Raw genomic sequence first — 144,179 nt, forward strand, 5'->3', positions numbered from 1 at the left:
AGTCCACCATTCAGTGAGCATGCTTTCCATCGAGCTTGTCAACAATTTCAACTATAGAAGGTCTCTTCTTCTGATCGATATCCACACATTTTAGCCCAGTTTCAATGCATGTTTTTACTTGCTGGAGGCTGTCTGCATCTAGTGATGAGTACTTGGATGCTATGAGCTCATCTGTCCATGTTTGACGAACCTGCAGGATTAAAATTATGAGCCTAAGTGATATTATACAAACAAAACTAAAATAAGCATCTAAAAATATATTTCGGTCTTCAAATGCACTAGTAATATATATGTGGCCCTTGCCTGATCTACAAAGTCCCTTCCAGACATGTCTTTGTCATGCGAAGAGTTCTTCTGTCCAGTTGTGATCTCCATGATTAGTACGCCTAAGCTGTATATGTCAGACCGGGTTGAGATTTCTCCTCTGTACAGATATTCTGGAGCCATATACCCTCTGAAAAGCATGAACATCAATGTTGTTACAAAGATCATGGGAGACACAAACGCAAAGCAATAAGGAAACAAAACAATGGTCTGACAGAATTGTTACTGGACTTACTTTGCTCCCACAACATTTATTGTGTTTATTCGGGTTTGTTCTTCACCAAAGAGTCTTGACAGGCCGAAATCCGCAATTTTTGGCACCATGTTATCATCCAACAATATGTTGGCAGGCTGAAGGTCCAGATGAACAATAGGCCTATCCGTTCCCTTATGTAGGAAATATAAACCCTGGCAGATGCCCTTGATTATTTTGAAGCATGTGGCCCAAGGAGGCCTAGAAGACATATCTGAAGAATGAGAACATGGGTCAGGTAACATACAGAGGAGCGAATGTCTTTCCTATATTAATGACAAAACAGGTCTGTTGGATAGTGCATCCTCATACCAAAAATCCACTTGTCGAGGTTTCCATTGGGCGCGTATTCGTAGCAGAGCATGCTCTCAACCACATCCACAAGAATGTATCTTCCATTGTGCTCTATCACTTTCTTCTGCGCTTCATGGCAGTAGCCATACAACCTCACTATATTCTCATGCTGGATGGCCATAAGGTTCCCAACCTCATTCTTGAACTGTTTTTCAGTTGCCACTGGGGAATTATCTGAGAGCTTCTTCACAGCAATGGCTTGCCCATCTTGCAGGAATCCCTGTCAGTTTGACCTCTCATACTCTAAATCGTTGTGCTTTTATTGAACTTTGTTTTAAAAAAAAAAAAAAAAAAAGGAGAGCGTTTGAGCCTAGCCATACCTTGTAAACAATTCCAAATGCACCTTGACCCAGTTTTCGGCCAGCAGAGAACCCATCCGTAATTTCTTTCAGAAAATCCGCTGGTAGTTGCTTCGGTAAAGTACTCAGAAGACTAGGCTTGCCATCTCCGCTGGCGCCAGTGGCCATTTCTGACGATTCAAGTAGCTGTACCTGTACAGGAGAGCTCTTCAGGAATTATTACCATGAGGAGATTGCTCAACAAATTATCGCAATACAAGTCAGATTTTGCGCGAACTTGAAAGTTCTGAAATCAATCGAAAATAAGCACCGACCTGGAGAACACTGGAGGGATCCAAGCTGGGGAGAGACTGAAGAAGTGAAGAACCACAGGGGCTGTCGAGCTGAGAATCTTGAGATTGCTGGTGCTGGCGGGACGCTGGATGAAGCTTGAGCTGCTGGGCTTTGAAGACTATATATAAACCAACCCGACGGGATCTGGATCGAGGCGAGGAAAGTGAGCTGACTTGACTCTTGACGAAGACGCGGAACAGAAAGATGGGTGCTTTTTCACCTCAGGTGAGCACCTTGTTGCTGCGAAGCTCCAAGCAGGGGATTCAGAACAGAAATTTTCAGGAGATGTCCGAACCGAACACAGGAGATGCGAGCAAAGTCAGTCAACGGGCGCGTTGTGTTGTGCAAGGGTCACTGTCAGCCTGTCTACGCCGTGTTCAGAAGAAAGGAGATGGCTTTGCTTATTTCTCATGAATATTGTACTGCTATTTTTTTCGGTAACTACAGTCTACAGTATAGGGTAATTTGCGCCTTGTCATAGCATCTTCAGCTGTCTCCATTTCCTAACCCCAAAAAAAAAAAACTGTTATTTTGGAGGTCATGTAACTCCAGCAGTTCCTCAACCTCAACCCCAATGGGAATAATTTTCTCAGTCCGTCCTCATAGCCTCTCACCCCTCAAATAAAGGGGAGACCTCTCCTCCACTAATCCACTATTTTTCTCATTGGAGATTGGATTTTTTCGTTCTGCTGGAGAGAAGACCTTCAAAACTCCAAAACATGTTTTGTATCTCCCACAATAACTAGCTTTTGGGTTGGAGTTTTCTCCTACTCCTAGAGATGCTCTCGTACAGGTCCATGTACTTTTTTCCGCAAATCATGGCCTTTTTTATTTTGCGAATTGTTGTGGACATGCTACATAAGAAATGGCTTACGATAAATCGTTTGGGGACTAAATGTAGAGGGTAAGCACCTTGCCCAAGAGGGATTTATCGATATTAGTCCTATGTACCCTATATGATCATTGTATTCCTCCTACATTGTATCATGAGTTCAATGAGTTTAAGTTTTGATCTAGGGCACAAGATATCGCTTTTGCACTAAGTGCTCCTAGGGAGATCGATCTTTATCGAAGACGGCGTCCTTGTTTAGGTGGTAGATCCTATTGATTTGCTTCCCTTCTCGTCGTTCTAGCATGGGTCGTGGTAGCAGATCACCTACTTCCTCATGTCGTTGACCTCCTCCGTCCAGATCTACGCTGTCGGGTTGCGCATCGTCCTCGTGTTGCCGTGGTGGTAGGCATGCCTCGCCACGAACTATCCCCTGCGCTTTCATGGTGGCGTTGGGCCACGTTGCATCCAGACCATGTGCACCGATGCCCTCCTCAACCACCATCAACCCACGCCGACCTTCATCGTGTCCGCTAGGCGTCCTGTGGCGGACGGGTCTGGTCTCGACCCACCTATGCTCTGTGCTAGGATCTCCTTGCATACCCGTGCCTTCTCCACCATTTGAGATGAGTAGGGAGCCCAACGCTGGGCTTCGCTTTCATCATTGTAGGACATCTGGCCGGGGCGCCCTCTGCCGCCACCAATTTTGATTATTGCTGCTTATATCTTTTGGTTTGTCCAATCACTGATTGGGGTTGAACACCTACCGTTTATTGACCTCATGCGCGCTACTCCAACATCTACATTGACTACACCAACCTCTACTTTGACGGTACGGTTAGGTCAGTCACACTTGCTAAGGGGACTCCACATGTCGTTTCCTAGTTGCCTATTCGCGCGTCTTCATCGCTAGGTCATCATCACTAGCATAGATAGGGACACCTCTGCTGGCTTCTTCTATCATCATCCCACCTCGCGTGTACTTGGTTTGATCAGCTGATTGTGCATTAGCTTGTCGGCTTATTTTCCAGTTTCATCGTCTGTGGCGCTCCCATTGTGACTATGAGGGGATGTTAGAGTAAGTAGGAATAATTTCACATCGCCTACCATTGCGGGGTTTTCTACTCTTATGTATCCTATATAATCAGCCCATTGATTCTATTCCTCCTACAGTCAGGGCTAGTTCAATTGGTTGTTTTAGAGTCGGCATGACCACATAGAACCTTTGGAACCCATAGACAGGAAGACATAATAAAAACAATTGTGGGGAAAGAGCTACCTTTGGTCCCCGCAAATACAAAGAGAGAATGGAAATTAGGGTCCACGTATCTAGAAAATACGTACGGTTGGGAAAGAGCTACCTTTGGTCCCCGTAGATACTGAAAGTGCAATCAAGCCTTAATTGTGGGTTTTGGTGATAATGACCTCACAATTAGAGAACTAATGAGATTTATCGAGATGACAAGCAGGGAATTTATATTCGAGGATGCTACACGAAACGGAGGAGCCCCCAACTACAAATATAGATGGCTTCAAACTCAAAGAAGGTTTAAATTCTTTTATATATTGAATTTGAGTATAGGAAAAGCCGTACTATAAGGGGGCACAATGCTTAAGCTAATCTGTGCTACCAAGTGCTCAAACAACCACATACATCCTCAGATTCACATCCAAGACAGTCTACACTTCACTATTATCCTTACGGTCTTACGGGGTGCGAGCTCCGACTCGCACGACCCCTTGGGTGCGGGCTCTGGTTCGCCTGACCCCTTGGGTGCAAGCTCCGACTCGCCCGACCCCTTGGGTGCAGGCTCTGGTTCGCCCGACCCTTTGGTCGCAGGCTTTGTCTCACCCGACCCCAAGGTCGCGGGCTCCGTCTCGCCCGACCCCAAAGTCTCGGACTCCGTCTCGCTCGACCCTTTGGTCGTGAGCTCTAGATCGCCCGACCCTTTGGTCGCGGGCTTTGTCTCGCTCGACGCTTTGGTCACGGGCTCCGGCTCGACCGACCCTTTGGTGGCGGCCTCGTCTCGCCTGACCTCAAGGCCGTAGACCTCGTCTCGCCCGACCTCTTGGGTGAAGTGACCGTTGGGGCCTGAGGGGTATATATACCTTTCCCTTTCTTTCCCAATGGTAATGAACCAACCTGCTCCCTTCTTTCTCACTTCAACACACTCAAAATAGAGCAGGAGCTCTCTCTCTCTCTTTCACTCCATTGTTGACCTCAAGCCCCCAAGCAAATCCATTGATTTCCCCATCAATCCTTGAGGGATAAGGGTCCAAAACTTGATTAGAGAGCATCTCCATTGATTCCAAACTCTAAAAAGCACTTGGTTCACGTTTTGGCCGGCGGTTGTGTTTGTTACTCTTGGAGATTGGCTCCTAGCCGGCTAGAGCATCGCCTGGTGAGTTTGTCAACTTGTGTGGTAGCTCCGAGAGGTTTGTAACCACCTCTTGCAGCAAGTAAAATCATCCCTCATCTCAAGAGTTCACTCTCTTGACTTTAGAATGAGGTAGGGTTGCAAATCCCTAAGCCTTAGCGGTATACCTCAACAACGTGGACTTAGGCAAGCCTTGGTGGCGAGCTGAACCACGGGATAAATCCTTGTGTCATCCTGTGCTTGTGTTGCTACATTTGTGTTCTTGTTGTTGTTGAGGTGATCTCTGGGATTGAGGCCGATCTACTTGTGCATGGTGTTCCCACAACTTTTAGTTGTCGATCTGTGATCTACCACCCTGCAGGAAGCTAAGAAATTTATCCGATCTAAATTTTGTTGGGTAGATTTTGAACTTTGAACTAATCTCTCCTGTAGGTACGACAGTACTGCGCTCAAACAGCGGTAGTGCCGCTGGTGAATTTGACTTCGGCTTGAGTTGAATTGTTACAGGCCTATTCACCCCCCCTCTAGGCGTACTAGAGATCCTTCAAGTGGTATCAGAGCAAGGTTACCTCATGTGCGCTTCACCGTGTGAGGTATGGAGCCCGGGGGAGGATCCGGTGTCTAAAGCCCATCAACGTCGATCCAGAGGACGTTGGGCTGCATGACACCGACAGCAGTGAGCTTAGCGCCTCTACAACGAGCAACTCCACGCTCCCACAACTGGAGGCTACCGATGCCAAAAAAGCTCAAAATGAAGAAGAAAGAAGAAGAAAAAGAATAGCTAGAAAAGAGAAAAGATAAGCAAGAGAGAAAAAGAAGAAGGAGCAGCAGCGGTTAGAAGAGAAGAAAGCAAGAAAAGAAGAAAGAAGAATCAAGAGAGAAGCTAGAAGAAAAAGAAGAGAAGCAAGAAAGAAGAAGGAACAAGAAGCAAAAGCCTCCAATGCATCTTCAAGTGAGTTATCTAGCAGCTCCGAAGATGGTGATGATGATGAGTCCTACCGAGTGCATAGCAAGAAGAACAAGAAAGGAAAGGGCAAGAAGAATGACGACAACAAATATGCCGCCATATCCTTTAACTATTCTTCTATGTCCATGACTAACCATGATCGCAAGTCTTTCATCAATGTGCCTGCGGGCAAGTTACCTCATTTCGATGGGACTAACTTTGCCAAGTGAAAGCACTTGATGAGAGCCTATCTTATAGGTCTTCATCCCAACATTTGGGAGGTTGTTTGCAATGGATTTGAGCCACCGGTTGATTCCAAGAATCCAACACTAGAAGAGATGAGAATCATTCACCTAAATGGTCAAGCCACAAGTGTGTTGCTTAGTGCCTTGGATGGTGATGAGTACAATAGAGTGATTGGAGTTGATGTTGCCAAGCAAATATGGGACACTTTACACCTAGTACATGAAGGGGTTGACAAAGTGAGAAAGGCAAGAATTGACTTGTTGATGTCAAAACTCAACCGGTTTGTAATCTTGGATGGAGATGGGCCATAAGAGATGTTTGATAGGTTGATGACAATGGTGGGCAAGATTAGAGGCTATGGTTGTGATGAGCTAGATGATCATAAAGTTGTCAAGATTATGTTGGAAGCTTATTCACCTAGAAATGAGACCGTAGTCACTCTAATCAGAGACAAGAAGAAGTTTGAGTACTTCACACCAAATGATGTACTTGGGAGGATCTTGACCTTTGATATGCAAAGAGAAGAAGCAAATGAGAGGAAGAAGCTTAGAGAATTGCAAGCAAAGCTAGAAGGCATCAACATCAACAAGGATGTAGCTCTCAAGGCCAACAAATCAAGCATGCAAGGCTCTACTAGCAAGTCCAAGACCAACAAGCAAGCTTCAACTAGCAAGCCCAAAGCAAGCAAGCAAGTTCAAGAAAGAGTAGAGACCACCTCATCCTCTAGTGAGAGTGAACATGATGATGACCAATACGAGAAAGTGGATGATGTTGCTCTCTTTATGAGGAGGTATCACAAGGGGCTAAAGAAGCAAGGCTACAAGGTAGTGAAGAGAAGCTTTCCAAACAAGAAAAAGAGGACATGCTACAATTGTGGAAGCACCGATCACTTCATTGCCAAGTGTCCATATGAGATCAAGGACAACAAATACAAGAAGGACAAGAAAGAGGAGAAGGCCGACCGTAGAAAGAGCAAGAAGTATATGGGAGAGGTTCACATTGGGCATGAATGGGACTCAACTAAAGAAAGCTCATATGAAGAAGATGAGAAAGTTGCAACCATTGCTATCCATGAGCCATCTTCTTCACCAAGACTCTTCACCAACATATTCGATGATGACTACTACTCCCCTCACATTTGTCTCATGGTAAAGGGTGAGAAGATAAAATCCAAATCCAAGGCCAAAGCTCCTCTACCTCCACCTCCTAGTGATATCTCTAGTAGTGATCTTAATGATAGCTCTAGTGATGAAGAAATAAACATGATAACTAAAAGTTTGGATAGAAAGACCAAATTATTCATCACTAAGCTAATGGAGGACTTAGAGAGTGTCCAAGCCGAGCTAGAATCTAGAGAGGAAACTCTTACCAACAAGAGAATCACTACATTACTAGCAAGGAAGCTCTTGCATTAGAGAGAAGTGAGGTGAAATCCTTGCGCAAGGCCTTAGCCAAAGAACAAGGGGGCCATGCTATCACAAAGAAAGAAAATATTGCTCTCAAGAAAAAGTATTGTGACTTAGATGAAAAGCACAAAGAACTTGAGTTGCAATATAACATTCTTTGGGATAGCAACTCACATCCCTCTAAAGCAAAGGATGCCTCTACTACCTCCACTAGTCAAGGTAGTGGAAAATGTTATAATATTGATTTGAATGCTTATTCCACTAACCTTGCAAACATGGAGGCAATGAGAAAAGAAATTGCTAGACTCAATGAGATCATTGACAAGGGTTGCTTGAGTGGTAAGGCTCAAGTAAGTGACAAGAAGGCAAATAATTCAAAAGTGCTTCAATTCAAGTAAGGGAGACACCCTCAATCAAGCATGGGCTTGGGCACACTACAGGAGCCAGCACAAATGGAAGAAAGATCATAAATGGCTATGAGTGTGTCAAGTTTGAGAGGAAAGAAAGAGTTGGTACAGATCAGCCTGCACAGATAGCGACAGTGCCGCAGTGAAGGCCGGCTGTGTCGCTCTCCGCAAAAATGGGAAGGCTACCAACTCTACTCCTGATCAAACTAAGCCCAAGAAGAAGGTGTCCCAGCAGAAACAGGTTCAGCAGAAGCCAAAGGAATCAGTGTGGGGCACTATGAATAAGTATGTCTATCAACCAAAGACTTATGCACCTCGACAAAGCTTGACTTCATGTTTTGTTTTGAGGAACAACAATAGTGGAAAAGTGGTTGCCAAATATATTGGAAAGAAAGCCAACACATATAGGAACACTTCTATTTGGGTTCCTAAATTTCTTGTGACTAACATGCAAGGCCCCAAGTCAAATTGGGGACCTAAATCAAGCAACTAAATCTATTTTGCAGGCATACTCCTCCGGTGGATCAAGTTGGGTGCTTGATAGTGGATGTACAAATCATATGACCGGAGAAAGGAGTATGTTCTCATCATATTCCCTGATGACGCACTCAAATGAAAATATAGTCTTTGGAGACAATTCAAAGGGGGATGTAATTGGTCTCGGTAAAGTTGTTATAACCCTTGAGCATTCAATTACAAATGTATTACATGTTGATTCGTTGAGTTATAATTTGTTGTCTGTTTCTCAATTGTGTGAGATGGGATACAATTGTCTCTTTTTGGATAAGGGTGTGGAAGTCTTTGGAAGAGATGATTCCTCTATTGTCTTTATGGGTCAATTAAAGAACAAGTTTTACTTAGTTAATTTCAACAAAAGTAAAGCTAAGCTTGAGACTTGTTTAGTGGCAAAATCTAGCATGGGTTGGCTTTGGCATTGTCGACTAGCCCATGTTGGGATGAGGAACTTGGCCAAACTTCTAAAAGATGAACATATCCTTGGGCTAACAAATGTTCACTTTGAGAAAGATAGGATATGTAACGCTTGTCAAGCTGGAAAGCAAGTTGGCGTACCTCACCCACCAAAGAGCATCATGACCACGACGCAACCATTGGAGCTCATGCACATGGATCTCTTTGGACCAGTCGCCTACCTAAGTATCGGGGGTAACAAATATAGTCTTGTTATTGTTGATGATTATTCTAGTTTCGCTTGGGTATTTTTTTGTTTGATAAGTGTCAAGTTAGAGACAAAGTGAAGACTTTTGTTAGAAGAGCTCAAAAGGAGTTCGGTCTCCCCATCAAGAAAATGAGAAGAGACAATGGGATCGAATTCAAGAACACCCAAGTTGAGGAGTTTCTTGATGAAGAGGGCATCAAGCATGAGTTTTCAACTCCATACACCCCTCAACAAAATGGTGTAGTAGAGAGAAAGAATCGTACACTAATTGAGATTGCAAGGACAATGCTAGATAAGTACAAGACGTCAGACCTCTTTTGGTGCGAAGCCATCAACACCGCTTGCCATGCCATCAACCACCTCTACATACACAAGAAGTTGAAGAAAACTTCATACTAACCGGTAACAAACCAAAGGTGTCCTACTTTATAGTGTTTGGGTGCAAGTGTTTTATACTTAATAAGAAACCCAAAACCTCTAAGTTTGCACCTAAAGTTGATGAAGGTTTTCTTCTTGGTTATGGATCAAATGAGCATGCCTATCATGTTTTCAACAAAACCTCTAGGAGAGTTGAAATAGCGGTAGACGTAACATTTGATGAATCTAATGGCTCTTAAATGGAGCAAGTTGATTCAAGTGTTGTAGGAAAGGAGGATCCACCATATGAAGCAATCAAGCAATTGGCTATTGGTGATATTAGACCACAAGAAGATGAAGTCAATAAAGTGGTGGTTCCTCAAGCTGCTAATGAACAAAGTTCCGCTAATGTACCTGATGCTGAGCGGGAGCCAACCCCTGCTGTAAATTAGCAGAGCGGCAGTGCCGCACATAAGAGCGGCAGTGCCGCACTCCCTCTGACAGCAGCAGCAAGTCAAACTCTGATTCAAGGACAAAACCTACAACCTATATTCGAGCAAGAAGATAATGAAGATCCAGAAGATGGACAAGAGGCCATTGATTATCCAAGGCTAAGGCAAACAAAATAATGGGATCATCCCATTGACAACATCCTTGGGAGTCTTCGAAAGGGGGTAACAACTCATTCACATTTAGCAAACTTTTGCCAATATTACTCGTTTGTTTCCTCTTTGGAACCTCTTAAGGTTGAGCAAGCACTTGGAGACCCAGATTGGGTGATGGCCATGCAAGAAGAGCTCAATAACTTCGAAAGAAACCAAGTGTGGACCTTGGTGGAGAGACCCAACACCCATATTATTGGCACCAAGTGGGTCTTCTGCAACAAGCAAGATGAGAATGGCGTGGTGACAAGAAACAAGGCAAGATTGGTTGCTCAAGGTTTCACTCAAGTAGAGGGCTTGGACTTTGAGGAAACATATGCACCGGTGGCAAGACTTGAAGCAATCCGAATGCTTCTAGCCTATGCCGCTCATCACAATTTCAAGCTATATCAAATGGATGTGAAGAGTGCATTCCTCAATGGCCTCATTCAAGAACTTGTCTATGTTGAGCAACCATCGGGTTTTGAAGATCCCAAGTTCCCCAACCACGTCTACAAACTCCAAAAGGCGCTCTATGGGCTTAAGCAAGCACCAAGAGCATGGTATGAATGCCTTAAGGAATTCTTGCTTAAACAAGGTTTTGAAATAGGCAAAGCTGACCCTACCATTTTCTCTCACAAAGTTGGAAAAGATATATTTGTGTGCCAAATATATGTCGATGACATAATATTTTGTAGTACTAATCATTCTTTTTATGAGGAATTTAGTAGGATCATGACCAAGAGATTTGAGATGTCCATGATGGGTGAATTGAAGTTCTTCCTTAGATTTCAAATCAAGCAAGTGAAGGATAGAACTTTCATTAGCCAAACGAAGTACACCCATGATATGCTCAAGAAGTTTGACATGGTGAATGCCAAGCCTATCAAAACTCCCAAGCCAACCAATGGACATCTTGATCTCAACATTGAAGGGAAAGCCGTGGATACCAATGTATATCGTTCCATGATCGGCTCTCTACTTTATTTGTGCGCATCTAGGCCCGATATTATGCTTAGTGTGTGCATGTGTGCTAGATTTCAAGCTAACCCTAAAAAGTGTCACTTAGTGGCCGTTAAGAGAATCTTGAGATATCTAGTACACACTCCTAACCTTGGCTTGTGGTATCCTAAGGGCTCTAAGTTTGATCTACTTGGGTATTCAGATTTCGATTACGCTGGTTGCAAAGTAGATCAAAAAAGCACTTCGGGGACATGTCAATTCCTTGGACAATCCCTAGTGTCTGGGAGTTCAAAAAGGCAAAATTGTGTAACCCTTTCCACCGCTGAGGCCGAGTATGTTGCAGCCGATGCATGTTGTGCTCAACTACTTTGGATAAGGCAAACCCTTCAAGATTTCGGATGTCATTTTACCAAAATCCCATTATTATGTGATAATGAGAGTGCCATTAAGCTTGCTAACAATCCCTTAAGTCACTCTAGAACCAAGCACATAGACATCCGTCATCATTTCTTGAGAGATCATGGAACCAAAGGAGATATCAAAATTCGCCATGTGAGCATCGAAAAGCAACTAACCGATATCTTCACAAAGCCCCTCGATGAGTCAAGGTTTTGTGCTTTACGTAGTGAGCTAAATATACTTGATTCTCATAACGTGGTTTGAATTTTAGCATGCCTCTGATTGATAAACTAGTATCTAGGCAAAAGAGTTGAAAATTTTCATATTGTGCATGAAAATGATTTATAAAAGACAACTTATGTATCATGATCATGGTCTGTACTGATTATTTTATTTCTGGTCATGGTATATAGGTGACATGTGTCCATATCTAATACAGAGAGAGTCATATAGATTATAGCTAACTCCCACTGTCTTGGGGAGTGCGGCAGTGCCGTGCCTGCCATGCGGCAGTGCCGCACTTTGAATCTCAATTGAGATTCGGCCCAAACAGTTTTACTACAGGGCCCATTTATTCTTTCTCTTATTCTCAGGACCATAGTAACTTCCTTCCCTCTCTCTTTCCCCCCGACGCCGACACCCATGCCTCTCTCTCCTCTCGCGCCCGTACCATCACCGTCGCTTGGCCATTCGTTGCCAATCTCTAGCAGTGCCGCGGCAGCTGCTAGCTCTCCCTCAACGATGCTGACGGTTGCTGCTGCCCTTAGCCCAAGCAATTTCTTCCCTCTCCTCTCCTATCCTGGGTTGAGAAGATGGAGCACGAAGATAATGACCAAAGGGGGAAAAGGAAGATGAATGAGCAAAGAGACAAGGATCCACCTTGCCGTGGTCGAGGGACATCAACAACAGCAGGTAGTAGTGTAGCTCCAAGGGGACTTGGTGATAAGGGGAGGCATGAGCAATACATTGAAGATGAGGAGAGGCTAGAGATGACAGGTTGTACCACTGATGCCATTCCCGACACCCCACAGCATCTTTCTGAGTCTGATGGCAGATACATGAGAGATTTTGAGGGTGAGATCATCATGAGACCTCCAGATGACTCCCACTAGCATGCAGTTGTCAACTATTCCAAGAGTTGGAAGCTAGTGGAAGAGGCAAGGGAGATCAATCCCTATGCAGTGCGTAAAGATTTGGGCATTGATTACAGATTCTGGAATGAGTTCCATTCCAACTTTTATGCCATTGCCATTCTTGCATCTAAGAAAACTAAGATCATTAAGATGTAGTATATTGATTGGGATGAGATGCAGGAGAAGGAGGAGCCTGAGTTTGACAAGGTGATCAAAATTTGTAACAGGTTCCAGCTTTTAGACATCATGGGTTTCCAGTATAACTAGAATGAGGAAGTCCTTGTACAGTTTCATGCCACATACTTCTATGACCATACCTCTGATGAGATTCACTGGATGACTGATGGTCGGCACTACCAAGTCGAGTTTATCACTTTCAGCCTGATTCTTGGCTTTGGGGAGGAGCACAGAGGTTACACTTACATTCATGATGAGCCTCGAGCTGAGATCTGTGACATCAGTTACATGTGGACAGATAGAAGGATTGCAGATGGCAAGAGGAGTGGTCTACACAGCTTCTATTACATCCTCAACAACCTCATTAGGAACACCATCAATCCAAAGGATGGAGTAGCCTCAGATATTAATGGCTATGTGAGAAATGTGTTGGCTTGATTCGCTCCAGGTGGGGATAGGTTCAATGTCCCTAGATTCATGTGGACTGAATTGAGATTTGCTATGGAGGATGGGAGGAGGGGTCTGCCCTATGCCCCTACCTCATGTTCATGATTGAGAGGGTCACTGGATTTTATTTTCTGAAGGATGGGATGCACACCGTCTACAAAATTGAGAAGACTCAGCCTGCTGTAGCTACTCAGGGAGTGGGGAGCCCTCATGCTCATGTAGATATCCCTGAATCTCCCCACTCTAGGTCTCATAGTGGAGGCAAAATGAAGAAGTTTGGCAAGTGGTTGAAGGCAATCTTTGGAAAGTGCACCTATGCAGCTGACAGAGCATATGAGACACAGCTTGAGCAACGTCAGCAACATGGACAGGACCTTCCACCACTTCCTCCTATTCCACCTTCTCCATAGTATGACCTTCCGAGTCTCTCCGACATAGATTCAGATGATGAGGAGGAGCAGCAAGGATGAGCACCAAGATTGGGATGAGACCTTGGAGGGATACCGTCAGAGATAGGAGCTGAGGCGTTACACTCGTTCCACTTGCTACACCACCACCACTCACCATTAGGGCCGTGCACGTATTGACTTTGACGATGATGATTGTGATGGTGGTGCCAGGACTGCTGCAGGAGGTGATGATATTGATTGGACTAACATCCAGGGAGATGACGAGTAGGTGTTGATCTTTCTTCTTTTCCTCTCTTTTTGGTGCTTTATGCCAAAGGGGGAGAAAATTAGAGGGGTCAACAACTTTTCGCAACAGCTGCGCTTCATGTCCTATTCGATGAGTGTTAGTCTTCACTAGGTGGAAAGTTTGAGAGTTGTTCAAAACTTTAAATTGTGAAATAATGCTACTATTTGACTCTTTGTTTATCGGATATGGACATGTATCGTTGTGTGGATTAGAAGTCATCTTATTGTGCTAGGTTGCATATCCTTTTGTCTGAGCTAGCTATGTGGTGCTTGACTCTGTCTTGCTTGTACAGTCAGGTGAGGCTCTGCCGCACAGCAGCAAGCACATGTGTGCATAAACTGTCATTTGCATCATGTTTTACATACCTGACACAGTATGCAGCACCCCATAGGAGCTTGGATGTAGGGGCAGCCCCATCACTTTCACTAAAATGTGAATCTTGGCTTCTTATGCCAATTTGAGAATTCAATTCTCTATTCACATATTTAGGGGGAGACTCTACACCCATGGCTCAAAAAGTCTTAGTATTTATTTCATATCTTTTATAAGCTCTAATTGGGTTTTCATCAATCACCAAAAAGGGGGAGATTGAAAGTGCAATCAAGCCTTAATTGTGGGTTTTGGTGATAATGACCTCGCAATTAGAGAATTAATGGATTTATCGAGATGACAAGCAGGGAATTTATATTCGAGGATGCTACATGAAACGGAGGAGCCCCCAACTACAAATATAGATGGCTTCAAACTCAAAGGAGGTTTAAATTCTTTTATATATTGAATTTGAGTATAGGAAAAGCCGTACTATAAAGGGGGGCACAATGCTTAAGCTAATCTTTGTTACCAAGTGCTCAAACAACCACATGCATCCTCAGATTTATAGCCAAGACAGTCTACACTTCACTATTATCCTTACTGTCTTGCGGGGTGCAAGCTCCGACTCACCCGACCCCTTGGGTGTGGGCTCCGACTCGCCCGACCCCTTGGGTGTGGGCTCCGGTTCGCCTGACCCCTTGGGTGCGAGCTCCGACTTGCCCGACCCCTTGGGTGCGGGCTCCAGTTCGCCTGACCCTTTGGTCACGGGCTCTGTCTCACCCGACCCCAAGGTCGTGGGCTCCGTCTCGCCCGACCCTTTGGTCGCGGGCTCTGTCTCGCCCGACCCCAAGGTCGCAGGCTCTGTCTCGCCTGACCCCAAGGTCATGGGCTCTGGCTCGCCTGACCCTTTGGTCGTGGGCTTCATCTTGCCTGACCCTAAGGTCGCGGGCTCCGCCTCACCTGACCTCAAGGCCACGGACCTCGTCTCGCCTGACCTCTTGGGTGGAGTGACTGTTAGGGCCTAGGGGGTATATATACCTTTCCCTTTCTTTCCCAATGGTAACGAACCAACCTACTCCCTTCTTCATCACTTCAGCACACTCAAAACAAAGCAGGATCTCTCTCTCTCTCACTCCATTGTTGACCTCAAGCCCCCAAGCAAATCCATTGATTTCCCCATCAATCCTTGAGGGATAAGGGTCCAAAACTTGATAAGAGAGCATCTCCATTGATTCCAAACTCTAAAGAGCACTTGGTTCACGTTTTGGCCGGCGGTTGTGTTTGTTACTCTTGGAGCTTGGTTCTTAGCTGGCTAGAGCGTCGCCCGATGAGCTTGCCAACTTGTGTGGTAGCCCCAGGAGGTTTGTAACCACCTCTTGCAGCAAGTAAAATCACCCCACATCACAAGAGTTCACTCTCTTGACTTGAGAATAAGGTAGGGTTGCAAATCTCTAAGCCTTAGTGGTATACCTCAACAACATGGACTTAGGCAAGCCTTGGTGGCAAGCTGAACCACGGTATAAATCCTTGTGTCATCATGTGCTTGTGTTGCTACACTTGTGTTCTTATTGTTGTTGAGGTGATTTCTAGGATTGAGGCCGATCTACTTGTGTGTGGTGTTCCCACCACTTTAAGTTGTCGATCTGTAATCTACCACCCTGCAGGAAGCTAAGAAATTTACCCGATCTAAATTTCGTTGGGTAGATTTTGAACTGTGAACTAATCTCTCCTATAGGTGTGGCAGTACCGCGCTCAAACAGCGGCAGTGCCGCTAGTGAATTTGACTTCGGTTTGAGTTAAATTGTTATAGGCCTATTCACCCCTCTCTAGGCATACCAGAGATCCTTCAGATACATAGAGAGAATGGAAATTACAGTAGGAAAAGAGCTACCTTTGGTCGTTGTAGATACCAAGAGTGAAGGAACGAGAAAGACCACCAGAGGGGATGAATGGGAGCCAATCAAAATTTCTTCTGAAATGGCCGCTGTCCCAAACAACCCTCTAAAACACACGAGTGGTGCCCTCGAGCCAGCTGGTGGCTGGATGTTTTTCGTGATATGACCGAAGAACATAGTGGGACATTCACCATAGTAGAAAAACCAAGCACAACACCGAAACACTCTAAACCCCAAAAAACGGAGCTCTCAACTTCAATCACAATAAAGCAAGAGTCTAACTCAAAATCCTTTAAGCCAAATGGTGACTTAAGGACTGAGAAAAGTTCCTAGGCCTATCCCCTCTGTGACCCCATCAGCCACTGCACTGCCATCTCAGGCACGCCCCCTCCGCAAGCCCCTGCCGAGCCTCCTCCACAGGTCCCTGTCACGCCCCCTCCGTAGTCCCTCGCCATGCCGTGTAGCACCGTGCCCCATTCCCCACCACGCTGCCTTCTTCGCATCCCTAGATAGCTACTCCTCTGTCGAGGTCCACACCAAGTCCCATCGTGCCCTCATCCACCAGCCCCTGGTGCCATTGCAACATGTGCAACATCTAAATGAAACACTTGCAACATACATCCAAAATAGCTGAAATATTTGTAACATACACTTGCAACATACGTCTCAAACAGCTGAAACACTTGAAACATATGCTTGAAACATGCGTGTATAGCCATAGCAACATATTATAACATCTAGATGAAACACTTACAACATACGTCTCGAACACATGAAACACTTGAAACATACTCTTGCAACATGCGTATATAGCCATTTCAACATATGCAACATCCAGATGAAACACTTGAAACACATGCCATCTAAAACACTTAAAACATACGCTTGCAACATGCGCTTTCAGTGCAACATGTACTTGTTGCTTGGACGAATGGAAGCTTGTCGGCATGCAGAGCTCGATGTTGGGGCGGAGTTTGATACCGCGGAGTGGCGCGGAGGTCGCCGGTGCGGAGCTCATCGTTGTTGACACGGAGGTGCGAAGCTTGCCGGCAACACGGAAGCGGCTGGGCAGGCGCGATGGAGAACGGAAGCCGCGCGACAGTCGGTGAGCACGGTGGAGAGGGAGGAAGGCGAACAGCGGCACTCGGGTGCAGTGGAGGACGGTGGCCGGTGGGCGGCCGAGGATGGTGGACACCTGGGCGGCGCGGTCACGGTGGAGCACGCGCGGCGGTGCGGAGACCCTGGCGACTAGAGAGTTGGTTCTGTTTGTAAACAACGGCGGAAGGATTTCTCAGTAAGCAAGGCGAGCACAGTGGAGCACACCTGTTGGGCTGTTTGGATCGGCGTCATGGCCCACCATCAGAAGCGTCCGAACGATCGGCCGCCCGCATCTAAGCATTAGCGTTATCTTATCCATATATGGTCCTACAAAATGATGCAACATAATTCATAATTTAGAGTAAAATCATAGCACATACATTGAGCACCACGGGTAAGTCGCATTATAATAGATTTATCATTTTTTTTTCGAGAACTTGAGAAGCATGTGTTTCATTAAGAGATGGATTTATCGTTCACAGCTAAAGCGACACATAAAACTGACTGGAGGGAGTACCAGTTGCCATCCAAAACAAAAAATAACCTTACTCAAGCAACACATTCTTGGTAAGTACATATAAATGAAAGTGATACAGTGGTTGTGTCCACGATTGCATCTAGAGCATATCACCATGGGTGAACTAGCTCTGGACACCACAGTTTTCCCTTGCACAGCATGCATTAGTTTACCATTCAGTGAGCATGCCATCTATTGAGCTTGTCAACAATTTCGACTATAGTTGGTCTCTTCTTCTGATCGATATCCACACATTTTAGCCCAGTTTCAATGCATGTTTTTACTTGCTGGAGGCTATCTGCATCTAGTGATGAGTAATTGGATGCTGTGTGCTCATCTGTCCATGCTTGGCGAACCTACAGGATTAAAATTGTGAGGATGAGCGATAGTACACAAACTAAATTAGAATAAGCTAAAGATATATATTTAAGTCTTCAAATGCACTTGTAATATATGTAGCCTTGCCTGATCTATAAAGCTCCTTGCAGACATGTCTTTGTTATCCGGAAGAGTTCTTCTGTCCAGTTGTGATCGCAATGATTAGTACGCCTAAGCTGTATATGTCAGATTGGGTTGAGATTTCTCCTCTGTAAAGATATTTTGGAGTTATATACCCTCTGGACAACATGAACATCAATGTTGTTACAAAGATCATGGGAGAGAGAAACGCAATTTAATTTGCAATGAGGAAATGATACAATGGTATGCCGGAATTGTTACTGGACTTACTTTGTTCCCACAACATTTATTGTGTTTATTCGAGTTTGCTCTTCATCAATGATTCTTGAGAGGCCAAAATCCGCAATTTTTGGCACCATGTTATCATCCAACAATATGTTGGCAGGCTGAAGGTTCAGATGAACAATAGGCTTGTCCCTTCCATTATGTAGGTATAGTAAACCCTGGCAGATGCCCTTAATTATTTTGAAGCATGTTGCCCAATTAGGCCTAGAAGATTCATCTGAAGCATGAAAGCATGGGTCATGTAATATCCAAAAGAATGCATTTCTTCATAACTGATGACAGAACAATTGTGTTCAATACTTCATTCTCATACCAAAAATGCACTTGTCAAGGTTTCCATTCGCGGCATATTCGTGTTGGGCTGTGTATGAGTTGTAAGTTATTGGATTAGGCCCAAGAGGCCCATATGTGTATTTGTATATGTACTCAGACTCAGGATACATAGTCAGAAAATTCCCCAAACATCTTCATGGTGTCGGAGCCGACTGTGGCGATGGCGGTGGCAACCTCTGGCGGTTGCCAGTGGTGAGGCCGTGAGAGCTGCGTGGAGGAGGAGCGGTTCGCTTTCTGGAGGCCAACTCGAGAGCTGCAGGAGGAGAGGTTCGCTTGCTAGAGGCATCTAGCTGCAACAGAAAGGACGACGGAGGCACCTAGTTCGTCGGAGAAGATTTGTGGCTGGGTGTGCAGAGGAAGCAACTTAGGAGCCTGTGGTGGCGCGTCTGGAGGGGAGAATAGAGCTCTTGAAGCCGCATCAGAGGAGCCTGTGGTGGCAGGTAGAAGCAGATCGGCATCGTGTGGTTGCTGGCCTGAGGCGCAGTGGCGGCACAGAGGCTGGCAGGACCTCTGACTGGAACTGCAGACGGCAAGGAAAAAGTGAAAGGGAGCTACAGGGGTGCTGGTTATTTGGGTTGTTTGGACTACTAGTTGGTACACAACAGTATTTGTGGAAGTATCTACGGCAGGCTGTAGATTTCTGCACAAATGAGAGACAATCAGGGGATTGAGCAGATATTGGGCAAGCTAGTCAATTTGCTTACTGAGAAGAAGAATGAGGCTCCATCTTCGAGCAAAGTGGGTGTGCCATTATATACAGATGCAGTTCAGAAATTAGAACTCACGCCAAATGATATCAAACTGGAAGGCGTAAGAAATTATTTAGCTTGGTCCAGGAGGGCATTATTGTTGTTAAAGGCAAAGAAACTTGAGAGTTTCGTCAATGGAAAGGCAACTGAACCCAAGGATAAATCAAGTGATGAATGGAAAGCCTAGGATGCTACTAACTCTTTGATAGTTGCCTGGTTGTTGAGCTCGATGGTGCCATCTATTGCTGGATCAGTAGATACAATTACTACTGCATATGGTATTTGGGAATCACTATCGAAGACATATTCTGGTGCAGGGAATGTGATGTTGTTTGTTGATACAGATGATAGGCTCTATCATCTGAAACAGGGGGAACTATCTCTGATGGAGTATGTTGCAGAGCTAAAGTGGTTATGGGCTGATTTGGACCACTATGATCCAATTGAGTTGCCACACCCTGATTGTGTGGCGTAGGTGAAGAAATGGGTCGAGAAAAAACAAGTTCTCCAATTCTTGAGAGGCCTCAATTCAGAATTTGAGAGAAGGCGTGCCTCTCTGTTTCATCAATCTAGCCTTCCTAGTCTAGAAGAAGCTATTGCTGTTATGGCACAAGAGGAAATTAGGCTAAAGGTAATGAAAGGAAATGTTCCAGCCCCATCCCGTCCAGCATATGTTGTAACAAGATCTCAAGAGACTAGAATATGCTATAATTGTGGTGATAAGGGTCATCTGAGTCGGGACTGCAGTCAACCACAAAAGACTTATTGCGGAAGAGGAAGAGGCAATGATAGGGGTGCACCAAGGGGAGGGGGAGGTCTTGGTGGAAGAAGAGGCCTTAGAGCCAATTTTGCTATGTCTGAGGAAGGTGCTTCAGACTTAGTCACAATTTCAGCTACAAAGTTAGAAGAGTTGAGAAAGCTGAAGGAAAATAAGAACAACGCAAAATTAGATGATCAGGGGATAGTGTCAACTTCAACAGATAATGTTGTCAATTTTATCCATTCTGATGCAGGTATGAAAAAACAAGCTTTATTGTCCATAAAAAATTCTAATTCAAGTTGGATATTAGATTCCGGTGCATCTAGACATGTCATAGGCATTTCAAGTGAATTTACATCATAAACGCCATATTCATACTCTCATAAAGACACAATCCAGACTGCTGATGGAACATCTCGACCAATTAGAGGTGTTGGTATAGTGCAATGCACTCCATCTATAACATTGTCATCAATATTATATGTTCCATCATTTCCAGTTAATTTGGTTTCAATAAGCTCGTTGGTTGATCAGATGGACTGTCAAGTTTTCCTTGATCGTGAAAATTGTTTAATTCAAGAAAGGAAGACTGGAAAGCATCTTGGGATTGGAGTTCGTCATAATGGGCTATGGTATCTTGACAGAAGGAAGACGGATAAAGCGATATGTCATGCTTTATCAGCCATTGCAAATGAAGATGAGGCTAAGGTAATGCTTTTGCATTGTCGGCTGGGACATATATCTTTTGATATTATGAGTAGGATATTTCCTGAACAAATGTGTAAGGTAGACAAACGTAAATTACTATGTGATGCATGTGAGTTTGGGAAACACACAAGAACTTCATATGTGAGTAGGGGATTGCGAAGTGTGTCACCCTTTATATTAATTCACTCCGATGTGTGGACTTCGTTGTTTCTCTGAGTGGAATGAAATATTTTGTGACCTTTATTGATTGTTACTCTCGTATGACATGGTTATATCTCATGAAACATAAAAGTGAGGTGCTTGACTGCTTTAAGGACTTCTTTGCATGCATAAGAAACCAATTCAATGCTCATGTTCATATTATTAGAACTGATAATGGGTCGGAGTATGTGAACAATGAATTTAGAAGTTATCTATCTACTGAGGGAATATTAGATCAAACCTCTTGTCCCGATACACCCGCACAAAATGGAGTGGCTAAAAGGAAGAATAAACATCTCTTGGAGATGGCTCGTTCACTCATGTATACTATGAACGTGCCTAAGTTCTTTTGGAGTGAGGTAGTTATGACTGCTACTTATCTTATTAATCGCATGCCATCGAGAGTGCTTGGTATGAAAACTCCATGTGAAATGATTTTTGGAAAAAATGAGTTTATTGTTCCACCGAAGGTGTTTGGATGCACATGCTTTGTTAGGGATCATAGACCGTCTGTTGGGAAATTAGATCCTCAAGCTGTTAAGTGCATTTTTATTGGCTATTCATCTAGGCAAAAGGGATACAAATGCTGGAGCCCATCAGAACGTCGTACATATGTGAGTATGGATGTCACTTTTAGGGAATCTATTCCTTTCTATGGGGAGAAAATAGATTTGAGTGGTCTTTTTCTTGATCTTGATTCTTCTGATACATGTGAGGTTGGTGATGAGGAGAATGGACCATTAGTGACTGAGGATGCTGAGGAATCGAGGAGGAATAAAGTGATTACTGGCCTAATACCATATCCAGTGGTTGTAAGTGAACCAACAAATGTGGAGAGGGAGAGAACATCACACACTGAAAGAAATCTACAGGTGTACACGAGAAGGAGGAGAAATCCTTCTGTACAACCTTCACCCGTTAGTGATGAAGATGGTACCCAGGTGGAGCAACCACAATTGGTGCAGCAATAACAACTTCCAATTGATGATAATGAGGTTGATAATCCATCAGCACCTTCGGGTGAAGATATCAACTCTTCTATTGATATCCCTATTGCTACAAGAAAAGGAATGAGAAGTACAGCAGGAAAACCTCCAGAGAGATATGGCTTTGAAGATGGCATTGAGGACAAGAATGATATAGCTAATTATGTCTCATATGAATCTTTGTCTTCTACCTACAAAGCTTTTGTAGCGTCATTGCAATCAGTGGCAATTCCAAGAGACTAGAAAGAGGCAAAGCGAGATCCGAAGTGGAAGGAGGCCATGCTAGAGGAGCTAGCAGCAGTTGAGAAGAACAATACTTGGGATCTTGTACCTTTTCTGGTGGGCAAGAAGGTGGTTAGTTGCAAATGGGTATATACAGTAAAGCAAAATCCTAATGGTAAGATAGAGAGATACAAAGCAAGATTGGTAGCAAAAGGGTATAGTCAAACATATGGCATTGATTATGATGAGACATTTGCCCCCGTTGCAAAGATGAGCACTGTTAGAACATTGATCTCCTGTGCTGCTAACTTTGAATGGCCATTATATCAGTTGGATGTTAAGAATGCATTCTTGCATGGAGATCTTCAGGAAGAAGTTTATATGGAAATTCCACCTGGGTTTGATACCGCTCAAACTAAGGGAAAGGCATTGAGACTAAAGAAATCTTTGTATGGTCTAAAGCAGTCACCAAGGGCATGGTTTGATCGCTTTAGGTGGGTGATGTGTAATATGGGATATAGGCAATGCAATGGGGATCACACTATATTTTATCATAACTCTAATAATCGGGTAACTATTCTTAGGTGTATGTGGATGATATAATTATTACTGGAGATGACACTTTAGAAATAGCTCAGCTGAAAAAGAATCTAAGCAAAGAGTTTGAAGTCAAGGATCTTGGACAACTTCGATATTTTTTGGGAATCGAAATAGCAAGATCCCCTAGAGGGATTGTTCTTTCACAACGAAAGTATGTACTGGATTTGCTAAATGAGACAGGTATGCTTGGATGTCGCACAACTTCTACACTTATCGAGCAGAACCACAAATTATGTGCTCAGTCTGGAGATCCGGTGGATAAAGAGAAATATCAAAGACTTGTAGGACGTTTGATTTATTTATGTCATATAAGGCCTGATATAACATATGCCGTAAGTGTGGTGAGTCGATACATGCATGATCCTAGGAGTGGGCATATGGATGCAGTCTACAGAATCTTGCGATATTTGAAGAGTAATCCTGGAAAAGGACTATGGTTCAAGAGAAATGATCACCTAAATATTGAAGGCTACTGTGATGCGTATTAGGCAAAATTGTCTAAATGATAGAAGGTCGATATCTGGCTATTGCGCGTTTGTTGGAGGAAATTTAGTATCATGGAGGAGCAAAAAACAACCAGTAGTGTCTCGATCAACTGCGGAGGCAGAATATAGTGCCATGTCCGTGTGTTTAAGTGAGATGTTATGGTTAAAGAATTTATTATCTGAGTTGAAACTAGGGGAAGTTTATCTGAAGCCCTGGTGCGATAACAAGACAGCAATCAACATTGCTAATAACCCACTTCAGCATGATAGAACTAAGCATGTGGAGATTGATCACTTCTTCATCAAGGAGCGGCTGGATGATGGAACACTTAAACTGAGTCATGTAGCTTCAAGTGAGCAAGTAGCTGATTGTTTAACGAAAGGTTTATGAGTTAATGAATGTATGTTAGCATGTAACAAGACGGGGATGATTGATATCTATCGCCCATCTTGAGGGGGAGTGTTGAGCTGGGTATGAGTTGTAAGTTATTGGATTATGCCCAAGAGACCCATATGTATATGTGTATATGTACTCAGACTCAGGATATAGAGTGTGACTCCAGAAAATTTCCCAAACATCTTCAATTCGTAGCAGAGGAAGCGCTCAGACACCTCCACACGAATGTGTGTTCCATTGTGCTCGATCACTTTCCTCTGCACTTCATAGCAGTAGCCAGATAACCTCACTATATTCTCATGCTGGATGGCCCTAAGATTCCCAACCTCATTCCGAAACTGTTTGTCAGGTGTCACTGGGGAATTATCTGAGAGCTTCTTCACAGCAATGGCTTGCCCATCTTGCAGAAACCCCTGTCAATTTGACTTCTCAGATACTGTAATCGGCATGCTTTTATTGAGCCCTAACCATACCTTGTAAACAGTTCCAAATGCGCCTTCCCCCAGCTTTCGCTCAGCGGAGAATCCATCTGTAATTTCTTTCAGAAACTCCGCTGTTAGATCCGGTAAAATACTCAGAAGACTGGGCTTACCACCTCCGCTGGGGTCAGTGGCCATTTCTGACAATTCAAGTAGGGCCTCGTTTAGATGCTGAAAAAATTTCAACCTGATGAATAGTACTACTTTCGTCTTATTTGACAAATATTATCCAATCGTGGACCAACTAGGCTCAAAAGATTCATCTCGTGATTTCCAACTAAACTGTGTAATTAGTTATTTTTTTTACCTACATTTAATACTCCATGCAAGCGGCTAAAAATTGATGTGATGGAGAGAGAGTGAAAAAACTTGGAATTTTGGTGGTATCTAAACAAGGCCTAGGTGTAGCTGTACCTATACATGAGAGCTCTTCAGGAATTATTACAACTTCTACAAAATGAGGAAGTTGTTCAACAAATAATTGCAATGCAACGATGCAAGACAGAATTTGCACGAACTTAAAGTTCTGAAATCAGGTGATGTTTAAATCCAAGGGCTAAAGTTTAGGGATGTTATATCGGATGTTATGTGGGGGTGTTAAATGGGAGTGATCGGATAATAATAATAAAACAAATTACAGAAGTCCTCAGGAATCCGCGAGACGAATTTATCAAGCCTAATTAATCCGTCATTAACATATGCTTACTGTAGCACCACCTTGACTAATTAGGTTTAAAAAACTCGTCTCGCAAAGTAGTCGCAATCTGTGCAATTAGTTATTTTTTTAGTTTATATTTAATACTCTATGTATGTATCAAACATCCGATGTGATAGAGACTAAACTTTAGGGGAACTAAATAAGGCCTGATCGAACAAAGCAGCTTGTTAGAAGCACATGAGGGATCCAAGCAGGAGAGAGACTGAGGAAATGAAGAACCACAGGAGCTGAGAATATGAGACTACTGGCGGGACGCGGGATGAAGCTTGAGCTGCTGGGCTTTGAAGATTATATATATATATACTCAACCGGATGGGATCTGGATCGACAACGACACGAGGAAAATGAGTTGATTTGACTCTAGATGAAGACTCGGAATAGAAAGCTGGGTGCTTTTTCTTTGCAGGTGAGCACGGTGTTGCTACGAAGTTGTCACTGTAGGAATTTTCAGGACGACCAAAGTCAGTCAACGCTCGTGTTGTGTTATGCAAGGGCCACACCAAACATCTCCATGCTCTAGCTCTAGCTCTAGCTGTCACTTTCACCGTGTCTGCGCCGAGTTCAGAAAGGGAGATTGCTTTGGTTATTTCATTTGAATATTGTATCATCCTTTTCGGTAACTACAGTACAGGGGAATTTGCGCCTTTTTCATTTTCTGAACTAAGGTGGACTCATTACCTATTGTTTCGGTAAACAGTGATGTGCCTTGGCATGTCGCATTTCTTCCATTTCTCAACCTTCCGATCCAAATTTGCCTCCGATCAATTGCTGGTACATCACAAATGCAATACTAGAGAATTTATACACAACCATAACTAGCTAGTACTGGTAATACCACAGAGCAGAAATAATGTTTGCAGGCTGTCCCGCTAAAATCTATTTGGCCTAGCCTCTGCCAGAGATGCTATCACTATAACATCTCCATGGCTCAGATATCTCCAAAGAGGTGAATCAGCTTAAAGTATGGATCATTTCTGAATTCACCCTGGTCACCCAATTATTTTCCTTTTTGAGCATGCTTAAATTTGATTTCAAGTGCATTCCATGGGTTAGCATCAGAATCATTTGTACAGTTGTATGCTATTGTAGTACCATGCAATAGGATGCCTGCCAGCAATCAGCGGACCATCAAAAACTGTAGGAACCCAGATCAATATGAAGGAATGCAGAAATACAACTACTAGTAGGATTGTATATATCACAGCGAAAACCAGTCAAAACAAATGTACACACAAACAACCAGAAAAAAACATGGATGACATAGCAAGATACACCACAAAACTACAATACAGGATAGCAATAGAAAATTACAACACCAATTCACTGGTCCAACCTTCTCTATAATATAAAAAACATTTGCACACCATCAGTATCTTTTAGAAGAAATCCGAACTGGGACTATGCAGTATGAATAAATAAACCACATACACAAGAAAAATAGACTGATCAGTATGTGCCCAAGGAGGAAGCATTCAGGTTTCACCGTTTATTATTGGTACGATGGTTGCATAATCGATCTTTCTAATCGGTTAGACTGGATCGAGCAGCAGTGAAGAAATAAGAGGAAGCCAACAGCACCAGTCACTAATTCTTGATAACGTTATGACAGGAAACTGACATTCCAGAGCTCACAATCCCCAGTGGACGAAAGTACTCATTTCATCTTCAAAACAGGTTTCTTTGATGCCTGTCAAGTTGTCCTCCACGTTTTTTTTGAGTGTGTCATCATGGGAACCCTTAATCTGGACTTCCTTGAGTTCAGATTCAGACAGTTTTTCTAGCCCAGAGAACTTCATTACCGACCCTGAACCACTACAGCAGGAAACTTTCAACAGCTCAAGATTGTGCAGTGCATGTGATCCAAAAGTCACATCTAAGCTGGAGCTGCAAGAAATCTCGAGTACCTTCACTGTTTCATAGCAGCGTAATTGCTGTCCATTCAACATGACACAAAAATTGAGCTTACCATCAGGAAGCTGCTTGGCAATGAGACGTAGAATAGATACTTTAAGATCCCTGAGTCCACTAATTGCATCTTCGGATAATATAGTCATCTCCAAAACTAACTTCCTGAGATTGTCAAGCTGATTGATCCACTCTGGAAACTTGTCTGCAAGACCATACAGTTTAAAGCTCTGTAGGTTCTTGGGGGGAAGGTAGCCATCTGGGGTGACATACAAGCAATCCTGATTGTCCTTCTTGAGCCTAGCCGATAATGATTCTAAATGTGCATGACTTGAGATGGCCAAACAGAAATCTTTGCTGTTGTTCCTACTGATTCCAGACACTCCAAGCTTGCGCAATTGGGTGAGCTTCCTGACCTCTTTCAAGATGGCCCTCCCCCGAGCAGAATCGACATTAACAACACCGATGGTGTGCAATGCAGTCATTTTGTCTATCCCAGTAGGCACCTCAACACCCTCTAGCTGTCGATGTTGGCGGAACAAAGATGATGTCCATGATACCGTGGTAAATGGGGTTGGTTGTTTCTCAGTAGGTTTGGGTGCACCGGCAGTATCAGGTATTGGTTGTTCCTCAGTTGGTTTGGTGGTACTAGCACGAAGGTATTGCAGTTTCTTTAGCTTGGTGATGGTTGTTGGCATGGTTGCTATGGATGTATGTCTGACATCCAGAGTCTCAAGCTGCCTCAAACAACCCAATGAATTCGGCAGCCTAGGGATCTCAGTGCATCCTCGTAGGGAAAGATACTTGAGGCGGCAAAGCAGCTTCATCATTTGTTTGAGGTCTTCATGTCTTAAACCAGAGGCACCCTGAAGTAACCTCATCCTATCAGAGATGAAGAATGACCTCCATTCTCCAAACACTGTCAAAGACCGTAGCCGTGAGAAGTCAATGCTCTCAAACACAATTCTGTCTCTGTCCCAGCTTTTCAGTATGATGAGGTGACGCCCAGTGCGCAGAGAGGTTAGTGTGCAACTGCCTCCCAGTTCAAATACAAGGTTCTCTTCCATTTGACGAGAGATGATATACTCTCGGACAAAACTGTTGACTTGGCACAAAGTCATTCTTCTGCCACCGAATGCGGAGGTGACTGAATATGTTTTCTGCATTATTATGCTCAGATCGAGGAGCCTGCAGAAGAAGTGCTCCCCTCTCTCCTCCGCAGAAATTTCGTCCATGTCCCTGGCATGGAAGATAGAAGATGCTGTGATCTCTAGGAAAAATTGACAGATAGAAGATACATGGCTTGAGGAAATCCGGGCAAGTTCGAAAGTAGGAGTGCAGCCAACCAAAGAGTGGCTGCAGGCAAGGAAACTCTGGGCTGCTCTCCAGCTCTTGCATAAATTTGACATTCAAAGAACTTGCACTATCCATCCATGTGACTGTTTTAGGTGCCAAAAAGATAGCTACGGCAACTATCACTTTGGGAAGACCGCCGCACTTCAAAATAAGTTCTTGTAGCTCTTCATCTTTGGAGTCCTTTATAGGAGATGATGGTTTTTGCCTTTGTACCTAAAGTAGAAGAACAAATGCTTTCAGCATGTGTCGGGGACCAATAATAAGGTACCCGAAGAGGAGGAGCTAATGGTCATCAACATTAATTCATCTGAGCAGTCAAGAGCGCGACTACAGCTCCAACCGACCCTAGGTGCGCGCGCTCCGCCTCGCCCGACCTCTGGGGGAGGGCTCCGCCTCGCTCGACCCCGAGGCCGCGGGCTCCGTCTCGCCCGACCCTTGGGTTTGCGCTCCGCCTCGCCCGATCTCTGGGGGAGGGCTCCGCCTGGCCCGATACTTGGTATGAATGCCCAATGCACAAGTGTCGGGTACCATAAAAAGGGGTCCCCTAAGCAAAAACCAAAAAAATCGCTTAGACCCCGTCAAAATCAAAGCCAAGAGACAACTATTGGCTAACCCCCGGCCTTGTCCGAGGCCACCGACTCTCCGCCTTGCTCGAGGCCTCGCACAAAAGGCCTCGAACGGCCTACCGAATCTCCGCCTCGCTCGAGGCCTCGCACGAAAGGCCTCGGACGGTCTACCGATTTTCCGCCTCGCTCGAGGCCTCGCACGAAAGGCCTCGGACGGGGAACCGATTCTCCGTCTCGCTCGAGGCCCGGTGTAGGGGGGAAGTCCGCCGTCGTCGTTGCGGAGGTAGAACCAGCTGGTGTACCAGCGGCGATTGGTTGACATGAGCTGGGTCGGGATGTAAAGGTGCTGCCGGTCTTGGCGCACTTGGAGAGTACAGCCGCCGGCCCTCATCGCCTTCCTCGTACCCGTCGTGCCCGTCGGCTTGGTGGTATGCCCCGCCCGGAAGAGGTGGAGCCACAGCTCCCAATGGGGGGCAATGCCCAAGTACCCCTCGCAGACGGCAACGAAGATGGCCGCCTGCGCGATGGAGTTGGGGTTGAAGTTGTGAAGCTCCACGCCGTAGTAATGCGGGAGCGCCCGCATGAACCGGTCCGCCGGCAGGCTGAGACCACACTCGTGGAAAGACACGAAGCTCACGACGTACCCGTCGCGTGGCCTCGGCTCCGGCTCGCCCGACGGAGCGATCCACTCCGGCCTATTGGGGTCGGTAACTGGGCGGAGAAGGCCGTCGTCGACGAGCGACTGCAGCGTCTCCACGGACACGTCGGACGGACCCCAAGGATTCGCCGGGAGGATGACAAGGCCGCCGGCCATTGCGCGGTGGAGAATGCGGCTACGGCGGTAAATCTCTCTCTCTCTCTCTCTCTCTCTCTCTCTCTCTCTCTCTCTCTCTCTCCCTCGCCCTTCTCCACCTTCTTCTCCCCAGTGGTCTCTGTTCCTAGCAACGGCTCGAGGGCGGCGAAGGCGAATGCAGGCAAGGTAAGGAGGAGGGGCGAGGCTCGTTACGTATTTATGCAGGAAGGGGACGAAGCGGACGGGCGACGAAATCGGGGAAGTTTACCTCAAATCTGATACAGTTAATCCAGATCCGATTTTATTGCCTACGTACCCACCTTTTCCTTATTAATCGCGTGAACAGTTATGTCCCATCCGCTGACACAGCGTCGCGTCCGACCGCTGCAGCGGCAGGCGCCGTTTCGCCTCCCCAAGAAAACCGCCTCAAAAGGCGCGCCTGCCGTTGTCAGCCGATGAAGGGGAATATCCCCCACCCGATTCCTTTCAGACGAAGGAACTGGGCACCAAGCCCGTTACGGTCCAGGGGTTCGAAGGCTGGGCCCCCGAGGGTTTCGACAGCCTCCCCAGGGCAATAGAGTCAGGGACAACTATGGACGAGCCCGTACATGGCCGAGGCCCGAGCAAGCGATCGCTCGGGACGCCCTAAGTCGTGTCCGAGACCGGCAGGGAGGTCTCCGAATGGGATCCCACCGTAGGGAGGCATCGAGCCACCGGGGCCCATCGAACGTCCCTGGGACCTACTAGAGAAGCCCTCTAGTACTTTTGGAGTGCGTCTCTGGACCACTAGCCGACCCCTATCGAATGGGGCACGGGCCTCCACTCGGACTTACCCGATAACAGCTCACCGGAAGTGTCACCGCTCGAGCCCACCGAGGGTAGCCTGGCATAATCCACCCCTCCTTCCGAACGAAAAGGATGCGCGAGGGTCGCACAAAAAGCCAGGGGAACTCCTGATCGCCCTCTCGCTCCGTGCAGAGGCTCGGGGGCTCTTCTTGCAACCTTGCCGAGACCCAGCGACCCCGACTCGCACCCGAGGGCTCGGCAAACAACCCCTCCTTCCGAACGAAAAGGATGCGCGAGGGTCGCACAAAAAGCCAGGGGAACTCCTAACCGCACTCTCGTTCCGTGCAGAGGCTAGGGGGCTCTTCCTACAACCTTGCCGAGACCCAGCGACCCAGGCTCGCACTTGAGGGCTCGGCAAACAACCCCTTCTTCCGAACGAAAAGGATGCGCGAGGGTCGCACAAAAAGCCAGGGGAACTCCTGACCGCCCTCTCGCTCCGTGCAGAGGCTAGGGGCTCTTCCTGCAACCTTGCCGAGACCCAGCGACCCAGGCTCACACTCGAGGGCTCGGCAAACAACCCCTCCTTCCGAACAAAAAGGATGCGCGAGGGTCGCACAAAAAGCCAGGGGAACTCCTGACCGCCCTCTCGCTCCGTGCAGAGGCTAAGGGGCTCTTCCTGCAACCTTGCCGAGACCCAGTGACCTAGGCTCGCACTCGAGGGCTCGGCAAACAACCCCTCCGTCCGAACGAAAAGGACACGCGAGGATCGCACGAAAAGCCAGGGGAACCCCTGATCGCCCTCTCAGAGGCTCGGGGGCTCTTCCTGCAACCAGGTCGAAGACAAGCAACCCGAACTCGCAGGGAAAAACGCGATAAAGGGCACCGAGCCCATTACGGTCCAGAGGCCCCAAAGGTTTCGACAGCCACCCCAGAACGAACAGAGTCAGGGACGACTATGGGATCCCACCGTAGGGAGGCATCGAGCCACCGGGGCCCATCGAATGGCCCTGGGACCCACTAGAGAAGCCCTCTGGTACTTTTGGAGTGCGTCTCTGGACCACTAGCCGACCCCTATCGAATGGGGCATGGGCCTCCACTCGGACTTACCCGATAACAGCTCACCGGAGGTGTCACTGCTCGCGCCCACCGAGGGTAGCATGGCATCCTCCACCCCTCCTTCCAAACGAAAAGGATGCGTGAGGGCCGCACAAAAAAGACAGGGAAACTCCTGATTGACCTCTTGCTCCGCGCAGAGGCTCGGGGGCTCTTCCTGCAACCAAGCCGAAGACTCAGCGACCCGAACTCGCACTCATGGGCTCGGCAAACGCAATAAAACCCCTCACACGACGTAAGAAAAGCCCCTGGAGAAATAAATCCACTCCTCCAGGGCCTCGGTGGCTACACCCGGCGGGTGCGCTCGCGTGCACCCACCGAGGCCTCAAGTACGAAACACCATCCCGCCAGGAGCTGCCACGAGCCGAGTCTCGTCAAAACCTCAGGGAGAGCGCTCACACTCTCCCTGAGGCTCGGGGGCTACTGTCGGGTACCATAAAAAGGGGTCCCCTAAGCAAAAACCGAAAAAATCGCTTAGACCTCGTCAAAATCAAAGCCAAGAGACAACTATTGGCTAACCCCCGGCCTTGTCCAACGCCACCGACTCTCCGCCTTGCTCGAGGCCTCGCACGAAAGGCCTCAGACGGCCTACCGAATCTCCGCCTCGCTCGAGGCCTCGCACGAAAGGCCTCGGACGGTCTACCGATTTTCCGCCTCGCTCGAGGCCTCGCACGAAAGGCCTCGGACGGGGAACCGATTCTCCGTCTCGCTCGAGGCCCCGCGCGTAAAGCCTCGGACGAGATGCCGATTCTCCGTCTCGCTCAAGGCTGGCTCAGCAATAACCCCGTCGCCTCTGCCTCGACCGATCTCCCCGACAGAGTGTCGCGTCCAATTAATGCGGCCAACCACTCCCGCGACATCAGCCAGACGACAGCTCGACACAGCAGAGCGGCCGACGAGATGGGAAGTCGCATCAACACCATACCGTCCGGGACAGGACAGGGCAGGGGTTACCGGCCGCTGTGCTCGGTACTGTGCCCACGACCGGCGCCCGCACTACACTGTGCTACCTAACCCCTGCTCTAGGAAAAACGCGGCGTGGGGAGTCAAGTCCGGGTCACTATAGCCTCGGAATCAGTGTACATGACCAACTGCTCCCTCCAATCCCCGGCAATCCACTTCAGGGTCTCGGCAACCTCGGGATTCGCGCCCGCCGAGCCCCCCACGGTGGCTCGGCCTCGGCACCAACTGAGCCTCGGCTCTTTACGCGGTCAACACACAGCGACCGACACGTCGCCCGCCATGCCCTGCGTCAAGCTATCACTGGAGCTCCCACGTCGCACAGGATCGGGTGTGACCGGTGCGTCGCCCCAGTGCATCAAGGACAAGGACCGCTCCGTCGACCATGCCGCCACAGTGACAAGCTACAGGGCTCGGAAACGTCACCTCCGCTCACAGGACGCCGCATAGCGAACGCATGTACCACCCCTATCCCCCCTTCAATTATAAAAGGGAGGGACTGGGGCCGTTTCTAGGGACGGGCTCACGAGATAGACGAACACGAACACAGATAGACAGACTCACTCACTCGCGCAAGCGACACTCTGTAACACGCACACTTTCTCGCTGCCTGAGATCAACATCTCAAGCAATTCGCACCGCTCCTCGCAGAGACCTGGGACTAGCTCCCTCTCTCACCCTGCTTGTAACCCCCTACTACAAGCATTTCAGTGCAAGGAATACAAGATCGATCTCTCGGACTGGACGTAGGGCACCTCTTGCCTGAACCAGTATAAACCTTGTGTCTCTTTGCATCACCATCCGGGATAAGGGCACGCAGTACATTTTCACTAGTTGGTTGAGGGCCCGCCGGTCCAAAACACCGACAACAAGCTTGCAATCACACTGCTGGGTAGATACAATGACCCAACTGCCATTCTTCCTATCTGGCAGGTAAGTCCTGATGGTGTCCCAATCTCCAATTGTGGACATATTTTCCAGGATGACTAGGTATCTGTTCTCATTTACTTTGTCCATAAATGCCTCAATGAGTCCGCCTTCCATTGTCGCCATTACCTCAATCCTCTTCAGTTCATCCACATTAATAACGATTCCTTTTTGCAGGCAACTGTTTGTGTAGAACTGAGCCACCATACTGCGGAGGAAATTGTGGGGATTGAAAGGTTGTGTAAGCTTTACCCAGCCACGACATTCAAATTTTCGACAGAGTTCTGGGTCCTGGTAGGCCTTTCTGATGATGGATGTTGTACCAAGTTCAATGCCTGTTCCCCACACTGAGATTACCCCAAGGTCAGTTTGTTCCTTTGTGAGTAGCTGGGTGAGGTCTCCTAAACCTTGCTGCTTTTTTGCGGTGTCCCTCGCCTCAACCAGAATGTCAAGCACCATTGTGCCAAAAGCAGTGTTGGGTGCCGTCTGTTGCTGTATGATGGGCTTGGATCCAGAGTCGCTGATGAGGCTGTAGCGTGAGTTCCTTCGGCTCACGTCCTCAACCCTAACCTTGAGCTGCTCTATCTCAGTGACCACCTCGTCTAAGGGCAATGCTGATGCTGCCAAGCAAGGTGGCAGCATGCGGCGCCACCAGCTTGACTTGTTGTCCAGGTGGATGACAAACTCTATGCAGTCCTCCACATCATATGCCAGATTACGAACCTGCCTCACCCAGGTCCTCACAACGTTGTTCTTGACACGCTCCTCATTGGCAACATTGAGGAAGGAGTGCATCATCTCCAACTCACCAGTAATGAACACAAGATTGTGCTGCACACTTTGCTGCAGTTTGGACTCCTCCTCAATCGCCGACTGAGCCTTGGTCAGGGCCCCCTCCAACACCGTCTTGGCCAAGCCAACCACAAGGTCTGCCATTGCTCTTACAGTCTCTGATTCTCTCCTTAGAAGTAATAGCTAAGCAAGGAATTGTCTGAGCACCTACAGATGGAGATGTTAGTCATCTAAAATGCTGTTAATTGGACTTTGTTTAACAAGACTGGTCAGATCCCCAAGAGCCCGATTCGTAACAAAGATGAGTTTACCTGTAGCTCATGTAAAGGATGTCCCTCATAGATAAATGGATCTGCACTGATGCTCATAACTTTATCATCTACACCTGCTTCAGAATGGAAATTTTACATTAATAGAGTCGAGACAGATCAATTGGCATATTTTGTAACGTGGGGGTAAAATGATAGCTTAAGTGCAAGACAACAGGTATGCATGAGGAGGAAAGTTCAAAACGAACTTTTTAGAAGGGCAACTTGGTGGTAGATGATCCTATACCACTTAACAAAGTGAAAAATGTGTTACTGATTAAGATCTACTTATGAATTTGTTTGCTGTGAGCCCAGCACTTGGGTTAGGCCCTTCAAATGAGTGTCAGTGTGCCTACACCTGGGACGGCTACTGAAGAAGAGGAGAAGATGGATGAAGAGCGGGAGAACATGGATCAGGAGTTAAGCCCAACGCGTCCAAGGAGGCCCATCCGAGCTACCAAGCATAATACCAAATATTATGGCCCACAATGGGCAGCGGCAAGATTCCCCTCTGCCAGCCATGGGAGTGTGTACAAAGGAGAGAGGAGAGGCGTCGAGAAGGGGTAAGGAAGAAGGAAGGAGGAAGCTAGAACTTGGCCGGCTGTGTCCGGATGGCTATGGCGAGATGAACTCGTCAGTACCCAGATCTTGTCTTACATACTGAACTATCCACAAATCGAGCAGAATTAGAGTCGTGACAATGAGGTGGCTCTGGTTGCAAAAAAACTGAGCCTGATCGACCTTGGGCAGCCTTCCCCATACATGTCCATTCTTTGGTTAGTGTTTTCTTCTCGGTGGCCATCATCTCAGAATTTTGGGAATGGAAAGAACACCCGTTTTTGGACCAATAATTGGTTGCATAGTCAGTGTGTATCATCTCTTGTCCCTCACTTGTTTGGACTGTTTTCTAAAAGGCGAGCAAAGCAAAGAACAGTTTGCGATGCTTTGGCAGAAATTAGTTGGATTTCAGATCCAAGGTGCAGTTACTGTTACGGTCATTGCTGAATTTCTTGATTTATGGGACCTTGTCTCGAAAGTGGAGCTGCACCCCCGAGGTTGAAGACGCCTACTTATAGCATTTTTTCTACCAAAGGAAAGTACTCAACAAAGTCAGCATACGAGGGATTGTTTGTTGGGGCTGTCCATTTTAGACCTTGGGAGAGACTTTGGAAAAGTTGGGCGCGTGGCAAATGCAAATTCTTCATGTGGTTGATTGCCCATAATAGGTGCTGGACTGCAGATCATCTTGCCAAAAGAGGTTACCGTGTTACTAATGTTGCCTGTTATGTGATCAGAAGAAACAATTGACCACTTGCTTGTTTCATGTGTTTTCACTGAGCATGTGTGGTACCTCCTCCAGCAGCAAGTGGGTCCCCCAGCCCAATGATATTTCCTTTTATGACTAGTGGGCAAGAACAAATGATAGAGTGAGTGGTCCAGTTCGAAAAGGGCTAAATTCCATCATCATCTTAGGAGCATGGGCAATCTGGAATCACCTCAATCGCTGTGTTTTTATGGGGTTTTGTGAAACTTGAATGAGGTGAGTTCGTGTGTAGTAGAAGTTACACCTTTGGTGTTTCGCTGGCTCAAGGGGTCTCTCATCTCCTTGCCCTGGTGCCAAGAGTTGGTCGAGGTTGTTGATAGTGTGTTGTCTTACAGTCTTAGTGGTGAGCATGTAAAAGTTTTTGGGTTATGTCTGGCTGTTTGGTGTACTGATTAAAAACCCTTGTTATCTTCTTAATATAATGATACACAGTCTCCTTGTGTGTTCAAAAGAAAATTGAGCCCACAGTCACTGAGATGGCGAGTGCACAACAGATTCCAGTTGACTTGCTGCCCATCGAACACTATGTGGGCAGTGCTGGATTTTGGATGGGTTTGATTTGTAATTTCGGAGGAAGCAACAAATCGAAACGAAGGGGTGCAGTCAGAGTGCAGGGAAGGAGCAGCAACCCGGCAGTAGCAGGGTTAATGATGCAGGCAAGGTGAAAATACTGCAGTTGTGCTGGGGCACCAGAGACAGGGCCGGCAAGCGCAACTGCGCAAGCAAGCGGGCGCGAGATCAACCAAACAGAGCAGTCTTCCACTAGGTAATTCTGTCGAGCACACACCGTGCATCTACTACTGGCTGCGGCCCGCAGAACAGTATGGACAAGAGGACCTGCTAGGGTCCTCCATGAGCCGTTGTGCCGAGTCTGAGATCGGCGTATGGATGCCGAATGGCGACGTGCGTGGCGGCCGCCAATTTGCAAGCACAGCAATGGTTTGTGGCCGAGTTCAGGGGTGATTTGACTAGTTGGTCCCGTATTGATTAATTTGTCCTCCGCAGACTGATAGGAGGGAAGGAAATAAAGGAGAACAAGGATCTTTTCCTCAACAGGAGAGGAGATATGTATAATCCAGATCCGTCCGTGAGCATGTAATCCAAAACTATACGACCAAAAAAAATCTGGATGCAAGCAGCAGCGATGTAGCTTGAGATCGCATCGGACATGGCATGGGAGACAACGTTGACTGCGTCGGCTACACGGACTGGGAACGCGAGGGGGGCCGCGCCGGGAATGCGAACGCGGCAGGTGGACGCCGACACGCCGTGATCGGGAGGTGGGCCTTTCCAACAGAACATAGAGTTAGATGCATCATATGTTCATTAACTTGTGAGGAAATCTCGGTTAGGTTCATCAATTTTTAAAGTGGTTTTTTAGGTCACAAACTTTGTACGTCGTATCACCTATGTCCATATCTCTCCGAGTTAGCTTCTCGTGCTGATGTGGCATGATGCCGTGGCCATGCAGGCCAGCCGCAGCCCTGCGGGCGCTAGAGCAGAAGCCGGTGGCGCACAACAGGTCGTTGGCCGTGAACGCCAGCGGCCCATCAAAGTGCACCAGCTCACCACCAACATCCCCGTCGGACTCCACCTCCGCCGCGCCAGACCCTGGCTTCTCGCCGCGCCCGGCAACGGCGGCACCAGCGCCAGCACCAGCCTCCTTGGCCGCCGCCTGCTTGGACGACGATCCCGGCGACGATGAGCAGAAGTCGATGCCGTCACCGTGGGTGCGTGAGCAGGCGCGTCGTGGCCCCACAGGCGCGCGGGCGAGCCGCCACTGCGGGCATGCAAGGAGCCACCACCGCGGCCGCGGCCTCCGCATCACGACCGGCGCTCCTCCTCCCCGACGCCGGAAGCGTGACGACCGCACCCGCGGTGGACGACGTGGCCTCAGGGACGACGGCGGCTGCGGCTGCGACCTGCTGCTGCTAGTCCTACTCCTGCGCCATGACGACGACATGCACCTCGGCCTCGGAGAAGTAGTGCGACGACGAGGACGCGAGCGGGCCCTGTCCCTGTGCGCCACTGGACGCGCCAGCGCCCGCCCCTGCGCCCGGCCGACGGAAGCTCCACCGCCTCTTCTCCCTCACGGGAGGCCGCACAGGAGGCAGTCGGCCGCGGAGTCGCTAGCCGCGGGCTCTACCGATTTCGGCCTTGGGCGTGGCTGTGGCTGCGTTCGCCATGCTGCTTTGGATCGGCGAGCCGCGCAGGCCAGGGCAGCGTCTCGGTGCCACCACCGTCCTCGGCGTCGCCACCGTGGAGCCAGGCGTCGAGGCTGCCGCACTCGAGGAGCTCGTAGACGAGGATGCGGTCGCGGTCGGCGGTGCAATAGCCCGGCAGGCGCATGAGGTTCGGGTGGCTCAAGCTGCCCAGCACCTCCAGCTCGGCGTGGAACTCACGGTTGCCGGCGCCTGCGTCGCCGTCGCCGGAGAGGCGCTTCACGGCCACCGCTGCGCCGTCGGGGAGCATGGCGCGGTAGACGAACCCGAAGCTACCGTCGCCGATGATGTTGTCTGGGGAGAAGCTCCTAGTGGCGGCGGAGATGTCACATGTGGAGATGTCCTAGTTTGTAAGCATCGTACGTGACAACGTGCACGAAATCTTCTGAAATTTTTATCATAGCCTCCACATATGATATCACGACATCTCAACAAGTTTCATGATTTTTGGACTTCGTTTGCATTTTATAGAATTTATAAACACTTCACACGCAATTTCGCGGACATGTTTCGTGAACGAGATATCCGAAATTTTGGGTCCGTTCCTGGATACGGCCTCTCATAACACACACTAACATGACTATCAATTTTCGAATCATTAAACTCCATTATTCGTACCACGTGCAGTTCAAATTTCTAATTTCCAGAAAAATTCAAGTAAACGAAATAAAGTAACTAAATATAACAAAAAGCCACAAAAAAAATCTTCAAATTGTAACTAGGAGTTCCTGGTGCTTTAAAAAGGCTGCACAAAAAAATTGGAGGCCAAAAACAAAAAAAACAAAAAAACTTTGCCGAGTGCCGGGGCATGGCACTCGGCAAAGGGTTTCTTTGCCGAGTGCCAGCCCTCAGGCACTCGGCAAAGAATGTTTTAATTTTTTTTTAAATTTCCTCTTTGCCGAGTGCGTACACATGAGCACTCGGCAAAGAAATAATTAAAAAAAAATTTTAAATCTTTGCCGAGTGCCGTCCAGGGAGCACTCGGCAAAGTATTTTAAAAATAAAAAAATTTTCTTTGCCGAGCGCCAGATCTGAGACGCTCGGCAAAGAATTTAAAAAAAATAAAAAAAATCTTTGTCGAGTGCCAGATCTGGGGCACTCGGCAAAGAAATTAAAAACAAAAAAAAATCTTTGCCGAGTGCCTCCCTGATCCGGCACTCGGCAAAGCCGCGGACACCCGGTTTTTGACCGGCCGGGCAGTCACTGCCAGGCAAACCGCGCCAACGCCAGCCCGCCGCCCGCGCCGCCCCGCCGCCCGCGCGCCCGCGCCGCCCGCCCGACCTCCTCCCGCTCGCGCGTTCTGCCCCGCCCGCCGCGCGCGGACCGCTCAGCCCTGCGTCGTCGCCGACCAGGCCGCCGCATCCGCGCGCTAGCCTCCGCCGTCGTCCGCGCGCCCTGCGCGCGCGCTCACGTCTGTCCCGGCGTCCCAGCGCCTTGCCCCTCAACGCCGCGCCCCGCCCGCGGCGCCACGCCCGCCTCGCCGTCTTCTCCCTTCCCCTCTTTTCCGCGCCCCCCTCGCTCCCCTTCCTCGCCTCAATCCTCCTTTCCCCTCTCTCCCCCGAGCCTCGTCCCTCCTCCGCTCGAGGGATCTCCTTTCCCTCTTCCTTCCCTTCCCTCCTCCCTCTCCTCCCTCTTCCTCTCTCCCCTTCTTCCTCCTCCTTCATCCTTCCCCCATTCCTCCCTTCCTTCCCCCCCCGCGCCGCCCTCCCCTGCCGCCCCGCCCCCGGCCGCGCCTTTTTTCCGGGCCTTGCCCTGCCCCGGCCGCGCCCCGTGGCCACCCGCCCCGACGCCATCCGTGCTCGACCCCATCCCTGACTCCGCCCGATCCCGACGCCGCCCGCCCCTACCCCGTCGCCCGTCAGGTATGCCTTCTCACTTATTATTGTGGAGGTAGTGGTAGTTGTAGTAGTATTAGTTGTACTAGTGGCAGTATTAGTACAACTAGTGGTAGTATTAGTAGTAGAATTAGTGGTAGTAGTAGTAGTAGAAGTAGTGGTAGTAGTAGTACAAGTAGAGGTACTACTTGGATATATTCTTCTACATGGATTGATATCCAAACTACATGGCTTCTGTTGAGCCATATGTGCTTGTCGGCCATCGTGCCGTTGTTTTTTGCAGGTTTTGGAAACCTCACCGTGCAGGGGAGGTTCTGCCGATTTTTTTTGTAAATAACAGTATTTTGTTCCATTTTTGTAGAGAAGAGCCCGTCAGAGTTGAGTCGGAGTTCTCACCACCGTGTCGGTCTGCCTGCACCGCGTCGTCTCGCCACTGCACCGACCCGCCACGGCCCCGCTAGCCTGACTCCATCGCCACCCTAGGTATAACCCCTCTTTTTATATCATTGTCGTAGATCGCGTAACCCAGTTAGGCGTCTCCTGTTCGAAAGAGATACGGTTGGAGGTATGCAGATCTTTGCATATCTATGACCGTATCTATTTCGGATTGTCCACGCTTTTTGGACAGCCCGCGGATGCGTAGATGGGTTAGTTTCCATGTTCTGCTCTAGTCCGAGACAGACTTTCGGCATCACCTCCCTGTTGTTCTCCGGATACACACTCTTCTTTGGTAGGACGTGTATCTGGAGAACAGCGGGGAGGTGCTGCCGAAATTCTGTCTCGGATAGGAGTAGAGCATGGAAACTAACCTCATCTACACATCTGCGGGTGGGATTAGGACCTATCCTCACCTATTAGACAGTAGGAACACCATGTACATGCAATTAATGGTTACATTACTCGCCGATACATATGTTAGAGGATGGATGACCGTCAGTGGATGTACACGGGCTGGAGAAGTCAGAGTGATTACACCACGGAATGGATGAACAAGACCGATGCTTTCTTGAACAGTGCATTTGGCAACGCTGCTAAAGGACATTGCCTAGTTTTGTGTCCCTGCAGCAAATGTGGAAACAGGAGAAGGATAAACAAGGTGGAAATGGGTAAACATCTTGTGAAGAATGGATTTACGCCGGACTACACCCGGTGGGTCCACCATGGTGAAGCCCATCGTATGAGAGAGGAGGTGGTGAGACCACGGGTGGAGGCTTTTGATGCTGATGCCGGGGTAGCAGACATGTTAGATGACTTTCACCAAGGACAGTTCGATGAGGGACGTGAGAAGGAGGAGATGGAAGCAGCCGCACAGGCATTCTACGATATGATGGACTCGGCACAGAAACCCCTTCACGATCGGTCAACGGTGTCTCAACTGGATGCCATTGGACGCTTAATGGGGTTGAAGTCCGAGTTAAACTTAAGTCGACCTGGCTTCGATAAGATGTTGGCCGTGATTGGCACCTTGCTTCCGGAGGGCCACATTCTGCCGAAGAGCATGTACGAGTCACAGAAACTCCTTCGAGCACTTAAGATGCCGTATGAGCAGATACATGCTTGTCCGAAAGGGTGTCTCCTATTTAGGAAAGAACACGAGCATGCAAAGTTCTGTCCAAAGTGTAAATCCTCCAGGTACCTGGAGGTAGACTCTGATGATGGCCAGAAGAGGCAACTTACGATCCCCATGAAAATCCTACGGTACCTTCCGTTCCTACCGAGGATTCAACGGCTATACATGACCGAGGAATCCGCGAAACAGATGACATGGCACAAAAATGGCAAACGGTACAATCCTGACAAGATGGTACATCCATCCGATGGTGAAGCTTGGATCCGCTTTAATGACAAACATCATGACAAAGCAGATGAGGCTCGTAATGTACGTGTCGCGTTGGCAACAGATGGGTTCAATCCTTATGGAATGATGGCTGCCCCATACACATGTTGGCCCGTCTTTGTTATCCCCCTTAATCTTCCCCCCGGTGTCTCCTTTCAACGACATAACGTATTCTTGTCGTTGATAATTCCTGGACACCCAGGGAGTAATATGGGTGTGTTCATGGAGCCCGTATTTGATGAATTGGTCCGTGCTTGGGACGAAGGGGTATGGACATACGATCGAGCTACAAAGACAACCTTCAAAATGCACGTTTGGTACCACTACTCCCTGCATGACTTCCTGGCGTATGGGATATTCTGCGCCTGGTGTGTTCACGGGAAGTTCCCATGCCCAATATGCAAGGAAGGTGTGAGGTTTATTTGGTTGCAGAAGGGTGGCAAGTATTCGTCGTTTGATAGACATCGTCAATTCCTACCTCTTGACCATCCATTCAGACAAGACATCAAGAACTTTACGAAAGGCGTCAAAGTGACAAACCCTGCACCGCGGATGATGAATGGTGCCGAGGTTCATGCTCAGATAGGTGCTCTCGTGCCCAATGAAGAAGGTGGTTTTGTGGGATATGGTGAGCAGCATATGTGGACTCATATCTCGGGCATGACGAGGCTCCCCTATTTCGATGACCTTCTTCTACCACATAACATTGATGTAATGCACACTGAAAAGAATGTCGCCGAGGCACTTTGGGCAACACTCATGGACACTGAAAAGTCTAAGGACAACCCAAAGGCTAGAGTAGACCTGGCAACGTTGTGCGATAGACCAAATCAAGAGATGCAACCTCCTAGTCGTGGCAAGACTTGGAGAAGGCCTAAGGCTGATTTTGTCTTGAAAAAGGACCAAAGGAGGGAAGTACTTGAATGGATCAAGAAGCTAATGTTCCCTGATGGGTATGCAGCGAATCTAAAGAGGGGAGTTAACTTAGGCACTCTGCGAGTCAACGGGATGAAGAGTCATGACTACCACATATGGATTGAGCGGCTTCTTCCGGCGATGGTTCGAGGCTATGTCCCGGAGCATGTCTGGCAAGTGCTGGCAGAGTTGAGCTACTTATTCCGCCAGCTTTGTGCCAAGGAGCTCTCTCGGACCGTCATTGATGACTTGGAAAAAGCGGCACCCGTGTTGCTTTGTAAGTTAGAGAAGATCTTTCCACCCGCCTGCTTCTTGTCGATGCAGCATTTGATTGTGCACCTCCCGTATGAGGCATGGATGGGGGGGCCCGTGCAGAACCGTTGGTGCTATCCAATCGAGAGATGTCTGAAGACTCTTCGTAAAAAATGTAGAAATAAAGCCAGAATTGAGGCTTCCATTGCAGAGGCATACATTCTAGAGGAGGTGTCGAACTTCACAGAGAAATACTACACTGAGAAACTTCCTAACGTTCATAATCCACCCCCTCGTTACAATGCTGGAGAAAATGAATCGAACCTCAGCCTTTTCCAAGGGCAACTTGGAAGCGCAAGTGCATCGACCATTAAGCAATTGAAAAATGAAGAGTGGCGCAGTATCATGCTGTATGTGTTGACCAACCTTGTCGAGGTGCAACCGTTCATTCGGTAAGTTCTAAACGAACTTGTTTCATTTCGCCGTATGTCCTTGTTTCATCGTCCAACCCCCTTGTTTCTCGTTGGTACAGGGAATTTCTTCGTCAATCCTGGCATGGATCAAGGCAACCTACACCGCAAGAAAATGATACCCTTCTTTCACGGGGTGCGGGACTAGGGAGCCCCGATTTCATTTGTTGGTTCAAACAGAAAGCCCAAACTGATGCGCCTATAAGTGATGAGTTAAGACAGGTTGCAAATGGCTGTGCCGTTAGGGTCAAGTCATTTACCGGTTATGACGTGAATGGATATTGTTTTCACACAGCAAGCTACGAGCAGAGTCGGCCCAATCGACAAACCACAAACAGCGGAGTTGTTACGCCCGGCACTGATGGACTCGACTATTATGGAAGAATTGAAGAAATCTACGAAATATCATTTTATGGTTCCAAACCTCTTACTCCAGTCATATTCAAATGCCACTGGTTTCATCCTGGTGTAACGAGACGGAGCCCTAAGCTCGGGCTAGTCGAGATTCGACAGGATTCCGTCTATCCAGGAAAAGATGTCTACATTGTGGCTCAACAGGCCGTCTAGGTTTATTATACGTCATACGCGTGCAAAGACGCCGAGCATCTTAAGGGTTGGTCTATTGTGCACAATGTATCGCCACACGGTAAACTACCTGTCCCAAACGATGAAGATTATAACTTCAACCCAAACACATATGATGGAGAGTTCTATCAAGAAGAGGGGCTACAAGGGAGGTTTGACATAGACTTAACCGAAGAGATAGGAATGGAAGTAGATAATGAAAGGGATGATGACGAGGACGCTGGAGACGAGGTGCGAAATCTGAAGGATATACAAATGCTTGAGCGATTACATTTCGGCAATGACAATGAAGACAACATTCCTCCTTCGGATAGTGTTGATGAGTTGGACAATGTTGATAGTGATGACGAGACCTATGATCCATCTAATTTCAATCATGAAGATTATTTCTAATACATGTAATACTATATTTTTTGTAATTATGTTTTGTTCATTTTTGCATATATTTCTAATACATGTAATACTATATTTTTTGTAATTATGTTTTGTTTATTTTTGCACCTATTTCTAATTATGTCTTGTTTTTCTTTTTTATTGCAGGTGATTGAACAAAGATGGCGGGCGACCGTCATAGGTCTGTGAACTCGATTTACCAAAGACAACGCCGGTCGCAGGAGGGGGCGGAGGGGGCAGCAGAGGGATCGAACAGGAGGAGGAGGACCGCTAGCCGCAGGAGGGGGCCGTCTCCTCCCACGCCACGTGAGGAGGACCGCCAGCCGCAGGAGGAGGTGGCGCCCGTGGACGAGTCAGACGAGGAGTTGGTTCGGCAGACGGAGGAGGAGGAGGAGGAGGAGGAGGAGGGGGAGGCGGCAGGCACGGGTTCTGCTTCCTCCAACTCCTCTTCGAGTGTCTACTTGCGAGGTCCCGCGAGTCTCCCACAGGTTCCGCTTCGTCACCAATGCCCACTGATTCGCCCCGAAGGACAAAAGTAAGTAACTGTATATGTTATCACCACTACTTCATATGATATGATGAAAAAAACTAATAATTTTTCTTAATTACTCGTGCAGGAACTGGGTGGTTGTGTCGGGTGGTAGCGCACGGCTAGTCAACGGCATCCTGGGTCTTCTGTGCAGGCAGCACTTCCCCGGCATTGTCACGTACGCATCGAAGACGGAGCCGGCCTACTCGTTTGACCACTACGTCGTCGCCTCCGATGCGGAGTACCCCAACAAGGCGGCGCGGGTGAAGGCAGAGTTTTGGGTAAGTCTCCCTTGCACAACATTGCTCAATACGTCGCATTCATTAGACTTTTCTTGAAATAATGAATCGATACATCGCTTTTGTATGCAGACTTATTACAGATGCGAGGAGGGATTTGAGGCCAGGGCGGAGCAGGCGACTACCAAAGCCTGTAAAAAACTCGTCACCGACATGCATCACGAGGCGCGCATCCAGGCCATCGTAACCTACTACGGGTCGAAGCTTGGAGAGAGGAAAACCAAGAAAGACGCAAGAGAGATGCAGCTGACCCGGGAGCAGTACCTTGAGGTAAATGAAGAACATCAACATTGATTCAATTTGAGATTAAGTTGGTTTAATTTGATCTTCTTATATGTCCAATACTTGATGACGTGTAGGTGATTCCCTGGTGGTGCCAAGCGTATCCCGAGTGTTGGGCGATGATGGTGGACAGGTGGTTCACGGAGGAGTACCTCAAGATGCACAGGGATGCCCGGGACCGTCGTTTACTGATGCAAGGTCCAGCACACCATCAAGGCAGCCGCAACCTCGCCGGATACAAACAAGCATGGGTACGCGAATTGATTTATCTATTGTCACGCTCAGTTCTGTCTGATTTCTAATCATCGTGCTGTCTTTCTCGCAGTCGGTGTCACATAGTGGCCAGGCTTGCTCGGACTTCCAGGCATGGTGTATGGCCCACAAGGGTAAGGCGACGTCCGACGTCTCCTTCAACCTGGAGGACCCGCCCGAGGCATACACGAACCCGAGCGTCCACTCTCGCATCAGTGAGTACACTGAGGTGGCGAGGTCGCTCCATGGGGCAGACCACGATCCGAGCACCCAGGACTTCGATGGAGAGGCCGTCATGAGGGCGGGGCAAGGCAAGAAGCATGGACGGTTCTGGCTTGGCGACGGCGTCATCGACACGGCCTCTACTCCCTCTCTCTCCCAGATCCGAGCACGGAGCACGAGCGAGAGCCCGGCCATTCGCACACGGCCGACCGCTGCACAGCACCGGGTCGACGCACTCGAGGTTATTCCTGTTTTACTCGTCATACATTGATCTTTACACACCTTAATTAGCTTTGCATTACTGAAACATTGGAGTGAAATATTGCAGGCCCGGCTAGAACAAGAAATGAAGGAACGTCAGGAGCTGGGGGCCCAGTTGGAGGCCGAGCGGGCCGAGCGGCAGGCCCAGGCGCAGAGGCTGATGGACATTACGGATTTCCTACAAGGGCTTGGGGAACGTATGGGCTTGTCTCTGCCACCTGGGCTGTTGGTTCCACCTCCGCCTCCGCGTCCTGCAGCTGCAGCTACTCCTGTGAGTATCAAAGTTTTTTACTTTCACTTGTGCTTTGCTTGTATGGCCTCTATCGTCCTAGATTAGCTATCAAAATAATTTTGTCTCACATGCAATCTTTTCTCCTTTGTGCAGTCTCCATCTGACGGTGGTTCGAATAATCCACCTCATGCACCTACGAATGATGCACCTGGGCCTTCACCACAGTCGCAGTGGCCGAGATGAGTGCATGTTGTATTTTTTACATTTGTTGTTCACTTGGTGATGGACTTGTGATGCACTTGTGGACTTTGATGAACTTGTAAACTTATTTGGATGGACTTGAGTACTTATTATTACATATTGTGATGGATGTGTTATGGGCGGATGGATGTGTGGATGGATGAGATATATATGTGATGGATGAGATATATATGCGATGGATGAGATATATATGTGATGGATAAGATATATATGTGATATATGTTTGTATGAATGTATTTGTCATGATGGAACGCAAAAAAAAAAAAATTATTTGCCGTTTTGGGTCACTTTGCCGAGTGTTGCACTCGGCAAAGGACCCCTTTGCCGAGCGCAATGGTCAAAACACTCGGCAAAGCTGGCAAAATGGGCGACCAGAAAACAGATTTTCCAGCTTTGCCGAGTGCTATGACTATAACACTCGGCAAAGAAATTTAAAAAAAAAAAATTTTAAACTTTGCCGAGTGCCTGGAGTGGTGGCACTCGGCAAAGAAAATTTCCAAAAAAAATAAAAGCTCTTTGCCGAGTGTCTGCCGGGTTGACGCTCGGCAAATAATTTTTAAAAAAAAAAATAAAAAATCTTTGCCGAGTGCCTGGAGGCTTGGCACTCGGCAAAGAAAATTTCCAAAAAAAATAAAAGCTCTTTGCCGAGTGTCTGCCGGGTTGACGCTCGGCAAATAATTTAAAAAAAAAAAATCTTTGCCGAGTGCCTGGAGGCTTGGCACTCGGCAAAGAAAATTTCCAAAAAAAATAAAAGCTCTTTGCCGAGTGTCTGCCGGGTTGACGCTCGGCAAATAATTTTTAAAAAAAAAATAAAAAATCTTTGCCGAGTGCCTGGAGGCTTGGCACTCGGCAAAGAAAATTTTCAAAAAAAAAAAAATAAAAGCTCTTTGCCGAGTGCCTTCCGGGTTGGCGCTCGGCAAAGAATTTTTTTAAAAAAAGGCTTTGCCGAGTGCATGGAGGTTTGGCACTCGGCAAAGAAAATTCTCAAAAAAAAAGATAGAAGCTCTTTGCCGAGTGCCTCACGTGTTGGCACTCGGTAAAGAAAGTTTTAAAAAAAATTTTAAAAAATCTTTGCCGAATGCCGGCAGGGTTGACACTCGGCAAAGTGACCGTCAACGGAACCGGCGCCGTGACGGTCGCTTTTCTTTGCCGAGTGTTTCCGGGGCACTCGGCAAAGCCTTTGCCGAGTGCCCGATAAAATACACTCGGCAAAGAGTGCTTTGCCGATCAATTTTTTGCCGTGTGTGCTTTGCCGAGTGCCACACTCGGCAAAGGCTTTGCCGAGTGCAATATAGCCTTTGCCGAGTGCCTCAGGCACTCGGCAAAGAACCTGAATCCAGTAGTGACAACAGGTATGCATGAGGAGGAAAGTTCAAAACGAACTTTTTAGAAGGGCAACTTGGTGGTAGATGATCCTATACCACTTAACAAAGTGAAAAATGTGTTACTGATTAAGATCTACTTATGAATTTGTTTGCTGTGAGCCCAGCACTTGGGTTAGGCCCTTCAAATGAGTGTCAGTGTGCCTACACCTGGGACGGCTACTGAAGAAGAGGAGAAGACGGATGAAGAGCGGGAGAACATGGATCAGGAGTTAAGCCCAACGCGTCCAAGGAGGCCCATCCGAGCTACCAAGCATAATACCAAATATTATGGCCCACAATGGGCAGCGGCAAGATTCCCCTCTGCCAGCCATGGGAGTGTGTACAAAGGAGAGAGGAGAGGCGTCGAGAAGGGGTAAGGAAGAAGGAAGGAGGAAGCTAGAACTTGGCCGGCTGTGTCCGGATGGCTATGGCGAGATGAACTCGTCAGTACCCAGATCTTGTCTTACATACTGAACTATCCACAAATCGAGCAGAATTAGAGTCGTGACAATGAGGTGGCTCTGGTTGCAAAAAAACTGAGCCTGATCGACCTTGGGCAGCCTTCCCCATACATGTCCATTCTTTGGTTAGTGTTTTCTTCTCGGTGGCCATCATCTCAGAATTTTGGGAATGGAAAGAACACCCGTTTTTGGACCAATAATTGGTTGCATAGTCAGTGTGTATCATCTCTTGTCCCTCACTTGTTTGGACTGTTTTCTAAAAGGCGAGCAAAGCAAAGAACAGTTTGCGATGCTTTGGCAGAAATTAGTTGGATTTCAGATCCAAGGTGCAGTTACTGTTACGGTCATTGCTGAATTTCTTGATTTATGGGACCTTGTCTCGAAAGTGGAGCTGCACCCCCGAGGTTGAAGACGCCTACTTATAGCATTTTTTCTACCAAAGGAAAGTACTCAACAAAATCAGCATACGAGGGATTGTTTGTTGGGGCTGTCCATTTTAGACCTTGGGAGAGACTTTGGAAAAGTTGGGCGCGTGGCAAATGCAAATTCTTCATGTGGTTGATTGCCCATAATAGGTGCTGGACTGCAGATCATCTTGCCAAAAGAGGTTACCGTGTTACTAATGTTGCCTGTTATGTGATCAGAAGAAACAATTGACCACTTGCTTGTTTCATGTGTTTTCACTGAGCATGTGTGGTACCTCCTCCAGCAGCAAGTGGGTCCCCCAGCCCAATGATATTTCCTTTTATGACTAGTGGGCAAGAACAAATGATAGAGTGAGTGGTCCAGTTCGAAAAGGGCTAAATTCCATCATCATCTTAGGAGCATGGGCAATCTGGAATCACCTCAATCGCTGTGTTTTTATGGGGTTTTGTGAAACTTGAATGAGGTGAGTTCGTGTGTAGTAGAAGTTACACCTTTGGTGTTTCGCTGGCTCAAGGGGTCTCTCATCTCCTTGCCCTGGTGCCAAGAGTTGGTCGAGGTTGTTGATAGTGTGTTGTCTTACAGTCTTAGTGGTGAGCATGTAAAAGTTTTTGGGTTATGTCTGGCTGTTTGGTGTACTGATTAAAAACCCTTGTTATCTTCTTAATATAATGATACACAGTCTCCTTGTGTGTTCAAAAGAAAATTGAGCCCACAGTCACTGAGATGGCGAGTGCACAACAGATTCCAGTTGACTTGCTGCCCATCGAACACTATGTGGGCAGTGCTGGATTTTGGATGGGTTTGATTTGTAATTTCGGAGGAAGCAACAAATCGAAACGAAGGGGTGCAGTCAGAGTGCAGGGAAGGAGCAGCAACCCGGCAGTAGCAGGGTTAATGATGCAGGCAAGGTGAAAATACTGCAGTTGTGCTGGGGCACCAGAGACAGGGCCGGCAAGCGCAACTGCGCAAGCAAGCGGGCGCGAGATCAACCAAACAGAGCAGTCTTCCACTAGGTAATTCTGTCGAGCACACACCGTGCATCTACTACTGGCTGCGGCCCGCAGAACAGTATGGACAAGAGGACCTGCTAGGGTCCTCCATGAGCCGTTGTGCCGAGTCTGAGATCGGCGTATGGATGCCGAATGGCGACGTGCGTGGCGGCCGCCAATTTGCAAGCACAGCAATGGTTTGTGGCCGAGTTCAGGGGTGATTTGACTAGTTGGTCCCGTATTGATTAATTTGTCCTCCGCAGACTGATAGGAGGGAAGGAAATAAAGGAGAACAAGGATCTTTTCCTCAACAGGAGAGGAGATATGTATAATCCAGATCCGTCCGTGAGCATGTAATCCAAAACTATACGACCAAAAAAAATCTGGATGCAAGCAGCAGCGATGTAGCTTGAGATCGCATCGGACATGGCATGGGAGACAACGTTGACTGCGTCGGCTACACGGACTGGGAACGCGAGGGGGGCCGCGCCGGGAATGCGAACGCGGCAGGTGGACGCCGACACGCCGTGATCGGGAGGTGGGCCTTTCCAACAGAACATAGAGTTAGATGCATCATATGTTCATTAACTTGTGAGGAAATCTCGGTTAGGTTCATCAATTTTTAAAGTGGTTTTTTAGGTCACAAACTTTGTACGTCGTATCACCTATGTCCATATCTCTCCGAGTTAGCTTCTCGTGCTGATGTGGCATGATGCCGTGGCCATGCAGGCCAGCCGCAGCCCTGCGGGCGCTAGAGCAGAAGCCGGTGGCGCACAACAGGTCGTTGGCCGTGAACGCCAGCGGCCCATCAAAGTGCACCAGCTCACCACCAACATCCCCGTCGGACTCCACCTCCGCCGCGCCAGACCCTGGCTTCTCGCCGCGCCCGGCAACGGCGGCACCAGCGCCAGCACCAGCCTCCTTGGCCGCCGCCTGCTTGGACGACGATCCCGGCGACGATGAGCAGAAGTCGATGCCGTCACCGTGGGTGCGTGAGCAGGCGCGTCGTGGCCCCACAGGCGCGCGGGCGAGCCGCCACTGCGGGCATGCAAGGAGCCACCACCGCGGCCGCGGCCTCCGCATCACGACCGGCGCTCCTCCTCCCCGACGCCGGAAGCGTGACGACCGCACCCGCGGTGGACGACGTGGCCTCAGGGACGACGGCGGCTGCGGCTGCGACCTGCTGCTGCTAGTCCTACTCCTGCGCCATGACGACGACATGCACCTCGGCCTCGGAGAAGTAGTGCGACGACGAGGACGCGAGCGGGCCCTGTCCCTGTGCGCCACCGGACGCGCCAGCGCCCGCCCCTGCGCCCGGCCGACGGAAGCTCCACCGCCTCTTCTCCCTCACGGGAGGCCGCACAGGAGGCAGTCGGCCGCGGAGTCGCTAGCCGCGGGCTCTACCGATTTCGGCCTTGGGCGTGGCTGTGGCTGCGTTCGCCATGCTGCTTTGGATCGGCGAGCCGCGCAGGCCAGGGCAGCGTCTCGGTGCCACCACCGTCCTCGGCGTCGCCACCGTGGAGCCAGGCGTCGAGGCTGCCGCACTCGAGGAGCTCGTAGACGAGGATGCGGTCGCGGTCGGCGGTGCAATAGCCCGGCAGGCGCATGAGGTTCGGGTGGCTCAAGCTGCCCAGCACCTCCAGCTCGGCGTGGAACTCACGGTTGCCGGCGCCTGCGTCGCCGTCGCCGGAGAGGCGCTTCACGGCCACCGCTGCGCCGTCGGGGAGCATGGCGCGGTAGACGAACCCGAAGCTACCGTCGCCGATGATGTTGTCTGGGGAGAAGCTCCTAGTGGCGGCGGCAAGGTCGGTGAGAGAGAGCAGTCCACGGTCGTGCCATAGAAGGACCACGACGGGCAGTCTGCTGGCGTCGTACCGACGGGCGCGGGGCCTCCCTGTCTTCGTCGTGCAGCGCGCCCGCCGGGGATGGAGCTCGCACCGGAGAGGATGGCCTGCACGCTCGCTAGAGAGGAGCTCGCGGCAGCGAGGGGCCTGGAGGCCTCCCGCGTGGTGCTCGCGCCCGCGCCGGAGCGTGCACGCGGTCGAGCTCGGGCCCATGACGGTGCCCGCACGTGGCGGAGCCCTTGCCCGAGGCAGAGCACAGGAGCGCCGGAGGAAGCTGTTGGAGTTGCGCCGGTGGCCGACCATGGAGGAGGGGGTGAAGCGCCGCCGGAGGAAGCCACCGGAGAGGAGCTCGCACTGGCGACCGGCCATGGAGCAGGGTATGCTTGCGCCTGACCGGTGTGATCCCCGCCGCCGTCGCTAACTCCACCAGGCTCGTCCGGCTCAACCTCAGCCGGAACGTGCTGTCTGACGTGGTCTCGGTCGAGGTCGTCGTGTCGGCATCGCTCATGTTTCTTGACCTCTCATACAGCAACCTCTCCGGCCCCAGCCCCATCCCCGATGCCTTCGCTGGCTCCGATAAGTCGCCGTCTTCGACCTCCAAGCTCACCCTCGACGACGACGACGACAGCAGCAGTGACAGCAAGGAGGCCATCACCGGGAGCTACCAGCTCGTGTTCCTCAGCCTGGCGCACAACGCCCTTGATGGGCCCATCCCAGAGTCCCTCACCATGCTCACCAAGTTGCAGCAGCTCGACCTCACCGACAACAACCTCAACGGCACCATCCCAGCGCAGCTCGCCGTGCTGTCCGACCTCAAGGCGCTCGACCTCTCCGAAACACTCTCGCTGGCGAGATCCCGTTGGGGCTCGACAACCTCACCGCCACGCTCTAGTCCTTCAACGTCTCCTACAACAACCTCTCCGGCGCAGCGCCGTCCTCGCTAACGCGCAAGTTCGGGGAGCCCGCGTTCACGGGGAACGTCCTGCTCTGTGGGTACTCTACTTCCATGCCCTGCCCGGCGTCCCCGTCACCCGCGGAGGAACCGCCTTCGCGCGGAGGGCACAAGTTCAGCAGGAAGGCGCTCGTGCTCATCGTCGCCGGGATCATCGTCCGAGCAGGCGGCGGCCAAGGAGGCCGGTGCTGGCGCTGGTGCCGCCGTTGCCGGGCGTGGCGAGAAGCTAGGGTCTAGCACGACGGAGGTGGAGTCCAGCGGGGATGTTGGTGGCGAGCTGGTGCACTTTGATGGGCCGCTGACGTTCATGGCCGACAACCTACTGTGCGCCACCGGCTTCTGCTCGCGCGCCCACGGGGCTATGGCTAGCCTGCATGGCCACGGCATCATGCCACATCAGCACGAGAAGCCAACATGGAGAGGTATGGACCAAGGTGATACGACGTACAAAGTTTATGGACCCAAAAAGCCATTTTGGAAGTTGATGGACCTAACCAAAACCTCCTCACAAGTTAATGGACCTCTGGTGCATTTAACTCTAGAATATATATAGACATAAAAGATTGGGAGGTTATTTTTTATTCCTTTAAATATTGATGATTACAACATAGAGCTCCCACATATAGTCTTGCTAAGGCTTAAGAGTTTGGTAAGAGCTCAGATATAAATGGACTAGGATTAGGATTTCTCATTCTCTTTTCCTTCTAGGATAGAGTCCCTATGTTTTACAATAATCCCCTTTAGGCGATTACCACGATATGCACATGCCTTATTAAAAACTCCATAAAAAATCCAGTGGGAAAAAACGGTTCTTGGAGAAAAGAGTACATCACATTCGTTAATTGTATTGCACATGTTATCTCACTAAAAACCTTGCGTGAGAAATCTTTAAGTAAAAACTCACATAGAAAAAAAGAGTACAACATCTAGCCTTCTTGGTCATGTATTCTTTAGAATATTCTATTCTTCATTAATAGATATTTATCTTCATGATGTATGCATAAATTTTAATGTTTTAGTAAATATGATCTACTTGATCTTTGTAATTCTAGGGTTTTAATTACCTTCAAGGTAGATTCAAACAAATCGTTCCCCCTCATAAAGCCATACTTTGAACTTCATGTTCAAATCACACTTTTTCATAATCATGTGTTTAATTAATGGTATGCAGTACCACATACTATATATTTCAAAACTTGGCTCATAATTCTTCTATGAATTATAATATGGGTATAAACAATAGCAATAAGCTTCATGCATAATGACCATTTACTAGTTGTGAAAAACGAATAATTTTTTTTCTTCAGGGTAATAATTCATTTCAGAGAATTATGGGGGTAAATAAGTTAATATTCATATTTTCTAGATAGTGTATCAAACTATTATTTTCTCCCAATATTCTCATAATATATATGAGATTATTTTGTCTCTTTGTTATTTCCCAAACAAGAGATGATTTGTTGTTCTGCATACCCAACACTAACGATGCGCGTGCTTAGTGTGTTGGATTTCATCTTCATGATGATCCTCTTCATGAGGTGCTTAACCTTCTTCATGAGGTATTCTCTTCATGAGAATGGAGGATTTTTATTTTATTTCTATTTAACAAGTATACGCGTCTGTTGACACCGTTTTTTGCACGTGTCAAAATGATCGGAGTAGACTAATCGGCAAGGGGAAAGTTATTGAATACTTTGATAACCGATGAAAGCCAGCTTGTAAAGATGGTTGCCGATAGCTGGTGATGGTCGATGGAAAGGTTGATTTGGAATCGGGCGTTGCCGATGAAGGGAGGCTGGAAGACTACTGCCGATGAAACAGGGAATGTGCCGATGAGGGAAGGCTGGAAGACTACTGCCGATGAAACAGGGAATATGCCGATGAAGGAAGGCTTGAAGACTACTGCCGATGAAATAGGGAGTATGCCGATGGGAAGGAGGACAGTGAGGTTTCCATCGTAATTGAGGCGGACAGGGAAATAGATAGAAGTTGATTTCTTTTTCTATATTAGTTAGAGTATGATTCATGTAAGAGTCACGTGTTTCCTTAGATATGGGATTGGTGTCCTAGTTGTGTTTGGTTGTGTCTCTTTAGATCAGGGTATAAATATGGAGTAAGGGGCAATGTAAGAGAGATATCAATCAATATCAAAACCAACTTTTACTCCTATTTGCATCTACTTACTTTTCGGCGACTTCGTCAATTTGCATACTTTTTCTTTTTTACGAGTTCTCATTGGATCGGCGAGCTGCATCGTTTCAGTGCGACCTTCGGCGATTCTCGAGTTCCGCGTGAGCACCTCTTGGCCGTGACTTCCGGGCGTATCGCTGTTGTCAGGACTAAAGTGTTCGTGTCTTCATCCTTGTCGATTAGCAGGTCAAATCGACTGGCACGCTTTGGATATCGATTCGGGTATTAGCCCTTTGTGTTTGCAGATCCGCTTTTGCATCAACACATCTTTTGGCACGCTCGGTGGGACCAATCAATCAATATGTTCAATTCCGAGATCGATTCAGGGAACATTATCGCAGTATCAGAAGAAGATCTCAAGGAAGAACAGAGGCAGGCTATGGAAAAGGCTGTAGAAGAATACAAGCAGCTTTGTCTGAGATCATTTAGCTTGAACAAGAGTGGACAAGTCATCCAGAAGCAAGATTTGCCGTTGCCTCGGCAGGTTACCTTTGACTCCAATCCTGGTAAACTTCAAGAGATGGTTAATTCTGCAGTAAATCATGCTTTGATTAATCACTCCAGTGTGCTGTCCAATACTGTTCATAATGCTGTGGTTTGAACTCTCAAAGAAGGACAAGCGGCACCACATTACGTTGGGCCTGCCTATCATCAACCAGAGCCAGCATCTGTCAAAACTCCATCGGCTCCTTCGGCCGTTGTGGGTACAGAAGTTACTTCCCCTCCAGTATTGACGGGCTCACCTAATGTTCAATCTACACCAATACAATCAGACCAGGTACTACCAGGAGGGCGAGTTCAGCTTAATACAGATCTATCGGCATCAGCTATGTCAGGCCCTGTGTCTCAGAATAGCCAGATTCCTACTAATTGGTGGGGATATGGCATGCCTCCAGAGTCATCTGCTTTCAATCCTAGATTGCCTCAAGTGTTTGACGCAGTAGGGAGAGCGCCTATACCATCGGCCGTTTCGCCGATGGCTCAAGTGCCTCAATATGCCGCAACTACTTCTGTGCAATCAACTTCAGGAGGTTTCCAGATGCCTATGGTTCAAACATTCAATTCAAGTCCATCGGCGAGCTTACTGCCGATGCAGCAGAAAGCCCCTGCTATGAGTCAAACTGGGGTTCAGTTCATGCCTCAAACCGGTTTTAATTATCCAACAATATCAGCAAATTACCAGCCATCGGTAAGTTTTGTACCGATGAGTTCTAATAATGATTGGTCAGGACAGTTACCTGTTCAACATACAGTTCAGCGAAATCAGCAGGTTGCAGGGATTCAACAAGGTCATATGCAAGCTGGTTTCCAGAATCAAGCATCGGCAGCCCAGCCGATGAATCCTTTCCAACAGGCTAATGGACCACAAGTAACGGCAAATATGCCGATTGCTGGAGATCGTGGGCCACAAAGATATGTGGAGGGATGTCAGCAGGCACCTGTAGAAATTCAGCCGGTTCGTCAGCAGGAGGCTGATGCTTTTTGGGCCGATAAGATAGCAGAAATTATGAAGGATCAGTTTGGGATAAAGCCCAAGGTCAATACTTATTCTTATCGGACTCCATACCCTCCTGCATACGATTTAATTCCTCTCCCAAATCGGTACAAGGTACCGGATTTCACTAAATTCTCTGGGCAAGATGATACATCAACAATGGAACATGTCAATCGCTTCATTATTCAATGTGGAGAAGCAGCTAACAGAGATGAATTAAGAGTTCGATTATTTTCATCATCTTTGTCTGGATCAGCATTTACATGGTTCATTTCATTACCACCAAATTCTATTATTACTTGGGTTGATCTAGAAAAACAATTCCATAAGTATTTCTTTGCTGGAATCCATGAAAAGAAGCTTACCGATTTAGTAAAATTGAGACAGCGTAATGATGAATCGGTAGAGAGTTTTGTACAAAGGCTACGAGATGTAAAAAATAAGTGCTACAGCCTGGTGCTGGATGATCGGCAGCTTGCCGATCTGGCTTTCCAAGGGTTATTGCCACATCTTAAAGACAGATATGCTTCTCAGGAGTTTGAAAGCCTCAGTCATCTTGTGCAAAGGATCTCTGATCAAGATACTAGGGTTTTTGAACCTAAAAAGAATTGGAGTAAAAAGGTATCATTTGTTGAAGAAGTAGGAGATTCTGATTCTGATGAAGAACCAGTTATCGGCTTAGCTGAGTGGGTTAAAAATAAAAAGCCGATATCTTGTCCCTTTGGTCAAAAAGAGCCAGAGAAGTTTACCTTTGATATCACCAAGGCCGATAAAATATTTGATCTTCTGCTTCAAGAGGGCCAAATTAAGCTGTCACCTAATCATGTGATCCCATCGGCAGAAGAGTTGAAGAAGATCTTGTACTGCAAATGGCACAATGCAACTTCACACGGTACAAATGAGTGCAAGGTATTCAGGCAATAGTTACAATCGGCTATTGAATCTGGGAGGATTAAGTTTGGTACTTCCAAGGCCCAGAAGCCGATGAAAATTGATCAACACCCTTTTCCAGCAAATATGTTGGATGCCAAAGGAAAGACCAAGGTCTTGACATCAGAGGCTGCTGAGAAAAACGCGTCAGTGGACCCCCAACATCGGATAACTACCGATGATGCAAAAAGTAAGGGTTTGCTAGGAGAAAGCAGTAGTTCCAAAAATCCTCCTCGATCTGGCATTGTGATTACTCATCGGAGGCAGCAGGAGGGTTGGCGTCAACGTAATGACCGATATCGACAACAGCAAGAAGTGAGACGTCGGGAAGAATGGAATCGACATAAAGATCATTGGAGATGTCCGTTTTTCATCCATTGCTGGGAAGAAGGTATTAAATTGCCAACTGTTGAAAATTGCCCTGAGTGTAATGGTTATTACGGAGTCAATCGCTCAGAAAGGAGGTTTCAACTTGGTAATCAGGGTTCGTTTATCAATGAGCCGATCAGAGGCAGAGCATCAGTGCATGATCGGCTGGGGGGCAGACTTAGTGTACATGAGAGGCTTGGTAAACGCGCTGGATATTTTCCAAGGAATCAAGAGGAGCTTGAGGAGATGGCAAACGCCAGAGTTCCCGATGAGGAAATATTCTACAGGGACCCTAATATACGTCGTGTTGAACCAACTAGGACTTGTTATCAGCCAGTTTGGAAGACCAAGTTTCCTCGATGGTGCCCAGAGGGTCTGACAAAGACGCAGAGGAGGAGGATGCAACGTGAGCGTCAGGAGGATTTATACCAAGAGGAAAACTCCTCCAATGAAAAGCCTGGTCGTCAGCAGTGGCAGGTAAAACACAAAAATAAGGGTCCATCGGCAGATGTTAATATGGTATTCATGTTGCCGATGGAATTTTTGGCACTATCTGATAATGAGGAAGGAGTTGTTCTCTCTGATCAAGTAGCTCAGTTAACACTAGATCCAATGATGACTGTTTTTGAGAAACCTACCGATGACGAGAGACAGCATCTTAAGGCTTTATTTGTGAAGGGCAGAGTTGATGGGCAGCCTGTGTCTAAGGTACTTATTGATGGAGGGGCTGCGATTAATATTATGCCTTATGTGATGTATCGGAAACTTGGTAAGGGGGATCAAGACTTGACCAAAACCGATATGATGTTGAAAGATTTTGAAGGCAATGTGTCACCGGCTAAAGGGGCAGTGTGCGTGGAATTGACCATCGGCAGCAAAACCTTGCCAACGACGTTCTTTGTTATCAACGGCAAGGGTGCATACAATCTGCTTCTAGGGAGGGATTGGATTCATGCTAATTGTTGCGTTCCTTCTACAATGCATCAATGCCTCGTACAGTGGATTGGGGATAAGATTGAGGTTGTCCCTGGTGATTCTTCTTATATCATCGCATCGGCAGAATCAGATACTTATGAGCGAACTAAATGCATATCAGGAGAAGCTTGGGAAAAAGAGTTCCTTAGAGTTGCTGATTATGAAATTCCACCGATCCAAGCAGTCGGTTCTGAAGAGGAGTTTTAATGGATAGGTTTGCCGATGATGGAAAATTAGGTCAAGGGTTCACATCGGCAGATGATTTAGTAGAAGTAGATATTGGTGATGGTGATAGGTCAAGACCTACTTTTATTAGTGCTAAGTTAGATTCCAAGTGTAAGCAGCGAGTAACAGATTTGTTAAAAGAATATAAAGATTGTTTTGCTTGGGATTATACTGAGATGCCTGGATTAGACCGATCGATAGTTGAACATCGGTTACCTATCAAATCTGGATTTCGGCCACATCAGCAGCCAGCGCGCCGATGCAACCCTAATGTACTTCCTGACATTAAGGCCGAAATAACTAAATTAATTGAAGCAAAGTTTATTCGGCAATGTCGATACGCAGAGTGGATCTTTAATGTGGTTCCTGTTTATAAGAAAAATGGAAAACTTCGTGTTTGTATTGATTTCAGGAATCTCAACAAAGCCACACCAATGGATGGTTATCCAATGCCGATTGCTGATTTGTTGATTGATGCTGCGGCTGGACATCAAATTATCAGCTTCATGGATGGTAATGCAGGTTACAATCAAATATTCATGGCTGAGGAAGATATTCCCAAGACTGCTTTCAGATGTCCAGGTCATGTGGGGTTGTTCGAATGGATAGTCATGACGTTTGGTTTGAAAAATGCCGGTGCTACTTATCAAAGAGCTATGAACTTTATTTTTCATGAATACATCGGCACATTAGTGGAGATATACATTGATGATGTAGTGATTAAGTCTGGAGATATCACAGCACATTTAGCCGATCTGCGAAAGATACTGGAGTGCACAAGGAAGCATGGATTGAAGATGAATCCTAATAAATGTGCATTTGGTGTATCGGCAGGACAATTCTTGGGTTTTATGGTGCATCAGCGAGGCATTGAAATCAGTAGGAAGTCTATTGATGCAATTAACAAGGTGATTGCTCCTGCCAATAAGACTGAATTGCAATCTTTGATCGGTAAGATTAATTTCATTAGAAGATTCATATCTAATCTGTCGGGTAAGATCAAGGCTTTCAGCCCACTACTTAAATTAAAAGCTGATCAGGAATTCGTATGGGGAGTTGAACAGCAATTAGCCCTTGATGAAATTAAGAAATATTTATCAAATCCTCCAGTGTTAGTTCCACCTCAACATGGAAAGCCTTTCAGGTTATATTTGTCAACTGATGATACAGTTATCGGTTCAGCCCTTATTCAAGAATTTGAAGGGAAAGAACGTGTTATTTATTATTTAAGCAGAAGGTTAGTGGATGCTGAGACGAGGTATTCGGCCATCGAAAAATTGTGTCTGTGTTTATACTTTTCTTGTGTCAAATTAAGGCATTATTTGTTATCTGCCGAATGTACGGTCATATGCAAAGACGATGTGGTCAAGTATATGCTGTCGATGCCGATATTGAGTGGTAGAATCGGCAAATGGATTTTAGCATTATCAGAATTTGAACTACGTTACGAATCAACTAAGGCAGTTAAAGGGCAAGTGATGGCTGATTTTGTCACTCAGCATTGTAATACAGTGGACTTTCTGGGGATTGCTCCCTGGACACTTTTCTTCGATGGGTCCACATGTGGTGAAGGAGCAGGTATCGGCATTGTGTTAATTTCACCTCTAGGGAGGAAATATGAGTTTTCATTGCCGATTGTTGCTACAGCAACAAACAATCAAGCTGAATACCAAGCCTTGATAAAAGGGTTAGAATTGTTGAAGGAGATACGTGCCGATGTTGTTGAAATCTTTGGTGATTCTATGCTAGTTATAAATCAATTGGCTGGAAGTTATGAATGCCGAAGTGGAGCTTTGATTTCGTATTATGAAAGATGTTTGCAATTGTTGAAAGGATTTAGAGGTTTTCGTCTTGAACATATCTCTCGATTGCATAATGAGGAAGCTAATCGACTAGCTCAGCATGCTTCAGGGTATCAGCCTATTCAGGAAGTGCTAACATCGGCAATTGATACCGATGACTGGAGGAAAGAGATTGTCGATTATTTAAAGGATCCACATAAAAAGGTTGAGAGACGTATAAGGTTTCAAGCTACCAAATATGTGCTCCTCGATGATGAATTATATTATCGAACTATAGATGGAGTTTTACTTAGATGTGTTAGCAATGATGAATCGAAAAGCTTGATGGGTGAAATTCATGAAGGAGTATGTGGGGCACATCAATCGGCTTTCAAGATGAAATGGATGATCAGAAGGAATGGATACTATTGGCCGACTATTCTTGAAGATTGTTTTAAGTATTTTAAAGGATGCCAGGGGTGTCAAAAGTTTGGTAATATTCAAAGAGCGCCTGCATCGGCTATGAATCCTATAATCAAACCGTGGCCATTCCGGGGATGGGCTATTGATCTCATTGGTCAGATTTATCCGCCATCGAGTAAAGGACATAAATTTATCCTGGTTGCTACCGATTATTTTACAAAGTGGGTTGAGGCAATTCCTTTAAAAAAGGTGACATCGGTCAATATGATTGATTTTGTGAAAGAGCATATTGTTTACCGATTTGGTATTCCTCAGACTATCACTACCGATCAGGGCACTATGTTTACATCAGGAGAATTTGATGAGTTTGCTGTAGGTATGGGAATTAAAATTTTAAATTCTTCTCCATATTATGCTCAAGCTAATGGTCAAGCTGAGGCTTCTAACAAAGGGATCATCAAACTCATTAAGCGCAAAATTGAAGAAAATCCTAGGAGGTGGCATACAGTATTAAATGAAGCCTTGTGGTCATATCGGATGTCATGTCATGGTGCAACCAAAGTAACGCCTTATCAGTTAGTATATGGACACGATGCAGTATTGCCTTGGGAAATTAAGGTTGGCTCTAGACGAATACGTTCTCAAGATCAGCTGACAGCCGATGATTATAATACTCTTATGAAGGATGAGTTGGAAGATGTGGCGGGTCATCGGTTAAGGGCTTTAGTTAGTATCGAAGAAAATAAGAAAAGAGTAGCTAGATGGTATAACAAGAAGGTGAAAGTAAAAGAGTTTGCCGATGGAGATCTGGTCTGGAAATTGATTTTACCGATTGGGACTAAAAGTTCAAAGTTTGGAAAGTGGTCTCCTAATTGGGAAGGTCCATATCGGATAAATCAGTCTGTTCCTGGTAATGCATATATTTTAGAAACCCTCGAAGGGGTTGTGTTTCCCAGAGCGATAAATGGAAAATATTTAAAGAAATATTACCCTAGTATCTGGATAGATGCATAAAAGTATAAGTGCCGATAACAGTACTATCGGTTGGAATTATGCAAGGATGTCAATGTCTCATGAAGTGCCGATACAATAAATAAGATTACACGTTCAACAAGGATTGGATAGCTAATATCGCACGCAGGCGAATCTGGTCGGCTTCCTCCATTTCCTTGATATCGTCATCGGCGGCACCCTCCACAGGCTTGAGTTTTTTCTTCATGGCTAAAGCTTTGCGAGCTTGGGTATCTCTTTCTTGCTGAAGGGTCTTGATGGCATCGGGTAGCTGGCTTTCTTCTTGTTGGGCATGAGTTAAGGCTGCCTCAACTTCTTTCAATTCAGCCAATAGAGCCATCTTCCTTGCTGATAAATCTAAGATTTTCTGCTTAAGTTCAGCGCCCGAAGTCTGCAAGTTGCCGATGCCCTTATGCTTCTCATCGGCAATCTGTTTCAGTTGTAGCATCTCTTCTTTGAGTTGAGCCTGAGCTGCTCTATCGGCAATGCGCTGAGCGGCCCGTTGATATTGCAGTTGGCGGCTTTCTAGGTGAGCTGCTGGGAAGAGTGCTTCTTCAACATCGGCAGGGACCTGGCCCCGAATTGTTTTGAAAATTGCCTTTGCGGGGTCCGAGTCATCTACTAGTTGGGCGGTACCTTGTTGTAGCAAGTTCAGGAGGGTTTCCAACTTGGATTTAGTCTCTGCCGATATTGTTCCCAGTGCAAGGGAAGAACTTGTCTCCTCTCCATCGTCGTCAGAAATATCAATGGCAAAGGAAAATAGGCTGTTCGGGGAGTCTTGTTCCTGAGAGAGAGAGAGGGAGATCAGTTAAGGGGTAAGTATGAGTATTGTAAATCAACTAGGCTGATCGGTTTACCTGTTTCAAGGCAATTTCTTGTGCTTGACTGGAGGAAGCAACCTGGAGTATGTCGTGTGGGGGATCGGCTGAGCTTGCCGATGGGATATCCTCTGTGACTTCATCGATGGTGGGCTCTTGAGGTATGACGGCCGATGATATTGGGGCAGATGTAGGGATCGGCATAGACCTTTGTCGTTTTGGCTGTGCTTCAGTATCTGTTGAAGCTTTGCGTTTTGCTTGGACATCGGCAACGATGGGCTGGGGGGCATCGACACTTGTTGGTTGTGAAGCTTGGACATCTGGTACGTTTGTCGATGTACCCAATTGTTGCTGCAAAACAAGTGTAAGAGATGATATTTAACAAGTAAAATGTAAAGTCAAGAAGCTACCTCTGAAGGTTCATCGAAGGAAGTGGTGCTTGATATCGGCGGAATTGCCGATGACGATCCAGTAGTAGCTCTTACCCCCTGATGATTAAGGTTAATACAGTTTGTGATCGGCATAAGTAAAAATAAACGAGGTTGTTACCTTAAATGCTTTGACCAAGGTTGTAGCAGCAGCCGATGGAGTAGCCCTGGATGTAGCCAATTTGGACTTGGAAGTGATGGTCTTGGTACGAATCTTCTGGTGGGTCAAAGCGGCTAAGGTGGGAGCGTTGTAGCCGATCAGCGATGTTGGGGAAACAGGCCGGAGATTGAAGGGTTTCCCACTTTTGCTCACCGATGGTGCTGGGTTGTTAACCTGTTACAAGAGAATCGGTTACTGATATATGAAGGGAAAAGCAGAAGGGAGTTAAAGGAAACTTACCGCATCGTTAGGGATGGCGTATTCAGGATCGATCATGTGCCGATATGTGTGAGCAGAAGTTGCGAACAGTTGTTCTTTCCACTCTTGCCACCATTGCTTATATGACTCGGTGATGAAAGATATTGGTGTCCAGGCGGATATATCAACATCTGTAGTATCGGCATCAGGAGAAAGTTGTACTACCTTGTTCCAATCTGTTCCGCAGGTGATTGTTTCCCTGGGTTTGATCACATCGGCAAAGCAGAGTTTGATTGGCAATTGCCCAAAAGCCAATTGGCGGGATACTGCCGATGGGTTGTAAAATTCATAAGTAATGTTGGTGTTTTTCCCGCTGCCGAATGTGTTTACTGGAATTGCCCTGGGAGTAATGATAGCCATCATAAGCTCATTATCTTGATTCAGAGTGTTATCGGCAAAGTTGAAGAGAAGGGGGAATCTGTTGTCTTCGTCAATATAAGGCACCCAGGCCCTATGATCACGAGAAAGACCATTGTAGAAGCTTTGAAAGAATCTGCCGATTTGGTCTTCGTTGGCTTCTGTTCCAGGAAGGACAATTATGGCTTCACCAAAATTGAGGGGTGAGCGTGTTGCCGATTCATCATCCCCAAGCACATAGTCTTCAGCAATTTCTCGTGGGAATTGTTGAGCAAAAAAGTCCCATTGCAAACGTTTGTGCATATGGGCATTCAGCCACATGTTGATAAACCACCACGGGCCTCCCAGGTTGCCGATGGGTTCGCCGAGCAAAAGCTTCTGAGACACTTGATGAAGAAGATGATAAGTGGAGCTCAGAAGGTATCGGCCAAGAGGAAACCTTACGCCATTAGCCAAAAGTTCAGCTGCAGGGAGGAAGGCGTTGGTTGGTCCTACTGATCGACCACAGAAGATGAATTTTTCCAACCACATATTCAGGAATGTGGCATGTTCCCTCTGGTTAACTGTCCCGGTCTTCTGGTATTCTTGAATGTATCCTGTCCAACCGCCGATGTTGCGGGTATTTACCCTGTATTCAGGCTTTCTACCATAGATGGAGCCTTCATCGGCAGTTGAGATGTCCAAGCCAGTAAGCATATGGATATCGGCAAGGGTAGGAGCGGCTGGGCCATGTCCAAACATAAAAGTATTGGTCGTGTCTGACCAGAAATAAGCAGCTGCAATTATCATTGATTCATTTTTCTGCATATCGGCAATAGATAGCCTAATGCATTGGTCTAATCTTCGTTCTGCCCAGTATACTTGCATCGATCTATTAACTCTCAAGTACCAATCTTTCCACCCCTTGGTGGTTTTGGGCCAAGATCGGAATGTGTCTTTCCACAAATTCAGAGAGAAATTTTGGGCTCTAAAGGGGATTCTGTTAACCTCTGCATTGATCAGATCGGTTGGATCTGGGTTGCCCATTGGTCCGAGGCATTGGACGTGCGGCTGATCGGTTGGGATAATTAATTTGTTGCGCAGTTCCTAAGGTTATAGAATCCAGAGAACAGAAGAAAGGAAAAATCACCAACTGAATGAATTTGCGAAAAGATCGAAGTAAAGGGTAATGGAAGTGGAGCGAACCGCGGGGACGTCGAAGTTGATGGCCATGGTCTTGAGGAAACTTGAAGTTAGCGCCGGAGAAGGGTTCTTCTTGGTTGAGGTCGCGCGGTTGTTCGTCGGAATCGCCGCCGGAGAGAGAAAATGCCAAGGATTGGAGGCTGAAAGTAGAAAATGAGGGTTCCAGAGAAATCTATTTATAAGCCGCCCGGAGTAAGGGTATTTTGGACTTACCTCTATGTCGCGCGCATATAGGTCGAGACGGTTCAGAAGGATATGGTAACTGTTCGCACGATAATCAGGGGATTGTACAGATGAGTTGATGACAAGTAATCATGACTTGGAAGGGATATCGATACAGGATATTTTAATTCTGAAAATAGCAGCATTATCATGTTAAGATCTTGCCGATGGGTTATTGTTTCGGTATCTTAACCATAATCAGGGCAAGAGTGGTTGGCGATTGTGCGATATTTACTGAAGTGCGTGAATCAAGATTAGATTTGATTGGATTTGATAACAAATCAAGTTTTGGCTTGGAGAATGAGTTACGGTAATCGGGCGAAGGCAAGCGTTATCTGGAGTAAATTTCGGAGCATTAATGGTTTTATACTCCGAAATTGGGGGGCATGTGTTGACACCGTTTTTTGCACGTGTCAAAATGATCGGAGTAGACTAATCGGCAAGGGGAAAGTTATTGAATACTTTGATAACCGATGAAAGCCAGCTTGTAAAGATGGTTGCCGATAGCTGGTGATGGTCGATGGAAAGGTTGATTTGGAATCGGGCGTTGCCGATGAAGGGAGGCTGGAAGACTACTGCCGATGAAACAGGGAATGTGCCGATGAGGGAAGGCTGGAAGACTACTGCCGATGAAACAGGGAATATGCCGATGAAGGAAGGCTTGAAGACTACTGCCGATGAAATAGGGAGTATGCCGATGGGAAGGAGGACAGTGAGGTTTCCATCGTAATTGAGGCGGACAGGGAAATAGATAGAAGTTGATTTCTTTTTCTATATTAGTTAGAGTATGATTCATGTAAGAGTCACGTGTTTCCTTAGATATGGGATTGGTGTCCTAGTTGTGTTTGGTTGTGTCTCTTTAGATCAGGGTATAAATATGGAGTAAGGGGCAATGTAAGAGAGATATCAATCAATATCAAAACCAACTTTTACTCCTATTTGCATCTACTTACTTTTCGGCGACTTCGTCAATTTGCATACTTTTTCTTTTTTACGAGTTCTCATTGGATCGGCGAGCTGCATCGTTTCAGTGCGACCTTCGGCGATTCTCGAGTTCCGCGTGAGCACCTCTTGGCCGTGACTTCCGGGCGTATCGCTGTTGTCAGGACTAAAGTGTTCGTGTCTTCATCCTTGTCGATTAGCAGGTCAAATCGACTGGCACGCTTTGGATATCGATTCGGGTATTAGCCCTTTGTGTTTGCAGATCCGCTTTTGCATCTCCTTAGATTTTAGCTTGATAGTATACAACATTTAGTTTACTACCAGTAAACACAACTTCTGGTTTATAACTTTAAGTTACTCCTCTCATTTTCAAAAATATCTGCCATATGATCCACTTCATGCTTCACAAGAGCATTAGTCAAACTATTGTTTGATTTAGTGCGTGATACTATTCCTGCTTCAAGCTTCAAGGAATATTTTTCTCTTAAGACCAATTTTCTTCTATGTAAATAATATTTGGCATTCAACATAGGCTTTCTCTCCCCCTAATGCATACTTCAAAAGATATCCCCTATCATGGGCTTAAAATAATTCAAATTCATGTATCTCTAACTACAAGTAGATGCCCATTCATGTATGCTATGATATAGTTTTATGGGAAATATTCACGCACATATTTTAACAACGGGGTTATTATTCACTAAATGCAGTGAGCTAGAATACATAAAGTGCACTTAAGAATGTTCAACATGCCTACAAACTCAAGGATGTTCTCCCCCTGATTTGCACATATCATTGTTTAAAAAAACTATTTCATGGTCTAGCTTCTTTATTGTTTAGCCAAAAAACGATCCAATTACTCATACATAAAAAATAGACCATACACTTCAAATGTATAAAATACGCAACATTCAAAATCACATGTAATTTTTTCTAGAAATTTCTAATTGCCATTAATATAAAATTCTAGAAATGTCTTTTCTTCAAAAATTCCAAATCATCTAAGTGTGTTGTCCACCATCTTAATTCCACAATTATTCATCCTATCAATTAGGTCACTTCTCTATTTAGCTAATTTCAGATTAACCTACTCCCCCTAATCTTAGGCTACTTGGCCCTAAACCAATGTATTGCTTATGCATGCAACGCATTAAAAGCAAAATATTTCTTAGTTCAACGAGAACTAGCGTGCTAGCTAGCCAATTTAATTATGAGGGAAAAAGGTAGTAGCTACAAGCTACGAATATAGCTTCTATGCTAATACTCATGCAGGAGTAGAGAAGTTGTAGCTCAATGAGAGCACAACATAGCACTACTAGGAATATCCACTTCTATGACGAACAACTTTCGTCATTAAAGAAGCCAAATTTGTCATAATTTTTGTTTCATGACGAATTTATGACGAAAAACGGTTTGTCATAGAAGTCATGTCATTCTTGCAATTCTATGACGATTCTAGAAATTCGTCATAGAATTGGATAGATCTATGATGAAAACTGAACGTCATAGAACTGCTTTGGCATGCGTGGCAAGGGGGCATCCACGCTGGTGGTTTCTTTCGTTGAACATGCTTTCCACGTGTACCTGCTATAGCCGGTTGCATTGGAGATGGTTCGAGTATGTGTCACCTTGTTATTGGATAACATGGCCATCTCTGATTCTTGCACATTTTAGGTTCTTAATGGACCACGTGTTGGGCCCCTGTTGTTCCACATGTCTATTTTCTATTGGCACACGTGTCGTGTTACAGTTGGGTCACATGTCATTTCTTCATTGGACCATGTGTCGTATTTTTATTGGTCCACGTGGCGTCTTCATATTCGACCACATGTCACGGTGCTGTCTATCCACGTTTTGTTTTTTGATTTGGCCACGCACTACTACATATTGACTTATCACTATTGTCACTTTGACTGTCGTAGCGATAAAAGTGTCGGTGTGATACTTCCACCGTCGGTTGTACCGATAGGGAGGCCTCCTAAGGAAGGAAACCGGCAGTTGAAAATCATCAATGCGGCGGTGGTAGTGGGGTTGAATTCCACCATCATTTGGAACGCCGAGCCGATTGGGATAGGCGTTATGGCCGCCGGCCCTACACGACCGTTTGGTGTATCGGCGATAGTAAACTCAGTGTGAGTTATTTCCCCATTTCCCAACTACCCACAACATAGTTGCATCACCATTACTTTCCTACAGAGTATTTCCTCGTCTTCCCTAATGCTTATATTAACTGCTCCTCTCTACTTCTCCATCTTCAAGATTGGCCTATTTAAGTAGGGGCTGGATGCGCTTCTTGGCAATCCACATACTCCTTCCTCCTTAGATACAGATAGATACAGACAAAGCTCTTGAGCCAACCATCTATATTTTCTTCATCGCCATGGCACTCCTTCTCCAACTCCTCTGGCGGTAGCAACGGCGTTAGGAGGAGGCCTTCAAGATTGGGTACCACCGGCATCTAGGCATAGCGGGGGCTGCTCGATCTAGGTGCTAGTGGAAGTTTTGCGATTAAGGGGGTTCACTTATTTGGCAAGCCAAGGGGTATTGAATGCACTTTGGTGCATCCCTGGTTTGCCCTGCGCATTTCTTGTGCCGATTCACCATCTCGGTGCCCTAGTGATCCTCATTCCTCTGCAGCAGCAGCGATGACGGCGGCGCTTCTCTTCCACGCTATCTTCACGACCATGAGACGTGAGCACCACCATATCCTAATTGACAAGGAAGTTACTACACAAGAAAGGTGGACAAAAAATGGTTTCCTTTATTTTTTCCTACTGCTAAACTTACATGTTGACAATTAGTCATTCTATGCAGGAATGCACATGCTCGTGACTATGGGAGGTGGAGATGCTCCTCTTGCTCTCTCTCTCAACCATGAGAGGTGCAGCATGGAAGGTAAAGCACCTCACTGAGATGCTCTATCGACAAAAGATGCTCGGTAGTCATTCGAGGGGTATCCCACGAAGGTAGATTGATCGGTGGAGGTGCGCGTGATAGGAACCGGATGGTGACATAAGGCGTAGAGATAGCGATCTAGACAGGTTCAAGCTATCTACTCGATGTAATACCCTACGTCCTGTGTCTTTGGTGTGTTGTATTGTATATGAGATCTATCGAGATGTCGACTAGGGGACCCCTTCCTCTCCTTATATACTCTGGAGGGGTAGGGTTACAAGGAAAGTATCCTATTTGGTACTATTTAATATCTTGCCGTACACGTCGACCAGTGTCGTGCAAGCCTTAATCTTGTGGGCTGGGCCACCTCTGATGGTGTGGCCCATGTCTTGTCTTGTGGATACCGAGGGCCATACCCCCACAGCTAGTCCCTGAGCCTGATAGTAGGTGACGTAGTCACATGGTGCCAGGGTTAGAAAGTAGAAGACTAGCCGAGCAGGCAGCCAATCCCCGAGCATAGCCTCGAGATGAGAAAAGCACACATTCACCACAAGGTGAAGTGTGCCCACTTAGTCCCTGAGCCTGCTGGAAGATGAAGAATGAATCTTGTAGCAGGGTCAAAGAAAAAGAAGTCTGAAAGCTTGCCGACGTCATCTGACATGCGTGTATCAAGACCCCAGACGTGCTGCCCAAAATCAGCACCCTGATCCGAACAACATGGAGCAGCTTAATAGCATACCGACGAGACGTAGCAAGATCCGACCACCAAGGGAGTCCTCAGCTTAGCTGGCAACGCTTGCATGAAGAATCCGAACACTAAGGAGTCCCCAGCATGGCTGGCAATGTCCAAGCACCGAGGAGTCCCCAGCATAGCTGGCGATGTCCGAGCACCGAGGAATCATCGCCATAGCTGGCGATGTCCGAGCACCGAGGAGTTCCCAGCGTAGCTGGCGACATCTGAGCACCGAGGAGTTCCCAGCGTAGCTAGTGATGTCCGAGCACCGAGGAATCCCTGTGTAGCAAGCAATGTTCGAGCACCGAGGAGTTTTCGGCGTAGCTAGCGATGTCTGAGCACCGAGGAGTCCCCGGCATAGCTGGCGATGTCCGAGCACCAAGGAGTCCCCAGCGTAGCTGGCGATGTCCGAGCACCGAAGAGTCCCCGACGTAGCTAGCGATGTCCGAGCACCGAAGAGTCCCCAGCATAGCTAGCGACGTCTGAGCACTGAGGAGTCCCCCGCATAGCTGGCGATGTCCGAGCACCGAGGAGTCCCCAGCATAGCTGGTGATGTTCGAGCAACGAAGTAGTCCCTAGCGTAGCTAGCGATGTTCGAGCCCTGAGGAGTCCCCGGCGTAGCTGGCAATGTCCAAGAACTAAGGAGTCCCCAGTGTAGCTGGCGACGTCTGAGCACCAAGGAGTCCCCGGCATAGCTGGCGATGTCTGAGCACCGAAGTAGTCCCCGACATAGCTGGCAACGTCTGAGCACCGAGGAGTCCCCGGCGTAGCTGGCGACGTCCGAGCACCGAGGAGTCCTCGGTGTAGCTGGCAATGAGGTGTAGTGGGGTGAAGTGTGCCCACTTAGTCCCCAAGTACAAAGAATCCGAGCGTCGAGGAGTAACCGGCGTAGCTGGCGATGAAGCACGAGCGATGAACAGTCTGGTCAACTGGTCGGCGGCGAAGTGAGCATTGAGTAGAAGCGACCGGCGAACAATCCGATCAACTAGTCGGCGACGGAGTCTATGAACCTAGTAGTTCGACCAGTTGATCAATGGAGAAGTCCGAGCACCAGGTGGTCCGATCACCTAGACGATGATCCTGCAATACAAATATGTAGAATAGGTAGTACATGATGTAAAAATATATAAACTCCGGAGAAAAATCAGCAATGGTGATGAAATAGCGTATGCAGTTTGGTGATCAGTTGGTGTGAAGATGTATTTATATTTAATATAAACCGCCCGACTAGTTAGTGTGTAGCTAAGTCTCCACTCCTAGCTAGCCCGTTAACCATAACACGGAGCACGGAGCCCATGTGCGTGTAGGAAGAACAAGGCGTCGCTAAGGAGCCACTGCCGACCACCCATAATGCAGAGGGCAGACGCTCAGGCACGTGTAGGGAGGAGCCAGAGACAGGGCCGTCTCTGGGGACATTCGAGCGTCAATATGACTGTTTGGGGGTTCGAAAAATCATTTGGAGAGCAAACATGGAGAAAATAGCTCGGAGAAACATTATGGCGATATACGAAGATTGAAGAATATTTAGAAAAATATTAAAGCATGACTTAGCTTTAGACAGAATGTCTGGTCGGCGGCGTATGACGTTATCTGATCAGCGTTGACGAAATTGCCAGGTGCTCGAGCTATCGTCATGGAGGCGGTTGTGGTTGTCACGACGCCGTTCTTCACGGCGATCATCATTGCAACGCGGCAAGTGGTTGGAGCGAGTAGTTCTTGGCCATCTTTCTAGTTTGTTGTCGTTGCTATAGGACCTTGTGTTGAGTTAGATCACCAGATCATGAATAGAGGTGTAGTTGCCGTGCTTGTATGATGTACGTATACATGCAAGAAACCAAGATTGGTTTGGCTTGCATGTCGCTGTACGTGTGTATGCGGCTCATGCACATACATGAATACACATACGAATCCAAGTAGCTTGCATGGTACATGCATCGTCCGAGTCCATGTAGTCTGTAGTAGTTGCACTCATCAATAGGTTTGCTGGAGTAGGAGTCCCATTCCTGTGGCATGTATGCTGTAGCTGAATCTTGATACACCGATGTCGTCAGGAGGTGATGCATGCGCCGCATGTCGAGCTCATAGGGCTACTGAAGGACACCGTCGCAAGAAGTCAGGTTGCCACGAGCGACGTCGATCTTGAGATCTCATCTGGCCCATCATGGATCAATCGCACACCCCTACCTGGCGCGCCAACTATCGACAAAAGATGCTCAGCAGTCCTCCAAGGGGTATCCCATGAAGGTAGATTGATTGGTGGAGGTGCGCATGATAGGAACCGGATGGTGACACAAGGTGCAGAGACAGCGATCTAGACAAGTTCAGGCCGTCTAATCAACGTAATACCCTATGTCCTGTGTCTTTGGTGTGTTGTATTGTATATGAGATCTATCGAGATGTTGACTAGGGGACCCCTGCCTCTCCTTATATACTCTGGAGGGGTAGGGTTACAAGGAAAGTATCCTATTTGGTACTATATAATATCTTGCCATGCATGTCGACCAGTGTCGTGCATGCCTTGATCTTATGGGCTGGGCCACCTCTAATGGTGCAGCCCATGTCTTGTCTTGTGGATACCGGGGGCCATACCCCCCACATGCTCCTATTCTTGCTCTCTCTCTCTCTCGATTATGAGAGGTGTAGATGCTAGTGGAAGTTTTGCGAGGTGCTGCCTCGTCCTTAGATTGCACTGCCTGTCTCTAGACTTGACTATGGGATGTACCAGTACTCGACAGGTCTTTGTTATTGTACACCTAGTAGTCTTCGATAGGTCTTTATTATTGTACAACTAGAATGTAACTGGAGTTATCAATGAAATTGCTATGATGATTGTTATTTTGTCATTTATATATAGTTTTTGCCTTAAAAATTAATAATTGAATGGTTATGATGCTTGTTACTCTATTTTTTGAAGTGTCATAGTATTTTCCTTGGCTACACAGACGTGAGCTAAAGCACCTCGCTAAGATGGTGCTGGGGTGGAAGTATTTGCCTTGGTTTATTTGTAAATTGTCATTATTGCAGCTCCCGTCACCGTTTCATACGGTGATTTAGCATTAGTGTTAGATCGCAAAGTGCAGGGAATCAAATGGTCCACGTCGTCTTCCCTGCTCCATCGCTTGCGACTCGCGTGGGTGGTCGTGGATGTCACAGACCTTGACTATTGCCTTCCCCACTTGTGTTTATTAGTGGAGATGACTTGAATAACTTGTATTAAGAAATTGGAAACATGTGCAAGGGAATCTGAACTGCATCATACGAGAAGGAAGGTAACTATAACGAGTTTAGAAAGGAATCGTACTTGCGTATCATTGTATTAAGGAGAATGAAGAGTTTATCATACAAAAAAAAGTTTATCATACAAACCCTGTCATCCAGATATATACATATCAACATTGATCTACACAAAATCTACCACATTGATCTAAAGAACCTATCACACTCATAGCAGATCCTACACTCCTCGCTATAGAACATAGCCCACTCCTCCCAACCTTCCCATCTTGAGTCAACGACACAGCCTCCAACTCCACACTGATGCCCGTCCTGGTGACGCATTGGCATGGCCAGAGGAAGCAGAGGACTAGACTGACCCAGCGCCGGCCGCCCAGCAAAGTCCTCCAACACGAACATGGCTTGTTGGAGGCACCATGTACATATTTCGTTCTTCCACGTCACATTCGCCACCGAGACCGTGTAACACCCTAGTGTTAAGCATTGCATTTGGCACTTGCATTTCATGTGCACAAGCATCATCCAAGCATTCATGAGCATGAGCATATGGAATTTCATCTTATTCTTACATATTATCACATGTGATGTTGATTATATACATGCATATGCTTGTGACAATGTGTGATCAATGCAAGAGATGGTTGTGAGGTCACAAAAACACCTTAGACACATCTAGTATGGTAAATGGAACAATGTTTGTATTCATGACATGGGCCAATTTTGCTTCCAAGTGTTGGTTTACATTGAAATGCCTTTTACATGATGCTAGTTTGACCAAACTTGAATAGTGTCTTAGATTGTTTGCATGGCAGTGCACCCTTAATAAAAGTTGTAGTACATGACATGGGGAATAAACTTTATTTAAGGGTCATGAGCTAATTCAGTGCCTAGCATGGTCAAATAGAGCCCACAAGTAGCAATAAAATGTTGTTTTCAAACTTGGAAATTTTGCTGTGTAAGGCTGGTTTTCAATTTCAAAGTAGCCTACTTTCAAGCATTGTAGTTTGAAAACCATTGTGAATTAGGCAAAACACCTTTAAGTAATCTGGTAGTATTCATGTAGCTCTACAACTTTTACTAATACAGTTTTCAAAAACTCGCCACGAATTAGGAGGTAATTAGGCGCAAAGTCAACCTGTTAGTCGGCCTGAATTGGCCCATCAACGATTCGTGGTGGCCGACCGTGGCCAGGCCGTGCACGCTGCATGGCGGCCATACGCCAGTGCCGGCCCACCTGAAAGCTCTAGTTTGGTTTTGGTGAATTGATGAAACCCTAAGTGCTAACCTAGTTTATCAAAGTGATTATGAGATAGGTGGCACATTCCAAGTGGTGAAACAAATGAAGATCATAACATGATGATGGTGATTCCATGATGATGATCACATGCTTGGACTTGGAATAAAAGAAAGAAAAACTAAAAGCTCAAGGTAAAGGTGAAATTGATAGGAGCTTTTCGGTTTAGTGATCAAGACACTTAGCGAGTGTGATCACATTTAGGATTGATAGCCATACTATTAAGAGGGGTGAAACTTGTATTGAAATGCGGTTATCAAAGTGCCACTAGATGCTCTAACTCATTGCATATGCATTTAGGATCTAGTGGAGTGCTAACACCCTTGAAAGTGTTTGTGAAAATATGCTAACACACATGCACAAAGGTGATACACATTGTGTTTAGCACTTGGGAGCAAGGGTAAGAAACTTCACCGGCGGAGTGTCCGCCCGTAGAGTGCGGACAGTCCGACGGTGCCACCGGCGCCCTGTACAGAAACAATAGGTTATCACAGAGTGCACCGGATGCTGGCCTCAACTGGATTGGAGCGTCCGGTCAGTGGAAGCAGTGAAGACGCTGGTGTCGATCTTTGACCGGACGCTAGGTCACTTTGTGACCGGACGCTAACGGGGTGCGTCTGGTCCTGCTAACATGGCAGTGCACAGAGAAGAGGGTGATTGACTGAAAGCTGGGTGAGTCCGGTCAGGGGTGACCGGACGCGTCTGATCACAAAAAAATGTCTCTAGATCCTTATTGGAAGTGACCGGACGTTGGGGTTTTGCGTCTAGTCGTTTCCAACCAGACACGTCTGATCGTGAATGGAACCTTACTGGAAATGACCGAACACTGAGGTCCTGCGTCCGGTCAGCTCGAGTAGTGCGTCCGGTCACAACTTAAGTGTACTGATGACTATTGAGATTGGGCGATCAGCATTTGAAGCAGGGCCACATGGCATGCATCGCGTGACCAGACGCTGAGGTCCAACGTCCGGTCGATCTGACCTGTGCGTCCAGTCGCCTCGATTTTTAGTGGACTGAGGAGCCAACGGCTCTATTTTGTGGGGGCTTCTATTTAAGCCCCATGGTTGGGTCAAGCTCACTCTCTTAGCCATTTGCATGGACATAGAAACCTTGTGAGCTTAGCCAAAGCCCTCCCACTCATCTCCATCATTGATTCAACATCTTTGTGAGATTGGGAGAGAATCCAAGTGCATTGCTTGAGTGTTTGCATCTAGAGGCACTTGGTATTCGTGTTTCGCTGCGGGATTCATTTGTTTCTCTTGGTGGTTGCCGCCACCTAGACGGCTTGGAGCAGCGAGGATCGTTGAGCGGAGGTTGGTGATTGTCTCCGGTTTCGATCGTGGTGATTGTGAGGGGTCTTGTGCCTTCCTTGGTAGAGCGCCAAAAGATAACTCTAGTGGATTGCTCATGTCATTGAGTTACCTCACTTGTGGGTAGGTTCTTGTGGTGTCCAATTGTGTGGACGAGGTTTGTGCAACACCTCTTAGCCACCGAACCACCAAGTGTTGGTCGACACAATAGGGACTAGCGTGCCGGCAAGCACATGAACCTTGGGAGAAAAATTGGTTGTCTCTTACTCTTTGGTATTCTCCCGGCGATTGATTTAGTATTCATCTTGTGATTGGTTCACTCCTCTACACGATAGTATAATCACCCTACTCACTCATTTATATTCGTGAAAACTAGTTGTAGCAAGCTCTTTAGTGTAATTAGAATTGAGAGCTTGCTTTGTTGTTTTAAGTTCATCTAGTAGAGCTCTTTAGTGTAGCAAGTGTGAGAGCTCTTAGTGAGTAGTAACACAGCAAATTGTGTGTCTAGTGATCATAGCAAATAGAATTGTTGGATAGGTGGCTTGCAACCCTTGTAGAGCTAGAGCAAGTTTGCATTTCGCTATTTGTTATACTAATCAAATTGCTCTAGTCGGTTTGTAGATTTTTAAATAGGCTATTCACCCCCCCTCTAGCCATATTAGGACCTTTCAAGTGGTATCAAAGCCATGGTCACCGTTTGATTGAAGGCTTAACAACCTCGGTGTCAAATTATGGCTCAAATTGTGTTAAACCATGTGGGGGGCAAACCATCGTTCTTTGATGGCACAAGCTATGATTATTTAAAAAGAAAGATGAGGATGTATCTTGGTTCAATCAATGATCAAGTATGGGATGTGACCAAAAATGACTATGCTATCATTGATCCTGACAATCTCACCAACCAAGACAAGACCAACAAGCAATGCAATACAATGGCTCTCAACACCATATACAATGCCATTGATTCCAATGTGTTTGAGCAAATCAAGGATTGTGAGAGAGCTAATGAGGTGTGGAAGAGATTGGAGGAAACATATGAGGACACACCAGAGGTGAAGAGTGCCAAGTTGTATATTCTCAAGGATAAGTTGACAAGTTTCAAAATGAAGGAAGATGAGAGCATTCCGGAGATGTTCCATCGATTACAAGTGATTGTCAATGATTTGAAGGCATTAGGAGAGAAGATCAAGAATGATGATGTCTCTTATCTGTTCTTGATGTGCTTACCTCCAAGATTTGAGATGTTGAGATTGCTTATCATAAGAGGAGGATTGAAGGAGACTACCCCTAACCAAGTACTAGGTGAGGTCATGACACAAGAAACATATCGTGTGGAAAGGGAAGGGGTTGACAAGGATGACAAGAAGGAAGACGAAGATAAGAAGAAGAAGAGTGTAGCTTTCAAGGCTAGATCATCATCCAAGAACAAGGGCAAGTCCAAGAAAGAATCAAGTGATGATAATGATCTTAGTGATATTGATGATGAAGCCATGGCTCTTTTTGTGCGCAAGATGGGGAAATTTATGAAGAAGAAGGGCTATGGTGCAAGAAAGAGAAGAGATCACACCAAAAGCAAAGAATATGTGAGAAGATGCTACAATTGCAAGAGCCCTAATCATGTTGTAGCGGATTGTCCCTACAATAGTGACAATGATGAGGATAAAAAGAAGAAGAACAAGAAGGAGAAGAAGGAGAAGAAGGAAAAGAAGATGAGCTTCCAAAAGAAGAAGAAGGGTGGAGGCTATGTGATCACTTGGGATAGTGATGGCTCTTCGGATAGTGATGGCCCTAGTGATGATGGCAAGAAATCTATCAAGAAAGAGTAGCAAGCATCGCCATCAACAACAAGCCCTCCATCTTCGACACTCCATCGATATGCCTCATGGCAAAACCTACCAAGGTAAAATATGATGTGAGTGATGATGATGATGATGATGATGAGGAGGAGTACACCAAGGAGGAGCTCATAGACATGTGTGAGCAAGTGCACACTTGCGTTGAGATGAAGAGAAAGAAGTGCAAAGAATTACACAAGAAAGTCAAATTTCTTGAGCAATCCTTTGATGAGCTCAATGCCACTCATGAGAGGCTAATAGAAGCCCATGAGAAGCTTGGCAAAGCTCACTCTAAGCTTGAAAAAGCTCACTCCTCTGTCATTGAGCAAGTCAAGAAGGAGGAAGCCAAGAAGGAGCAAGTGATTGTGTCTTGTGATGTGGGACTAACATGTGATATTATTGATGAATCTTTTTTATAAGCCCATTGTAGTTGCTCCCACTAACACCTCTTGTAGCACTTCCACTTCAACTTCACCTTTGAGTGATGGTTCCACTTGTGATGCCTCACTAATGATGAAAAATGAGACCCTCAAGAAGGATGTGAATGAGCTCACTAGTGCCTTAGGCAATGCCTATGAAGGAGATGCCCGCTTGCTAAAGTGCTTGGGTAGCCAAAGGTTTTCTCTCAACAAAGAGGGATTAGACTATACCCCCAAGAAAGGCAAAGCGGCCTTTGTCACTCCCAAAGTTAGCTTTGTGAAGGGCAATGGTCGGTTTTGCAATAGATGCAAGCAAGTTGGGCATATAGAGCAATATTGCAAGACTAACAAGAACAAGCAACCTAATGTATCCTCAATTAAATTTGATTCTTGTTACATGCTTGTTAAGGGTGCCAATGGTGTGAAGGCTAAGTTCATTGGTACACCAATTGTGGGCCCAAAGAAGAAGGCCATTTGGGTAATTAAACACCTTGGTAACTAACCTTCAAGGACCCAAGCAAGTTTGTGTACCTAAAAATAATTGATCTTCTTTTGTAGGTCAATTATAAAGCCAGAGGAAGGCATTGGGTACTTGATGGTGGGTGCACACAACACATGACCGGTGATCCAAGAATGTTCAATTCAATCAATGAAAACAAGAGCAATGGGATTGATAGTATAACATTTGGTGAGAATGGCAAAGGCAAGGTCAAAGGTCTTGGTAAGATTGCAATATCCAATGACTTGAGCATTTCCAATGTACCACTTATAGAGAGCTTGCCCATCAATCTATTGTCGGTAGCTCAATTGTGTGATCTTGGTTTCAAGTGCACATTTGGTGTGGATGATGTAGAGATCATAAGTGTAGATGGCTCTAACTTGATATTCAAATGATTTAGATATGAAAATCTATACTTAGTTGATTTCAATGCTAGAGAAGCTCAATTGTCAACATGTTTGATCACTAAGTCTAGCATGAGTTGGTTATGGCATAGAAGGCTTGGTCATGTTGGAATGAAACAATTGAACAAGTTGATCAAGCATGACTTAGTTAGAGGCTTGAAAGATGTCACATTTGAGAATGATAAGCTATGTAGTGCATGTCAAGCCGGAAAGCAAGTTGGTAACACACATCCTAACAAGAGCATGATGAGCACATCTAAGGCATTTGAGTTGGTGCACATGGACTTGTTTGGACCAACCACATACACTAGCATTGGTGGAAACAAATATGGGTTTGTGATTGTGGATGATTTCACTAGATACACATGGGTGTTCTTTCTTGTTGACAAGAGTGATGTGTTTGTAACATTCAAATAATTTGTCAAGGGCATTCACAATGAGTTTGAAACAACCATCAAGAAAGTGAGAAGTGACAATGGTAGTGAATTCAAGAACACAAAAATTGATGATTTGTGTGATGAATTTGGAATTAGACATCAATTCTCGGCCAAGTACACTCCACAATCAAATGGCCTAGTTGAAAGAAAGAATAGAACTTTGATTGACATAGGAAGATCAATGTTGAGTGAGTACAATGTGAGTCACTCATTTTGAGCTGAAGCAATCAACACGGCTTGCTATTATAGCAACCGACTCTATTGTCACTCCATGATGGAGAAGACACCTTATGAGCCATTGAATGGAAGAAAGCCCAACATAGCATACTTTTGGGTTTTTGGTTGTAAATGCTACATATTGAAGAAAGGCACTAGATTGAGCAAGTTTGAAAAGAAATGTGATGAAGGTTTCTTGCTTGGTTACTCCACTACTAGCAAGGCTTATAGAGTTTGAAATTTGGCTAGTGGTACTCTTGAGGAGGTTCATGATGTAGAGTTTGATGAAACAAATGGTTCTCAAGAGAAAGATGAGAATCTAGATGATGTAAGAGGCACTCAATTGGTCAATGTAATGAAGAACATGGACATTGGTGATATAAGGCCTAGAGAGGTGATTGATGTTGAAGATGACAAGAATCAAGTGCTCACTAACTCAAATGTGCAAGCTAGTGGTTCTCATGATCAAGTTCAAGCAAGAACTAGTGATGACAAAGTGCAATATCAACAACAAATGGCTAGTTCATCATCTCAACCAAGTGATCAATCAAATGCAAGCAATCAAGTGCAAGTGCTTCAACCAACCAATGTTGCAAGAGATCATTCATTGGACACTATCATTGGTGGTATTTCAAGAGGTGTGCAAACTAGATCTAGATTGGCTTCATTTTGTGAGCATTTCTCATTTGTGTCATCCATTGAACCCAAGAAGATAGATAAAGCTTTGAAGGATGTTGATTGGGTCAATGCTATGCATGAAGAGATAAACAACTTCACAAGAAACCAAGTATGAGAGTTTGTTGAGAGGCCTAAGGATCATTATGTGATTGGAACCAAGTGGGTCTTTTGGAACAGGCAAGATCAAGATGGGATAGTAATACGGAACAAAGCAAGATTAGTGGCTCAAGGTTACACTCAAGTTGAAGGTCTTAACTTTGGAGAAACATATGCCCCGGTTGCAAGATTGGAAGCAATTAGGATCTTGTTAGACTATGCTTGTGCCCACAATATCAAGTTGTACCAAATGGATGTGAAGAGTGCATTTCTAAATGGGTATATCAATGAACTTGTGTATGTTGAGAAACCTCCTGGTTTTGAAGAAGAAAAGAAACCCAACCATGTTTACAAGTTGAGAAAGGCTTTGTATGGATTGAATCAAGAACCAAGAGCATGGTATGAGAGATTGAGGGATTTCCTACTCTCTAAGGGATTCAAGATGAGAAAGGTTGACACCACTCTCTTCACCAAGAAGCTTGGAAATGACTTGTTTGTAATGCAAATCTATGTTGATGATATCATATTTGGGTCAACAAATCAAGATTTGTGTGAGGAGTTTGGCAAGATGATGGCAAGTGAGTTTGAGATGTCCATGATTGAAGAGTTAAGTTACTTTCTTGGTCTTCAAATCAAGCAATTAAAGAATGGTACATTTGTGAGTCAAGGCAAGTATATCAAGGACATGCTCAAGAAGTTTGGAATGGATGATAGTAAAGCTATTAGTACACCAATGGGGACAAATGGAAGCTTGGATAGTGATGCTAGTGGCAACATGGTGGACCAAAAGATGTATCGGTCTATGATTGGAAGCCTACTCTATGTGACCGCGTCAAGGCTGGATATGATGTTTAGTGTATGCATGTGTGCTAGATTTTAAGCCTCACCAAGAGAAAGTCATTTGAAGGCTACAAAGAGAATATTGAGGTACTTGAAGCATAGACAAAATGTTGGATTATGGTATCCCAAAGGAGCAAGATTTGAGTTGATTGGATATTCGGACTCCAATTATGTGAGATGCAAAGTTGAGAGAAAGAGCACATCGGGCACATGTCAACTATTGGGAAGATCACTTGTGTCTTGGTCATCAAAGAAGCAAAATAGTGTAGCACTTTCAACCGCTGAAGCGGAGTACATTTCGGCCGGTAGTTGTTGTGCTCAATTACTTTGGATGAAGGCTACTTTGAGTGACTTTGGAATCAAATTCAATCAAGTGCCATTGCTATGTGACAATGAGAGTGCCGTAAAGCTCACCAACAACCCGGTTCAACATTCAAGAATAAAGCATATTGATGTCCGCCATCATTTCATAAGAGATCACCAACAAAAAGGGGACATTTGCATTGAGAGTGTGGGCACCGAAGATCAACTTGCTAATATCTTCACCAAGCCACTTGATGAAAAGAGGTTTTGCAAGCTAAAGAATGAATTGAACATACTTGACTTCTCCAATATGTGTTGATGCACCCCCACTTATATGACATGCCTCTCCTTCGAGCAATCCAAGGTAAAATTTGATTGGCATGGCATACATCTTTGCTAAGGACATGTTTAGTGCATCTAGACATATTTCACATTTGAATAAGATCATTCATGAAAATAAAGTGAATTTGATGCATGTATGGTACCACTATTGCTTGTATGTTTGAAATGATCTAGTGGTAGCATATGACAGGTTTTTGGGCTTGTAAACCTAGTGTTTGATCTAGAAAATGAGCTCTAAGTGTTTAATTCAACATGGTACAATATAACCCTTATTTGGAGGTGTGAAGAAGCTTGTCCTTGGATCAAACTGAATTAAATATCTTTTGCAAATGATCTAGATTGAACCAAATTGGGAAAATGATCCTCACTTCACATGGTTTCACCCCAACCTATCTAAAATTTGAGGTTACCTTTTGTGCTAATTGTTGACAAAGGGAGAGAGAAATTCACAAAGATAGTAAGATAGGGGGAGCAAACAAATGAAATGACGTTGTAAGGGGATCAATTAAAATTGTACACAAGTAGGGGGAGCAAGCTCACAAACTTGTATGATGCATTTGAATGCACATTTCATATATTTGCTTGGATAGCACAAGTTTTAAATTTCAATATCTGTGCTTGTGTGGTGTATGCTAGTTTTAGGTTTGAATGATGAGATGAAAAACTAGCATGCATAGGTTAAGTAACTAGACTTATGTTCATTTTATTTAAACTAGACCCTTGGTTCTAATGTTGATTTCATGGGGTATTCTAGTTTTTGTGTATGTCTAGTTACTAATGGTGCTAAGGATGGTATATTGGTGCACTCCGATTGGTATCACGCTTCAAAGGTCCATCTCTTATACCTTAGCATCATTTGGTAGACATTGTCTCCTATATTTCCTATCTAAGCATATGTGCAAGCTACAATCCAAACTCTTAGCATATATGTAGGGGGAGTAATTGCTACCATTTGGGGTTCATGAAACTTGTCCATATCCTTTTACACATGGTAAATATGCTTGGGCAAGCAACATGGATTCAATTAAATTCCAATTCATATCTTTGTGTAAGGGTTATCATCAATTACCAAAAAGGGGGAGATTGAAAGCTCTAGTTTGGTTTTGGTGAATTGATGAAACCCTAAGTGCTAACCTAGTTTATCAAAATGATTATGAGATAGGTGGCACATTCCAAGTGGTGAAACAAATGAAGACCATAACATGATGATGGTGATGCCATGATGATGATCACATGCTTGGACATGGAATAGAAGAAATAAAAACTAAAAGCTCAAGGCAAAGGTGAATTTGATAGGAGCTTTTCGGTTTAGTGATCAAGACACTTAGCGAGTGTGATCACATTTAGGATTGATAGCCATACTATTAAGAGGGGTGAAACTCGTATCGAAATGCGGTTATCAAAGTGCCACTAGATGCTCTAACTCATTGCATATGCATTTAGGATCTAGTGGAGTGCTAACACCCTTGAAAAAATTTGTGAAAATATGCTAACACACATGCACAAAGGTGATACACATTGTGTTTAGCACTTGGCAGTAAGGGTAAGAAAACTTCACCGGTGCCCTGTACAGAAAAAATAGGTTTTCATAGAGTGCACCGGACGCTGGCCTCAACCGGACTAGAGCGTCCGGTCAGTGGAAGTAGTGAAGACGCTAGTGTCGGTCTTCGACCGGACGTTGGGTCACTTCGTGACCGGACGCTGATGGGGTGCGTCCGGTCCTGCTGACGTGGCAGTGCACAGAGAAGAGGGTGACTGACCGGACGTTGGGTGAGTCCGATCAGGGGCAGTGTTCGCCTAAACGGATTAAACGGCCGTTTAAATGGCCAATAAACGGTAAACGGTGGTAAACTATTTTGTTTAGGGGGTAAACGGAAATTAAACGGTTCACCGTTTAAACGGTCAAAAAATGGGAAAAACGGCCTAAACGGAACGGAGATAAACAACATTAAATGGGCTAAACAGCTGTTTAAACGGCCGTTTAGGCGAACACGAGGTAAATCTAGTTCAGTTTTGTATGGATAAATTTGTATACTTAAGTTTATTATATTTATAAATGTGTACACTTGATATGTTACATGCATAGATATCTATATTTAGTTCTTTTCACATGCATAAATATATATACATACCAAAATAATTGATTTTTACTCGGATAAATATGTATAAATGCTAGAATACTTGATTTTTTACATGCACATATATAATTATATGTATTTTTTTAAAGTACAAAACCGTTTAGACCGTTTAACTTCGTTTAAACACCATGTAAACAACCTAAACGCTAAACAAAGGGCGACTGTGTAAAGCTCGTTTACCGTTTAGGAAAACATTGGTCCGGGGTGATCGGACGCGTCCGATCACGAAAAATTGTCTTTGGATGCTTACTGGAAGTGACCGGACGTTGGGGTCCTGCGTCCGGTCATTACCAACCAGATGCATCCGATCGTGAATGGAACCTTAGTGGAAACAACCGGACGTTGAGGTCCTGCATCTGGTCAGCTCAAGCAGTGCGTCTGGTCACAACTTAAGTGTACCGATGACCATTGAGATCGGGTGATTAGCATTTGAAGCAGGGGCCATGTGGCATGCATCACGTGACCGGACGCTGAGGTCCAGCGTCCAGTCGATCTGACCTGCGCGTCTGGTTGCCTCAATTTTCAGTGGACTAAGGAGCTAATGGCTCTATTTCGTGGGGGCTTCTATTTAAGCCCCATGGCTAGGTCAAGCTCACTCTCTTGGCCATTTGCATTGACATAGCAATCTTGTGAGCTTAGCCAAAGCCCTCCCACTCATCCCCATCATTGATTCAACATCTTTATGAGATTAGGAGAGAATCCAAGTGCATTACTTGATTGTTTGCATCTAGAGGCACTTGGTATTCGTGTTTCGCTATGGGATTCACTTGTTTCTCTTGGTGGTTGCCGCCACCTAGATGGTTTGGAGCAGCGAGGATCGTCGAGCGGAGGTTGGTGATTGTCTCTGGCTCTGATCATGGTGATTGTGAGGGGTCTTGTGCCTTCTCCGGCAGAGCGCTGAAAGGTAACTCTAGTGGATTGCTCATGTCACTGAGTTACCTCACTTGTGGCTAGGTTCTTGCGGTGTCGAATTGTGTGGACGAGGTTCATGCAACACCTCTTAGCCGCCGAACCACCAAGTGTTGGTTGACACAACAGGGACTAGCGTGCCGGCAAGCACGTGAACCTCAGGAGAAAAATTGGTTGTCTCTTGCTCTTTGGTATTCTCCTGGCGATTGATGTAGTATTCATCTTGTGATTGGTTCACTCCTCTATACGGCGGTATAATCACCCTACTCACTCATTTATATTCATGCAAACTAGTTGTAGCAAGCTCTTTAGTGTAATTAGAATTGAGAGCTTGCTTTGTTGTTTTAAGTTCATCTAGTGGAGCTCTTTAGTGTAGCAAGTGTGAGAGCTCTTAGTGAGTAGTAACATAGCAAATTGTGTGTCTAGTGATCATAGCAAATAGAATTGTTGGATAGGTGGCTTGCAACCCTTGTAGAGCTAGAGCAAGTTTGCATTTCGCTATTTGTTATACTAATCAAATTGCTCTAGTCGGTTTGTAGATTTTTAAATAGGCTATTCACCCCCTCTTGCCATATTAGTTCCTTTAACCACCCTGCCATGCCACAAAGGCGAGCACTCGGTCGCCCTCGCTCTCACGCACTCATTCACTCTCTTTCCCTCTCCATCTTGCTCGCGCGTGGCTCCAGAGCAGAGCAAAGCACAGCGCCGCCGCTGCAGCATCGTCGCTAGTCAAGCGCGTCACCACCGCCGCACCGTCACCCAGTCCACCTCGCACGTAGCTCTGCTGTGAGCTGGTCCACCCTCCCGAGCAGCAAGTGCCACTAGACGAGCACCGATAAGGCCACATTGTCGTGCCGCCGTCGCTGCCATGGTCGCAGTGCGTCGCCGAGCATGAGCTCGCCAGTGCCCAGCCATAACCCATGCATCTCCGCGCTCTCTCTCTCCTTCATCTGGTCTTTGCCATAGGTCTTAGAAGCTAGAGCCACCATCTGTTTAACTGCTACTGCCTCATCGGTGATGGAACATACATCTGCACCGTGTGCGCCTGCTATGGCCACGAGCATGAGCTCATCGTAGCCAACCCCAACCAGTCACCCTTAGTTCCCTCTGGTGCCCGTTACCGAGTCACCTTGAGCTCTAGATCCATAGCCTATGATGGAGGCAGGTCACCAATAGCTCCCTCGCCGGAATGGCAAGCACCGCTACCACGCACCGGGCGTCGCCTACCTCCTCGCATGTGGCCAGACCTCACCGCTACTCCACTATGGCTTAGACCTAACTCGAGAGCTCCGCTAGAGTCCGAGGAAGCCATAGCCATGCTTACTTGGTCGTGTCGTCGCCGGAGACGGTGAGTCCACCACCACGCGCCACCGCCGAGCCACCATGCTCGGCGGTGAGATAGCTCTGGTGAACCGCTGAGTCAACCAAGGGTACCAGTCGATGCGACATGTCGAGTAGGTCATGATGGTGAAGACGCTACTGTCTGCAAGCTCAACGTTGAGCATGGTGGCGAGGCAGCGGCGCGCTGTGGTGGACTCGCCATCAGCGCCGTCCTCTGCTCCTATGTCGCTGATGGGTGGGACCCATTGACCTACGGGCCCCCACTGTCAGTCACAGTGGGTGCACTAGACCGGGTGCACCTAGCAGCTGGGCTCGATTTGAAATTGCTTTTCTTTGTTTATTTTCACAGATTTGAATGCAAACTTCAAAAATTTATATCTTGAGTTAGGAGTGTCCAATTTGGATGATCTAAATTTTGTTGGATTCATCATGAAGTGTACTATTTGATAAAAATATGAAACCTACTATTTTGGGTATTTTTCTAGGGGAATTAAATTGGGCTAGATAAGTGGTTTTAAATTTGTTTCCATCTTGTAAAATGCACATCTTGAGCTAAGGATGTGCAAAAATTGTGATTCCAATTTTTCTGGTCTTCTATTAGCATGCTCTAGCTAGGAAAAATACTAAACCAACAGTATACATACTTGGAATATGGTCTTCCTATTTAATCTTAAATAATTGCTAGTTTCTAGTAAAAATAATTGGGTAAAAATATATAACATATGATCATGCAAATTTTTACATAGTGTTCTTATGCTAGGATGAAAGTAATAAAAATATGAAATCTGTTGTTTGACACTTTTCACTAGGCTAAACTATTTTTTGCTAAAATAAGCATTTGGAACTTGTGATTTTTGTAGAGATGGTTATACTTATCAAATTGGCATAAAATTTGTATAGTAGACTTTTGAGGTCATATGTAATCTATTGTAATTTTCTCAGAATTTATTAAGCATCAGAAATATTTATCCTTTAAATCACCTTATTATATAAGGAAATTAATAAATGAATATAAATAGATTAGTTGGGAATAACCATGAGGTTTTCTATGGTGCTTGTGATGCATATGATCTGTTGATGTTATTAGTTGGGCTTGGAAGTAATTGGTTATGGGCAACTAGTTAATTATTGCTTTATAATTCAACTAAATGGCTGCATGAGTAGTTTCTGTTGTGTTGACAAATTCATGATGATAGTGACCTTTTCTGTGAAACTTGTTAATAACAAAGTTGTATATAACTTACTCATCTTGCTTGTTCTAAAATTTCATGGTCATAAGTCTAATGATTTAAGAGTTATAACTGTTAGAAGTCTGCTATTAGATTTGTTCGTCATCTGGACAGATCTAAAAGATTAAATTTTTTGACCAAGTTATGATTAAAAGAAAGTTGTAGGCAATTTCATAAGCTTTCTAGAAAGTCCACAACCATATTGTTTGCATGTGTATAACTCTAGTTATGGTCAAAACTAGTGACTGCTGTCTTGCGGCCTAGAAAATGTTTAAATAGGTGTTTGTTTAATTACTAGAGAGGAGTTATGCATCTGCTCAGTAAAAGAAGTTAATCTTTATCAGCCTAATACCTTGCTGTTAAGAACACTCATGATTATGCATTTCATCATATCATATAATCCATGTCAGTATCTATGCATCCATGATATCTTATTCGTGCTCATGCATATAGGATCGCCCGAAGGAGTAACCCTACTAGAATTCGAAGAAGAGGTGGAGGACAATCAAGGGACACCCCAAGCCACAGCTCTCGAAGGAGAGGAGCCAACCACTGACAAACTTTTAGAGTGCCCTGACCAATGACCCACTTCGTTCCTGAAAGGCAAGCCCCGGAGCATTCTAAGCCTCCTATGTTTTATAAAATATCACTTGAGTCCTTTATGTTTGATGCATTTGGTTATAAGAGTTGATTTGGAAACACTTGATGCCTAGAACTACCTTGTCCTAATATATACACCTTAAACCCCATGTAGGTCCAGGATCGAATATATGCTTAGCCAAGCTTAGACTAGTAGAAGTCGGGTGATTTCCTATCACCTACGAGATATAGGTGGATACCAGAACACGGTTGCCTATATTTGCTACTGTGGAAAATAACCATGGGATGTTATCTAAGTGGAGATCGGGTGGGATCTTATATGCACATGGGTGGGTTGGCTATGTTGATCCCGTCTGTGTCGATTAAGGACCGTACCGTTGTTGGCGCTTCTATCGAGATTGAACGCATGCCTCTCACTTAGCTAGCCAGATAACTCATTCCGATCGTGAAGACGAGTAGGTCAACTCAGGCCAGGCCTTGTTCTATTGGAGTGCGCACTCTGGATGGTAGTAAGGATGTGTGGGGAGCTTGACGTGAGCCCAAGGGTAGGTTGAGCCTGAACGTCCTGGCAGCTGGTTGTCCCTGGTTGTGCGGCACTGATCGAACCCGCGATATGTGGACCTGAGTTATACCAAAGGTGACCCCGACATGACCCCAATGGGGGAAGTGTGGGTTTGTGTTAGGAATAACTGCCCAGCTGGTTGCAACCGATTCGAATCGCCGTCTCTCCTAGATAGTGAGAAACTCGACTAGTCCCAGCATCGTAGTAACTGGATTATGGAATTTGATGGTAATATTGGACATAGGAATGCTACACTGGCTTTGTTTATTATTGTGATGCTACATAATGATATATCACATGTTGGCATAGGTTAGTTGCTAACCTAGAGATGAATAGCTATAATTAAGTTGATGACCGAATTATAAAATGTATAGCTGAATTAGTGGCTTTTTATGCAAAATGTTGTCAAGCTAGCTCCACTTATAAAGCCTTGCATGATCCTTGGAGTTACTTTATTTTTGGTTTATGACGGGTAAGTCTAACTGAGTACCTTCTTGTACTCAGGGTTTATTTCCCACTTGTTGCAGATAATACAGTCTATCATGGATATTGTAAGAACTGATTCTGTCCCACCGTGGACATGGAGTAGGCCCTGGGCAAGGCGCTTCTCATTAATTCCTCTATGATGCTTTTGTGGGTTGTGATTGTAAACTGGCAAAGTATTTGAACGATAGTATGAGATGTTTGTTCAAACTATATTTGCTTCCACAACTACTTCATTTGAACTTGGTTTGTAATAACTTTAATTGTACTCCGATGTATGGTGAGGTATTTGTGAACTTTATGTAATATGTGGCATGTATGTTGAATCATGTACGATCTTGGTTGTATGTTGGCGATGAATCGAGACCCTTCATGGTACTCGACGGACTACTGGGTTTATATGGGCTCAAGTATGATAGTGCGACTGCTTGCGGGCTGCCATTATACTTGTGCTCTTATGAATTGGACGGTTCTATCACAGCTGGCATCGGAGCAAGATTCAACATTATTGCCATATGTGTATTTAAAACAAAGGTTTTTGTTTTCCAAAACCGGTTTTTAGCAACTTATATATATATATATATATATATATATATATATAATATATATATATATATATATATATAGGTGTTCAAATCTGAAATTTGAATTTAAGGTGTGGCAGTGATCATTTCCCTTATGTCTAGTTAAGGATTTCAGGTGGCTAAATAAGTACTAACATGGTTGTTTTATTTTCGTTGTCCATACGGCATGCTATTGTATGGATGCCATTCGCTTGAGTGTAATGTGTGTGTTAAAGGCCTCTACGCCCAAGGTAAGATGATGAGTGGCATGACCGCAAGTTGTGAGTGTGTGGTCTAAGGGGAGAGGTAGCTTTGATACTAAAGTATATATATGTCTCATATATATACTAAGGTATTTAATTGTGGGTTAGCTTTGATATGGCTATATATGCATATTTATATGTGTGTATGGGACGTATTTACTTTTGGGTAGCTTTGATACGGAAGTATATATATATGGGTATGTATATATATGGAAGTATTTAGTTTGCAACCTAGAGACCAGATGTTCATTTCTGCATATATAATTGTGGGGTTGGGCTGAAATGAAATTCTTGTGTAGGTACGCTAACAGCGAAACGTGTAGCCCGACTAGTTACATTATATTATCATATAACGTATGTATGCCACCGTGTATGCCGCTAGAAGTTCAATTTCTCCTAAGTTTGTGAGGACGTATGGAACGTGCATGCATCATGATAAATCATTCATTACATACTTGCATTGTTTCTCCCCTTATGTGTTTCTTATTCCGCTAAGTAACTCTTTTCTATTATAATGTTGTTCTCATAAAGAGTTGCACCATATTTTGTTGGTACAGATGGTAGCATCAGCTGGGAGTGAGACTTTCCTAGAGATGTTCGGTACCCCTGCCCTACTCTGGAGGGTACTGCACTTTGTGGGGTATACCAAACCGCCCTGCTATTTCTGGAATGAGGGATATTTAGAGGGACTGCCATGGTATGAGGTGCAACTAAACATACCTGCTCGTACCCAAGCACCCCTATGGCAGGAGTGGAAGGCGGATTCTGAGGGAAAAACTCCTTGGGAAGGTGCCCAAGTAGTTGCTTTTGAGGTGCTGAGCCAGATTTGTCAGCAGCACGGGGATGAGTTGACCAGTAGCGCAGCTGATACTTTTCCTCGAGTGGATCTATCTACAGCAGTTGGGGCACAACACAACAGCAATGCATTGATCTGAGACCGGGATGAGCGGGCAGAGAGTTCTAGTCCCACTATGAGTGCTATGTTCACAGTGATGAAGATGTTTTATGCTCGTTAGGACACGTAGGACTTTTGGCAGGAGTCCTATACCACTTATACGGATAGGCTCATGAGAGCCGAAGTTGAACAACAGAAGCTGAGGAAGCATGTGTGCAAGCACAAGAAGGTAGCTAGGGAGGCTTGTTGGGACACCGATGAGGCTTATACCACATTAGGAGCCCTCCAGACTCAGATGGAATGGGTCGATCAGTAGAGAGTTGCCGCTCAAGCGGCAAGAGCTGATGATCAGGCAGTGCTCATAGGACTATGGGAGTAGCTGGAGGCCGCTCGTGCCAAGGCCTTCACTGCTATGCGCCAGCGGATCTTAGCCAACAACTGCGTAGCCCTGGCAGAAGCAGGACATGATAGAGTCGAAGCTGAGGCTACGTAGCAGGCATGCGTTGAGTGGGATTTGCGCCATCCGCTTGCTCATACCCAAAACGTGGTGGCTGATCTTTAGCATGAGGTACATTTTCTAAACAACCAACTGCACCTGATCCTTGATGAGGAAGAAGAAGATCCAAAAATGTTTGTTGAAGATGATGGTTGGGAGGAGGAAGAAGTGGTGCCCGTGGATGAGGATAAGGCTCTATCTGACCTCGATAGTGACCATGCTGACGTGTAGGGTAGCTTTAGTGACTAGTTTGGTGTGCTAGATGTTATCCTCTGCTATCTTATGTAATGAACATGTAGCTTAAGCTTCGATCTTCGAATGTGTCATTGATGTAATATTGGAACCTTGCATGTTGGTCCACTGTGGTTCAAACTCTAATGAAATTCTAGTTTTGTTTTACTGGTAAAATGTGACATGCATGCGAACGTATTGCGAGTACAATAAGTGATCAAATTGGTGATGTCATGTTGTGAGAATGAATTATTGTGCCTTTGTTTTATTGTATGAATTTAAATTCTCTCTAGTAAATTCAGTTTGGCATGACTGCACATTCTTCTACAATTTGTGACATCATCCAATAATCACTTATTGATGCAAATTTTGCAGATGACTCACTCGTACAGGGGCTGGCACCAGTCGGGGTGGTAATGATGATGACCTACCACCACCACTGCCACCCTCCGTGAATGAATTTTTCATGCAATTCTTGGGAAGCCAGCAAACAGTGGAAGAAACACTGCGCCTCATTGCACAAAACACAACCCATGCCCACGAGTAGAATCACAGGCCAGAGCCAAATCAATACAGTACATTCAAGGACTTTTTGGAGACTAAGCCTCCTATCTTTAAAGAGGTAGAAGAACCGCCCCAGGCTGATGAGTGGTTGAACACTATTGAACAGAAGTTTCATCTGTTGAGGGTCACCGAAATGATGAAGGCCGAGTATGCATCGCATCAACTGTAAGGGCCTATAGGTATCTGGTGGACTCATTATTTGGCTGCCCTACCTACTGGTGCTAATGTTACCTAGGAACAATTCAAGACGGCCTTTAGGGGGCATCATATAGCCTTGGGGCTGATGCGGATGACGGCAGCCGAGTTTATAAAGCTCACACAAGGGACGAAGAGACTTTGACTGAGTATATGCATGCATTGAACAACTTGTCTAGATCTACACCACAATTCGTGGATACAGAAGAGAAAAAGATTGAAAGCTTCAAGAGAGGCCTTGGCACCAAGTTGATGAAAACTATGACCAACTCCAAATGTGCTACATATAATGAGTTTGTCAGTGATGCCCTCACTCAAGAGAACCAGAATAACTTACATGCGGCAGCAAAGGGCTGAAGCGAGCAGCGGAGGCGAGTGCCTTAGGTTCATCACATTCCAGGGCTCTAGTGGTAGTTAGGCCACAATTCTGTCCCCCAGCGCCTAAGTTTAGGCCTCCCCAGTAGAAAGTTCAGGCTAATCACCCTCAGCAGGTGTTTCATTGAGCATTCACCATTGCCATACCCAAGGGTAACACAGGCCAAGGAAGCTCAACTGGGCCAAGAGGTAACCAACCATGCTTCAATTGCAATCAGACAGGCCACTGGGCCAAGGAGTGCCCCTATCCCAAGAAGAATGGAAATTGAAACCGGGGTAATTAAAAGCAGGCCAATCCTAAGGCACGTCCTGGGTACGTGCACTATATAGCTATGGAGGAAATTCCTATAGGGGAAGTTGGTACTGCTGGTATGTTTCTTGTAAACAAACACCCCACAATTGTTTTATTTGATTCTGGAGCTTCACATTCATTTATGAGTCAGACTTTTGCATCTAAGCATGATCAGAAAATAATTGAGGTAGATAAGGGTCGCTATAGTATAAGTTCAGCGGGGGCTAATATCTCTACAAACCAATTAGTTAGAGATGTGCTTATCTCCATACAAGAGAGGGAGTATACTATGGATCTCATAATATTGCTAGGATTGGCCATAGATGTGATATTGGGCATGAGTTGGATGAGTGGTCATGGAGTTCTCATTGACACTACCACTAGAACAATTATGTTGAGGGAACCCAAAGGGGGTAGTGCTTTTCTAGTACCACTTCCCAGTGTTTTAATCTTCAAAACTTGTCATGTGCTATCCAAGCCACTACTCTCGGTGATATTCTAGTAGTTTGTGAATTTCCAGATGTATTCCCAGATGAGTTGCTGGGTTTGCCGCCTGATAGGGATGTGGAATTTAAGATTGAGTTAGTGCTAGGTACAGCACCTATCTCCAGAAGACCCTATAGAATGCCACCAAATGAGTTAGCCGAACTTAAAATTTAGCTACAAGAACTCTTAGACAATGGTCTCATTCAACCTAGTTCATCTCTTGAGGGTTGTCCAGCTTTATTTGTGAAGAAGAAGGACAAATCATTACGGATGTGTGTGGATTATAGGCCACTCAATGCCATAACCATAAAGAACAAGTACCCTTTGCCCCATATCGATATTTTGTTCGATCAATTGGCAAGAGCAAAGGTATTCTCTAAGATTGACTTAAGATTAGGCTATCACCAGATCAAGATCAGGCCAGAAGATGTACCTAAAATAGCTTTCTCCACTAGGTACGGCTTGTATGAGTATTTGGTTATGTCTTTTGGACTGACAAATGCTCCTGCCTACTTCATGTTTTTGATGAATTCGGTATTCATGCCCGAGCTTGATAAGTTCATGGTCATGTTTATCGATGATAACCTGATTTACTCTGAGAATGAGGCAGATCATGTAGAGCATCTTAGAGTTGTCTCGTCTAGGTTGAGAGAGCATAAATTGTATGCAAATTTTAGCAAGTGTGAATTCTAGTTGAGGAAGGTATCTTTCTTGGGTCATATATTATCTGAAGATGGAATCTCTGTAGACCCATCTAAAGTGCAAGAGGTCATGGATTGGAAGGCCCCGACTTCGGTTCATGAAGTTTAGAGTTTTCTAGGGCTAGCAGGCTATTATCGTTGTTTCATTCTTGACTTTTACAAAATAGCTAAGCCCATGACTAGATTACTTCAGAAGGATGAAAAGTTTAATTGGACTCTAGAGTGTGAGGCTGCTTTTCACACTCTATGAACCTTGCTAACCACTACTCCTGTTCTGGCACAACCCGACATAGAAAAGCCATTTGATGTGTTTTGTGATGCATCAGGGACCGGTCTTGGTTGTGTGCTTATGCAAGAAGGTTGAGTTATTACCTATTCTTCTCGATAGTTGAGAAATCATGGAGTCAACTATCCTACACATGATTTAGAACTTGCTGTAGTTGTTCATGCATTGAAGATATGGAGACATTATTTGTTGGGAAATGTATGCCACATATACACTGACCACAAAAGTCTTAAATATATCTTCACGCAACCTAAAAACATGAGACAATGAAGGTGGTTTGAGCTAATCAAGGACTATAATTTGTAAGTGCACTACCATCCAGGAAAAGCCAATGTTGTAGTAGAAGCACTTAGTCAGAAATCTCATAGTAATACTTTAGAAGCGCTGTTGGAAGAGGGGTTTAATTTGTTGCATCCTGTTGTGCTACACAATATCACTATCAGTTGCTCACTTGAGAGAAAGATCATCGAACTATAGAAGACATATGTAGGTGTGTTTCACATCAAGAAAAGATGAAAGAATAGGAAACCAAGCATTTTAGGTTAGATGAAAGAGGTGTGCTATGGTTCAAGGACCAACTTGTGGTACCGAAAGACTGTGAACTTAGGAATCAAATTTTAGATGAAGCTCATTCATCTAAGTTGTCTATCCATCTGGGTAGTAGCAAAATGTATCAAGATTTGAAAACCCATTTTTGGTGGACCATGATGAAGAAAGAAATCACCGCCTATGTTGCTAGATGGGATACTTGTAGTAGGGTCAAAGCGGATCATCTGAAACCTGCTGGACCACTTCAACCGTTGTCCATTCCTGGCTAGAAATGGAAGGAAATAAGTATGGACTTTATTATAGGCCTCCCGCAGACACAACAAGGTCATGATTCCATATGGGTCATTGTGGACCGCCTCACCAAGTCAGCGCATTTCGTACCGGTTAACATAAAGTATCCCGCCGGGAAGTACGTTGAGCTATATGTTTCTCAGATCATGAGGTTACATGGGGTACCAAGGACCATAATCTCAGATCGAGGACTATAGTTTATAGCTCACTTTTGGGAACATTTGCACAAGGCCTTGGGAACTAAACTAATCAGAAGTTCAACATACCATCCACAAACCTTCAGATAGACCAAGCGAGTGAACCAAATCTTAGAAGATATGTTGAGAGCATGTGTTATATCCTCCAAGGGTTCATGGGAAAAGTGGCTACCTTTAGCTGAGTTTTCCTACAACAATAGTTATCAAGAGAGCATCAAAATGGCTCCTTTTGTAGCCTTGTATAGTCACAAATGTAGAACTCCTTTGAATTGGATTGAGCCCAGAGAGAGAAGATACTATAGCATTGATTTTGTTATAGATGCTAAAGAACAAGTACATATTATCCAATAGCACATGAATGTAGCTCAGTCAAGACAAAAGAGTTAAGCTGATAAAAGGAGAAGACCACTAACCTTTGAAGTGGGAGACTATGTGTACTTAAAAGTTTCACCCATGAAGGGAGTGCAGAGATTCGGAGTGAAAAGTAAGCTTGCACCTAGATATGTAGGCCCGTACCAGATTATTGAATGGAAGGGAAATGTCGCCTACAAGTTACAACTTCCTCTCCAAATGAGTGCTATATTCAATGTCTTCCATGTTTCTCAGTTAAAAAGATGTCTTCGCATACGGGACGAAGCCATTGCACCCACCAATATTAAGCTCCAATCGGATTTGACATATGAAGAGAAACCAATCCGAGTGCTAGAAGAAATGGAAAGAGTAACCTGGAGCAAGGTCATTAAGTTCTACAAGGTGGTGTGGAATAACCATAGTGAACAAGATGCCACATGGGAATGGGAGGATCATTTACATGAGGTTTATCCCGCCTTTTATGAAAAATGGTAGGTCTTGCAAATCTCGGGATGTGATTTCTATAAGGGGGAGGATTATTTACGTGAGGTTTATCCCACCTTTTATGAACAAATCCCCAGTGTTAAGCATTGCATTTGACACTTGCATTTCATGAGCACAAGCATCATCCATTCATTCATGAGCATGAGCATATGAAATTTCATTTCATTCTTTATACATTATCACATGTGATGTTGATTATATATATGCATATGCTTGTAATCATGTATGACCAATGTATGAAAGGGTTGTGAGGTCATGAAAACACCTTAGACACATTTAGGATGGTAAATGGAACAATTTTTGTATTCATGACTTAAGCCAATTTTGCTTCAAGTGTTGGTTTACTTTGAAATGCCATTTTCATGATGCTAGTTTGACTAAAGTTGAACAATTGTTTAGAGAGCTTGCATGGCTATGTGACCTAAATAAAAATTGTAGTTCTTGTTATGGGTAACAAACTTTATTTAAGGGTCATGAGCTAAATTAGTGCCTAACATGGTCAAAAATAGCTCCAAATTAGCAATGAAATGTTGTTTCTAGACTTGGAAATTTTGCTAAGTCCCGAATGCTGATTTTGGTTTCAAAGTACCTCACTTTAGAGCTTTGTAGTTTGAAAACCATTACGAATTAGACAAAACTCCTTTAAGCAATCTTGTAGTACTCACATAGCTCTACAATTTTTATTAAGGAAATTTTTGCTAAATCACCATGGATTAGGAGGACTAATCGGTTGAACTTGCTTCATCAGTCGGGTTCAGTGGTGTCTGAACCGGTGCCGTGCGCGCGGGTCGTGGCTGACCGGCGTCAGGCCGCGGCCGCCGCGTGGAGGCCATCCATCGACGTCAGGCCCACACATCAGGCCAGGGCGGGTAGCAAAACTGTGCGACGCCGCTGCTCTCTCTCACTCATGCTCACTCTGTCTGCCTCGCTCTTGCTCTCGCTCTCACCGCGCTAGAGCGAAACCGTGCGTCATTGCCATTGCCGCCGAGCTCTGCCACGCTTGCTCGCTGCCACCACCATAACACTATCCACTACATCTCACCCACAGCTCCGCCATCATCTCCTCCACCTCCACAAACCGCTTGTGCCACCATACGAGCTCAGGTGAGGCCACAGTTCGAGTTCGTCGTCGCCGCGCCATCGTCGGAGCACCGCCAAGCTCGTGCTCACCGTGGCCGTGCTCCACCGAGCCATCTCACTCACTCTCTTCCCTCGTTAGGGATAGCATAGGGTCATGTCCTACTCACGCCGCTAGCCATTGAGCCAATGTTGGCTTTGTCGGAGTGGAACGTCATCATGCCACCATTACGCTCGCGCCGCCATGCCGCCATGCAAGCGGCCAAGCCTCAATGCCGCTTTGCAATGACTCAATCCACGCCATAGAGCTTCGCTAGGGTTCATGGATGTTGTAGCCACACTTGCTTGGCCATGCCGTCACTAGAGATGGTCGGAGCACCACCACGCACCACCGTCGAGCCGCCATGCTCGCTGGCGAGGTAGCTTTGGTGATCCTCCGAGCAAACCTAGGGTACCAGTAGATGCGCGTGATGATGGGGAACACAACGATGGTGAGTTCTTGCCGGTCAATGCACCGCCTCTCTTCTGTTTCGCTGACATGTGGGGCCAGGTTGACTGCGGGACCCATGCATCAGTCACAACGGGGTGTATAGACCTGGTGTATATAGCATTTAGGGTTTAGTTTGTTTTTATTTATTTTCATAGATTTGAATACAAACTTTGCAAAAATTATGTCTTGAGCTAGGAGTATCGAAATGGGGTGAACCAATTTTTGTTGGATTCATCATGAAGAGTACTATTTGATAAAAATATGAAATCTACTACTTAGGGTATTTTTCTAGGAGAATTAAATTGAGCAAGACAAGTGCTTTTAAAGTAGTTTATATCTTGTAAAATGCATAATTTGAGCTAGGAAAGTGATAAAATTATGATTCTAATTTTCCTAGTCTTGTGTTGACATGCTCTAGCTAGGAAAATATTAAACCTACAGTAAGCATACTTGAAATATGGTCTTCCATCCTATTTAATCTTAATTAATTGCTAGATTCTAGTGAAATTAATTGGGGTAAAAATACATAACATATGATCATACAAATTTTTTACATAGTATTCTCGTGCTAGGTGGAAAGTAAGAAAAATATTAAATCTATTGCTTGACACTTTTCACTATGCTAAACTATTTTTGCTAAAATAAGCATATGTAAATTGTTATTTTTGTAGAGGTAGATATACTTATCCAAATAGTATGAAATTTGTATAGTAGACAATTAGGGTCATGTGTAGCCTACTATAATTTTCTCGAAATTTATTGAGTACTAGAATTATTTACTCTGTAAATCACCTTATTATCTAAGGAAATTAATAAATGAATATAAATAAATTAGTTAGGCTTAACCATGATGTTTTCTGTGGTGTTTGTGATGCATATAATCTGTTGATACTATTAGTGAGGCTTAGAAGTATTTATTTATAGGCAACTTGTTAATTATTGTTTATAATTCAACTAGATGACTGCATGTATAGTTTTTGTTATGATGATGATTTCATGATGATAATGATCTTTTCTGTAAAGATGGTTAATAACAAAGTTGTAGATACCTTACTTATCTACCTTGTGTTAAATTTTTATAGTTATAGGCCTTATGGTTTGAGAATTATGGTGGTCGGAAGTCTGCTATCTAAAATGCTTGCTCTCTAGACAGATCTGAAAGATTGAATTGTTTGACCTAGATAACTTCTGAATCACATTAAGATGATTAAAAGAAAATTGTAGGCCATTTCATAAGATTTCCAGAATGTCCACAATCATATTATGTAGATGTGTATAACTCCAGTTATGGTAAAAACAAGTGGCTGCTGTCTTGCAGTCTAGAAAAATTGCTTAGATGAGAATTTGTTTAATTACTAGAGAAGAGATATGCACCTACTCAGTAAAAGAAAATGTAACTTGTTATAACCTTAATGCAATGATGCTGATGACACTTATGAGGATGCATTCATCACATCATATCATATTATACATGTCAGTATATATGCATTCGTGATATCTTATTCCGTGCACATGCATATAGGATCGTCTGAGGGGATAACTCTGTTAGAGTTCAAAGTAGAGCCGGAGGAACAACTAGAGTCACCTCAGGCCGTAGCTCCAGAAAGAGAGGAACAAACTCTTGAAGACTTACCCGAGTGCCCAGACCATAGGCCAACTTCTTTTATCAAAGGCAAGCCCCGGAGCATTTTAAGCCTCCCATGTTTTAGAAAATATCACTTGAGTCCTTTATGTTTGATGCATTAGGTCATAAGAGTTGATTGGAAACACTTGATGCATAGAACTACCTTTTCCATATATATATATACCTTTAACCCTGTGTAGGTCCAGGATCGAATATAAGCTTAGCCATGCTTAGACCGGTAGAAGTCGGGTGATTTCCTGTCACCTGCGAGATATAGGTGGATACCAAAAAACAGATGGCTACATTTGCTATCGTGGAATAGAACCATGGGGTGATGAATAAATGGAGTCCGAGAAAAGTCTATGTGTAGGTTGACTCATGTGATTCCATCGGTGCTGGTTAAGGACCGTACCGTTGTTGGCACTTCTGTCGAGATTGAACGCATGCCTCTCACTTAGCTGGCCGGATAACTCGTTTCGACCGTGAAGTTGAGTAGCTCAACTCAGGCTGCGCCCCATTCTGTAAAAGTGCACACTCTAGATGATAGTAAGGATGTGTGGGGAACTAGATGTGTGCCTAAGGGCGGACCGGGCCTGAACATCCTGGCAGCTGGTCGTCCCTGATTGTGCAGCGCTGGTCGAACACATGAAATGTGGACCTGAGTTATACCAAAGGTGACCTAAGGTGACCGTGGATCTGGTTTGCCTAGGTTTGTGTTAGGAATAAATTCCCAGCTGGTTGAAATCGATTTGAATAATCATCTCTCCTGGACAGTGAGAAACTTGGCTAGCTCCAACATCATAGTAAGTGTATTATGGAATGATGGTTATGAAGAACATGGAATTACTACACCGGCTATGGTTATTATTGTTATGCTACTAAATTATATACTACATGTTTGACATAGTGTAAGGAAAATGGACCCTAGACCCATTTACTTTGGATTTTGGTGTTTGATGACCAACACAAGCAAATTGGACTAATGAATTTGCAAGTGATTGTTTTGTAGTTCAATAGGGTGCAAGACGTGACTTGGACAAAGGCGATGTGATGATCCGATGATCAATACCATAAGCAAGATCTTAGAAGCACAAGACAAGACCCAAGATATCAAGCAAAGTCGAAGCACGAAGATAGGAACCAGGCCGAACGCAAGATCATGAAGAAATAAGCTCACAGAGGTGACCGGACATGGGTATAGTGACCGGACGCTAAACAGTAAAGTGACCAGACGCACCGATGGTACTATTCATCATCACCGGCAACACATCTAGTACTGACTGGATGCTGGCGGCAAATCAACCGGATGTAGGACTACAGCGTCTGATCGAGTACAGAAAGGTTCTAGAGCATCGAAATTGCGACCGAACGCATCCGGTGGCATGTGACCAAACGCTGGCAGTGTCCGATCAGTTGATCGTGTCTCTAACAGTCGGGATGATTGGACACGTCTGATCAGGACGACCTGAGCGTCCGGTTAGTAGCAGAAAAGCGGGATTTCATCCCCAACGGCTACTTTCTCAGTGGGGCTTATAAATAGACCCCTCAACCGGCCATTTGAGGTGTGTAGAGCTGAGGAAACATATCTAGGGTGTTGGTACACCATTTTTGTGATCTCCACTTGCATAGTGCTTAGTGTTTCATTAGGTGATTAGCATAGGTGCTTTATGAAGTGCTTAGGTTGATTAGACCACCACTTATGCACTTACTCTAGGTTTAGACCTAGTGTTTAGTGAGGTTTGCAAACCTCTTACTACCCGGTGCTTGCGTGCACTATTGTTGTACATTAGAGGAGCTTGTAGTCATGTGAGATCACACCAACCGTGTTTGTGGTGTGGCCACCACCGTGTACTGGAGGGAACAAGGCCCATGGCGTTTTAGCCAGAAGCTTGATAGTGAAGACGACGGGGACCATCCGAGAGAGACTTACACGTGGGGAAGGCCCGAGGCTATCCACAGAGTTACCCGACCAGGAGCTTGGCCCTTGCGAGGGGCTCCAACAAGGACTAGGAAGAAGCTTGCGCGCTTCTCGATACCTCGGTAAAAATACCAGAGTCATCAACGGGAGTTTGCATATCTCTACCTTGCTCTTTAGCTTCCACATTTACATTGTTTACATTACTCCTTTTGCGGTAGAGATAGCAATACACTAGTAAAACCATAGTTGCACATTTAGATAGTTTATCTTTTGCATATGTTTTGCTAAGGTTAGAAAAGAGGCCATAGTTTAGAATCAGAATTTTAAGTTGCCTAATTCACCCCCCTCTTAGGTGTCACGGTCCCCTACAAGTGGTATCAGAGCCGGTTGGCTCAATTTGGACCTTTGGCTTAACCGCCATTGAGCCGACGCTATTTAGAGTTATTGGGATGGATACCTCTTGGCCTCCATAGTTTGACAGCACTAACTTCCCCTATTATAAAGCTAGAATGTCTTGTCACCTTGAGGTGGTTGATTTGGGTGTTTGGAGAGTCACTCGTGATGGGATGAAACCATTAAGAATCCCGATAAACCCACAAAGAATGAAGAAAAGGAAATGCATTTCAATGCTAGAGCTAAAAATTACTTGTTTGAATCTTTTAGCATGGATGTGTTTAACCAAGTGTTCACTTTAAATACGGCACATGAAATTTGGTTAAAACTCCAAGAGCTCCATGACGGCACATCTAATGTCCATGAGCAAAATTGTCTAGCTAAACAAAATTATGATTCCTTTACAATGAATGATGATGAGCTTGTTCGTCATATGTATTCTTGTTTGAATCTAATTATCAATGAGCTCCATTCAATAGGATTAACAAAGCTAGATGATGCAGACATCATGATGAAGATTATCTCCGTGCTACCACAAAAGAAATATGCAAGCATCATCACCATCCTTCACAACATGGAGGACTTGAGCACCATGACCCCGACCATAGTCATTGGCAAGATAGTGGCATTTGAAATGTCATGCAAGATGGGTCAAGAAGAAGTCTCTTCATCAAGCAAAGGCAAAGCTCTCGCATGTAGTGAGAAAAAGAAGATGAAGGGCAAGAAAGTTGAGACGAGCTCAAGCTCAAGCTCCTCAAGTGAAGATGAAGATGATGATGATGAAGATTCAAGTGATGATGATCAATCTTCCTCCTCCACCTTCGACCTTGATGAAGAATCAATCAAACTAATCAACAAGGTGGAGAAGATGATCCAAAGGCTCAATGTCAAGGGTGTGCCCATCCAAATTCAAGATATCATTTTCACCAATCAAAGAAATGAGCAAAGAAAGAGAGGATGCTATGGATGCGGCAAGTTGGGGCACTTTGTGGAAGTTTGTCCAAACAAGCCCACACCCAAGACAAAGAAGAAGGCATGCAAGAACCATGCCCTCACATCAATAAGGTCATGGGATGATTCTTCAAGTGAAGAAGAAGACCATCACAAGAGGCAAGGGCGCAAGCACTCATCATCAAGATCTTCTCGTGTGTGCCTTATGGCATGAGTTAACAAAAGCTCATCCTCTAGTGAAAGTGATAGTGATGATGAAATGCCTTCTTATGATGAAATTGTGCAACAAAATCATAATTATGCTAAAGTTTGCACTAGTCAACAAAAGAAGCTCGAAAAATTAAAACAAAAGCTAGATAGTTCACAAGAAGCATATAAAACCTTGCTTGAACAATATGAGACATTTGCTAATCTTAATATTGAACTATCTACTAAAATTGAGCAACTTGAGGCTAGTGTAACAACAAATGCATGCACAATCAATGATGAGCAACATGTAAAGAAAAATGAAAAATTAAAAGAAAAGTTAGCTAGCTCACAAGATGCTTATAAAAGTTTGCTTGCTAAAATGGAAACCATGTGCAAACATTGTGATGAGCTAACTAATAAAGTTGAAAATCTTGAAGCCATCGGTACAGCCCTCACTAAGGCACCTAAAAACAAAAGTTCTATCTTTAACATGTCTAAAAAGGATGCCTCTACTTCTTGTAATGGTTTATGTTTAGACTCACCCTTGTGCAACCAAGTTTGTGTTGAGAAAGTTGTGGTAGATACATGCACACAAGAGGTTGCAAAGGAGAATGAGCAACTCAAGCAAGAAGTGGCTTGCCTCACCAAGGACTTGACTCAAGTAAAAGGCAAGGCGAAGCAAGCCCAACTTCATCAAGATAACACCATCAAGGGAGTGAAGAAGCTTAATGAAGGACAAACCGTGGTTTGCTACATGTGCCACAAGGAAGGTCACAAGTCCTCTGAGTGCAAGGTGAAGAATGGAGGAGGAGCAAAGAAAAAAGAGAAAATGCAAACAAGCAAGCTCTCTAACGCTTACACCAACAAGGTGGACAAGAAGGCCTCCACACCTTATATCTTGAAGAAGAAGAAAAATGACAAGGTGGTGGCCATCAGGGTGAACAAGCAAGTCAACAATGGGGTCAAACGCTTTTGGGTGCCGAAGGAGATCATTTCCAACATGAAGAGCACCAAGAAGGTTTGGATACTGAAAGGGAAGTGAGAAGTCCAATGGACTTCGGGGAATTTGGAGACTTGGCAAAGTATGGGTGCATTTGATGGGGTGCATCATGATGGACAAGATCATTGCCAAGTGGGTTAGTGAATACTATGGACCCAAATTTCCCTTCCCATGTTAGGTCACTAGATTCAATTTTCTTCAAGTGGTACTAGATTTACTTTCCTACAAGTGGTATCTTTAAGAATCTAGTTGCTTTTCATGCCGAGGTTTGCATTTGCATGCTTATATCTTTTGTCATGCATACACTAGGTATATCTTATGGTAGGCTTGCTTGGTTTCATTCTTAACCCTTGGAGCAAACCTACATGGTTTAAAATTATTTAGGAGCAGGACACATAGCTTGTCTTTCGATTGTTCATCTAATATGTGCCAAAGTCCAAATTATAGATAATTTCTCCCGAATATCGCCTTCAAAAATGACTCTCACATTCATGTGATGTCATCTTTCAAGTGGTATTTTTTATTCTAAAATCAATGTGCATGTTTCCTACAAGTATTCCATACTTGTGTGCACAAATTTAGGGGAAGGTTGCTCTACAAGTTGGATGCTTTGAGACTAACACCATTTCAAGCTTATCATGTGTGTAGTAGTCTCATTGAAAGGAAAATGGAGTCCCCAGAGTTAAGCATCATACTTCAAATATCCACCACCTATTGCAAGTGGTAGAAATTAAATTGGTTTCCACATGTGGTATTTCTAAACCGATATCATCATGTTGATTTCATTTTGATATTTATATGCTTTCTCCATGCATTATATAGATTAAATTCCCTTGAGCAATAATTTGCCAATTATGCATATGCTTTGCCTTCTACCATATGTATGCATATATTTAGGGGGAGCTTAGTCTATATAATGTGAGAGTCAAATTTTGTGACCTATTCCACTCTACATACAAAGGATCACAAAGTTTGACCCTCCCTTGTGCTACTAATATCTTCCTTTTTGGTGTTTGATTCCAAAGGGAGAGAATTTAGAGGACCAAAAGCAAGCATTAAATTGTAGGACCAAAAGCTAGATCATAATAATTTACAAGTGGTAATGGTCTACAAGTGGTAATGGTCCGAGAAAGGGAGGATAGTGGATTACGGATTATCCTATGTAATGGGGAGAATTTGTAGGATCAAAAGCAAGGCTTAAATCCATAATACCACATGGGGACATTTGCAAGGGCAAGATAAGTTTTCAAGTGGTATCTTCTAGTCTTACAAGTAGTATCTTTTAGCATCATATAACCTTTCCCCTTGCATTGCATCCTAGCAAGTAGATAGTTTTTAAAATTCCAAATTTTTATTATTTTCTTACTTTGGTCGTGTTGTCATCAATCACCAAAAAGGGGGAGATTGTAAGGAAAATGGACCCTAGGCCCATTTACTTTGGATTTTGGTGTTTGATGACCAACACAACCAAATTGGACTAATGAATTTGCAAGTGATTGTTTTGTAGTTCAATAGGGTGCAGGACATGACTTAGACGAAGGTGATGTGATGATCCGATGATCAACAACATAAGCAAGATCTTAGAAGCACAAGAGAAGACCCAAGATATCAAGCAAAGTCCAAGCACGAAGATAGGAACCAAGCCAGACGCAAGATCGCAAAGAAACGAGCTCATAGAGGTGACCGGACACTGGTATGGCGACCAGATGCTTCGATCAAGAGGCTCGGCAACAGAAGGCGTCAGCAGCAGTGACTGGACGTTGAACAAAAAAGTGACCAGACGCACCAATGGTACTGTTCATCATCACCGGCAACACATCTAGTACTGACCGGACGCTGGTGGTAAATTGACCGGACATAGGACTATAGCATCCGATCGAGTACAAAAAGGCTCCAGACCAGTGGCATGTGATCGGACACTGGTAGCGTCCGATTAGTTGATCATGGCTCTAACGGTCGGGACGACCGGACATGTCGGATTAGGATGATCTTAGCATCCGGTCAGTAGCAGAAAAGCAGGATTTTGTCCCCAACGGCTACTTTCTCAGTGGGGTTTATAAATAGAGCCCCAACTGGCCATTTGAGGTGTGTGGAGCTGAGGAAACATATCTTGGGTGTTGGTACACCATTTTAGTGATATCCACTTGCATAGTGCTTAGTGTTTCATTAGGTGATTAACATAGGTGCTTTGCAAAGTGCTTAGGTTGATTAGACCACTGCTTATGCGCTTGCTCTAGGTTTAGGCCTAGTGTTTAGTGAGGTTTGTAAACCTCTTACTACCCGGTGCTTGCGCGCACCATTGTTGTACATTGGAGGAGCTTGTAGTCTTGCGAGATCACACCAACCGCGTTTGTGGTGTGGCCGCCACTGTGTACTAGAGGGTACAAGGCCCACGACATTTTGGCCGGAAGCTTGATAGTGAAGACGGCGGGGAGCATCTGGGAGAGGCTTGCTGGAAGGCACATCGGAGACCAGCTTGCACGTGGAGAAGGCCCGAGGCTATCCACGGAGTTACCTGACTGGGAGCTTGGCCCTTGTAAGGGATTCCTTGCGAGGGCCTCCAACGAGGACTAGGGAGAAACTTGCATGCTTCTTGATACCTCAGTAAAAATACCGGAGTCATCGACGGGAGTTTGCATATCTCTACCTTGCTCTTTAGCTTCCGCATTTACATTGTTTACATTACTCCTTTTGCGGTAGAGATAGCAATACACTAGCAAAACCGTAGTTGCACATTTAGATAGTTTATCTTTTGCATAGGTTTTGCTAAGGTTAGAAAAGATGTCATAGTTTAGAATTGTAATTTTAAGTTGCCTAATTCATCCCCCCTCTTAGGCGTCATGACCCCTACACACAGGTTAGTCGCTAATCTAGAGATAAATAGCTATAATTAACTTGATGACTTAATTATAAAAGGTATAGCTGAATTAGTGGCTTTTTATGCAAAATGTTGTCAAGCTAGCTCCACTTATAAAGCCTTGTATGATCCTTGGAGTCACTTTATTTTTGGTTTATGATGGGTAAGTCTAGCTGAGTACCTTCTTGTACTTAGGGTTTATTTCCCATTTTTGGAGATAATACGATGTATCATGGCTACTATAAGAACTACTTCTGTCCTGCCGTGGACGAGGAGTAGGGCCCTAGGCAAGGCATCTCTTGTTAATCCCTCTCTTATGCTTTTGTGGGTTTGTGATCATCAGCTGGCACAATATTTGAGCAACGATGGAGATGTTGGTTCCAAACTTTAATTGCTTCTGCTACTATTTTACTTGAACTAGGTTTGTAATAACTTTTAATCATACTCTGATGTATGGAACTGTATTTGTGAACTTTATGTAACATGTGACATGTATGTTGAATCATGTACGATCTTGGTTGTATGTTGGTTGAATCGAGACCCTTTGTGGTACTCGACAGACTACCGGGTTTATATAGGCTCAAGTATGATAGTGCGACCACTTACGGGCTGCTATTGTACTTAGGCTCTTATAAATTGGACGGTTCTGCTACATTTTGGATATTTTTCTGGGGGAATTAAATTGGGCTAGATAAGTGGTTTTAAATTTGTTTCCATCTTGTAAAATGCACATCTTGAGCTAAGGAAGTATAAAAATTGTGATTCCAATTTTGCTGGTCTTGTGTTCGCATACTCTAGCTAGGAAAAATACTAAACCTACAGTAGACATACTTGGAATATGGTCTTCCTATTTAATCTTAAATAATTGCTAGTTTCTAGTAAAAATAAATGGGGTAAAAATATATAACATATGATCATGCAAATTTTTACATAGTGTTCTTATGCTAGGATGAAAGTAAGAAAACTATGAAATCTGTTGTTTGACACTTTTCACTAGGCTAAACTATTTTTGCTAAAATAAGCATTTGGAACATGTCATTTTTGTAGAGATGGTTATACTTATCAAATTGGCATGAAATTTGTACAGTAGACTTCTGGGGTCATATGTAAGCTACTGTAATTTTCTCAGAATTTTTTGAATATTGGAAATATTTATCCTTTAAATCACCTTATTATATAAGGAAATTAATAAATGAATATAAATAGATTAGCTAGGCTTAACCATGAGGTTTTCTATGGTGCTTGTGATGCATATGATCTGTTGATGTTATTAGTTGGGCTTAGAAGTAATTGGTTATAGGCAGCTAGTTAATTATTGCTTTATAATTTAACTAAATGGCTGCATGAGTAGTTTCTATTGTGTTGATAAATTCATGATGATAGTGACCTTTTCTATGAAACTTGTTAATAACAAAGTTGTAGATAACTTACTCATATTGCTTGTTCTAAGATTTCATGGTCATAAGTCTAATGGTTTAAGACTTATAGCTTTTAGAAGTCTGCTATCAGATTTGCTTGTCCTCTAGATAGATCTGAAAGATTGAATTTTTTGACCAAGATAGCTACAAAATCACCTTAATATTATTAAAAGAAAGTTGTAGGTAATTTCATAAGCTTTCCAAAAAGTCCATAACTATATTGTTTAAATGTGTATAACTTCATTTATGGTCAAAACAAGTGGATGTTGTCTTGCAGCCCAGAAAATGTTTAAATAGGTGTTTGTTTAATTACTAGAGAGGAGTTATGCACCTACTTAGTAAAAAAAGTTAATCTTGTTATCACCCTAATACCTTGAAATTAATAACACTCTTGATTATGCATTTCATCATATCATATCATCCATGTCAGTACCTATGCATCCTTGATTTCTTATTTGTGCTCATGCATATAGGATCGCCCGAAGGACTAACCCTACTAGAATTTGAAGAAGAGGTGGAGGACGATCAAGGGACACCCCAAACCATTGCTCCCAAAGGAGAGGAGCTAGCCACTAACAAACTTCTGGAGTGCCCTGACCAACGACCCACTTTATTCCTGAAAGGCAAGCCCTAGAGCATTCTAAGCCTCCTATATTTAATAAAATATCACTTGAGTCCTTTATGTTTGATGCATTTGAATATAAGAGTTGATTTGGAAACACTTGATGCATAGAACTACCTTGTCTAGATATATACACCTTAAACCCTGTGTTGGCCAGGATCAAAAATATGCTTAGCCATGCTTAGTCTGGTAGAAGTCGGGTGATTTCCTGTCACCTGCGAGATACTGGAACATGGTTGTCTATATTTGCTATCGTGGAAAATAACCATGGGATGTTTTCTAAGTGCAGACCAGGCGGGATCTTATATGCACATGGTGTGGGTTGGCTACGTTGATCCTGTCTGTGTCGATTAAGGACCATATCGTTGTTGGCGCTTCTGTCGAGATTGAATGCATGCCTCTCACTTAGCTGGCCGAATAACTCATTCTGACCGTGAAGTCGAGTAGCTGAACTTAGGCCAGGCCTTGTTCTGTTAGAGTGCGCACTCTGGATTGTAGTAAGGATGTGCGGGGAGCCAGACGTGAGCCCAAGGGTAGGCCGGGCTTGAACGTCCTGGCAGCTGGTTGTCCCTGGTTATGAGGCACTGATCGAACCCGCGATATGTGAACCTGAGTTATACCAAAGGTGACCCGACGCGACCCCAACGGGGGAAGTGTGGGTTTGTGTTAGGAATAATTGCCTAGCTGGTTGTAACCAATTCGAATCGCCGTCTCTCCCGAATAGTGAGAAACTTGACTAGTCTCAGCATCATTGTAACTGGATTATGGAATTTGATGGTTATATTGGACATGGGAATGCTACACCGGCTATGGTTAATATTGTGATGCTACATAATGATATATCACATGTTGGCACAGGTTAGTTGCTAATCTAGAGATGAATAGCTATAATTAACTTGATGACTGAATTATAAAATGTATAGCTGAATTAGTGGCTTTTTATGCAAAATCTTGTCAAGCTAGCTCCACTTATAAAGCCTTGCATGATCCTTGGAGTCACTTTATTTTTGGTTTATGACAGGTAAGTCTAGCTGAGTACCTTCTTGTACAGAAGGTTTATTTCCCACTTGTTGCAAATAATACAGTCTATCATGGATATTGTAAGAACTGCTTCTGTCCTACCGTGGACGAGGAGTAGGCCCCGGGCAAGGTGCTTCTCTTTAACTCCTCTATGATGCTTTCGTGGGTTGTGATTGTAAACTGGCAAAGTATTTGAAGGATAGTATGAGATGTTTGTTCAAACTATATTTTCTTCCGCTACTACTTCATTTGAACTTGGTTTGTAATAACTTTAATTGTACTCTGATGTATGGTGAGGTATTTGTGAACTTTGTGTAATATGTGGCATGTATGTTGAATCATGTACGATCTTGGTTGTATGTTGGTGATGAATCGAGACCCTTCGTGGTACTCGACGGACTACCGGGTTTATTTGGACTCAAGTTTGATAGTGTGACTGCTTGCGGGCTGCCATTGTACTTGTTCTCTTATAAATTGGATGGTTCTGTCACAGCCTGCTTCATCACCTTCGACCTTCCTCAACCACCGTCGGGCAATATTGTTGTTGTCGGCACCGCTATTGGAGCTATGGAGCATAAGGGAGAGAACAAATGCTGCAACATCATGGCCTGTCACCATGGAGCGCTCAAGCATGTCGAGCCATGGCATGAGCATGGTGTGGTCTTCCATGAAGATGGCATGCATCCTACTGTAGAAGCAGGCCTCTGGGTTACCGATGCTAGCAAGCCTAGCGATGAGCATGTCGTGGTACTCGTGGTCGTAGAACCGGTTCCAGGTCCCAAGGTGTATCCCACGCAGCAGCACCCACCATAGTGGTATGCTCTGTCCCACTATGGCATTGCCATACACCCTACGCATCTACGAACAGGTTGCCCTCATGTTGCCAAGATCTTCCATGGGATCTACTACAGCCGTAGCGACATGGCTAGCAATCTCAACAGCCATATCCTTTGGGAGATTCTCCATGGAATGAGAACACACGCGGTGGCAACAAAAGATAGATCCTCGAGTCGAGGAGCGACATCACGGTAGAGTGGAGCACTGAGGAGGGGATCAGAGCGGAGCAAGGTGAGTTCCAAAAAACCCTCTTGGGATTTTATGATCGCTTCGTTCTTGAAGGTTCCGCGGCATGGGGATGTTGAATGTCTTGGGGAAGTCAATTGTCATCCTCCGTGTGAATCGCGTAAACCATGTATGAAAATGCGAAAAAAATTTAGAATGAAAAAATCTTTTATCTTACTATCTTACGATTACTAATTAGAGGCCCCTATAGTGTAAACCATGTGAACCGCGTAAACCGTGTGAACCCCCTAATTTTGCATGTAAATTACCCACCTCTGCCATTACAAAAGATAATTCAAAGCAGTTGATAAGAATAGAATAGGCTAGTGGTTCGTCACTTCGTCTCCCCTAAGATCGTGGTTAGCACTAGAGGGGCCAAGATGTGTGGTCGAGTTAATTTTGTCTGTCCAACTTCCCACAAAATTCCATCACCATTACTTCCGCCGGGAGAAGCGTGCTCCACTAAGATTGTGCGAGACGTGGCCTCGCCTTAACTCCTGCTCTCGCTTAGTGCAATTGAAGGGAACTCCAATGGGCGCCTATCTCATCCATCCTTCTATAAAAGTAGAGGCTAAGGCAGGGAAGCAAGTAAATGATTCCTTTTCTCTCAAACTTCTATCTTCTTCGTTCGACGCTCTACCTCGACACCCCATCTTTCACATCTCATCCAGTGGTGGATCAGGTAACGAAGCATCCAATGGAAGAGTCGCCGGAGGTTGTCCCTGCTCATCCCCATTTTCATGCAATGCTGCGACGGGACGGGGAGGGCAGCTCGGTGGTGCCGCCACCAAAGAGCTGATCCCCGCTTCCGGTTATCTTCGACGACGATGACGGGGGGGTGATAATGTCCCCACATTGGTGGAGTAGCTAGACATGGCCACCTCTACCCTCCGCGAGGAGAGCTAGGAGGCGGACCGGCTGAACCTCTCCATTACCGCCATGAAGCGAGAAACGGCCTCGCTGGTATGGCATTCGGCACGATATGATCTTGCTCTTTCACTATGTGCGACGTCGTGTCTTTAGTTGTAGCATTTTCTTGTCTCCTTTTCAGCCGTCTAGGAGCAGCTGATCATCGCATAGGGCAAGGTGGCAGAGATGATCCGCCTTCACTAGGTAGCTGAGGACAACGCCCGTGTCTCCTCTCAGATGGCGGCCGAGAGCAACAGTCGCTACCAGGACCTCCACACAGCAGCAGGCAACGCCCGCGTGCTTTTGCCTCCTGTGCCTACGAGGACAATCTTGATGGACCACCTCCACACCATGCCACCGTGGGTCGTGGAGGTCACCACATACTACATTCACCTAGGGGCTGCTTTGGCCATGGCCATTGCCCAGCTTTGGCTAGGTGAGGGCCTGACCGTGCTAGAGCCGAGGTTCTCGGGAGAGACGAGCTATCGGCGGTGCCAGAATCTAATCGGTGAGTTCTCCGTAGTGGGCGATGGCGTCCTGGCCACGATGGATGTAGAGGACATCATTCATAATGCTCCTCGCGAGTAGTTCAATTGTAACATGCCTCTGTATTCTGAATAAAAATGTTCATAATATTAGTAGTTATTACTTTGAGTTCATCTCTGTTTGCTGTGACTTGAACGTTCCATTTGTGCGCCTTAGAGTTCATTGACTGTATGACACATCCATTGTTAGTAGGTGCTAACATCTCCCAATCATCACCGTCGGTAGCCTTCACCGCCGCTTTCGTCAATTTCCAAGCCCGCGCGTGAGTCCTACGCGTCACTCCCACGCGTATTTACAAAGCTTTTCAGAAATTTGCATTCCCGCGTCTGATATAGTTGCTTACAAAGGATGCTCCCCATCGTATCTTTCTCCTCAGTGCTACTGTTCCTCATCACCGCCCCTGCTCCCTAGTGTCAAACTACGCGATCGCCCCTACTCAGTAGCGTGCAAGCCGCCAGTCACCACCAACAAGCTAGTGCTCTGTGCCGGTACGCCTCACCAGCAGGTAGACAACATAGATCCACTGGTGACCAGGGTGGTACTCATCACCGTCGTCGCCGTTCGAGCTCAATGCCACAAGATCCACATGCAATGGTAATGCTTTCGCACTTCCCTTATGCATTGTTCTTGGATTTTTATTCCCTTCTTCACTCATCTGAGTACAAATGAAGCTTCCATCTGATTATTAACGAGCTCACGAACACATCTCCGTAGTCACTCCTCTGTTTCAGGCAACAGTTTGACGTGCTTGACTTTGTGCTGATGTATCTTCCTAACCGTTGAGAATTAGACTTTGATTTCTAAAACAATTTTGTAGCTGGTATGTAGATCTCCAACTCTTATTAAGGACTTGATCGCTAATTCACCACCATTTAGGATTTAGAAGGGATGGAAAACTCGCTGTCAGGCTCGCCATCGGGTGCTGATGAACGCCACGTCGCGCTGTGTCATGGCCGACCGCGGGCAGAGACAGGCCACCACATGGCCGCCACTAGCCGACGTCGGGCCCCCATCGCCGTACGCTGGCACTTGATATCTGAGACGCTGTGCTGCCGATTCCACTCACTCGCACTCACTCTCTCCCTCTCCACTGCCCCCTCTTGCTCCTGCCATGGAGAGCTGAGTGCCGCCAAGAAACCGAGCAGCTCCACCGTCGCCTAGCACCCGCTCCACCATGCCATTGCTGCCTCCATCTCGTAGCTAGCTTCATCGTGCTCCCCTCTACCTCCTCGATGTGGTTGCAGCGCCAGACGAGCTACGGTGGGGGCGAAATCACCATTCCCATCCTCGCCGAAGAGCTTGGCTTCCATGGCTGCCTCCACGGTGAGCTCACTGCTGCTTACCTATGTCGCGCGTTCCTTTGCCTTTGTCGTGTTAGGGCTTGGTCAGGGTGTAGTCTAGCCGATAGCATGATGTTATTGAGATTGGTTGCCCCGCCAGCGAGGAACACGACGCGCAGCGCCATCGCGCTCTCACCGCTGCGCCACCGTGCATGTGAGCAGATCTCGTCAGAGCACCTCACCTAGCCTAGGTAGTCGTAATAGGGTCGCGTCATCACCATGGAACTCATATGCTCCTCACCTGGCCTTGTTGTGGCCTATAACGGTCGTTGTACCACAGCGCAGCGCCGCTGTGCTGCCATGGCCGGCGACGAGGTAGCTACCTATGTCAGTCGATGTGGTTTTACGAGTAGGTCACGATGGGGTGGTCGGTTTTGCCGGAGTGCTCGCCGTCGGTGAGATAGCGCTGACCGACCACCGCGCTCTGTCTTCGGGTCACAGACCGGTGGACCCTGCTCACCCGTGGGTCCCCTCTATCAGCGACTGCTATTTAGGGTTTCTGTTATTTCTTTTATAGATTTTTGTACTAACTTTGAAAAATCATAAGTTGAGTTGTAGAAGTCCATTTTTGGTGAACCAAATTTTGTTATGTTCCTTATGAAGTGTAGTATTTTATAAAAATATGAGATGTATAGTTTCAAGTATTTTAATTGGTGAATAAAATATAGCAAGATAAGTGCTTTTTGAATGTTTACAGTTTTGTAAAATGTGTAACTTGAGCTAGGAATGTGATAAAATTGTGATTCTAATTTTGCTGGTCTTGTATTGACATGCTCTAGCTAGGAAAAATAATAAGCTTGCAGGGAACTTGATTGAAATATGATCTTTCTATTTATCTATTAATAAATGGTGTTTTCTGAAGAAAATTATAGGGATAAAAATATGTAACATTTTGCCCTGCAAATTTTTGTACAGTATTATGGCACTATTATGAAGCTAAGAAAAATATAGAACCTATTGTTTGACACTTTTCTATAGGGTTAACCATTTCACTAAAATAGACCTTGCTAGCTTGTCATTTTTGTATAGGATGTTATACATGTCCAAATGGTATGAAATTTTCATAGTAGTCTATTGTGAGCACTAGGAAGCTACTATAATTTGATAAGAATTTATTGTGCACATTTGGTATATGTTTGTTATTTCCCCTAATTATCTTATTAAATTAATAAAGGCATTTAAATAATTAAATTGTGATTGACCATGATGTTTTATATGGTGCTTGTGATGCATATGAACTGTTGATGTTAATAGTAAGGCTTAGAAGCAATTAGTGGTATGCAACTAATTAATTACTACTTTATAATTCAAATAAATGGCAGCATGTATAGTTTCGGTTGTGTGGATGATTTCATGTTGATAATGGTCTTTTTCTGTAAAACTTGTTACTAACAAAGTTGTAGATAACTTACTAATCTACCTTGTGTTAAATTTTCATGGTCATAGGCCTTAGGGTTTAAGAGTTTTTTTTGTTAGAAGTTTGTTGTCCGAAATGTTTACTTTCTGGATAGATTTGATTAATTGAATTGTTTGACCTAGATAACTGTTGAATAACCTTAAGAGTATTAAAAGAAAGTTGTATACAATTTCATAAGCTTTCCAGAATGTCCAGAACCAAATGATTTCGATGTATACAAGTCCAGTTATGGTTAAAACAAGTAGCTGCTGTCTTGTAGTCCGGTAAATAGATCACAAAAGTGTTTACTTAAGTAGTAGAGAAGAGATATGCAACTACTCAGTAGAATAGGATGCACTTATTATTACTTTACTACCATGCTATTGAAAGTACTTACGAGGATGCATTCATCATGTTTATCATATTATACTTGTCATCATACATGCATTCACGATATCTTATTCCATGCTCATGCATATAGGATCGACCGAGGAGATAACGTTGCTGGAATTCAACAAAGATGAGGAAGGGGATCAGCAGAGATTCCTCAAGCCACAGCTCTAGAAGAAGAGGAGCAGACTCCCAAAGAGCTCCCTGAGTGCCTAGATCACCGCCCCACCTTTTTCCTCAAAGGCAAGCCCCAGAGCATTCTAAGTCTCCTAGTGTTTTACAAAATACTATTTGAGTCCTTTATGGTTGATGCATTAGGTTATAAGAGTTGATTGGAAACACTTGATGCATGGAACTACCTTGTCCAAATATATACACATTTAACCCTATGTAGGTCTAGGATCGAATATATGCTTAGCCATGCTTAGACCGGTAGAAGTCGGGTGATTTCCTGTCACCTGTGAGATATAGGTGGACACCGAAGCACGGTTGGCTATATTTGCTGTCATCGAAAAGAACCATGGGGTAATATAAATGGAGGCCAGGTGGAGTCTATGTGTAGGCTGACTCCTGTGATCCCGTCAGTGCCGATTAAGGACCATAGCGTTGTTGGAACTTCTGACAAGATTGAACGCATGCCTATCACTTTGCTGGCTGAATAACTCGTTTCGACCGTGAAGCCGAGTAGCTCAACTCAGGCTAGGCCCCATTCTATAAAAGTGCGCACTTTGGATGGTAGCAAGGATGTGCAGGGAGCCAGCCATGAGCCCAAGGGCAGGGTAGTCCTGATCGTCCTGGTAGGTGGTTGTCCCTAATTGTGCGACGCTGGTCGAACCCACAAAATATGTACCTGAGTTGTACCAAAGGTGCCCTAAGGTGACCGTTGATCTAGTCTACCTGGTTTTGTGTTAGGAATAAATTCCCAGCTGGTTGAAATCGATTCGAATCACCATCTCTCCCGGATAGTGAGAAACTTGGCTAGCTCCAACATCGTAGTAATTGTATTATGGAATGTGATGGTTCGGATAAACATGGAATTACTACACCGGCTATGGTTACTATTGTATGCTCTTAAATGATATACCACATGTTTGGCATGGGATAGTTGCTAATCTAGAGATGAATAGCTATAATTAACTTGATGACCTAAGTACAACTATATAACTGAGTTAATCGCTTTTTATGCAAAAATGTTGTCAAGCTACCTCCACTTATAAAGCCTTGCATAATCCTTGGAGTCAATTTATTTCTGGTTTATGACGGGTAAGTCTAGCTGAGTACCTTCTCGTACTCAGGGTTTTATTCTCATTGTTGCAGATGGTATCGTCTTTCATGGCTATTACAAGAACTGCTTCTATCCCACCGTGGATGAGGAGTGAGCCTTGGGCCAGCATCTTTAATAATCCCTCTTATATGCTTTTGTGGATTGTGATCATGAGTTGGCACTGTATTTGAACTATGTTGACAAATGCTAGTTTCGAACTTAATTTGCTTCCGCTACTATCTATCAAACTTGGTTTGTAATAACCATCTTTCGTACTCTGATGAATGGATTGTAATTGTGAACTTTATGCAATATGTGACATGTATGTTGAATCATGTACAATCTTGGTTGTATGTGGTTCATTTATCGAGACCCGTCGTGGTACTCAATGAACTACCGGGTTTATATGGGCTCAGGTATGACAGTGCGACCGCTTGCGGGCTGCCATTGTACTTGTGCTCTTATAAATTGCTCAGTTCAGCGACACTCCTTGTGGAATTGCAAGTGTGTTTGTTACTCCTAGAATAGCCTCATCTCGAGATCTGAGTATCGTAAGGAGCTGCCCTAGATTCTCGCCGGATTCTTCTACCGTAGCTAGAAATGCAAACGCAACTTCACCAGCGTCAATGGTGAATACCCCTCCTTGTCCTTCTGGCCCTTCCCCATTTAGGATGTCGTGAGCCTAGATTGCTCCTAGGGCCTCATCCTCTTCTGGTACTCTAGGTTTCGCTATGTTGTCTAAATCCGGTGACTAAGAAATGGTTGCTACTGTCGGGTAGCAACCATTCTTGTGGTTTAGCTCGCTTGGGGTTTGATCCGACAATCTCCTCGCACTTCCATGTGTTTGAATATGGGATCAACGATGATGACTCCTTAGGGGTCAACATCTACTCATCTAAAACTAGAGTATGGATCTTTAAAGAATCTAAATGGGGTGAGGGTATTGTAGTATAAACATATGGGAAAGGTGTGTTTGTTAATGGTTTTATGCGCATGCTAGAGTTCACCCAGATAGTTGCTGTTGACATGGAGGAAAATTCATTGGCCAACTGGTGATGCAATCTCCATCTATGAAGCTCAGGGTCAGTTGTGTTTATGTACTGCTGATACTTTGAATAGGTATGAGCTTTCAATCTGGATCCTTGAAGACTATGGTACTAGTAAATGGACATTGAAGCATAAGGTGACCATGCTGGAGCTATTTGGAAAGAAGAATATTGAAATTGGTACCAAGGCTTGTGATGCGGCCTACAAAGTGATTGTAGTTCATCCAGAATGGAATTTGATTTTCCTTGTTGGGGAGGACAAATCACTGCTTGCATATGACATGAACCATAGTAAAGTTCATGTCCTCCCTGCCCGGGCCATCGGCTATCCTAGAAGTACCTAGAAACTATTATGTATGAGCGACGGGCCTCATTATCTTCCTTATGTTCCCTTGTTCATGGAGTCATTAGCAGAGCAGTAAAGGTGGATATGTTGTATTTTGTTGTAATTAAGTCATGCCTTTGTTCAGGTAGGTAGTTGTTTTGATTCTATATATAGGCCAATTTGGGCTTCGTAACTAAAGGAATGGTGTGTTGAATATTATTAATTGTGCTGCTTTGTGAGGTGGAGTCTAAGTGCTTTTGAACAATTTTCCTGCATTGGCTAGGAGGAAGAAGAGGGGTTCCATGGTGCATTGCCTACCAATTCAAAGGATGCTCTAATTATATTCATTTTTGCCTAGCAAGTAGGAGTGCCACATAAGAGGAGCACAACTATGTCGTTTCATTATGTATGCCTATAGAGATCAGTACCTTTAGTTTGCAATCTATGTACCACTTGTGCTAAGGCATCAATTGAGAAAGATATTATGGTAAGCGTCCATTGTTATTGTAAAAACATGGTTTATGGATGCAATGATTATATCTGTATGCTTTGTGTTCAGTAAGCTATTAAGGGTCGTTTATTGTTTTGTTATCACCACCATCATTGGTGGTGCAAACGTCTAACACTGTAGCTATACGTATTATGTGGTAGGGATCAAAGAGTATCACCACCGAATCATTTAGTAACCCGACACTGACTAAACAATCATCAAAGGTGGATTGTGGTGCAAGGTGACGGCGACCATGACTTTGCACTAGAGGATCATACTCTAAAGTGACGGTGGTGTTAACCTCTACACAAATGTCTCGCCCATCGAACCGACAGTGAACCCGCATCACTGACAGTCAGGTCGAAGTACAAGGCAATGGTGCTGGTAACCACTACATAGGCAACTGATGTGCCCACACGATGGTTTTGATAGCCTCGAGACAGTCAGATTATTTGCCAATGTAGTGGTGTTAGTGTACATCCACAACCGGTCATGCTCCAATGCGATTGAAGTAAGGACCTAATGATGGATGGATCATAAGCCAATCGGCGGTGTTAGTGTACACCGCAGTTGGTCCTAGGTGGCGATGGTGAAGGCTATGACCATCACTGTCGACAGCTTACTACCGAGACCGAAATTGGACTGTGATGTGGGTTACGACGCGGCTATGAAAGGTGCGAGTGTAGTAGTGACGAGGCTTGATGGCTTCCTTCCATGTGTCAGATTTTTATTAGCCCACATATTGTGCCATGGCTATTTCACGTATCATGCACTGGTTCATCCACGTGTCGCATTTTTATTTGATCATGTGGCCTGCCCAGGTTCTACGATGTGCCCAGCAATTAATTCATCATAAAAGTAATTCAATATCGTCACTGCTGCATAGATTGACTACATAATTATTTGATGATGTCTACATAATTATTCAGCATGACAATCAAATACAACAAATTGCTGTTTACACATCAGCAGCAACCTACTGATAGTTTCACCACATCAAACGAACACACGAGTACACACATCAAACCACAAATGTTCACTGCATCAAGCCAATAGAGTTGATGACTGAGGGTTACCAGAAGAAGAGCTAAAGCTCATGATATCCTAAAGTAGCTTATTGTACTTCTCCTGTTGCTATATCTTGAACTCCTCGAACTTCCTTTTAGTCTTTTCTATCTTCCTCTTTAGTTCATCCACTTGTTCGACGAGGTTAGCGGAACTTTCCTATTTAGCAACAAGCTGTTCCTGAAGCACTCTCTCTACTGATGTCTCTATTCTAGCGTAGCTTGTTCGGATACTAGCATTCTTCAAAAAAAGGGTGTTGCCGCTGACCTGGGAGTGGATCTGGCCATGGGAGAGGTGAAGGACCATGGGAAGAACATCAGCACTTGTCATTGGTTCGTGCCCATCAACAACAGGTTTGGCTCTAATAGTTTCCATAGCTTCATGTGAAGTTCAAGACATAAACATTAGGTTACAGATAGTGGAAGTGGACTTTAATTGAAAACCAAGAGATTAGTTCATAACAAGTAACGCATGTTTCATATTGATATGGATTATGAGGCTATTTGGATCTTGGCCACACATAGCCACGCTGTGGCGAGTTGTGGCGGTGGCGGGGTTTTCATCCGCCACACTCTTATGGCTCATTCTCTACTAAGTAAAACTATGACAGCCTCATTTAAGTCAGCAACCAAATAGCCGCTCTGGTTCCCGTGGTGAGCCATAGTTTGTGGCATGGCGGCTGGTGGCCCTCAACCAAACCCCCTCTACATAAGCACAATGCATAGGTACTGATATGGATTACATACTGTGAAATTTAAGCAGTAAACAATAGGTTACAGATATGGATTACATAAGCACAATGCACAGGTATTGCAACTTCAAAATTAAATGATGATGCCAAATTTAGGGCCCCTTTGGTTTATAGGATTTCCAAAGAAAAAATGTAGGAATCAGTAATCCTATGGAATCAGCATCGTAGAGGCCTTGGGTTCACAGGAAGAAATGGGGGGAGGAAAACTATAGGAAAGTTTCCTATCCTTCAACTTTCATAGGAAAAACAAAGGAAAAAAGCATCCAATGAAACCTCATTGTATTGGTTTCCTATGTTTTTCTGTACAAAACCAAACACCTCTTCTAACAAAATTCCTCTGTTTTTCACATGCATTCCAATTATATTCCTGTATTTTTCCTATTCGTACGTTGTTTTGATCCTGCTTTCCAAAGGGGGCCTTAGGCTCCTGCAACTATTACTTCTATTAACAATGCACATGCGTTTTTGTTTATACAAAGGCAAGAGTAACAATAAAACACAACCATCACTTACAAATGATTGCAGCTATACAGCATAGGAGCGAGATCCTATAGCCTGGTGGCACTTCGCTTTTGCATGGTTTTGCTTGTTCTTCTCAGATCCTTGAGTCAACTCTCCAGGTCGTGTTGACTTCACTCTCTTGGACTGCCTTCCTCTAGGACTGATATCAACATTGCCTTTTGCCCTACTGGCAAAGCCTCCTCTGTGGCTTCTTTGAACTAGACGCTGAAATTGGAGAAACAAATTTAAGCAGGAAGCATGTACAAATTGCATTGCTATCCAAACAGCAAAGCATTGCATTGCTATCGACATCCCCCGGGCCCCTCCTGCCTGAACTCAATACAAGGTAGAACAAGCACCTCAACTATAAGGGCCACTGGCTCATCTTGTAAATCTGAATATGTTTAATCTGTATCAGTAAATCCCTCAACAACCACCCCTAGTTCTTCCATCTTCCTATGATTCTTTGTGACTTGTGCCTCCCACTCTCTTTCAAAAGCATTTAGTGGCAGTTCATCTAGATTACAAAGGTATTTATTAACTAAAGCTTCTAGCGAATGTCAACACAACAGAGCAAGAGTATGCAAATAAGCGCCTAACTAGTAACTATAGCTTATACGGAAGTCACTAATCCAATAAAGCACATGTCAGTTACACTCAACTATAGGAAATATGCAACCCCATCACTGTCTACATATTCTAGGTTGAACCACTACAATACAGCACACATCATAAAAGGAATTTGGGTACCTCTTCCTTCGCGTACCCTAGCTACGCTTCATCATCGGCACAGCCATCTTGTCATCGTGGTCGTGGAACTAGTGTGGCCAACGTTGATGAAGGGGTACCAGATCTGGCTCCGCTAGGGTTTGGATCCGGCTGGTCATGATAGGTGCTAAAGTAGGGGATCTGGATCTAGCCTATACCATCATTGAGGTAGTCCTTCCACCAGCAGCTGACCTATTGTCGATGAATCAAAGTGGATCTGGTTCTGGCTTGGGTTCGAAAAGCTATGAGAGAGGGTGCGGCTAGAGAGTGTAGATTGATGAGTTGAGTTGCTGTGCCGATGGTGCCTAGGGTCCAGAGAGGGGTGGCTGGAGAGTGGAGAGGAAGGCCATGGGGCTATGATTTGGAGTGGGAGGAGAGACGGTGGCGGCTGGAGGATGGAGATGGAGGTAGAGACAGAGGCGGACATGGCAACTCCTTGTGCTTTTGTGTGGCCATCATAGTACTACAAATGCCCTTGTCTGAAATAGTTGGCATGGTAAACCTAATTTCTGTGTAGAGGGCAAAAGAGAGACATCTAATTTTCGGTGCGTGTTGGCGGCACTACTCGGGGCGATGCGAAATTTTTGCCGAAAATTAAATTTTTGCGCGGGCAGATCTCCCCGTCTGTTCAGGGCCCACCAACATTGCAAAATGGAATCCCAAGAAATGGACAAAAGAAACTCAAAAAGTTATGGCTCCTTTGGAATGGAGGAGAAACGAGAATTTTGAAGGATCCAAATCCTATAGGAAAAAATAGTATGAAGCCCATTGGACCGGCAGCTCTGGCAAGAACCCCGGCTCCACCGCACGCAAGTCCATGTCTGAATGGAGGTGGGCGGTGGCTAGGGATGACCGAGCCCCATGGCAAAGGCCATGCGTCACTACCTCCTAGATCTGCACTGGCAAAGCCTGTACGCACTCAAGGAAGTTCAGCCCTGCCGGCAGCACAGATGCAACGTTTAGCTGCTCCATGATGGCTCAAAGAACAAGAATGAGAAAACCGTACCAATTAATAAGGTGCAATGCCACACAAAACAAGAAGATACATTAGTGACAATGCCTTAGTAGTGAGCTACACCTACACTTAACCCGCTACGGCTTCAGCTGTGGCTGTTTCCCTATCGGCTATGGCGAGTGCTGTCTCCATAGCAAAGAAGCACTACCGCAGCTGCTCCGCTTCCTAGTTCTCCGCACGGACAGCCTGCCTGGTCACGTCTAGGTCCCACACTATCATCTCCTCCCTTGGATTCTTCTCCACCACCATGGTTCAAGCTTGAAGAACGAGGTGCTAGGGAGGAGGCGACGAGCAGGAAAGGTGAGTTCACAAGGTTACAAGGCAACTATACTGACTCCCCTATTTTTCTTCTATTTTTATAGCAGGGGACGTGCACGGTTGATGGACCCAAATTCTAGCAGATGCTGAGCGATAGCAAGAGGTAAGGTGAGGCCACATCTCCATGATCTCTAAGGAGCACGCCTTCCGAGAAATACACGTCGAGAAATGAGCTGCCAAAAAGTAGCAGCCAGATAGTTGTTCATATTTTACTACACTCGTAAGAAAGTCCGAATGCGACACATTTCATCTCGTCGGACAATATACAGTATAGAGCTGTGAGTAAAACTATTGCCTATGGAGTGTACTCGGTCACAACATTTGTATCAGTAGTAGTAGTAGTCATGAGTGGCTTTGATCTGTGTTGAAGCTAACTCATCTTATTTTCGTGTATTTGATATGATTTGTTGAACTTACAAGAACCATGCATCAAAGATAATTTTAATCAGAATTTGGATTTTATAATCTGATGCGTGCCTCTGCAAACAAGAGAAATTGAAGCAAGTCCTTAGTCCGCGCCTCGACTATTGTGACTGCTTGGATTAGACTATACTGTCTACTTCACAGGATCAGACAAGGTCCGGCCGTCTAAAATCTTGACTACCTGGATGACGTGCTCCTGCATTCCCATGTAGGCGCACATGTGGGTGGCGTTAGCAGCCTATTATAGCAAGGGACATCACCTCCCAGCCTGTCGCATTGACGGGACAAGGCGAAGCCTTGTCGCCAACCCACACAAATGTCTCGATCATGGTGTAGTCGACGCCCCCCAAACTATAGCAGTAGAGACAAGGGCGATGGCTTCTCTCTCTAGAGCTCCTGATTCTATCCCAAAGATTTTGTCTTCCACCTTCCTACGCCGCCGACGCCTCCTACAAGGACCATGGCGGAGTGGACGAGGTCATCTATCGACCGGGCTGAGTTCGACCAGTTGCGAGAGAGGGGGGTGATCCTGGAGGCCACTGAGGAGCTTGGGTGGAGAGTCCCGGTGAGAAGTGAAGTGGAGCCGAGGCCGAAGGAAAATGATGTCATCTCTTTCGTCCCTTTCCACCTTCTTGGGTTTGGGCTGTCGGCGCACCCCTTACTGAGGTGGTTGCTTTACTACTACAGTCTCCGCCTCCACGACTTAATCCAGATGGGATCCTCAACCTCTCGGTCTTTATCATGCTGTGCGAGGGCTTCCTAGGAATACCTGACCATTATGATCTATGGCGGTTTCTTTTCTGGGTGGTTTTGTTAGCATCCTCTTGGCATCGTCATTGTTCAATTGGGGTGCCTCAATCGAAGTTTGTCTCAGATTGGAGGAGCTCTATCTGAGCCTTGACCGCCACAATGCCATAGACCTAGATTAGGAGCATAGGTGGCTCTACGTCCCCAACAATGAGCAGCCACCGCTGCCCACATTTTCTCATGAACAGCTACATCCTGACACGCGGGAATCGTGGTCAAGGCCATCAACTTTGTTGGAACCACAACATTTGCGCTTATTGCTGGATGCGATCGAGGATCTAAAGGACCAGGGACTGATGGCATCGAGGGTGATCCGTACCTTCTTCAGCTATCAAGTCCTCCCTTGAAGATGAGGGGCCTCCCCTAGTGGGAGTTCCAGGGCGTGACGGACCCGACAATCAAGTCAAGCGTCCCCATCCGCTTGGAGGATGTAGACGATCTGATGATGATAGCTATTGGAGTGTCCACATAGGCTCATGGTGATGGGGAAGCCCTGGATGCCTTCCACACAGGCAATCCTCCTCCAATAGATGGACCTCTCATCGGTGTGGTCTCTGACCCACCACCTATTCCCCCTTCGAAGGTGGATCATCACCGTACCACTGTTCATGTTGTTTATCTTCATTTAACTATAATATGCGAGCAATGCTCACACTAGCTAGTATGTGTTCATGATGTTTAATTTAACTAGTATTTGGAATGTGCCTACTTTCTCAACAGCTGAACATGGGCATGACGGCGTCCCAAGCCTCATTGGCCCTAGAGCTCAGTTCTTCGTCTATGGTTGTGCTCAGAAAGCATCCCCGTGAGGCATCCACTGATGGGGGCAGCCACCCCTTATTCTATGCCATGCTGAGCCATTCAGTTCGGTATAAGTCGTTTGCATTCTCAATCCGATCGTTCCCCCCTTATCCTATATGGGCATGAACTTGTCTTGCATTGTGCAGCGCTTTCTCCATGATGGCATCATCCCCGGTCATGGGGCTTTCCCCCGGTGTTGCTAGAGAGTCATCCCGTTGCCGCTTGCCGCCACCGAGCCCGTGTGTCCCCGCACAGCCCTCTGGTTCTGAAGTGGGTGAATCATCAGAAGAGCGCGAATACTCAGATGACGTAGACTACCCTCAATTATTGAAGGATTACCACAAGGTCCAAGCGTTGTTGTCATTGTCCAGGCTGAACGAAGAGATGTTGCGCGGTGAGCTAGACGCCGCGCGTGACGCACTTCAAGATTCTGAGAATGAGGCCTCCCATGTCGCAAAACCTACCAATTTATAAGAGCACAAGTATAATGGCAGCCCGCAAGCGGTCGCACTGTCATACTTGAGCCCATATAAACCCGGTAGTCTGTCGAGTACCCCGATGGGTCTCGATTAATGATCCACATACAACCAAGATCGTACATGATTCAACATACATGTCACATGTTACATAAAGTTCACAAATACAGTTCATTCATTAGAGTATGAAATAAGGTTATTACAAACCAAGTTTGGTAAATAGTAGCAGAAGCAAATTAAAGTTCAAAACTAGCATTTGCCAACATAGTTCAAATACAGTGCCAACTCATGATCATGATCCACAAAAGCATATAAGAAGGATTTATTAAAGATGCCTGCCCAGGGCTCACTCCTTATCCATGGTGGGACAGAAGCAGTGCTTGCAATAGCCGTGATAAACTGTACCATCTGCAACAATGGGAATAAAACCTTGAGTATGAGAATGTACTCAGCTAGACTTACCCATCATAAACCAGAAATAAATTGACTCCAAGGATTATGCAATGCTTTATAAGTGGAGGTAGCTTGACAACTTTTTGCATAAAAGCGATTAACTCAGTTATACAATTATACTTTGGTCATCAAGTTAATTATAGCTATTCCTCTCTAGATTAGCAACTAACCTATGCCAAACATGTGGTATATCATTTGATAGCATATAATAATAACCATAGCCGGTGTAGTAATTCCATGTCTATTTGAACCATCACATTCCATAATACCACTACTACGATGTTGGAACTAGCCAAGTTTCTCACTGTCCGAGAGAGATGGCGATTCGAATTGATTTCAACTAGCTGGGAATTTATTCCTAACACAAACCTAGGCAGACCAGATCAATGGTCACCTTAGGTCATCTTTGGTACAACTCAAGTCCACATTTCGTGGGTTCGCCCAGCGCCGCACAATCAGGGACAACCAGCTGCCAGGACGTTCTAGCCTAGCCTACCCTTGGGCTCACATCTGGCTCCCCACACATCCTTACTACCATCTAGAGTGCGCACTTTTATAGAACAGGGCCCACCCTAAGTTGAGCTACTCGACTTCGCGGTCAGAATGAGTTATCCGGCCAGCTAAGTGATAGGCATGTGTTCAATCTTGTCAGAAGGGCCAACAACGGTACGGTCCTTAATCGGCATAGACGGAATCGCATGAGTCAACCTACACATAGACTCCACCGAGCCTCCATTTATATTACCCCATGGTTCTTTTCCACGATAGCAAATATAGCCAACCGTGCTTCGGTATCCACCTATATCTCATAGGTGATAGGAAATCACCTGACTTCTACCTGTCTAAGCATGGCAAAGCATATATTCGATCCTAGACCTACACTGGGTTAAAGGTATATGTATCTGGACAAGATAGTTCCATGCATCAAGTGTTTCCAATCAACTCTTATAACATAATGCATCAAACATAAAGGACTCAAGTAATATTTTGTAAAACATGGGAGACTTAGAATGCTCCGAGGCTTGCCTTTGAGGAAAGAGGTTGGCCTATGATCTGGGCACTCAGGGAGCTCTTCGGGAGTCTGCTCCTCTTCTCTTGGAGTTGTGGCTTGGGGCGTCTCCTGCTGATCCCCTTCCTCTTCTTCGTTGAACTCCAACAACATTATCTCTTCGGCCGATCCCATATGCATGAGCATGGAATAAGATATCATGAATGCATATATGATGACACATATAATATGATATGACGTGATGAATGCATCCCCAAAAGTGTTTTCAACAGCATGGTATTAAAGTAATAACAAGTGCATCCTATTCTACTGAGTAGGTGCATATCTCTTCTCTATTACTTAAGCAAACACTTCTGTAATCTATTTACTGGACTACAAGACAGCAACTACTTATTTTGACCCTAACTAGAGTTATCTACTTCAAAATAATATGGTTATGGTCATTCTAGAAACCTTATGAAATTTTCTACAACTTTGTTTTAATACCCTTGATGTGATTCAACAGTTATCTAGGTCAAACAATTCAGTTATTCAAATCTATCCAGAGAGCAAACATTTTGGACAGCAAACTTCTAACAACCAAATCTCTTAAACCCTAAAGCCTATGACAATGAAAATTTAACACAATGTAGATCAGTAAGTTATCTACAACTTTGTTATTAACAAGTTTCGTAGAAAAGACCATTATCACCATGAAATTATCGATCCAACCAAAACTATGCATGCAACCCTCTAGTTGAATTATAAAGCAATAATTAATTAGTTGCGTACAACCAATTGCTTCTAAGCCTTACTACTAACATAAATAGTTCTTATGTATCACAAGAACCATAGAAAACATCACGGTCAAGCACAATTTATTTATTTAAATGCCTTTATTAATTTAATTAGATAATTAGGGGAAATAACAAACATGTACCAAATGTGCACAACAAATTCTCATAAAATTAAATTAGTTTCCAAGTACTTCCAATAGACTACTATAAAAAATTCATACCATTTGAACATGTATAACAACCTCTACAAAAATAACAAGCTAGGAAGGTTTATTTTAGTGAAAATTGTTAACCCAATAGAAAAGTGTCAATCAACTGATATTATATTTTTCTTAGCTTCATCCTAGTTCCATAATACTGTACAAAAATTTGCATGGCAACATGTTACTTATTTTTATCCCTATAATTTTTCTCATAAAACACCATTTATTAATAGATAAATAGAAAGACCCTACAATCAAGTTTACTCAAGTTTATTATTTTTCCTAGCTAGAGCATGTCAACACAAGACCAGCAAAATTAGAATTAAAATTTTATCACATTCCTACCTCAAGTTACACATTTTACAAGATTACAAACATTAAAAAAGAACTTATCTAGCTACATTTTATTCATCTTTAAAAATACCTGAAACAGTACATTTCATATTTTTATAAAATACTATACTTCATAAGGAATCCAACAAAATTTGGTTCACCACAATTGGGCACTCCTAGTTCTAGATATCATTTTTCAAAGTTAGCACAAAAATTAGGAAAAGAAATAAAACTAAACCCTAACTGCATTTGCTGACACGCGGGACTCAGTAGTCGGCGGACCCCACTATCAGTGAACCGAAATAGGGGCGCGGGTTTGACCGGTGCTAGCTCACCGACGGCGAACTCTCTGGCGAAGCTGACCCCACCTTCATGCTCTCCTCACTCACCCGCATCGACTGGTATCAGTGGTGGCAGCGCAGATGCACCAGAGCATGCTCGTCGCCAGCCATGGCGGCACGACGATGTTGTGTGGAGGTACACCGGCCGCTATGGGCCACAACAAGGCCCAGCGAGAAGTGCACGGGCTTCGCGGTGTCTACGCAAACCTACTGAAGCTACCTAGGTTAGGTGGGACACGCCGACGAGGTCTGTCCCCATGCGCGGTGGTGCAGCGGCGAGAGCACGGCAGCGCTGCGCATTGTGTTCTGCGTCGGCGAGGTGACGATTCACCGTAGCATCATGCTAGATGCTAGGACACACCCTAACCAAGCTCTAACATGAAGAGGATGAAGGAATGCACAAAGGAGCTGAGCAGCGGCGAGCTCGTCGTGAAGGCGGCCGTGGAAGCCAACATTCCAACAAGGACGAGAACGGTGATTTCTCCCTCACCGTAGCTCGCCTGGCCCTGCTAATTGTCGAGGAGGTAGAGATGAAGATGGCACAATTGCTGACTAGATGGAGACGGCAATGGTGTGGTGGCGTGGGCACTAGGCGATGGCGAAGCCATGCGGTGATGCGGCGGTGCTTGGTGCTCCCGCTGTGCGTGCGAGAGAGAGTAGTGGAGAGGGAGAGAGCGCGATGGAGTGAGCGAAATGGGTAGTGTAGCTTCTCTGTTAACGCCTGCCACCCAACCACGATGGGGGCCTAACGCCGGCCAGTGGTGTCCATGCGGTGGCCAAGCGCTGCGCTCGGTCGGCCACCCATGGCCTAACCACGACGGTCATCAGGCTCAACATCAGCGATTGACAGAGCAAAATGACAATGGTATTGCACTTAATCCACGGTGAATTGGTGCACGATGTTAAAATAAAATTTGTAGATCTATGTAAGGGCTACAACATTGCTTTAGAAACCATCTCCTAATTCACAACAGTTTTGTAGTTAAATCGTCACAAAGTCAGCCACAACGAAACTGTAAACTCAATATGACTTAGAAAAATTCCTAAGTTCCAAAAACTATACAATGTCGATTCTTGTGAGCCAAATTCAAGCATGTTAGGGGCTGAACTAGCCTTTGATCCAAAAATAAAAGTTGTTATACTACTTGAGTTCTACAACTTTGTTTTAGGGTACACAGCCATGCAAAGTTTCTAAAGTGATGTTCAACTCCAGTCAAACATACAACTTGAAAATGATGATTTACTCTATAGCTATGACTTAGAGACCAAACTAGCCTTAGTCATGAATACCAAAGTTGTTCCATGTGATATTCTAAACATGTTTAAGGTACTCCTAGGGTTCCATACACATTTTATATATTGGTTACATGTAAACCCTAGCTTTATGTAAAGCATTTTAGTGACAACACATGCAATATAAGCCAACATAGAGATAGTATTTGAAATACTCATGCTCATGAATGATCAATGATGCTTGTGTTCATGCAATGCCAAGGCTAAATTCAAGCTTAACACCTAGGGTGTTACAGCCCCTTCCCCTTATAGAAATCTCATCCCAAGATTTGCAAGACCTACCATTCTTTGAAAAAGGCAGGATAAACCTCACGTAAGTAATCCTCCCATTCCCATGTGGCATCTTGTTCACTATGATTATTCCACACCACTTTGTAGAACTTAATGACCTTGCTTCGTGTTACTCTTTCCATCTCTTCTAACACTCGGATTGGTTTCTCTTCATATGTCAAATCCGATTGGAGCTCAATCCTGGTGGGTGCAATGGTTTCCTTAGGTATGCGAAGACATCTCTTCAACTGAGAAACATGGAAGACATCGAATATAGCACTCATCTCTGGGGGAAGTTGTAACTTGTAAGTGACATTTCCTTTTTGTTCGGTAATCTTGTATGGCCCTACATATCTAGGCACAAGCTTTCTTTTCACTCCAAATCTCTGTACTCCTTTCATGGGTGACACTTTTAAGTATACACAGTGTCCCACTTCAAAAGTTAGTGGTCTTCTTCTTTTATCAGCATAACTCTTTTGTCTTGACTGAGCTACTTTCATATGCTGATGGATAATGCGCACCTGTTCTTCAGCTTCACTGACAAAGTCAATGCCAAAGTATCTCCTTTCGCCAGGCTCAATCCAATTCAAAGGAGTTCTACATATCTGACCATACAAGGCTTCAAAAGGAGCCATCTTGATGCTTGCTTGATAACTGTTGTTGTAGGAGAACTTGGCTAAAGGTAGCCATTCTCCCATGAACAATTGGAAGATATAACACAAGCTCTCAGCAAATCTTCTAAGATCTGGTTCACTCGCTTGGTCTGTCCAGAAGTTTGTGGATGGTATGCTGAGCTTCTGATTAGTTTAGTCCCCAAGGCTTGGTGCAAGTGTTCCAAAAAACGAGCTATAAACAATGGTCCCCGATCTGAGATTATTGTCCTTGGTATTCCATGTAGTCTCACGATCTGAGAAACATACAGTTTGACATATTTCCTTGCGCGATCCATTGTGTTAACCAATATAAAATGTGCTGACTTGGTAAGACGATCAACAATGACCCATATTGAATCGTGACCTTGCTGTGTCATCGGAAGGCCTGAAATAAAGTCCATGCTTATTTCTTCCCATTTCTAGCCTAGAATAGGCAAGGGCTGAAGTAATCTAGCAGATTTCAAATGAACAGCCTTTACTCTACTACAATTATCACACCTAGCTACATAGGCGGCAATCTCTTTCTTCATCTTGGTCCACCAAAAATAGGTTTTCAAATCTTGATACATTTTCTACTACCCGGATGGATAGACAACTTAGATGAATGAGCTTTATCTAAAATTTGATTTCTAAGTTCACGGTCTTTTGGTACCACAAGTCGGTCTTCAAACCATAGCACACCTCTTTCATCTAACCTAAAATGCTTGGTTTCTTGTTCTTTCATCTTTCTTTTGATGTGAAATATACCTACATCTATTTTATGTAGTTCTATGATTTTGCTCTCAAGTGAACAACTGATAGTGATATTGTGCAGCACAACAGGATGTAACAAATTGAATCCATCTTCCAACAATGCTTCCAAAGTGTTGCAATGAGATTTTCCCGGATGGTAGTGCACTTCCAAATTGTAGTCCTTGATCAGCTCTAACCATCTTCGCTATCTCATGTTCAACTCAGGTTGAGCGAAGATATATTTGAGACTTTTGTGGTCAGTATATATGTGACATACGTTGCCCAACAAATAATGTCTCCATATCTTCAATGCATGAACCACTACTGCAAGCTCTAAATCATGCATAGGGTAATTGACTTTATGCTTTCTGAACTGCCGAGAAGCATAGGCAATAACTCTTCCTTCTTGCATGAGCACACACCCCAAACCTGTACCCGATGCATCATAGAACACATCGAAAGGCTTTTCAATGTTGGGTTGTGCTAAAATAGGAGCTGTAGTTAATAGGGTCCTTAGGGTGTGAAAAGCTGCTTCACACTCTGGTGTCCAACTGAACTTTTCATCTTTTTGAAGTAGTCTGGTCATGGGCTTAGCTATCTTGGAGAAATCCAGAATGAAACGACGATAGTAACCGGCTAACCCTAGAAAACTCCAAACTTCAAGAACCGAAGTTGGAGCCTTCCAATCCATGACCTCTTGTACTTTAGATGGGTCTACCGAAATTCCATCTCTCGATAAGATGTGACCCAAGAAAGGTACTTTGCTCAACTAGAATTCACACTTACTAAACTTTGCATATAACTTATGTTCCCTTAATCTGGATAGAACAATTCTCAGATGCTTTGCATGATCTGCCTCATTTTCTGAATAAATTAAGATATCATCAAAAAACACAACCACGAACTTGTCGAGCTCGAGCATGAATACCGAATTCATCAAGTACATGAAGTAGGCAGGAGCATTCATCAGTCCAAAAGACATGACCAAATACTCATACAAGCCATACCTAGTGGAGAAAGAAGTTTTAGGTATGTCCTCTGGCCTGATCTTTATCTGATGATAGCCGGACCTTAAGTCAATCTTGGAGAATACCTTTGCTTTTGCCAACTGATCAAACAAGATATCGATACGAGGCAAAGGATACTTGTTTTTAATGGTCACAACATTAAGTGGCCTATAATCCACACACATTCTCAAAGACTTGTCCTTTTTTACAAACAAGGCTGGACATCCCCATGGAGACAAACTAGGTTGAATGAGACCTTTGTCCAATAGTTCTTGTAATTGAATTTTAAGTTCAGCTAACTCATTTGGTGGCATCCTATAGGGTCCCCTTGAGATAGGTGCCGTACCTATCACTAACTCAATCATAAATTCCACATCCCTATCAGATGGTAAACCTAGTAACTCATCTGGGAATACATCAGGAAACTCACAAACCACTAGAATATCACAAAGGGTAGTGGCTTGGATAGCACAAGACAAGTTTTGGAGATCAAAACTTCGAGAAAGTGGTACTAGAAAAGCATTACCTCCCTTTGGTTCTCTCAACATAATTGTACGAGTACTACTGTCAATGAGAACTCCATGATTGCTCATCCATTTCATTCCTAAGATCACATCTATAGATAATCCGGGCAATACTATTAGATCCATCATATACTCCCTCTCTTATATAGAGATGAGCACATTTCTTACTATCTTATTTGTAGAGATAGTAGCCCTAGCTGAACTTATACTATAACCACCCTTGCTTACCTCAATTACTTTCTGATCATTCCTAGATGCAAATGCTTGGCTCATAAATGAATGAGAAGCTCCAAAATCAAATAAAACAATGGCGGGATGTTTGTTAACAAGAAACATACCAGCGGTGACCACCTCTCCCATAGGAACATCTTCAACAGTGGTATATTGCACGTATCCAGGATGTGCTTTAGGATTTACCTGCCTCTGATTGCTCTAGTTTTGATTGTTGTTCTTCTTAGGATGGGGGCATTCCTTAGCCCAATGACCCACTTGATTACAGTTGAAGCATGGTTGATTGCTCCTGGGTCCTGCTGAGCTTCCTTGCCCTCCATTCCCTTTGGGAAAGGCAATGGTGAATGCCTTACAAAACATCTTCTGAGGTCGATTGGCCTAGGATTTTGGTGGAGGAGGTCTGAACTTGGGCATAGGTGGTCAAAACTGTGGCCTAGCTGCCACTAGAGCTTTGGACCGAGAAGACCCTGAAGCGACTGCCTTAGCTACCCTCTTGTGGCCCTTTGCTGCCGCATCCAGATTGTTGTGGTTCTCCTGAGTCAAGGCATCACTGATGAACTCATTGTATGTGGTGCACCTCGAGTTGGCCATAGTTTTCATCAGCTTAGTGCTAAGACCTCTCTTGAAGCTTTCGATCTTCTTTTCTTCTGTATCGACAAAACCAGGGGCATAACGGGATAGATTGTTGAAAGCATGCATGTACTCAGTAAGGGTCTTGGTCCCTTGTGTGAGTTGCATGAACTCAATTGCCTTCATGCGCATTAGCCCTGGGGGAATGTGGTGTCCCCTAAAGGCTAGCTTGAATTGCTCCCATGTGACCTATGCATTGGCAGGCAAAGACGACAGGAAATGGGTCCACCATATCCTGGCCGGTCCCTATAGCTGATGGGATGCATACTCTTCCTTCTAATGTTCTTTGACCCTCAATAGATGAAAATTTTGCTCAATGGTGTTTAGCCATTCATCTGCCTAGAGCGGTTCTTCGGCCACCTTGAAGATAGGAGGCTTGGTGTCTAGGAAATCCTTGAAAGAGCTATACTGATTTGGTTCAGGCCCCTGTTGTTGCTGACAGGCGCGAGCCGTGTTCTGCGCAATAAGGCGTAGGGTTTCCTCCATAGTTCTCTAACTACCTAGGAATTGTGCAAGGAATTCATTCGCAGACAGTGGTGGCAGTGGTGCTAAGTCACCATCATTGCCCTCTTGGCTGCTGCCTGCTACAGCACGAGTGTGAGTCATCTACAAAGTTACAACAATAAGTGATTATTGGATGATGTCAAGAGATTATAGATGAATTGTATAATCATGCCAAACTAAAATTACTGGAGAGAAATCTTAAATTCATACAATAAAATAGAGGCATAATAATTCATTCTCGCAACATGACATCACCAATTTGATCACTTATCGGGCTTGCAGCGCGTTAACATACAAGTCATTATCACCAGTAAAACGAAACTAGAATTTCATTAAAGTTCAACCCATCATGAAACACATGCAAAGTGCCAATATTACACGAAAGTCCAATCGCAATTACCAAACTTTAAACTACAAGTCCATTACATAAATAGCAGGGATACATCTAGTGCTTTGACTAGTCACTAGGCAATTCTAATCTTCATTATGATCGCTGTCGAGGTCGGAGATAGGATCATCCTCATTCTCTAGCTCCACTTCTTCTTCGTCCCAACCTTTATCTTCAACTAACATCTCTGGATCTTCTTCTTCCTCATCAAGGATCGAGTACAGTTAGTTGTTCAGAAAATGCACCTCATGATGAAGATCAACTACTATGTTCTAGGCCTGTGCAAGTTGCTAGTGCAAGTCCCTCTCGACATGGTCCTACTGGACGCTCAAGGCATGGGTCCTGTCTCGTTCTGCTTCTGCCATAGCTGCATGGTTGTTTGCTAGGATCCACTGGCGCATAGCCGTGAATGCCTCAGCACGGGCGGCCTCCAGCTGCTCCCGCAGTCCTACTAACATTGCTTGAACATCCACTCTTTCCTCTTGGGTGGTAGCTCTCTACTAATCAACTTGCTCCATTTGGATGTGGAGATTTCCCAAAGCTACATATGCTTGATAAGTTTCCCATCGAGCCTCACTCGCTGCCTTTTTGTGCTTGCGCACACGCTTCTTTAGCTTATGCTGTGCAGCTTCGGCTCTCATGAGCTTATCCATGCAAGTGGTATAGGACTCTAGCCAGAAGTCCCTAGTGTCCTGATGAGTGTAGAACATCTTCATTACTGCAAACATGGCGCTCATAGCGGGACTAGAACTGTCTACCCGCTCATCCCAATCTTGGATCAACGCATTGCTGTTGCACAGTGCCCATACTGTTGTGGACGGATCCACCCGAGGAAAAGTACCAGTGGCACTGCCGGTAAGCTCATCCTCGTGCTGCTGACAAATTTGACTCAGTGCCTCGAAGTCTACTACTTGGGTGGTCTCCCAAAGCGTTCTTCCTTCAGATTTCGCCTTCCATTCCTGTCAGAAGGGTGCTTGGGTATGAGCTGGTATGGTCAGCCGTACTTCATACCATGGTTGTCCCTCTAGGCATACTTCATTCCAGTAATAGAGGGGCGGTTCATAGTACCCTACATAGTGCAGGACTCTCCAAAGCAGGACATGAGTTCCAAACATCAATAGGAAGCTCTCACTTCCAGCCGGTGCTGCCATCTGTACCAACAACATGTGCAAATTTCGTGAGACAAAGTCATAATGGATAAGAGTTACATAACCGAGTAAGAGATTTATAAGGGAAGGTACAATGCAAGTATGGAATAATAATTTATCATGATGCATGCATGTTCCGTACATCCTTACAAACTTAGGAAAAATTATTTCTAATGACATACACGGTGGCATACATATGTTTTCTCATATATAGCGTAGCTAGTCGGGCTACACGTTTCACTGTTAGTGTACCTGCACAAGAATTTCATTTCAGCCCAACCCCACAATTATATATGCAGAATGTAAATCTAGGCTCTAGGTTGTAATCTAAATACTTCCATATATATATATACCCATATATATACTTCCGTATCAAAGCTATCCGAAAGTAAATACGTCCTCTATATACATATATATATATATGCATACACAGTCATATCAAAGCTAGCTCTCCCCACAGACCGCATCCTCACAACTTGCGTAGAGGCATTTGATCCATACATTACCACTCAAGTGAATGGCATCCATACAATAACACGCCATATGGACGCCGAAAAATGAAAACCCCCAATTCAGTACTTAATTAGCCACCAAAAGTCCTTAATTTGGCATAAAGGAAGTGATCACTAACACACTTTAGATTTCAACTCTAAGTTTTAAACACCTATTTATATAGCTATTAGTTGCTAGAAATTGGTTATGGAAAACAAAAACCTTTGTTTTAAATACACATGTGGCAATTAATGTTGAATCTTGCTCTTATGCCAGCTGTCACAGAACCGACCAATTTATAAGAGCACAAGTATAATGGCAGCCCGCAAGTGGTCGCACTATCATAGTTGAGCCCATATATACCCGGTAGTCTATCGAATACCCCGATGGGTCCCGATTAACGATCCACATACAACCAAGATCGTACATGATTCAACATACATGTCACATATTACATAAAGTTCACAGATATATTTCATTCATCAGAGTACAAAATAATGTTATTACAAACCAAGTTCGGTAAATAGTAGCGGAAGCAAATTAAAGTTTGAAACTAGCATTTGCCAACATAGTTCAAATATAGTGCCAACTCATGATCACGATCCACAAAAGCATATAAGAAGGATTTATTAAAGATGCCTGCCCAGGGCTCACTCCTCATCCACGGCAGGACAGAAGCAGTGCTTGCAATTAGCTGTGATAAACTGTACCATCGTGCAACAATGGGAATAAAACCCTAAGTACAAGAAGGTACTCAGCTAGACTTACCCGTCATAAACCAGAAATAAATTGACTCCAAGGATTATGCAAGGCTTTATAAGTGGAGGTAGCTTGATAACTTTTTGCATAAAAGCAATTAACTCAGTTATACAATTATACTTTGGTCATCAAGTTAATTATAGCTACTCATCTCTAGATTAGCAACTAACCTGTACCAAACATGTGGTATATCATTTGATAGCATATAATAGTAACCATAGCCGGTGTAGTAATTCCATGTTTATCCAAACCATCACATTCCATAATACCATTACTACGATGTTGGAACTGGCCAAGTTTCTCCTTGTTCGAGAGAGACGGCGATTCGAATCGATTTCAACCAGCTGAGAATTTATTCCTAACACAAACCCAGGCAAACTAGATCAATAGTCACATTAGGTCACCTTTGGTACAACTCAAGTCCACATTTCGCTGGTTCGCCCAGCGCCGCACAATCAGGGACAACCAGCTGCTAGGACGTTCTGGCCCTGGCCTGCCCATTGGGCTCATGTCTGGCTCCCCACACATCCTTACTACCATCCAGAGTGCGCACTTTTATAGAACGGAGCCTGGCCTGAGTTGAGCTACTCGGCTTCACGGTCGAAACGAGTTATCCGGCCAGCTAAGTGATAGGCATGCGTTCAATCTTGTCAGAAGGGCCAACAACGGTATGGTCCTTAATCGGCATTGATGGAATTGTATGAGTCAACCTACACATAGACTCCACCCAGCCTCCATTTATATTACCCCATGGTTCTTTTCCACGATAGCAAATATAGCCAACCGTGCTTCGGTATCCACCTATATCTCGCAGGTGACAGGAAATCACCCAACTTCTACCGGTCTAAGCCTGGCTAAGCATATATTTGATCCTAGACCTACACTTGGTTAAAGGTATATGTATCTAGACAAGATAGTTCCATGCATCAAGTGTTTCCAATCAACTCTTATAATGTAATGCATCAAACATAAATGACTCAAGTAATATTTTGTAAAACATGGGAGACTTAGAATGCTCCGGGGCTTGCCTTTGAGGAAAGAGGTTGGCATGTGATCTGGGCACTCAAGGAGCTCTTCAGGAGTTTGCTCCTCTTCTCCTGGAGCTGTGTCTCGGGGCGTCTCCTGCTGATCCCCTTCCTCTTCTTCGTTGAACTCAAACAGCGTTATCTCTTCGGTCGATCCTATATGCATGAGCATGGAATAAGATATCACGAATGCATATATGATGACATGTATAATATGATATGACATGATGAATGCATCCCCATAAGTGTTTTCAACAGCATGGAATTAAAGTAATAACAAGTGCATCCTATTCTACTGAGTAGGTGCATATCTCTTCTCTATTACTTAAGCAAACTATTTACTAGACTACAAGACAATAGCTATTTGTTTTGACCCTAACTGGAGTTATCTACATCGAAATAATATGGTTATGGACATTCTAGATAGCTTATGAAATTGTCTACAACTTTATTTTAATACCCTTGATGTGATTCAATAGTTATCTAGGTAAAACAATTCAATTATTCAAATCTATCCAGAGAGCAAATATTTTGGACAGCAAACTTCTAACAATCAAAACTCGTAAACCCTAAGTCCTATGACTATGAAAATTTAACACAAGGTAGATCTGTAAGTTATCTACAACTTTGTTATTAACAAGTTTTGCAGAAAAGACCATTATAACCATGAAATTATCAACTCAACCAAAACTATGCATGCAGCCTTCTAGTTGAATTATAAAAGCAATAATTAATTAGTTGCATACAACCCATTGCTTCTAAGCCTTACTACTAACATAAATAGTTCTTATGTATCACAAGAACCATAGAAAACATCATGGTCAAGCACAATTTATTTATTTAAATGCCTTTATAAATTTAATTAGATAATTAGGGGAAATAACAAACATATACCAAATGTGCACAATAAATTCTCATAAAATTACAGTAGCTTTCAAGTGCTTCCAATAGACTACTATAAAAATTTATACCATTTGAACATGTATAACATCCTCTACAAAAATGACAAGCTAGCAAGGTTTATTTTAGTGAAAATAGTTAACCCTATAGAAAAGTGTCAATCAATAGATATTATATTTTTCTTAGCTTCATCCTATTGCCATAATACTGTACAAAAATTTGCATGGCAATATGTTACTTATTTTTAACCCTATAATTTTCCTCAGAAGACATCATTTATTAATAGATAAATAGAAAGACCCTACTTCAATCAAGTTTACTGCAAGTTTATTATTTGTCCTAGCTAGAGCATGTCAACACAAGACCAGCAAAATTAGAATCAAAATCGTATCACATTCCTACCTCAAGTTACACATTTTACAAGATTGCAAACATTCAAAAAAGAACTTATCTAGCTACATTTTATTCATCTTTAAAAATACTAGAAACAGTACATTTCATATTTTTATAAAACACTACACTTCATAAGGAATCCAACAAAATTTGGTTCACCAAAATTGGGCACTCCTAGCTCTAGATATCATTTTTCAAAGTTAGCACAAAAATCTGGAAAAGAAATAAAACTAAACCCTAACTACAGTCGCTGACATGTGGGACCCAGCAGTCAGTGGACCCCACTGTCATTGAACCGAAATAGGGGCGCAGGTTTGACCGGTGCTAGCTCACCGATGACGAACTCTCTGGTGAAACCAACCCCACCTTCGTGCTCTCCTCACTCACCCGCGTTGACTGGTACCGGTGGTGGCAGCGCAGACGTACCGGAGCATGCTCGTCGTCGGCCTTGGCGGCACGGTGGCACTACGTGGAGGTACACCGACTGCTACAGGCCATGGCAAGGCCTGGCGAGAAGCACACGGGCTCCGCGGTGTATACACAAACCTACCGAAGCTACCTAGGTTAGGTGGGACACGTCGACGAGGACTGTCCGCGTGCGCAGGTGGTGCGGCGGCGACAGTGCGGCGGCGCTGCGCATCGTGTTCCACGCGGTGAGGCAACGATTCGCTGTAGTGTCATGCTAGATGCTAGGACACACCCTAACCAAGCTCTAACATGAAGAGGACGAAGGAATGCGCAAAGGAGTGGAGCAGCAGCGAGCTCGTCGTGAAGGCGGCCATGGAGGCCGAGATTCCAGCGAGGACAAGAACGACGATTATGCCCTCACCATAGCACGCCTGGCCTTGCTACTGCGTCGAGGAGGTAGAGAGGAAGATGGCGCAGTTGCTGACTAGATGGAGACGGCAATGGTGCGGTGATGCAGCAGCGCTCGGTGCTCCTGCTGTGCGCGAGAGAGAGCAGTGGAGAGGGAGAGAGCGCGATGGAGTGAGCAAAATAGGCTGCGTAGCTTCTCTGTTAACGCCCACCACCCGACCACAATGGGGGCCCAACGCCGGCCAATGGCAGCCACGCCGCGGCCAAGCGTTGCGCTTGGTCGGCCACCCATGGCCTAACCACAATCGGCCTGACCACAAGGGCTACAACATTGCTTTAGAAACCATCTCCTAATTCATAACGGTTTTGGAGTTAAATCATCACAAAGTCAGCCACAATGAAACTGTAAACTCAATATGACTTAGAAAAATTCCTAATTTTCAAAAATAGTACAATGTTGATTCTTGTGAGCCAAATTCAAGCATGTTAGGAGCTGAACTAGCCTATGACCCAAAAATAAAAGTTGTTACACTACTTGAGTTCTACAAATTTGTTTTAGGGTACACAACCATGCAAAATTTCTAAAGTGATGTTCAACTCCAGTCAAACATACAACTTGAAAATGATGATTTACTCTATAGCTATGACTTAGAGACCAAACTAGCCTTAGTCATGAATACCAAAGTTGTTCCATGTGATATTCTAAACAAGTTTAAGGTACTCCTAGGGTTTCACACACATTTTATACATTGGTTACATGTAAACCCTAGCATATGTAAAGCATTTTAGTGACAACACATGCAATATAAGCCAACATAGAGATAGTATTTGAAATACTCAAGCTCATGAATGATCAATGACGTTTGTGCTCATGCAATGCCAAGGCTAAATGCAAGCTTAACACCTAGGTTGTTACATCCCAGGCCTGAGCCGACTGGGCGATGGTCAAGGAGCAGGCCCATAACATGATGAACCTTCTTATGGAACTGAAGACATAGGTCCAGACCGTGTAGCTCTACGCGCAAGTCGCCTATGACGCAGCCTTCCCCGTGGAAACAGCGGCAATCTAGTCACCGCAGAGGAGTGCCTCCGAGCTCTACCGGTCTACCTTTGAGCTATGGTGACCGAAGCCATTCGTCAGGGGGCTGCCACGGCGCTAGCTGCTGCCTAGCTTTAGATTGGCGCAGCGGTGAACGTCCGGGTGGTAGAGTAGGGTTTTCCGCTATAACACCCTAGGTGTTAGGCTTGCATAATTTCACTTGCATTGCATGAGCATAATCATCAAGCATTCATATATAAGCTTTTACATATGAAACGTACAACTGAAACATGTGAAACATGCCTTGTTATTTTATATTTCTTTATGTGTATGCTTATGATCATGTGTGAATAAGTGTAAGTGGTTGATGTTGGTCACTAAAGCACCTTAGCTACACTTAGGATGGCTAATGGAACAATGTTCATGTAGATCACTTTATCTAATTAAGCTCCTAAGTGATGATATGCTTGTTGACCTAGGAAGTATTATATGTAACCAATGTATGAAATGCTTGTGTGACCTTAGGAATACCTTAAACATGTTTAGAATGTCACTATGAACAACTTTGGTATTCATGACTAAGGCTAATTTGGTCTCTAAGTCATATCTATAGTGTAAGTCATCATTTGAAAGTGGTATGTTTGACCTAGGTTGAACTATGTCATAGAATGTTTGCCTGGCAAAGCACCCTTAAGCAAAGTTGTAGTATTTGAGTAGATCAACAACTTTTATTTTTGGGTCATGAGCTAATTCAGTGCCTAGCTTGGTCATTTTGAGTTCACAAAAATCAGCAAAACACTATTTTTCTACACTTAGAAATTTTCTAAGTCATGATGAGTTTACAGTTTGACGTGCTTGACTTTGTGCTGATGTATCTTCCTAACCGTTGAGAATTAGACTTTGATCACTTAAGCAAAGTTGGAGCTGGTATGTAGATCTACATCTTTTATTTAGAAAGTTTTCGCTAATTAGTCGTGGATTAGGCGCTAATGCATCGTCTAATGGCGTTGTCAGATGTTGAACGTGGCTCTCATGGCCTACTCAGCTAGGCCACCACATGGCCGCCGCTGGCCGGCGTTGGGCCCTCGCCGCAGCACGCTGGTGCACGTTAACTGAGAGCCCGCGTGTCTATTTCACTCACTCACTCTCACTCTCTCCCTCCATTGCCCTCTCTCGCTCTCGCCATGGAGAACCAAGCGTCGCCGAGCCACAGCGCCACTCTGCCATCACCTAGTGCTCGCTCCACCACGCCATTGCTACCTCCATCTAGCCAGTAGCTTCGCCATGTTCCCCTCTACCTCCTCGATGCGTTTGCAGTGCTAGATGAGCTATGGTGAGGGCGAAATCGCCGTTCCCGTCCTCACCAGAGAGCTCGGCTTCCATGGCCACCTCCATGGCGAGCTCATCGCTGCTCGGCTCGCATGCGCATTGCTTCGCCTTCCTCACGTTAGAGATTGGTTAGGATGCGTAGTAGCTAGTAGCATGACCTCACTATGATTGGTTGCCTCGCCGGTGCGGAACACGACGCGCAGCGCCGTCGAGCTCTCACCGCCATGCCACCATGCACATGGACAGACCTCGTTGGCATGTCCTACATAGCCTAGGTTGTCTCGTTAGATCTATGTAGTAACCACAGTGCTCATGTGCTCCTCGCTTGGCATTGCCGTGGCTAGAGACGGCTGGCACACCTCCGCGCAACGCCGCCGTGCCGCCATGGCCGGCGACGAGCATGCTCCGTTACATCTGCGCTGCCACCACGGGTACTAATCGACGCAGCTTAGTAAGTAGGTCATGTAGGTGGGGTTGGTTTCACTGGAGATCTCACCGTCGGCACTGTATTTGAACTAAGTTGGCAAATGCTAGTTTCAAACTTTAATTTGCTTCCGCTACTATCTATCGAACTTGGTTTGTAATAACCTTATTTCGTACTTTGATGAATGGATTGTAATTGTGAACTTTATGTAATATGTGACATGTATGTTGAATCATGTACGATCTTGGTTGTATGTGGATCATTTATTGAGACCCATCGTGGTACTCGATGGACTACCAGGTTTATATGGACTCAAGTATGACAGCATGACCGCTTGTGGGCTGCCATTGTACTTGTGCTCTTATAAATTGGTCAGTTTTGCGACATCCACTAGGATTGAAGGACGATGACATCGCCGATCTAGTCGAGAGTTCCAGCCAACCGCCAACGCCGTCATTTTGAAGTGTTACCGCTCCATGCGACGAAGTGCTTATCACCTTGAATGGCCCTTCCCATTTTCTTTGAAGTTTTCCGTGCCCAAATAATTTGACCCTAGAATTAAAAAGTAATACTTTATCTCCTAGGGTGAACTCCTTCTTGATCCTCTTATCATGCCATCTTTTGGTTCTCTCCTTGAATATCTTGGAGTTGGGATATGCATTCTCTCGCCATTCATCAAGCTCAGAGAGTTGCATCTTCCTTTTAATTCCTGAGGCTTCAAAGTCCATGTTCCATCGCCTGATGGCCCAGTGAGCTTTGAATTCTATCTCG

The 144,179-nt window shown here is 45.0% G+C and overlaps 2 protein-coding genes and 3 pseudogenes across 2 annotated transcripts in view; 1 reads left to right on the forward strand and 4 right to left on the reverse strand.

Moving 5' to 3' along the window:
• Window positions 1–1,849, reverse strand: part of LOC136486637 (cysteine-rich receptor-like protein kinase 5) — a 2,107-nt gene extending 258 nt beyond the window's left edge. The window contains exons 1-6 of the mRNA XM_066483583.1: window positions 1,545–1,849; window positions 1,252–1,422; window positions 890–1,151; window positions 560–791; window positions 304–454; window positions 1–190 (exon numbers count right to left, since the gene is read on the reverse strand). The exon at window positions 1–190 is cut by the window's left edge and continues 258 nt beyond it. Coding sequence (XP_066339680.1) covers window positions 11–190; window positions 304–454; window positions 560–791; window positions 890–1,151; window positions 1,252–1,398 — 972 coding nt within the window. The 5' untranslated portion in view covers window positions 1,399–1,422; window positions 1,545–1,849 and the 3' untranslated portion in view covers window positions 1–10. The remainder of the gene's footprint in view (window positions 191–303; window positions 455–559; window positions 792–889; window positions 1,152–1,251; window positions 1,423–1,544) is intronic.
• Window positions 1,850–17,763: 15,914 nt separating this feature from the next.
• Window positions 17,764–24,389, reverse strand: LOC136486638 (cysteine-rich receptor-like protein kinase 29; annotated as a pseudogene).
• Window positions 24,390–25,866: 1,477 nt separating this feature from the next.
• On the reverse strand, window positions 25,867–34,311 carry LOC136488727 (disease resistance protein Pik-2-like; annotated as a pseudogene).
• Window positions 34,312–51,286: 16,975 nt separating this feature from the next.
• On the reverse strand, window positions 51,287–51,943 carry LOC136488728 (phytosulfokine receptor 1-like). Its single transcript, XM_066485556.1, has one exon. The coding sequence runs from the start codon at window positions 51,941–51,943 to the stop codon at window positions 51,287–51,289; it is 657 nt and encodes a 218-aa protein (XP_066341653.1).
• Window positions 51,942–110,856, forward strand: LOC136488729 (probable leucine-rich repeat receptor-like protein kinase IMK3; annotated as a pseudogene).
• The last annotated feature ends 33,323 nt before the right edge of the window (window positions 110,857–144,179 follow it).

Source organism: Miscanthus floridulus, chromosome 10 (genome assembly GCF_019320115.1).
Source record: "Miscanthus floridulus cultivar M001 chromosome 10, ASM1932011v1, whole genome shotgun sequence".
NCBI lineage: Eukaryota > Viridiplantae > Streptophyta > Magnoliopsida > Poales > Poaceae > Miscanthus > Miscanthus floridulus.

Coding starts and splice junctions, on each gene's coding strand:
- LOC136488728 (XM_066485556.1), bottom strand. CDS start 51,943: ATGGGCCCGAGCTCGACCGCGTGCACGCTCCGGCGCGGGCGCGAGCAC.